This window comes from Salvelinus namaycush, chromosome 11, assembly GCF_016432855.1.
Source record: "Salvelinus namaycush isolate Seneca chromosome 11, SaNama_1.0, whole genome shotgun sequence".
Classification (NCBI taxonomy): Eukaryota; Metazoa; Chordata; class Actinopteri; order Salmoniformes; family Salmonidae; genus Salvelinus; species Salvelinus namaycush.
The window spans coordinates 7,778,081-7,922,259 of record NC_052317.1 but is presented as its reverse complement, the minus strand read 5'-3'; the positions used below and the strand labels follow the sequence as shown (position 1 = coordinate 7,922,259).

The window sequence follows — 144,179 nt, the reverse complement described above, 5'->3', positions numbered from 1 at the left end:
TTACACCAGGAACGCACAATCCCTCCATCAGTGCTCAGACTGTCCACAATAGGCTGAGAGAGGCTGGACTGAGTGCTTGTAGGACTGTTGTAAGGCAGGTCCTCACCAGACATCACCGGCAACAACGTCGCCTATGGGCACAAACCCACCGTCGCTGGACCAGACAGAACTGGCAAAAAGTGCTCTTCACTGACGAGTTGCGGTTTTGTCTCACCAGGGGTGATGGTCGGATTCGCGTTTATCGTCGAAGGAATGAGCGTTACACCGAGGCCTGTACTCTGGAGCGGGATCGATTTGGAGATGGAGAGTCCGTCATAGTCTGGGGTGGTGTGTCACAGCATCATCAGACTGAGCTTGTTGTCATTGCAGGCAATCTCAATGCTGTGCGTTACAGGGAAGACATCCTCCTCCCTCATGTGGTACCCTTTCTGCAGGCTCATCCTGACATGACCCACCAGCATGACAATGCCACCAGCCATACTGCTCGGTCTGTGTGTTTTGCCATGGCCAGCGAAGAGCCCATTCCCCCCAGAAATGCCCAGGAACTTGCAGGTAGGTGTGTAGTGTGTTGTATTGAATTTGCCACAAACATAGCACTTTCTATTCAGGACAAAAATATAATTGCTTTGCCACATTTTCTTGCAGTATTACTTTAGTGCCTTGTTGCAAACAGGATGCATGTTTTGGAATACTTTTATTCTGTACAGGTTTCCTTCTTTTCCCTCTGTCAATTACATTGGTATTGTGGAGTAGCTACAATGTTGTTGATCCATCCTCAGTTTTCTCCTATCACAGCCATTAAACTCTATAACTGTTATAAAGTAACCATTGGCCTCATGGTGAAATCTCTGAGCGGTTTCCTTCTTCTCTGCCAACTGAGTTAGGAAGGATGCCTGTATCTTTGTAGTGACTGGGTGTATTGATACACCATCCAAAGTGTAATAAATACCTTCACCTTGCTCAAAGGGATATTCATTGTCTGCTTTTTATATTTTTTTACCCATTTACCAATATGTGCCCTTCTTTGCGAGGCATTGGAAAACCTCCCTGGTCTTTGTGGTTGAATCTGTGTTTGAAATTCACTGCTCGACAGAGGTACCTTACAGATAATTGTATGTCTGGGGTACAGAGACGGGGTAGTCAAAAATCATGTTAAACACTATTATTGCACACAGTAAGTCCATGCAAGTTATTATGTGACTTTATAAGCACATTTTTACCCCTGAATGTAGGCTTGCTATAACAAAGGGGTTAAAAACTTATTGACTCAAGAAATGTCTGCTTTACATTTTTTTTACAATTTGTAAAAATGTCTAAAAACATAATTCCACTTTCACATTATGGGTTATTGTGACTAGGCCCGTGGGGAAAAAAACTAAATTGAATCAATTTAAAATTCAGGCTGTAAAAGTTAAGGGGTGTGAATACTTTCTGAAGGCACTGTAACATTACACATATTACTTTGATTATAACTCATCTGTCAAACGGTCTTTTTCTTTGTCATGTAATGTCTTTGTTTGCTGTTCCTTTCCATATGGAAGTGCATAGAATTAGGAGTTACAATAAGTAATTTAAAAGGATCTCAATGCTGCAGTGTTTGATCTGATGCATTCTGGGATTTTATTTATTTATTTATTTCTGACATTAAAAAACATTACGATAATTATTAATTACTATAAGCAACCCACAACATGGGTTGTTTGTAATTATTTTAAATAGTTTTTTCAACCTTATGCTACATGGTATTGGTAAAAGGCCGTGACCGGAAGACCCATGAGGCGGCGCAAAACTCTATCCTCCTGATTCCTGGTTACAAGAAAAACTTGGAAGTACCCAGTACCAGCTCAATACGGAAGTGGTTCGGTGAAGCGGATGCTAAATTACAGGACCGTTTTGCAAGCACAGACTGGAATATATTCCGTGATTCTTCCGATGGCATTGAGGAGTTTACCACATCAGTCACCGGCTTCATTAATTAATAAGTGCATCGATGAATTCATCCCCACAGTTACCATACATACATATCCCAACCAGAAGCCATGGATTACAAGGAAAATCTGCACTAAAAGTTGGAGCTGCCGCTTTCAAGGAGCAGGACACGAATCCGGACGCTTATAAGAACTCCCGCTACGCCCTCCGACGAGCCATCAAACAGGCAAAGCGTAAATACAGAACTAAGATCAAATCCTACTACACCGGCTCTGACACTCGTCAGATGTGGCAGGGCTTGCAAACTATCACGGAATACAAAGGGAAAACCAGCCGTGAACTGCCCATTGACGCACACCTACCAGACGAGCCAAATGCCTACTATGGTTGCTTCGAGGCAAGCAATGCTGAACCATGCATGAGAGCACCAGCTGTTCCGGATGACTGTGTGATCACGCTGTCATGTTTTGTCATTGATCATCATGTCTTGTCCCTGTGCTTCCCTCTGCTGGTCTTATTAGGTTCTTTCCCTCTTTCTATCCCTCTCTCTCCCCCTCCCTCTCTCCCTCTCTCGCTCTCTCTCTCTATCGTTCCGTTCCTGCTCCCAGCTGTTTCCCATTCTCCTAACTACCTCATTTACTCTTTCACACCTGTCCCCTATTTTACCCTCTGATTAGAGTCCCTATTTCTCCCTCTGTCTTCCGCTTCTGTCCTTGTCGGATTCTTGTTTGATGTTTGCTGTTCTGTGTCCTTGTTCCGCCCTGTCGTGTTTTTGCCTTCTTCAGATGCTGCGTGTGAGCAGGTGTCTATGTCAGCTACGGCCTGTGCCTTCCTGAAGCGACCTGCAGTCTGTGGTCGCGTCTCCAGTCGTTCCTCTCTTCTGACGAGAGGATTTCAGTTTCCTGTTTTGGATTTACCTTTGATAATATCCAGGAGAATCATTGTTTGTTTAAGACTGGAATAAAGACTCTGTTTCTATTACGTCGCTTTTGGGTCCTCATTCACCAGCATAACACACGCTCTCCACAGCCGATGTGAGTAACAGATTTAAACAGATTAACATTCACAAGGCCGCAGGGCCAGACAGATTGCCAGGACGTGTACTTGGAGCATGCGCTGACCAGTTGGCAAGTGTCTTCACTGACATTTTCAACCTCTCCCTGTCTGAGTCTGTAATACCAACATGTTTCAAGCAGACGATCAGCTCCTTTGTCTTGCTGATGTTCAGGGAGAGGTTGTTGTCCTGGCACCACACTGCCAGGTCTCTGACCTCCTCCCTATAGGCTGTCTCATCGGTGATCAGGCCTACCACCGTTGTTGGAGTCGTGCACTTCCACACAGTCCTGAGTGAACAGGGATTAAACATGTTGGTATTAAAGACTCAGACAGGGAGAGGTTGAAAATGTCAGTGAAGACACTTGCCAGTTGGTCAGCGTATGCTCGGAGTACACGTCCTGGTAATCCGTCTGGCCCTGCGGCCTTGTGAATATTGACCTGTTTAAAGGTCTTACTCACATCGGCTGCGGAGAGCGTGATCACACAGTCGTCCGGAACAGCTGATGCTCTCATGCATGTTTCAGTGCTACTTTCCTCGAAAAAAAGCATAGAAGTAATTTAGTTCGTCTGTTAGGCTTGTGTCACTGGGCAGCTCTCGGCTGTGCTTCCCTTTGTAGTCTGTAGTATAGTTTGCAAGCCCTGCCACATCTGACGAGCGTCAGAGCCGGTGTAGTACGATTCGATCTTAGTCCTGTATTGACAATTTGCCTGTTTGATGGTTCGTCTGAGGGCATAGGGGGATTTCTTATAAGCTCCTTGAAAGCAGCAGCTCTACCCTCTAGCTCAGTGCGGATGTTGCCTGTAATCCATGGCTTCTGGTTGGGGTATGTACGTACAGTCACTGTGGGGGGGGACCTCATCGATGCACTTATTGATGAAGCCAGTGACTGATGCGGTGTACTCCTAATGCCATCAGAAGAATCCCGGAACATATTCCAGTCTGTGCTAGCATAACAGTCCTGTACCTTAGCATCTGCTTCATCTTACCAGTTTTTTATTGACCGAGTGACTTGTACTTCCTGCTTTAATTTTTGCTTGTAAACAGGAATCAGGGGGATAGAATTATGTTCAGATTTGCAAAATGGAGGGCGAGGGAGAGCTTTGTAGGCGTCTCTGTGTGTGGAGTAAAGGTGGTCTAGAGTATTTTTACCTCCTGTTGCACATTTAACATGCTGATAGAAATGAGGTAAAACAGATTTCAGTTTTCCTGCATTAAAGTCCCCGGCCATTAGGAGCGCCGCCTCTGGATGAGCATTTGCCTGTTTGCTTATGGCGGCATACAGCTCAATGAGTGCGGTCTTAGTGCCAGCATTGTTCTGTGGTGGTATGTAGACAGCTATGAAAAATACAGCTGAAAACTCTCTAAGTATATAGTTTGGTCTACAGCTTATCATGGGATTATTTTTATTTATTCAACCAGGCAAGTCAGTTCAGAACAAATTCTTACTTACAATGGCGGCCTACCCGGACGACGCTGGGCCAATTGTGCGCCGCCCTATGGGACTCCCAATCACGGCTGGATGTGATACAGTCTGGATTCGAACCAGGGACTGTAGTGACATGCAATGCCTTAGACCGCTGCTCCCACTCGGGAGATACTCTACATCAGGCAAGCAAAACCTAGAGACTTCCTTAGATATCGTGCACCAGCTGTTGTTTACAAATATACATAGACCCCCACCCTTTGTCTTACCAGAGGCTGCTGTTCGATCCTGCCGATACAGTGTATAACCCGCCAGCTCTATGTTATTCATGTCTTCGTTCAGCCACGACTCGGTGAAACATAAGATATTACAGTTTTTAATGTCCCGTTGGTAGGATATACGTGCTTTTAGTTCGTCCAATTTATTGTCCAGCGATTGCACATTGGCCAGTAGGACCGATGGCAAAGGCAGACTAGCCACTCGTCAGCGGATCCTCACAAGGCACCCTGATCTCCATCTATACCTCTTCTGTCTCTTCCTCCTCCTTAAGTCATTACAAAATGGGTATGATTGCAGGAGATGAGCTGTAACTCAAATTGTTATCTCCTCCCCATGGTAAAATGTGTACAATTGCAGAAAACTTGCTTTAAAATTTTCTATATGCCCCATGGCAAAATTTGTAGAATTGCAGGAAATTAAAAACATCTTTCTAAGAGCCCCTCAAAAGGCAAGATCCGACCCTTCATATGGGTCTCGAACCTGGGCAATTTACTAACCACTTCTTCCGTTAAAGAGATTGTAACGATCCCATAGGAAGGCAAGAGTTGTTACAATATTGTCTGAAATACAGAGGTCCTCAAAATCATGAAAGATGTTGCTTTACTGCAGCAGTGTTCTATAGACACTCACCCTGTCTATTCATTCCTCAATTTATCTCACAATATAGTTTCGAGAAGAATATTACACAAATCACATAAGTACTATAATCCAAAACGCTGCAAAACCGTGAGGACATTTTTTTTTAAATTATTTTGCCCCTTTAAGTATATAGTGCGAGTGAGCACATTGTGCGGAGGGATCTGATACTGACTACGCTCAGGCGCTGCATGATTACATTGGCTTTCTTTCCTGCCCGAGCCCAGACGTGTGTTAACGTTGAAGTGGGGGTAGCTATAGTTGGAGACACTAAATTGACCCGTAAGCAGTGCAACATTGGCTGTAAAGGACTTGTCCTAGAAACTACACATTTGAGTGCATAGGAAGCTGTATATTTTAACACATTCAAAAATGTCTTGGCAAAGCTACGTGGATAACCTGATGGCCGACGGCAGCTGTCAGGATTCCGCCATTGTTGGGTATACGGACGCCAAATACGTTTGGGCAGCACATGCCGGTGGTACTTTTAGCAACATAACGGTAAGAAATGAAAGGGAAAACAATTTTAATATATATAAATAATGAATGCCGCTAGTGGAAATTTGTCTGAATCAGAATGAATGCTGCCTGGGATAATCACAACCTCGCCGGACCTAGCAAAGAATGAGGTTGCTACCTAATGTTAGCCAGTTAACTAGTACAGTAGCTAGCTACCGTTAGCTAGCTAGCTTCACCGCATATCCCCGTTTGGCCAGCAAAGTCGACAAGTCAGCAAGCTAGTTTGCTATTGCTAACGTCAAATTGGTACACTGACTTGTTAGCCAATAATATTGAACGTAAACTGATGTGAATTTATCCAGGCAACTACTCGAATGCCAATTATGCAACATTTGCTGGCTGCTATCAATGTTAGGTAGCGTTATGTACAGTCTGCTTGCCGACGTTAGACACAATGAATGAGTGTCGTTGTCTGAAGCTAGCTAACCCACTACTAGGCTAGCTTAGCCAATAGCCAACTATCGTTAGTTGGCTAGGTAAGTAAATTGTTAAGACTTGTCTTGCCAACGTTAGTTAGTATACACGAATAAACAGTTGAGGCCGCTAGCTAACGTTAGTTGCTAACTAACGTTACTAGTTGTAAAGTTATTTGGCTAATAGCCAAGTTGGCTACCTAATGTTTCAGATTGGAGACGCTAGCCAGTAATTGTGCATATATTTCGACATTTTATAATATCTAACTAGCTGGATAAGTAAATGTAATTGGTAGTTAAGAAAATAGCTAGCTATCTAGCTGAAAGAATGCTCAAATCAGGACCAAGATGGCTGCTCCCCATGTCATCCACAATGGGTAAACTTGCTAAATACCTAGATAAGTTTGCAACTAGTTATTACATTTTGACACCAGATTAGCTAAATGCTGTACTACTTGCATATTATTCCTCAGGTGTAATCAAACCAACTGGTAATTCGTGTGTTAAAAACAGGCTCCCCAGAGCAAGAAGGGAAGGACCATCAGTGAATTTCAAAAAGAGTAAAACTACAAAATATATTCACATGTCACCAAATAATTAAAACACTGTTTTGCAATGAAGGTCTACAGTAGGCTCAACAGCGCTCTGTAGGGTAGCACCATGGTGTAGCTGGAGGACAGCTAGCTTCTGTTCTCTGGGTACATTGACTTCAATACAAAAACTAGGAGGCTCATGGTTCTTACCCCTTCCATAGAAATACACAGTAATTATGACAACTTCTGTAGGACGTCCTCCAACCAGTCAGCGCTCTTGTAGCATGAACTGACATGTTATCTACCCAATCAAAAGATCAGATAATAAATCTAGTACTGAAAGCATAAGCTACACGTAGCATTGCACAGTGCATAAAATGTGAGTAGTTGACTCAGAGAAAGACAATAGTTGAACAGTTTTGAACCAATTAATATCTTACATGAAGGAGAAGCAAGAGAGCTATGAAAGTGATCTGTATTTACATGTGATCAGGGGTGTAGTCATTCTGGTGGTGGGGGGGGGGGGGTCTTAAATGGTAGCAAACTAAATGGAGACTGGAATTTGTCCGATAGAAACTCGTTTGCAGTTCTTGGACTGATTACACCCTGGATTAGCTATATGCAGGCAAGAGTGCAAGGCGGATATTGAATGTGTCACTGTCTGTCACGTTTTCTTTCAACCTGTGTGCAGCTTCGTTGTGTACTTTTATGTTACATTGAACTGAATGACTAGAATATGACTGACAGACATACAATATGCTGTAATAAAAATATGGACATGCTCGTGAAGAAAAACAAATCTTCCCCCCTCATCTTAAACGTCACTGACCGCCACTGGTTCAAAAGTACTATTCATACTCCCCTTCAAGCTTCATAAATGAACAATCAATTTTGGCAAACATGAACACGCCTGTGATTACTACAGCTGTGTGTTATGAAAGGGTCTGGGTGGTGTAAAAAAAATCTAATCGATGCTTTTATTAATAAGTGGTGCCACACCCACCAATAAAATTAAGATTTGACTAAGACAGGTTGAGGTTTGCAGCTTTCTTAAAATAATAAAAGATCAATTGTGCATTAGAATACTTCTGTTGTGCTCTTTTTCAGCAGATACCGTCGCCCTTTAAAATATGACTTAAACCAAGATGAGCACCCCATTTCATAGAAGCTTTTCGTGGCACATGTCATTTCTAAATGTAACATGTCTGCATTAATTTTCTGTGTACTACCACTGTTTTTCAGCCTCAAGAAATTGATGTCCTCATTGGAAAGGACAGGACTAGTTTCTTCACCAACGGCATGGCCTTGGGTTCAAAGAAGTGCTCGGTCATCAGAGACAGTCTCCATAATGAAGGGGACTGGACAATGGACATCAGGACAAAGAGTCAAGGAGGAGAGCCAACATACAACATTACTGTAGGCAAAGCTGGCAAAGGTAAAGGGTGACAACTTTTTTTTTTACAGTGGTAAACAAAAAATGTCAGGTATTGCAACATTCTAGGATGTATCTGTGGTTATAACATACTCAAGTGTTGTCCTTAATCAATGCAAGCATCTTGCAGATTGTTGGTGGTTATTTATTCTCTAATGCTCTCTGTTCCCATATTAGTATATGCAGATTTTTTGGGTATAAAATACAAAAAACAGCAGAATATATATTATTGTTAGTCTGAGCATTAACTATTGCAGAGGGAAGGAAGTGTGCATTTGTTCAATTTAGACAATGGGTACAATTTAAGGTATGACATTGTAAGCCACAGCAGACAGAAATCGGAGAACTGTTAAATTTCCTCACTGGTCGGCAAGATGTGTCCATTGTGGCAAAGTTCATGTTACTTCCTTGGATCCATACTTTGTTTGAGAAATGCTAATGGTGCATTAGGCTTCATTCTATTTGGTGTATTGAGTTGAGGTTCAGAAATGGCATGAGAAAAGAAACAAGAAGCCAAGGTTTACCTACTAAGTCAATCTGCCTTTGTGGTCCTTAAGGCTTGCGCACATCGCACAGAACGTTGATCTAGAGTTCGTATGCCGATCGTTCAATGTGCTGTAGATTTCTGGCTCCTGACATTTTTTCACAGATGCTACATGTGAAATCGGTGTGCACTCGGGCTCACAAATTACATTGAGGCGCTAAGTGCTCTTGGTCAGCTAACTCTATTGGTGTGTCTGAGCCCTTACTCTGATCGTCTGTCATCACCTGAGTCTAATCATCAACTCTGAGGGTCTTTACCTTTGATTATTTTCTTAAGCTGCTCCATAACTATTTGGTGGTTGTCAACCTCACTAACATTTTAGCTGCATGCTTTGGGATGTCTGTTTAATACCTATATTTTTTCTAGCCATCTTGTCACTGGACAATAGCCTACAATGTCTCTTCACATTCTGGCACACTAGACTTGTATGCAAGCAGTATGGGTCTATAGCCTGCTTAATTTTGGATAAACTAGCAGTCCATTGACTTCTGTTTTCAAGTCGGTCTGTCACGTTTTGAAATGCTACATGAATTAATAATATTCTGGCTCGAAAAAAATTGGGCAAGATGGCGACAAGTGTTATGAAGAGAAATGGTAGGTGACTGTCCAATCTCCCTGTGACACTTTGCATCTAACATCACTAATAATCCTGACTCAGGTGCCAGTGAAGAAGTGGCTCTAAAAACACCACACACATCCCTCACCATTACTCTTCAGATGGAAGGTCGTGTGTGTAGTAAACCACGTGGTCTGTAGTGGTTATGATGACCCTGATAAAAGTAGCCTAATAAACCAGAGATTATACGAGCCTGGCCTGTGCCTCACATTGCATACACTCCTAAGGGGCAGAAATCTTTTTGACTTGCCTTTTTAGAGACAATTTGGCTTTTACCTGGTGTCTGTACAGTTGACCAGTTTCTAAAAACATGTGTCCTCCACATTTGCAAGTGTGAATTGAACTTGTATTCAGTAAACTTGTAAAGGATAGATTTGTCTCTGGAGTTACCAACTCTACTTGGTTTAATGTAAAGCTTTAGAGCTTATAGTAAATACTTTATTTGCTCCTACAAAAAGGATAAATCATACCGTAATAGTTGGCTGTCGTATTGTAGGTGTTTTGACCACTGACAAAGTTTTTATGGGTATTTCCCTGCAAGCATGCTCTTCCTGTAATGCAAAACAAGTAGCCATAACTTTATCTTCAGTTATGCCAACTGTACACCTCCATTTTGTTACTAACCTTTCCTTCACTTGACTACCTTTCCTTTAACCTCTTAATACTCTAAACTTTTCCCTTTTCCTTTCTTCTCTTTCAGTCTTGGTTCTTGTAATGGGCAAAGAAGGGGTCCACGGAGGTGGATTGAATAAGAAGGCATACTCAATGGCAAAATACTTGAGGGATTCGGGGTTCTAGTGTCACCAAGCTTGCTTAGTTAAAATTGAGGGACAAAAAGAAGAGAATAAATATTGCTTTTAAGATTTCTTCTGCAAACAGTCAAATGTCGTGGAAACTTTAATAGCAATGAAGAGTAATGGTCGTGGTGGGAACATCCTATGTCACTTTTATCCCCACTCTTAGTGGGGGGAAAAGACTATTTTCAATTTTGTTCATTTTTCTTTTTGTTTCCTTGTGTGCTCCAGCATTAGTTTTAGTCATGGGAAAGGAAGGGGTCCATGGCGGACAGCTCAACAAGAAAGCATTTACCATGGCTGAGTACTTGAGGAAGTCTGGATCTTGAAGCAGCCTCTACCCATCATCTTACTCACCTCCATTGTGTTGACAGTACTTTGAGGATTAGTTAGCAGACACATTGGTACTCTTCCCCAGTTTCATTTTTATGTACACCCTTTGTTTTATTTTTTGTTAATTCATGTTTTTTTTGTCCCTTTTCCTCACCATTCTTTCTCAGAGCATTAACACTATGTATCCTATTTCTGACACTAAAGTAAGAGCATGTTCATCAACAATGGTTGAAATGTATATTTACCAAAAGGGAAATGTGCAAAGAAATTCATAAAAATATAATAAAATGTGTACCAAATTTGGACTTGACTTGTATAAACAAATACTTAGCAATTGGAAAATGACATGAGGAAGCACACCTTAAATGGCGGCATCATTCGATGGTGCAGACAGTTTTGCATAGGAAAATGCCTTTTCAGAATTTTGAAGCGATGACCGTCTGGTGTGGTCTCCTTTCCTCAGCATGTCAGGGTTTGAAAGTTGCATGCATATCTTTTAGTATACAGAATTTCTCTTTCCTTGCCTTTCCCAAACCATTATATTCCATCCAGAAATGTTATTTTAATTCAGTCCTCCTTGAATTGTCATTTGATACATACATCATTAAGGTAAAGATTTCCTCCAGCATAGTCCTCTAAACATACTTTGAAACCCCTCAGCTGAGTCAGCCCACTATTTAGGTTTTTCATTTTTTCTTTAGGTTGCATTATCTTCCATCAAATGCTTTTGCTGTTGTAACTTGAATGTGGTCTTACAAGTCATTGATGTGGTGTTGGAATATTGTTTGAACGTAATGGCAGATAAGATCAGCATTGCTGAGTAAAAAAAAAAAATATTCCTCCCATGAACCTTCAATACGTCTTAAAGTGGACATTCCATCTTTGCAATAGCTCAGGCACATATCTAGGATATGCCAGCTCCTGCAATTTTATTTCACGCTGCTGACATTGCGCAGTGTATCTTCCCTACAAACCATGTTTTGGCAAGTTTTTGTTTTCCATAGGACCAATTGTCTGTCAGGGTGATTTTCAGAATAGCTTCAAACCATTGTGAAAGATTGTTGGCCTCATTTGTCAGTCATTAGACACTATACTTCAGATGGCTTTAAAACACTTACTGCTTCTTTAGATTACTTAGAAACTAATTGATTTACTGCTAATTTGTTAACTGATGAAATTGCAGTCTCATTTGACAACTGGTAATGAGTGTATTCTTAGTGAATGACTGTAAACCCAAGCTCTGCTGGGCAAAACTCTTTGAATGAGTTGCCTTGTGCTCTACTCATCAAAGATGTATCAGCAACTGTTAGCACACTACTTAACAGTATATTAAAAACAACATTGAAAGTGTTTACACTAAATTGATGGAAAATGGTGTTGGTTGGAATAAGAACACTAGTGAGTTGTCTTGTGAAAACTTTCAAAGAAAACTATCCTGTGCCATAACGTAGATCTGATCTGTTGCTACTGTGAGTTAGATTTTTAACTTCTGCCTCAGCAAGGACTATGGCACTCTCCTCCGGTGAAGGCTTTGTGGAATATGTCCAGAACTACACATTTCTCACTGATTTGTGATTTTTCTTTTCCCTATGCATTTGGATTCAGTCAAAGTTATTAAATATGCATTTTGATAAATGTTTGGGGAAAATGCCATAAATTGATAAATCACCTTGTTTACAGACAGATCAAATAAAAGTTATTCCAACCAGAACTGTCAACCTGTGTTCGTGCTTTATTTCCTGATAAAGTTCTGTTTGGTTTTAATCCATCTTTATAGTAAAAGTGCTCAAATAGAAATGTGGGGAAACATGCACGACTCTTTACAATATATGTTGTTTACACAGGCAGCCCAATTCTGATCTTATTACACTAATTGGTATTTTGACCAAAAGCTATTTTGCCAATAATTGGCCAGGCGTTCAGAATTGGGTTGCCTGTGTAAACAGCCTGAGAGGATTTTGTGTGAAAGCAATATTGCTTATGCCTGTCATGCAGGCTGTGTTTACACAGGCAGCCTAATTCAGTCTTAACCAATCACCAATCTTTACACATCAGGTATTTTTCAGAGCTGAGGGATATATTATGATTGAAGCTAAATCTAGTCTCTTTTTTTTAATAGCCAACTTCAGTTAGCTTCACATTCCAGCTCAGGGTTAATCTGCACTACGACGGTGGATATGTGAATATTGCTTGTCCGCCTGCCGCTAGGTAGCAGGCTTGTAACTGCGCGTGCATTTCATATGTGCAAGTCAAACGCTGAACTCTTGAGTCAATGCTGAAACATCAATCAATGGGAGAGTCTGTGCCACATTTGGACTTTGTGCTGAGATCAAAATGAAATAAAGTCATCTTGCAAATTCTGCAGGCTATGGTGTAAAATAGGCTTTTTGAGGTGCTCTCTTTGATTAACGTTAATGCTGTCTTTGGTGTGCTTATCGATGCACGAACACCTTCCCCACCCACTCACACAAGTTTTACTGTGCGTGAAGTTTTATGCGATAGGTATTTTAACATTATTTTTGAACAACAATTAATAAAATATTTAATCAGTCAAATTAAGGGGATGATGGCGCAATCTTTGCGAGAGTGAGAGAATATTTCATTGGACCTCAACTCGCAGCTCAGACACTTAATTCAGGATAAATTGAGTGACTGAGTTAACCTGCCTAGGAGCAGGTTCGTTCAGAGGATTCATTGCCATAGAAATGTACGTTGCTAAAAGGTGAGACACATTCGTGGTACTGGTTATCCCGTTGAACTCAGTTGACCACAGTTACCTTGATGATGGAAAATATTCTAAGCATGCACATCAAAGAAATACCACTAATTCATCATAGGCACATATTATCACAGTTGCTTTCACATGGATAGAAATGTAGGCTGTAATGTAGATAAGACATGCCTCGTGTAGAATAGGGAATTTTAGCTATATACAACAAATTCACCCTCCTGAATGTGACAAAGGTCATTTGATTAGAGACACCTGTGAATGGGAGTTCTGAAGTCTGGTCGGTAATTATCTTCAGCCCACAAGTAACCTTACAACTGTATAAGCCCAGAATCTGGTGACAGTGACCACCTTTACATGCACACCAATGTCCTGTTATTATTCGGGATACTCAAGTATTCTGTTTTTGAGTTGACGCATATTAACATCCTATCCCGTTTACAATGACCCAAATAAGCTTGTATCCCGGTTATGATAAACCCGGATAAGATGCCTGGGATATGCTGATCTTAAATGGTATACTGTGGCATGTGAACACCTTATCCTGTTTACTGTTGTTTTTTGCGGTCTGCGTGTACTCAGTTTCACATATCATGGGTGTTGTGTGATGGTGTTCTCATCGGAATCTCAAACCAATCACTTAAAAAAGTAGGATATACCTGCACATTTCGAGCCACCATAATTCCATAATTTATTTAGCTAATACACAGTATTGGACCTTACTGGCTTAGGCTACTTTCAACCCTAATTTAGATATGTTTCTGCTTATAATTTCATACATTTGGTAGGCCATTTGTTTGTCAACTATAGTTCGATACATGCAGCTTCTCTTCTGTCATAACTTGTTGCCCTGGCCTAGAAAACTAAGTAAATTAGTGCTGACAAGAATGTCTTACATCGATAGAATTAATGCATTCATAATCTAATTAACATTGGTAAAGTTGTCTGTTACGTTTAGGGACTGGGGAGAAAACCGAATAACTCCAAAACAGTGGAAAGATTGTTCCTGTGCAAAATGTCCAAATGTCATCAAATTTGACAGGTTTTAAAGAAATGAAAAGCTGATAAAACGATTAAACACGTTTCTGCTAAGACTTCAGTTTGTCTTGGGTGCATATTTTGTGGTTGAAATACTGTCTGCTTGCATAAGTGTCAAAGATAACACACTACACGCACATTCGCATTTTCTCAAGAGATGAAAGAAAGAAGTCCTACTTTCCTGGTCCCGAGACAAAATGAACATTTGTTGTATAATTTAACTTCAAGAAATGCATAATTCTACAGCAGTTAATATTATATTACGCTAGATGTGAGAGGTTATAGGCCTACAGTCAGTTACTATTCCATTTAACCCATATGAATTTAAATTAGGAATATTCTGTTTATTCATGGTACAGGGAGATAATCGTGCGTGGAATATCAAAGGTGCATGTGAAAAGCGTATCCTGAATAAGACCTTAAACGGCATATGAGCTACTATCTGGAATACGGTGCGCATGTAAACTTGGTCACAGAAAGAGACCGAAATACCTGAAAAAGTGGGAGGAGTGGTTGGGGAAATTCACTTCATCCATACTTTGATGAAGAGTCTCTACCTTCTCATGTAAAGTTCTGCTTTATGAGATCCTTCGTGCCCAAACCCCTTCAGTGTAATAATTGCAAAGGATTTGGTCATGTGGCAAGTGTATGCAGATGGGAAGAGTATTGAATGCCAGAGGAGGTCATATGCTGGTGAACATGTTCCTGAATTCCCAGATTGTCCTGTAAGGGTAAATGAAACAGAGTTAGGTGAGGATGGAGAACAATCCACACTTTTGGGGGGGGGGGGGGGGGGGATTTTTGATTGTTCTCCATCCTCCCCTGATTCAGAATGTACCATTTTCATGCCATGCTTGGTTCAATAGCTATTGATGAGAGAACCGAATATACAGTTGAAGTCGGTTTTCCTCCTTACTGGTTTGAGCCAATCAGTTGTGTTGTGACAAGACAGGGTGGTAGAGTTGAAGATGGAAGTTTACATACACCATAACCAAATACATTTAAACTCAGTTTTTCACAATTCCTGAAATTTAATCCTAGTAAAAATTCCCTGTCTTAGGTCAGTTAGGATCACCACTTTATTTTAAGAATGTGAAATGTCAGAATAATAGTAGAGAAAGATTTTTTTTCAGATTTTATTTCTGTCATCACATTCCCAGTGGGTCAGAAGTTTACATGCACTCAATTAGTATTTGGTAGCATTGCCTTTAAATTGTTTAACTTGGGCCAAACGTTACGGGTAGCCTTCCACAAGCTTCCCACAATAAGTTGGGTGAATTTTGGCCCATTCCCCCTGACAGAGCTGGTGTAACTGAGTCAGGTTTGTAGGCCTCCTTGCTCGCACATGCTTTTTCAGTTCTGCCCACACATTTTCTATAGGATTGAGGTCAGGGCTTTGTGATGGCCACTCCAATACCTTGACTTTGTTGTCCTTAAGCCATTTTGCCACAACTTTGGAAGTATGCTTGGGGTCATTGTCCATTTGGAAGACCCATTTGCGACCAAGCTTTAACTTCCTGACTGATGTCTTGAGATGTTGCTTCAATATATCCACATAATTTTCCTGCCTCATGATGCCATCTATTTTGTGAAGTACACCAGTCCCTCCTGCAGCAAAGCACCCCCACAACATGATGCTGCCACCCCCGTGCTTCACTGTTGGGACGGTGTTCTTCGGCTTGCAAGCATCCCCGTCTTTCCTCCAAACATAACGATGGTCATTATGGCCAAACAGTTCTATTTTTGTTTCATCAGACCAGAGGACATTTCTCCAAAAAGTACGATCTTTGTCCCCATGTGCAGTTGCAAACTATAGTCTGGCTTTTTTATGGTGGTTATGGAGCAGTGGCTTCTACCTTGCTGAGGAGCCTTTCAGGTTATGTCGATATAGGACTCGTTTTACTGTGGATATAGATACTTTTGTACCTGTTTCCTCCAGCATCTTCACAAGGTCCTTTGCTGTTGTTCTGGGATTGATTTGCACTTTTCACAGCAAAGTACGTTGATCTCTAGGAGACAGAGCGCGTCTCCTTCCGGAGCGGTATAACGGCTGCGTGGTCCCATGGTGTTTATACTTGCATACTATTGTTTGTACAGATGAACGTGGTACCTTCAGGCGTTTGGAAATTGCTCCCAAGGTTGAACCAGACTTGTGGAGGTCCACAATTTTTTTTCTGAGGTCTTGGCTGATTTCTTTTGATTTTCCCATGATGTCAAGCAGAGGCACTGAGTTTGAACGTAGGCCTTGAAATACATCCACAGGTCCACCTCCAATTGACTCAAATTATGTCAATTAGCCTATTAGAAGCTTCTAAAGCCATGACATCCTTTTCTGGAATTTTCAAAGCTGTTTAAAGGCACAGTGTATGTAAACTTCTGACCCACTGGAATTGTGAAAAAGGGAATTATAAGTGAAATAATCTGTCTGTAAAAAATTGTTGGAAAAATGTCTTGCTTCATGCACAAAGTAGATGTCCTAACCGACTTGCCAAAACTATAGTTTATTGACAATACATTTGTGGAGTGGTTGAAAAACGAGTTTTAATGACTCCAACCTAAGTGTATGTAAACTTCCGACTTCAACTGTATGTATATATATAGCCATATTAAAGTAACATAAGTTTGATTTATTTTATACTTTAAAAAAAAAACATATTTTTACTTTACAGATATGCGAAGTATGGATGGTGTTCTCCGTTTTGCTCTGACCCCCCAAGTGTCAAATAGCTACATTTTCAAGTATGACCATCTTAAAACAATGTCAGCTTAGAATTATTGCCTACTTTCACCCAGATTTTCTTTGCTTTTGGAAAACAAGTTGTTCCAGTCGTTAGCTACACCGCTACTGAAAACAATACCAAGATTTGATTTTAGTTAAACTACCACCAAGCTACAGCAACAATGTATTTAAATGACTAGTTGAACTACATGTAGTTCACTACTCCACAACAATGCTTAAAGATTATTTGAACATCATGTGCGAAAAATGTTAATATCGGTACCGTGACTGTGCCACAAATGTAGATAAATTGAATGCTTTTCCATTAGTCTTGAAGGAGTTCCCACACATGCTGAGCACTTGTTGGCTGCTTTTCCTCACTCTGCGGTCCAACTCATCCCAAACCATCTCAAGTGTGCCTTGTATTCTGAATAAATCACAGACAGTGTCACCAGCAAAGCACCCCCACACCATCACACCTTCTCCTCCATGCTTCACGGTGGGAAGCACACATTCGGAGATCACCCATTCACCTACTTTACATCACACAATGACACGGCGGTTGGAACCAAAAATCTCAAATTTTGACTATTCAGACCAAAGGACAGATTTCCACTGGTCTAATGTCCATTGTTCGTGTTTCTTGGACCAAGCAAGTCTCTTCTTCTTATTGGTGTACTTTAGTAGTGGTTTCTTTGCAGCAATCGACCATGAATGCCTGATTAACGCAGTCTCCTCTGGACTGTTGATGTGTCTGTTACTTGAACTCTGTGAAGCATTTCTTAGGCTGGTAACTTTAATGAACTTATCCTCTGCAGCAGAGGTAACTCTGGGTCTTCTTTTCCTGTGGCGATCCTCATGAGAGACAGTTTCATCATAGCACTTGATGGCTTTTGCGACTGCACTTGAAGAAACTTTCAACGTTTTTGACATTTTCCGGATTGACTGACCTTCATGTCTTAAAGTAATGATGGACTGTCGTTTCTCTTTGCTTATTTGAGCTGTTCTTGCCATAATATGGACTTGGTCTTTTACCAAATAGGGCTATCTTTTGTATACCACCCCTAGCTTGTCAAAACACAACTGATTGGCTCAAACGCATTTAGGAGAGAAATTCCACAAATTAACTTTTAACAAGGCACAGCTGTTACTTGAAATGCATTCCAGGTGACTACCTCATGTGCTGGTTGAGAGAATGCCAAGAGTGTGCAGAGGGTGGCTACTTTGAAGAATTTCAAATATAAAATATATTTTGATTTGTTTAACACTTTTTTTGGTTACTACCTGATTCCATATGTGTTATTTCATAGTGTTGAGGTCTTCACTATGATTCTACAATGTAGAAAATAGTACAAATAAAGAAAAACCCTTGAATGATTAGGTGTGTCCAAACTTTTGGCTGGTACTGTGTGTGTGTGTGTGTGTGTGTGTGTGTGTGTGTGTGTGTGTGTGTGTGTGTGTGTGTGTGTGTGTGTGTGTGTGTGTGTGTGTGTATAAAATATTTGATGCTCAATAAGTAAGACACAACGCCTAAAGTTAGAAAAGTCTAATTTGGACGCATCTCCATCTGAGGACTTACATGACAGTATTTGGGGACCCTATTTGATTACTTTAAAAAATATTTTATTCAGTCTGGTATGAGAACGGTAGCCCTTATCTGCAAAGCAGGGTGTCTGCGGAAAGCTGAGTATCTTGGCTATTGATCGGTGCCTTCAAATCTTTGGTATGACTTAATACCATATATGGGCCTCATTCCAAGGTAGCTGCTACCTACATTCCGGTTAGCGTTGTGAAGCATAAATGAAATAAACACAGAATATGTTGATACACGCCGAAAGCCGGCACTCCACGGATCATGAGGATATCATGTTTGTCTGCCTGTGACCTACCGTTATTGATCAACAGCCCTGAGTGTCAAAATGTTTATTTGACACATTTTCACCAAACAGCAAACATTTTACAAGGTAAGCTTCAATTTGGTCTGTGTTTGAGCTATAGCTACACAGGGGGTACCACATTAATCCTTAGGCTAGATTTGTTCCTACCAACCTATGTTATGTGATGGTTTATGACTTAAATGGCAACATCGAATGTCCACCGATTGGATGTCTTTGTGCTCTGTAGGCATCCATATCCCCTGTATATTCCCCTACACCACCACAATGTTTGAGAGAGGTTGGTGTTACCCCATAACGCCACCACAATGTTTGAGTGAGGTTGGTGTTACCCCATAACGCCACCACAATGTTTGAGAGAGGTTGGTGTTACCCCATAACGCCACCACAATGTTTGAGAGAGGTTGGTGTTACCCCATAACGCCACCACAATGTTTGAGTAAGGTTGATATGGTAGAAATTGTGTTTTTAGACTGAACAAATAGCATGTAGGGATTGCAAATATGTAATAGCACTGGAATTATCTAATTTACAGACATATGCCACTTTGGAGGTTTAGGGACACTTGGAAATGTCCCGTGACCACAGCTGACACCACTTAGTAAAACGTGCCCATTTCTAGTTATGTCTATCAATCCCATTTTTTAATGATATTGCCATCTGATCTGTTTCCAGCTCTAGTCATCAATAATTCACTTATAGCTTGTCAATGAAAGATGACTTTAAAAATATAAAAAACGTATTTTGTGTGTGCTTGATTTAGTGTATTCTGAACTATGTAACTCCTATCTTCTGATATTTTCCTCATAATCTCCCAGATGTCTTCATTCCAAATATACCAAGTTTTTACATGTCAGAATCATGTAATTAAATATGAATAGCAATTACTTTTGGGTATGTCTATTTAGGCAGATATCTACATTTTGCCATTACATTAAAGAGGCTTTAATGTCTTCATGCTTTGTCTTGGTCTTTCAATACTTAAAAAAAGCATATGTTAAGTGAATTCACTGAGAAACATGTATACATGTTAATATATCTTACATGACTGCTTTTTAATGAATTTGACGATGCATATTCATTGTCAAATTCTTAGCCTACTAAACGAGGAACCAGGACGTACCACTTTCATACTGTATTCATGCCCTTGTTGTCCATGTTGGCTCCAATAGCCCCTAGTCGTCCATGTTGGTTGGGGAAAAATGCTTTTAGTTTTTATGCCCCTAGCTCACTGAATAGTCTTCAGGCCACCTTGAAGCTCGACTCGCTGATCTCCATTGGACAGTTTATATACATGTGAGCGGACCAAGTAATTTGGTGTCACTCTAAAGCCGAAAGGTGGAATAAACGAGTCAGGAGTTGGTTTCTTGATTGAACACAGTTCTCTATTGAGGGATTTTGGTCAATACAAACACTCCAACATAATCAATGAAAATCTCCCAAGGAAAAACATACATCTTCTTCTCCAGATGAAACAGGAACACAATACGATTATCTTTAAACTACAAAAAAAGTCACGGGTTCTTCGTGGTTAGCTTCTCTCTCTTGGTAGCCATCTTCCAGAGATAGGTTTTTCCTCCCTCTTGCTGGTTCCCTCCTCTCTCTTGTAGGGAAAAGTTAATAGGTCATTAGTACCATCAGCTGTGCTTAATTGCCTCAGGTCCCCTTGACTCACATGCCTAGTTGGGCTACTATCCATGAGTCCAGCTTGCCCTCTGGTGGTCTTTCCACATACATTTTGAGGGATAATATGTGATAGTTGTGTTTTGTTTTGATTAAACTTAATGTATTTATTGTGTTGATGTTATTTTGATTTAAATTGTATTGAATTGTGTATTCATGTTCCTTTTAGAATGACACCCTGATCTCAATGGTGACCCCCCCCCCCCCCCCCCCCCCATCTAAATAAAAGTATATATATATATATATATGAGAGCAAGTTTCATCATATCGCTTGATGGTTTTTGCGACTGCACTTGAAGAACCTTTCAAAGTTTTTCCGGATTGAATGACCTTCATGTCTTAAAGTAATGATGGACTGTTGTTTCTCTTTGCTTATTTGAGTTATTCTTGCCATAATGTGGACTTGGTCTTTTACCAAATAGTGCTATCTTCTATATACAGTTGAGGTCGGAAGTTTACATACCTCCACAAGTCTGGTTCATCCTTGGGAGCAATTTCCAAATGCCTGAAGGTACCACGTTCATCTGTACAAACAATAGTACGCAAGTATAAACACCATGGGACCACGCAGCCGTCATACTGCTCAGGAAGGAGGCACATTCTGGTTCCTAGAGATGAACGTACTTTGGTGCGAAAGGTGCAAGTCAATCCCAGAACAACAGCAAAGGACCTTGTGAAGATGCTGGAGGAAACAGGTACAGACATATCTATATCCACAGTAAAACAAGTCATATATCAACATAACCTGAAAGGCCGCTCAGCAAGGAAAAAGTCACTGCTCCAAAACCGCCATAAAAAAGCCAGACTACGGTTTGCAACTGCACATGGGGACAAAGATCATACTTTTTGGAGGAGTGTCCTCTGGTCTGATGAAACAAAAATTGAACTGTTTGGCCATAATGACCATCGTTATGTTTGGAGGAAAAAGGGGGAGGCTTGCAAGCCGAAGAACACCATCCCAACCGTGAAGCATGGGGGTGGCAGCATCATAGTGTGGGGGTGCTTTGCTGCAGGAGGGACTGGTGCACTTCACAAAATAGATGGCATCATGAGGCAGGAAAATTATGTGGATATATTGAAGCAACATCTCAAGACATCAATCAGGAAGTTAAAGCTTGGTCGCAAATGGGTCTTCCAAATGGACAATGACCCCAAGCATACTTCCAAAGTTGTGGCAAAATGGCTTAAGGACAACAAAGTCAAGGTATTGGAGTGGCCATCACAAAGCCCTGACCTCAACCCTATAGAAAATGTGTGGGCAGAACTGAAAAAGCATGTGCGAGCAAGGAGGCCTACAAACCTGACTCAGTTACACCAGCTCTGTCAGGAGGAATGGGCCAAAATTCACCCAACTTATTGTGGGAAGCTTGTGGAAGGCTACCCGTAACGTTTGACCCAAGTTAAACAATTTAAAGGCAATGCTACCAAATACTAATTGAGTGCATGTAAACTTCTGACCCACTGGGAATGTGATGACAGAAATAAAATCTGAAAAAAGTAATTCTCTCTACTATTATTCTGACATTTAACATTCTTAAAATAAAGTGGTGATCCTAGCTGACCTAAGACAGGGAATTTTTACTAGGATTAAATGTCAGGAATTGTGAAAAACGGAGTTTAAATGAATTTGGTTAAGGTGTATGTAAACTTCCATCTTCAACTGTACCACCCTGTCTTGTCACAACACAACTGATTGGCTCAAACGTAGTAAGGAGGAAAACAATCCACATATTGACTTTTAACAAGGCACACCTGTTAATTGAAATGCATTCCATGTAACTACCTCATGAAGCTGGTTGAGAGAATGCCAAGAGTGTTCAAAGCTGTCATCAATGCAAAGGGTGGCTACTTTGAAGAATCTCAAATAAAAAATAGATTTTTATTTGTTTAAATTTTTTTTTGGCTACTACATGATTCCGTATGTGTTATGTCTTCACTATTATTCTACAATGTAGAAAATAGTAAAAATAAAGAAATGCCCTTGAATGGGTAGGTGTGTACAAACTTTTGACTGGTACTGTATATACGTATATATTTATTATTTATTTAAATTTTGTTATTGCCTCTAGTCATACATGTTGGCTCCAATAGACCCTAATCGTCCATGTTGGCCCCTATCTGCTGGTGTTCCTGGTTGATCTCCTGGCCATCATCATCGAGGTGCAGGATTATGTAGGAAATGAACTGGAACATGTATTGCCACAGCACCAGGGCCAGGTACAAGTAGAACTCGCTGCAGTCGACTGTGCATTGGTTGCCTGAGAAGTTGCTCTCACAGTCACAGTGGAAGCCATTGGGGAGGTTGTGGCAGTAGCCTCTGTTATCACAGGGGCCTGATGAGCACTCATCGAAGTCTAACTCACACCTGTACAGAAGGAGGATTTTTTTAAGTATAGTATTTTATGAAGTAAATAATATCAATATTTTATATAAATAAATACATTTTGTTGTTCAAATACTTTGGTATAATATTACAAGACACAGATATTGGCTGTCTTTTACTAACCATGCGTATGCACAGATTTGTGATTATATTGTGAGGTGAGCGTAGATTAAATTGACCAACATTTTGGTATTCCCAATTTGTGTTTTGGGGTATGAGTCAATTTACAAATAAAAATGTAAAGGAGACCTCAAATCTTCATTTAGGAGAGGGATAGTTATGGTAGCAATAAGGTCCGCGGCGGTGTGGTATATGGCCAATATACCACGGCTGAGGGCTGTTCTTATACACAACGCAATGTGGATTGCCTGGACACAGCCCTTAGCCATGGTATATTGGCCATATATCACAAACACCCGAGGTGCCTTATTGCTATTATAAACTGTTTACCAACGTAATTAGAGAAATAAAAACCTGAGAAGTCATACCTATGGTTTACGGTCTGATATACCACAGCTGTCAGCCAATCAGCATTCAGGGCTCAAACCAGCCAGTTTATAATCATAATGATATGATAAAACATTTCTAAATATTGACATGCTGTTGCGTTCTTCTCAACAGCTGATGTTGCGCTTTTCTTGATTGATTTAAGGATTTCTCCAGTAATTAAAAAAAATATTTTATACATTTGTTGTCTTTGGCACATTACTTTAAGCAATCCGCAAAAGTTATTTTCCAGTTCCTGTATTGTATCTATTATGTATACGTACTGCTAGTAAAAACATGTCTTAAAACCTCTTAAGTATCCATCCCTTTTTTTTAAATTTTCGCCTAAAATGAAATATCCAAATCTAACTGCCTGTAGCTCAGGACCTGAAGCAAGGATGTGCATATTATTGATACCATTTGAAAGGAAACACTTTGAAATTTGTGGAAATGTTAAATTAATGTAGGAGAATATAACATATTAGATCTGGTTAAAGATAATACAAAGAAAAAAAACAAGCTCTTTTATTTTGTACCATCATCTTTGATTAAAAAAAATATGTGTATGTGTGGAGTTAATCACTCCAGTTTCTGTAATTTTAGTGCACTATATATATTTTTGTGATCCCAAGTACATAATATATACAGCTAAAACCAACAATGCAATGTAAAAACAAGTTGACTGAGTTTAAAGGTCCAATGCAGCCGTTTTTAATTGCAATATCAAATCATTTCTGGGTAACAATTTAAGTACCTTACTGTAATTGTTTTCAATTAAAATGATCATAAAGAAACAAAATGGCTTCTTAGCAATGGGTAATTTCTCAAGCAAGAATGTTGCTTGGTTTTTACGGACATGATTGTAGTATACTATAGCATTCACTGTAGCTTTTTGTGGACTTTAATACTGTAGTATTTACTGTAGTATACTGTTGTATTTACAGTTAACTATAGTATAAATAATGTTTATAGTACAGATTATGGTATACCCTATTATTTACTGTAGTGTTTTGCAGACCTTAATCATTTTCTCTAGTGTTTTATTATCTTTGAGATAGAAGTGGAGGCTTTTTATTTGATGAAACATACTGGAGAAATACTACTTTGGCAGCGATTACAGCCTCGAGTCTTCTTGGGTATGATGCTACAAGCTTGGCACACCTGTATTTGGGGAGTTTCTATCATTCTTCTTTGCAGATCTTCTCAAGCTCTGTCAGGTTGATTGGGGAGCGTCACTCTCTAGAGATGTTCGATCGGGTTCAAGTCCGGGCTCTGGCTGGGCCACTCAAGGACTTTCAGAGACTTGTCCCGAAGCAACTCCTGCTTTGTCTTGGCTGTGTGCTTAGGGTCATTTTCCTGTTCTAGGTTTTTATCAAGGATCTCTCTGTACTTTGCTCCGTTCATCCTGACTAGTCTCCCATTCCCTGCCACTAAAAAACCTCCCCACAGCATGATGCTGCTGCCACCACCATGCTTCAGTGTAGGAATGGTGCCAGCCTGCTCCAGACGTGACCCCTGGCATTCAGGCAAAAGAGTCCAATCTTGGTTTCATCAGACCAGAGAATCTTGTTTCTCATGTTCCGAGAGTCTTTCGGTGCCTTTTGGCAAACTCCAAGTGGGCTGTCATGTGCCTTTTACTGAAGAGTGGCCTTATTGGTGGAGTGCTGCAGAGATGGTTGTCCTTCTGGAAGGTTCTCCCATCTCCACAGAGGAGCTCTATCAGTGACCGTTGGGTTCTTGGTCGCCTCCCGGACCAAGGACCTTCTCCCCCGATTGCTCAGTTTGAGCCCATCTCTAGGAAGAGTATTGGTGGTTCTAAACTTCTTCCATTTAATAATGATAGAGGCCACTGTGTTCTTGGGGACCTTCAATGCTGCAGACATTTGTTGGTACCCTTCCCCAGATCTGTGCCTTGAGACAATCCTGTATCGGAGCTCTACAGACAATTCCTTCGACCTCATGTCTTGGTTTTTGCTCTGATGTGCACTGGCAACTGTGGGACCTTATATAGACCGACAGGTGTGTGCCTTTCCAAATCATGTCCAATCAATTGAATTTACCACAGGTGGACTCCAGTCAAGTTGTAGAAACATCTCAAGGATGGTCAATGGAAACAGGATGCATCTGATCTAAATTTCAAGTCTCATAGCAAAGGTTCTGAGTTCTTATGTTTCTGTTATTTGTTTTTAATAAATTAGCAAACATTTCTAAACCTGTTTTCACTTTGTTATTATGTATAGATTGATGAGGGAAGATTTTTTATTTAACCATTTTTAGAATAGGGCTGTAACATAAGAAAATGTGGAAAAGGTCAAGGGGTCTGAATACTTTCTTAATGCACTGAATGTTCTAGCCTCTCAAATATAATCCAGTTGAATCAGGAATTCCCCAGGGTAGCTGTTTAGGCCCCTTGCTTTTTTCAATTTTTACTAACGACATGCCACTGGCTTTGAGTAAAGCCAGAGTGACTGTATGCGGATGACTCAACACTATACACGTCAGCTACTACAGCGACTGAAATGACTGCAACACTCAACAAAGAGCTGCAGTTAGTTTCAGAGTGGGTGGCAAGGAATAAGTTAGCCCTAAATATTTCTTAAACTAAAAGCATTATATTTGGAACAAAACACTCTAAACCTCAACTAAAATCTTGTAATAAATCATGTGGAAATTGAGCAAGTTGAGATGACTAAACTGCTTGAGTAACCCTAGATTGTAAACTGTCATGGTAAAAACATATTGATGCAGTAGTAGCTAAGATGGGGAGAAGTAAGTCTATAATAAAGCGATGCTCTGCTTTAACAACACTATCAACAGGGCAGGTCCTACAGGCCATAGTTTTGTCTCACCTTGACTACTGTTCAGTCGTGTGGTCAGGTGCCACAAAAAATTACTTAGAAAATGCAATTGGCTCAGAACAGGGCAGCACGGCTGACCCTTGGATGTACACAGAGAGCTAATATTAATAATATGCATGTCAATCTCTCCTGGCTGAAAGTGGAGGAGAGATTGACTTCATCATTACTTTTATTTATGAGGGGTATTGACATGCTGAATGCACCGAGCTGTCTGTCTACACTACTGGCACACAGCTCGGACACCCATGCATACCCCACAAGACATGCCACAAGAGGTCTATTCACAGTCTCTATGTCCAGAACAGACTATGGGAGGCACACAGTACTAAATAGAGCCATGACTACATGGAACTCTATTCCACATCAAGTAACTGATGCAAGCAATAAAATCAGATTTAAAAAACAGATTAAAAAAACACCTTATGGAACAGTGGGGACTGTGAAGCAACACAAACATTTCCACAGAAATGCATAAACACACACAATAACATATGCACTATACATACCCATGGATTTAGTACTGTAGATATGTGGTAGTGGTGGAGTAGGGGCCTGAGGGCACACAGTGTGTTGTGAAATCTGTGAATGTATTGTAATGTTTTTAAAATGGTATAAACTGCCTTAATTTTGCTGGACCCCATGAAGAGTAAGCTAATGGGGATGCATAATAAATACAAATACTTGGCTTGTAGGTTTTTCACTTATGGGTGGCACAAATTGCGATATGTGGGAGGGAAAGGGCAGTGTATAAGCAAATCAAATACTGTAATTATTAATATAGTTAAAGTGTAGTGTTTTTGCGAATAATACTGTAGTATTTGCTATGGTATTCTACAGTATACTACAACATTCTATAGTAGGTACTAGACATGATTGAGGGATACCAGTGTGTAGGATGCTGATTGGCTGAAAGCTGTGGTATATTGGCCATATACCACACCCCCTCTGGCCTTATTGCTTAAGTATACTAGAGTTTACTATAGAATTATACAGTAAGTACTGTAGTATTCTATAGTAAACTGTAGTGGAGAGGGGAAAACGGAAAATGTTATTGGCAGAGACGTTTGGAACTATATCCCAACAAAACAGGCAGAAATTAAGGCAGTTTTTTCAAACAGACCTTACACTAAAAGGGCATCATTGACATTTTTCACAATTTCACAGTATTAGTCCCACCTCATAATGTGGAAATATATATATAAAACACAGGTTAATCTCGTTTTTGACTGCACTGGGCCTTTAAGAAAGTGTGCTTTCTCAATTTACCTGATTTTGCTAACTTTTAAGTACAATCAAGACATCAATATTCTCGTAGTATTTTTTTGTATGAAAAATCTTAAATTACAGCTTAATTTATGCAAATTCAGAATGAGCAATTAATCGCTAATAAATACAGTAAATCCTGCAATTAATTCTAATTGATACAATAAATGCACAAGCTATACATAAATATCAAATGGAGTTTATATCAACATTCTGCTTCATTACAATAAAAAAACATGCAATACCTTAGAAAAAAGTTCAGTGAAAATGTATTCAGATTGTAAGGCACAAAAACAGCCTTCTACCATGTGGGAGTTTCAGTATGAAAATCTGGTCTATATGGCTATAGACATTAAAGGGAAAGTTCAGTATTTTACAACTTAATGTTAGATGGTTCCTCACCCTGAAAGTAGTTTATGAGCCAGGAGAAACTGTAATTCATGGTCACTTTCAGGGTGAGGAACAATCTAACATTAAGTTGTACATTTTTTAAAATTGATTTCACCTTTATTTAACCAGGTAGGCTAGTTGAGAACAAGTTCTCATTTACAACTACAACATTTACAACTCATTGTCAAAATACTGATCTTTCTCTTGTAATACTGTATTGTAATAGGAAGAGCTGCGTGTCATTCTGTTTAGAACAGATGAAAGTTAACTTGGCCTTCCTTGGCCGACTGACATACATAGTACTGAAATATGTACTGTGTCCACATTAACTTAAAAACTTTTTCGAGATCGGTGTCCCTTCCACGGGACGGTTGAGCCAATGTAGGCTAATACGATTAGCATGAGGTTATAAGTAACAAGAACATTTCTCAGGACATAGACATATCTGATATTGTCAGAAAGCTTAAATTCTTGTTCAATTTACAGAAGCTATTACAGTGAAAGAATACCATGCTATTGTTTGAGGAGAGTGCACAATTTTGAACATGAACAGTTATTAATAAACAAATTAGGCACATTTGGGCAGTCTTAATTCAACATTTTGAACAGAAATGCAATGGTTCATTGGATCAGTCTAAAACTTTGCACACACACACACACACACACACACTGCTGCCACCTAGTGGCAAAAAATCTATTTTTTCTTTGTATTATCTTTTACCAGATCTAATGTGTTATATTCTGTTACATGCCTTTCACATTTCCACAAACTTCAAAGTGTGTCCTTTCAAATGGTATCAAGAATATGCATATCCTTGCTACAGGGCCTGAGCTACAGGCAGTTAGATTTAGGTATGTCATTTTAGGCGACATTTTTAAAAGGGGATGGAATGCCCCTAGATGTGATCTGAGGTCTGTTTTTCCATTTACCCCCTAATGGTGAAGGTAAGGATTTGGGGAGGGTATACTGATCCTAGACCTGTGTCTAGGAGGTGTGGGCAACATCTACGCAAAACTTTCAATCAACTCGTCGTAGCCCATGTTGGCTCCCAATGGCCCCTAGTCATCAATGTTGGCTCCCAATGGCCCCTAGTCATCCATGTTGGTTCTCAATGGCCCTTAGTTGTCCATGTTGACTCACAATGGCCCCTAGTTGTCCATGTTGACTCACAATTGGCCCTAGTCATCCATGTTGGTTCCATTAGCCCCTCAGTCTGTCCATGTTTGCTCTCAATGGCCCTAGTCATTCATGTTGGTTCTCAATTGCCCCTAGATGTCCATGTTGACTCCCAATGACCCCTAGTCATCCATGTTGGCTCAATTAGCCCCTCAGTCTTCCATGTTGGCTCCCAATGGCCCCTAGTCATCCATGTTGGCTCCCAATTGGCCCTAGTCATCCATGTTGGTTCCATTAGCCCCTCAGTCTGTCAATGTTTGCTCTCAATGGCCCTAGTCATTCATGTTGGTTCTCAATGGCCCCTAGATGTCCATGTTGACTCCCAATGGCCCCTAGTCATCCATGTTGGCTCTCAATGGCCCCTAGATGTCCATGTTGACTCCCAATGGCCCCTAGTCATCCATGTTGGTTCCATTAGCTCCTCAGTCTTCCATGTTGGCTCCCAATGGCCCCTAGTCATCCATGTTGGCTCCCAATTGGCCCTAGTCATCCATGTTGGTTCCATTAGCCCCTCAGTCTGTCAATGTTTGCTCTCAATGGCCCTAGTCATTCATGTTGGTTCTCAATGGCCCCTAGATGTCCATGTTGACTCCCAATGGCCCCTAGTCATCCATGTTGGCTCTCAATCGCCCCTAGATGTCCATGTTGACTCCCAATGGCCCCTAGTCATCCATGTTGGTTCCATTAGCTCCTCAGTCTTCCATGTTGGCTCCCAATGGCCCCTAGTCATCCATGTTGGCTCCCAATTGGCCCTAGTCATCCATGTTGGTTCCATTAGCCCCTCAGTCTGTCAATGTTTGCTCTCAATGGCCCTAGTCATTCATGTTGGTTCTCAATGGCCCCTAGATGTCCATGTTGACTCCCAATGGCCCCTAGTCATCCATGTTGGCTCTCAATGGCCCCTAGATGTCCATGTTGACTCCCAATGGCCCCTAGTCATCCATGTTGGTTCCATTAGCTCCTCAGTCTTCCATGTTGGCTCCCAATGGCCCCTAGTCATCCATGTTGGCTCCCAATTGGCCTTAGTCATCCATGTTGGTTCCATTAGCCCCTCAGTCTGTCAATGTTTGCTCTCAATGGCCCTAGTCATTCATGTTGGTTCTCAATGGCCCCTAGATGTCCATGTTGACTCCCAATGGCCCCTAGTCATCCATGTTGGCTCTCAATGGCCCCTAGATGTCCATGTTGACTCCCAATGGCCCCTAGTCATCCATGTTGGCCCCAATGGGCTCCTCGTCGTTGTCCATCTGCTGGTGTTCCCAGTCTATCTCTGGGCCATCATCAATGTGCAGGATGAGGTAGGAAATGAGCTGGAGCATGAATTGCAACTGCACCAGGCCCAAGTACAAGTAGAAGTCGTTGCAGTCAATCGTGCACTGGTCGCCCGAGAAGTTGATCCCACACTCACAGTGGAAGCCATTGGGGAGGTTTTGGCAGTAGCCGCCGTTATCACAGGGGTTTAACAAACACTCGTCGAAGTCTACCTCACACCTGTTACAGACAGGGAATTTATTAAATACATTGTTATTATTTTATTAATTAAATAAGAACATTAAATATGAATTAATTAATTTAATATTATAATGTTAATAATATTATTATGCATATACATTGGTACGATATTACAAAACAGAAAGATATTGGGTCTCAATCACTAACTGTGTGTGTGCACAGATTGGTGCTTGTAGTGGCCGTAAAATAAAATTGACAAACATTTTGGCATTCATCATTCTTTCTCATCAGAAATTTGTTCTTGAATTCTGTGACCGCCTCAGACCACTTGTACGCACATTTCCTTGTTGAAACAAGTCAATATACAAATTTAAATGATTTATTTTAGGAGAAAGCAAATCAAAATCTTGATTTAAACACCTGACATATAAATTCTTTAGGAGAAGGCTGGTTAAGGTATCACAATATGTGGTTCTGTGTGGCTCAGTTGGTAGAGGTAGAGCTTGGCGCTTGCAATGCCAGGATCATGGGTTTGATTCCCACTGTGGCCACCCATTAGGAAATGTTTGCACACATGACTGACTGTAAATTTCTTTGGATAAAAGTGACTGCTAAATGGAATATGTTATTATTAGGGCTGTCTGAGTTAATCAGTTAACTTTTTGTAATTTTGGTCCACTCGTTTTATTTTTATCGGAATTAATCGCATTGTCTGAAAGCCTTTAATACACTGAAAACATCCCAAATAAATAATCTATACAGATAAAAACAACAATCCAATGTAAAAACAAGTTTATATTGAGGTTAAAGAAAGTATGCCTTCTCAATTGACCTAATTTTGCTAATCATTACTTCAGACAAAATCAGGACGTCAATATTCTTGTTTGTTTTTGTATGAAAACTCTTGTGCAAATTTGTTCAAAGTCAGGGTTTGCAATTCATAGCAATTAATCACAGCAATTCCTGAGATTAACTCGATTACATTTTTTTTTAATCGGAATTGCAAGGAAGTAACCCGAAAATGTTTACAAAGTTATTTTCCGGTTCTTGGATTGTCACTATTCCCTTTTTGTTTACAAAGCTCTCCTACACAAGCTTATGACTTTCCTAGCTTCGTTGTTGAAGTATAAAAACATGAGTTGCCAAACCCATTCACAGGGTTGGTTAACATTTTGAGGTTCCTCGGGTCTCCACCGATTTAGGCAAATCCGTTTTTAGCCTCACTGCAGGAACAATTTGCAAAACTCATTACAATTAGATTTTCTGGTGCTGCTCAGACAGTTTATGGTGTTAATTGAAGAAGTAGTAGCTGAGGACTGTAACTGTTTTTCATAAATGTGGTATTTTGTATTGCTTGGTGTTTTTTTATACATTGTACTGGTTATTGTGTTTAGGGCACCCTCTGGAATGAGACCATGGTCTCAATGGGTTTTTCCTGAATAAATAAATAATAAAAATGGAAAGTATGTACAGAGTAATATAAAGTAACATAAACATGGATATAAAAAAGTTTGATTTAGATTCACTCAGTGCATTATTACACAAAGTTTATTGTCATATTTTCACCTTTACATATTATGTATGTACATATTGGGATTATAGCTTTCTGGTTTTGTGTTAAATATACAGTTTCTTATTATAAATGACCTGCTCGTAACAACATTTCACAACTATAGATGTTCTCACTGTTTTACCGTGTGCAACTCAAAAGAATAGGTACAGTATGTACAAAATATATACATACACAAGTTATACATACATACATACAAATGGAATTCAATTAACATTCATCTTCTTAAATTAGAAAACATAAATACCTTAGAAAAAACATTGTTCCCGCAAATATTTTCTGGTTGTAAGGCACAGAAAAACAGCCTTCTACCATGATGGGCTTTCAGTATGAAAGTCAGATCTGGATGGATATAGACATTCAAATGAATATACTCTATGGTAATAGGAAGAGCTGCAGGTCATTTCATTTAGAACAGATTAAAGTTAACGCTTCTATCACGTCACCTTCTTTGGCTAACTTGTTTAACGCAAGCCATGTTGATACACATACAGTACGGAAATATGTACAGTATCACTTCCCCTCTAGTCGTCCAGATTAGCTAATTGGGAGTGGGATGCCCGGGGAAATACTGAGGACAGGATTTCTATGTACCCCTTAATGGTGAAGGTAAGGATTTGGGGGAGGGTATGCTGATCCTAGAACTGTGTCTAGGAGGTGGGGGGTAACATCTACCCAGAAAACTCAATCAACTCTTCGTAGCACATGTTGGCTCCCAATGGGCCCTTAGTTGCCGTCCATCAGCTGGTGTACCCACTCAATCTCGGGGGCATCATCGAGGTGCAAGAGGAGGTAGGATGTGAGCTGGAACATGTATTGCCACAGCAGCAGGGCCAGATACAGGTAGAAATCATTGACATCGATCTGGCACTGGTCACCTGTAAAGTTGATCTCACAATCACAGCGGAAGTTGTTGACGAGGTTGTGGCAGTAGCCTCCGTATTCACAGGGACACGACGCACACTCATCAAAGTCTACCTCACACCTGTTACAGACGGGGGATTTCATGAAATATACTTATATTACTTTATAGTTATTTGATATTTTAATAATATTAACATTATTATTATTAATATACATTGGTACAATAGACCAATTAGACCAGAAGTATCAGCTATCCCACTGTCTAAAGCAGCAATCTCCCAATTAAAACGTTTTTATAAAATGCACCTACCTGGATTTATGTCAACTCTTTCAGACACCATAAAAGGCATTTCATTTTCACATTTATTGTCCAACAATAACTTATTTTTGTTTTACTTATACCACTATATAATGCTCCAGCGCTAATTCCGTTGATAATTCATATTTTATCTTAATCTTCAAGGGAGATGGAGTTGACAGGTTATGGTGTTGACCATGGTGATATCCATATGGTTTGTTTAAATCTATCACAAGTAGAGAACTTATCCGACCCTAAGTGGTCTCGTCTTGTTACACTATATGTAATCAGGAAATGAAGATGGGGTCCTCATGATATAGTTGACCCTGTTCATTCTTCAGTCGTTTAGGATTTTAAGACAAATCGTTGACCAAACCATGGGACACATCTTTAATTAAGGAGTCACAGTTTAAAGTCACAGAGGGTTAGTGCAATGAACTATATAAGAACCGTTTTCGTATCTTTTACATTTTTTGCCAGTTACAGTTTTTGGGGGGAGTTTTGGAGATTGAAATTGGGATCCTTTGCTCAGGACAAGGATTGTCTTAATCTTCAAGAATGCCTGAATTACATTGAAATTACACTTCGGTTTCATTAAGATTCATTGACACAAGCGTTTACTACAGATGTACTATTGTTTACAGCCATGGCTTACCATTGCCCTATAAAACCTGGCAGACAATCACAGGTGTTGTCCAGCTTAGAGCAGTTCCCCCCGTTGAAGCAGCTGTAGTTCCATCTGTGGCCAGGACACATGGATACCGGCAGGTTGGGATATCTAGAGTAGAGCGACACAAACATACAAGAATGAGATATGACAGTTAAGAGTCTGATAGCTGGCATCATGGTTCAAACAGGATTGTTAGCTAGTTGATTCAGTTGATGTGTCTAGTCACTCTGCGTGAGCCTATATTGGCTTAAAATGAGATTATTTTTTACAAATTACTTGAAAGAACTTAAAATTTCTTACGGTATCTTTTCAATGTACCACGGCACTTCTGGAACCTTCTCACTGAAAGAGAATGAGTTTAAGGGTAATTTTGTGTTCACATCACCCTTTTATGTAATATGTCACACACACAATTGAATCATAGCTTTGGATGGTTTTGTTGTGCTTTGCATATTTGTCTCTGGACATGTTCTCTTAGCGTTTAGCCTTATGTTAGCTGAATGGGGATTGGAGATAGGTTAGGGTTTAAGGGCAAACTGGGGAGTGTTTGAGACTCACTTGCAGAGGGGCCCGGTCATGTTCCTGGGGCAGAGGCAGGCGTAGTTCTGGAGGCCCCTGAGACAGGTGGCCCCTGGGCCGCACTTGTTGTTCTCACACGTATCCACATCTTTCTCACACCTGGCCCCCCCGTACCCTGGCTCACACGCACATACGTAACCCTCCCCTAGGACAGTGCAGTTTCCATGGACGCAGGGCTTGACAGCGCAGGTGTTCGCATCATTCTGGCATTGTGGCCCAATCCACTCAGACGGGCACCTGCAGAGGGAGAGGTCAAAGAGGTCCTCACATACCCCCTGGTTCAGACAGGGGTTGGGCGAGCACACACTGGCTCCCCAGCAGCCATATTGTGGGGTGGCGACACCGGGGGTCCTCACAAACTGCTCCTCTTGGGGCCTGGGAAGGTTCAGGTCGGTGTCGCCATAGTAGGGCAGCGGGAGCCCACCGATCTGGACGGGGCCCAGACATCCAGCCAGGTTCCCCCCAGCCTCGGGCCCCAAACCCCCCAAGAGGATGTCCACTCCCTCCCTGAGGAAGTCCAGGCTCCCAGAGGCGGCTTCAGATACCTCCTTCTCTCCTCCCTCTCTTCCCCCGTCCAGGACCATGATCCACCTGGAGGTCTGTAGATCCGGAGCTTCCATGGAGATCTCCACTGTGTGCCACTGGCCGTTGCTGAGAAGGCCTTGGCTCTGGACAGTCAGCTTGGGGGAGGCCTCGCCTCTGCCGGCCTGTAGCTCTAGCACCAGGCGAGAGTCTTGGAGGGAGATTGTGAGGAACTCAGAGCCTTTCTCGGCGTGTAGTAGCGTGGTGTCCGTTTGCCTGGTTCGCACACTGAGGAGGATGCTGCTGAGGTGGCGGCTGATCTTCTCATTGCCTCTGTAGGACAGTATGCCGTCATTCCAGAGGGTCACGTTGGACACACCTGGAATGCAAAACAGCAGAGGGTTAAATTAAGACGTAGGGTTCTATTTTAACAAACCTAACATAAACCTAGTGCTGCCGGTAGCGCTATAGGTCCCGGGTGTGTCAGAAATACTTTTTCTATTTTCACAGCCGGAATTATGAGCGCAATAGCTGGCGGTGGCATGAAATGGCTGGGTTTTGATGAATAAAAAAGTTGTAGGTATGATGAGGGTTTGGCCACTCACTGGCCAATCAAGGCATTCCATGGTTTCATACTGCATGCATTTACCTCAGGTTGAGTAGGTTATTGACGGTTTTGCATTGTTATCAACTATAATTCGGCCGGGGACACGGAATATTCTTGTCCTAGTCCATTGTGGATTTATACAAAAATGTATTAAAGAGCATAGGTTACAGTAATGAGTGATGGCAACATCCAGCATTTGATCAATATGTTTGGAGTGTTGACAATCAACATTGTTGTAATTGGCTTCAACGAGGCTTCTCCTCAAATAAAAAATACTAGGCTCCAGTAAATTGTATGTGAGCCTATGTATGAGGCACATTCAATAAGCAAGATATAGCCTAAGCCTACCGTTAATGATGGTTTTTGACTGAAAAATTTGAATATGTTTGGAGGAGTGCGTCTTTGGTAACTGGATAAGATGCACTCTTTGGAAATGGGGATGGATACAAGCCAAATGGAGTATGCACTGCAGGTAGTCCTATGTGCAGTGGCGACCCGTCATTCAGGGCAGGTGGGGTAGCCTCACATTTTTAGCAAAAAATGCCTGTTTTGCATGTTATTTTGGCATTAATACATGTCACATATCAGTTTGCAAACAATGTAAAAAATAATATATTTCATTCAGTTAATAAAGCCTCACACAAACATGGTCTCTTTTTTGTTTTCTTGAGAAAGGCAGCTCCAAAATGTAGGTGTTTCAGCCTAGCTCGATGCTTTCTGTGGTGGTGGGTCACTCATGGGGACACTACGTCACAGCCAAGTCTAAGGGTATACTTCGAAAATTCGAGCCCCTCGGGAGAACACTGTAAGAATGGCCCATGTTCTGATTTATGTCGCTGGACATTTCAAAAGTGTTAACCAAATAGCTATATTGACTACGTCCGTCCTAGCTCGCTCATTAACGTCTTAATCGAAATTACGGATTGCCTCTTATCCGCTTGTCGTCCCCTTATGCCATAGTTTGTAAATCTCAATTGTCAGTAGAAACCACATTTGTTTAAAGCAAGTCAGGCATATCAGCTATGTTTTTTTTTTTTTAAGTAAATGAGTCTGAATTAACTGTTTTGCTGCCAGACAAGGCTCCGCTGATAGCCAGGTGTAGCAGTCGTAAGATGTTGGGACTGCTGTTGGGACAGCTTTATGTAGGCCCTAACAGTTTGTGGGCACCGTTTGTCACCGTTATAGTGCAATTAATGTATTGTTTAGTGTTGTGTTGTGTTGCTGGCATGCATCCCACATTTATTTGTTTGTTTGCCCCACCAAGATTTACATGCTAAAAATCGCCACTGCCTATGTGAATTGTGAATAATGCAAAAGCATGATGGCAAGAGCCTTGAGTAGACCCGTTAGAAACCTTTAATGGATAGGCTACTTGCCTCATTTATGGCCAGGATAAGAAAGACACCAGAGCCATCAAACTAAACGTAAAACGAGCAATTGTTACAGGAAAATAACTTAAATGTTTCTAAATAGGAGTGTCACTGGATTATCTTATCATCCATCTCTTCTTCCATTTTACCAACATCCAAAATAATAACAGGAGCTGGCTAAAATAATGTACAACAACTGTTTTGCTGCTCCCAAACTTGATATTTTAATAAAGCTTTGGTGATTAAGATTTATTTCAAAGCAGTCTCACAAGCCAAACCCTGTATTGATCGTCTTGACTACTTGGCGCATGCTTTGGGCAGGACAAAATAAACCGCCTTCATTGAGAGGAATGGAGGCTATGCTTGGTTTTTAATCAAATTAAACAATTAAAGGCACATCTCTCTTGTTCCCTGTGCATATGGGCACTGTGCGTCACGGCTGGATAGGCTGCGCTTCCGCTGTCAAAATCCATGCCATGGCCAACTGCTAAAATCAGCTTTCGGTTGGTCTTAAATATCCTCACCAGCACATACTGAAATTGGCTCTTTGGCAGGCGTTTTTAAGGACACAACTCAAATATTGCTACCCCTCCAACCTCAGTGCAAGCAAGCTCATATGACAGGTAAATTACCACTCTTGGCACTAGGATTTGAAAATAGAACAGGTGGAAATTGCAAACAAGCTGAAAATAGAGCCATAAATCTGTAACTTGAATATCCTCAGTGGCACAATAAGTAACATTGGAGAAAGTTACATTTGTTAAGACACAACAAGTGGGCTGTTGACTGGAAATCAAATGACAGATGGCACCTATATACATTGTATGTTACAGTACACATCAGTAAGCTCTACTGGATGGGGGAACCTTACATGACACGTTATCAGCGTTATCCATCCATATGGTCTGGATTTACTAAGTGGTTGCACCAGGTGCGAAGGTTGCAGTACTTCTGGATTGAGACAGGTTGTTTAATTGGGAATTAAAGGATAAGTTCTCTATTTTAGACCTTAGTCAGTAGACGTATCTGCCAGGAAAGACTGTAAACCATGGTTTGAATTAATTATAATGGATTCTATTAACTTCAGCTAACTTTAGCCACTGCTAACCAAAAATCTACGAGAGAGATGGGTGCAAGTGCAATGTTCAGCAACTGGGCCAAATCACCTTTCAGTTAGGACTATGACATTTTGAACATTGAACGGTTGCCGCATCTCTCCAACTGATTTTTTTGGTTAGCCTTAGCTAAAGTTGTCTGAAGTTGTTAGTGGCTGTTTAATGAAAGCCATGGATTACAGTCTCTCCTGGCCCGTAGACTACTTTCAGGGTAAGGGTAAAGCCTTCGGAAAGTATTCAGACCCCTTGACTTTTTCCACATTTTGTTACGTTACAGCCTTTTTCTAAAATTGATTAAATCGTTTTTTTTCTTCTAATTAATCTATGCACAATACCCCATAATCACAAATCTGAAATATCACATTTACATAAGTATTCAGACCCTTCACTCAGTACTTTGTAGAAGCACCTTTGGCAGCGACTACAGCCTCAAGTCTTCTTGGGTATGACGCTACAAGCTTGGCACATCTGTATTTGGGGAGTTTCTCCCATTCTTCTCTGCAGATCCTCTCAAGTTCTATCAGGTTGGATGGGGGGGGGGCGTCACTGCACAGCTATTTTCAGGTCTCTCCAGAGATTGGGTTTAAGTCCGGGCTCTGGACACTCAAGAACACCTGAAGCCACACCTGCATTGTCTTTGCTGTGAGCTTAAGGTCGTTGTCCTGTTGGAAGGTGAATCTTCACCCCAGTCTGAGGTCCTAAGTGCTCTGGAGCAGGTTTTCATCAAGGATCTCACTGTAGTTTGCTCCGTTCACCTTTCCCTCGATCCTGACTAGTCTCCCATTCCCTGCCGCTGAAAAACATCCCCACAGCATGATTCTGCCACCGCCATGCTTCACCATAGGGATGGTGCCTGGTTTTCTCCAGACAAGACGCTTGGCATTCAGGCCAAAGAGTTCAATCTTGGTTTAATCAGACCAGAGAATCTTGTTTCTCATGGTCAGAGTCCTTTTGGTGCCTTTTGGCAAACTCCAAGCGGGCTGCCATGTGCCTTTTACTGAGGAGTGGCTTCCGTCTGGCCACGCTACCATAAAAGACTGATTGGTGGAGTTCTGAAGAGATGGTTGTCCTTCTGGAAAGTTCTCCCATCTCCACAGAGGAACTCTGGAGCTTTGTCAGAGTGACCATCGGGTTTTTGGTCACCTCCCTGACCAAGGCCCTTCTCCCCCGATTGCTCAGTTTGGCCTGGCGGCCAGCTTGGCCAAACTGTGTTCTCGGGGACCTTCAATGCTGAAAAAATGTTTTGGTACCCTTCCCCAGATCTGTGTCTCGACACAATCCTGTCTCGGAGCTCAACGGACAACTCTACGACCTCATGGCTTAGTTTTTGCTCTAACATGCACTGTCAACTGTGGGACCTTATATAGACAGATGTGTGCTTTTCCAAATCATGTCCAATGAATTGAATTTACCACAGGTGGACTCCAATCAAGTTGTGGAAACATCTCAAGGATGATGAATGGAAACAGGATGCACCTGAACTCAACTGTTTGAGTCAAGTATTATATCTGTTTGGGCTTCTGCAGTCAATTTGTTGTCTCCCCCTGACCATCTGCTCAAGAAGAAAATCGGCCCCCGGCTGAATCTAGTTGATCCATGCATTATATCGTTTTCTCCTTAGACCTAGACGTATCCTCTATTAGCTTGTGTTGTAGTGATTATGTAGACAAAAAGAAACTGAGAAACAAACGTTCTGAGCCAGAGCTAGATGTATTTTTGTAAGTGTTGGAAAAACGCATTTGCAAAAATGTTTGGGTCTCACAATCACTCCATCAAATAAGTCTATAAAAGGCAGAATAACCAACAGTCCATTCAATGGATACACACTGACAGTGTGAATAGGCCGACATAATAGCCTACTCTATATACAATATGCCAAATACAGAGAAGCAATTGCTTTATGTCTATATTTCCTAACCCGTCTTCGAGAACCCCCAGACAGTTTCACGTATTTGATCTATTCAAGTACAGCACACTTGATCCAACTAATTAAGCAGACCTAATTCAGCTAATAAAGGGTTTGATGATTAGTGAGCTACCGGTAATTGAATCAGGTGTGCAGATACTGGATTAGGTCAATTATTTTGAACTCTCTGGGGATATTCAAGGAGAGGTTTTGGAAACATTGCTGTAAGTAATAGTGAATTCTGCAGAATGGAATTTGATTGATAATCTCTTTATAATCTGTTCAGAAAGGGATTCTCGAACTAACAACTCACACTCAAAGCCCTGGGAGAGGGACTGGCAGGCTGCAGTCGAGGGACATGGAGACAGCTCACACCACTTGACGTCCTCACAGCAACGCCCTCCAGTGTTGGGAGGACAATTGCAGATGAAGTCGTCCCACATGGAGTAGCACACTCCGCTGTTCAGACACGGGTTTTTCTGTTGGAGACAAACAATAACTCTGTCAAGCAGTTGACTTTGTCATGGCGGGGCAACTGTGCTGTGTCATGGGGCAAATATGTTGTCAAAGAGAATATGAATGAAGAGTTCCAGGATCTGCTTCTCCAATAGACATCCTTAATCACACTTATAAGCGATGTCATTAGCAAGCTAAGCTCATGCTCAAAAATTAGAGAAAAGGGACAGACCAAGCAGGCAATGAAAGACTGAACTGAGTATGGAAGAAATATTGGAGGGTTTATTTTCCTAAACCTTAAATTACTCTACATGACCAAAAGTATGTAGACACCTGCTCGTTGAACAAATCTCTTTACAAAATTGTGTGCATTAATATGGAGTTGGTCCCCCCTTTGCTTCTATAACAGCCTTCACTCTTCTGGAAAGGCTTTCTACTAGATGTTGGAACAGTGCTGCGGTGACTTGCTTCCATTCAGCCACAAGAGTATTAGTGAAGTCGGCATTTCAATTCATCCCGAAGGTGTTTGATGGGGCTGAGGTCAGGGCTCTGTGCTGGCCAGTCAAGTTCTTCCACACCGATCTCAACAAACCATTTCTGTATGGACCTCGCTTTGAGCAGGGGGCATTGTCATGCTGAAACAGGAAAGGGCCTTCCCAAAACTTGCCACAAAGTTGGAAGCACAGAATCATCTAGAATGCCATTGTACATTGTAGCATTAAGATTTCCGTTCTCTGGAACTAAGGGGCCTAGACTGAACCATGAAAAACAGCCCCAGGCCATTATTCTTCCTCCACCAAACTTTACAGTTGGCACTATGCATTCGGGCAGGTAGTGTTCTCCTGGCATCCGCCAAACCCAGATTCGTCTGTCAGACTGCCAGATGGTGAAGAGTGATTCATCACTCCAGAGAACATGTTTCCACTGCTCCAGAGTCCAATGAAAGCGAGTTTTACTCCACTCCAGACGACTCTTGGCATTGCGCATCGGGATCTTAGGCTGATCGGCCATGGAAACCCATTTTTCATGAAGCTCCCCAAGAAGAGTTCTTGTGCTGACGTTGCTTCCTGAGGCAGTTTGGAACTCGGCCGTGAGTGTTGCAACCAAGGACAGACAAATTTGATGTGCTGTGCGCTTCAGCACTCGGCGGTCCCATTCTGTGAGCTTGTGTGGCCTACCACTTCGCGGCTGAGCCTTTGCTGCTCCTAGACGTTTCCACTTCACAATAACAGCACTTACAGTTGACTGGTGCAGCTATAGCAGGGTAGAAATTTGACAAACTGACTTGTTGGAAAGGTGGCATGCTATGATTGTACCATGTTGAAAGTCACTGAGCTCTTCAGTAAGGTCATTCTATTGCCAATGTTTGTCTATGGAGATTGCATGGCGGTGTGCTCGATTTTATACACTTATCAGCAATGGGTGTGCTGAAATAGCTGAATCCACTAATTTGAAGGGGTGTCCACATACTTTTGTGTATATAGTGTATTTACAAAGTAAGACAATCAAAACCATAATGTGCATAAAATAGAATACATACAGTATAAGGTCTGTAAATAAATACAAGTGAACTGATCTTAATCTTAACTGAGGTCTACATAGCAAAAGTCATTCCGCTACCTGAGAATAGTAAAGCCCCCTTACTGGCTCAAATAGCTGACCAATCAGCCTGTTACCAACCCTTAGTAAAGTTTTGGAAAAAATTATGTTTGACCAGATACAATGCTATTTTACATTAAACAAATTTACAACAGACTTTCAGCACGTTTATAGGGAGGGACATTCAACAAGCACAGCACTTACACAAATGACTGATGATTGGCTCAGAGAAATTGATGATAAAAAGTTTGGGGGGGCTGTTTTGTTAGACTTCAGTGCGGCTTTTGACATTATCGATCATAGTCCGGAAAAACTTGTGTTATGGCTTTACACCCCTGCTATATTGTGGATAAAGAGTTACCTGCTCTACCTTCTTAACAGCACTATCAACAAGGCAGGTCCTACAGGCTCTAGTTTTGTGGCACCTGGAATTACTGTTCAGTCGTGTGGTCAGGTGCCACAAAGAGGGACTTATGAAATGTTCAATTGGCTCAGAACAGGGCAGCACGGCTGGCCCTCGGATGTACACAGAGATCAAAGTAGAGGAGATATTGACTTCATCATTACTTGTATTTGAGAGGTATTGACATGTTGAAAGCACCGAGCTCTCTGTTTAAACGACTAGCACACAGCTCTGACACCAATGCATACCCCACAAGACATGCCACCAGAGGTCTCTTTGCAGTCCCCAAGTCCAGAACAGGCTATGGGAGGCACACAGTACTACATAGAGCCATGACTACATGGAACTCTATTCCACATCAGGTAACTGATGCAAGCAGTAGAATCAGATTTAAAAAAACAGATAAAAATACACCTTATGGAACAGCGGGGACTGTGAAGCAACACAAACATAGGCACAGACACATGCATACACACACACGCACACATGGATTTTGTGTTGTAGGTATGTGGTAGTGGAGTATGGGCCTGAGGGCACACACTTAGTGTGTTGTGAATTCTGTAATGAATGTATTGTAATTTTTTTTAAATTGCATAACTTCCTTAATTTTGCCGGACCCCAGGAAGAGTAGCTGCTTCTTTGGCAACAGCTAATGGGGATCCATAATAAATACAGATACAAATAGCAGACCAGGAGCAACTCAAATGAAGGGTTAACGAAAGCCTTTCGGACAGTTCCAAACATCTGAGGCAGGTAGGCTGTGAAGATACACATATAATTCATCCAAGGATCTAATCTTTTAACATTTTTACCATAAATATGATTTTAGTTATGTATAATCATTAACATGAATTGTTTTAATTATATCCATTTTAAATAGTACATTCTAGCATATTTTGAGATGGGGAAATCCATTTCCCCTACATGCTGGACGGAGGTGGTATCACCCGACACCCCTCGATTCAGGATAATAGGAAGTGACCATGAGGGACACACCCTCTAACTACACATCACTTTACAATCTAGCATAATGTGACATGCAGGTAGGGTTGCAAAATTCTTCAAAATCTCCCAGGTTTTCCAGAAATCGCAGTTGGAAGATTCCTGGAAATCCTTCAACCTAGATCTTTTGAAAGTTACTGTAATTTTGCAACCCTACTTGCAGGGCTGATGTGGCCTGTTACTTTGAGTTCCAGGCCACTGTATTAGGGTAAAGCTAGGCTTCAAAATGAGGTCTTATGAGATATGTATCGTCATAAAGATTTTAATTATAATGATAATATTCACCTGGGAACTCACTTGGTGAAGGCCACAGGATTGAAAATGAACAAATTCAACAACCATGTCACTATCAAATACAGTCATGGGTGGTAACTCTACAATTCACTCAAGGCGTGGCTTAGTGGGGGCGGTACAATTTTTTTTTCACACTGATACAACTCAAACCCTACAGGATCACAGTGAGTATGTTTACATGCTCAGTAATCATTTGGTATTAAACTGATTATGGCAGTAGGCAGATTATGCAATAGTCATTTAAACAGCTTACTCTGCTTATCTTAATTGGCGTAAAGGCAAAATCAAAGTAAACATACACAGATTAAAACACCTAGTTTTCAGAGCAATTTTTTGTATTATTAGGACAGTTGGGGAACTCCAGTACAGTAGGTGGCGTTAACGCACAATAAGGTTGGATGCCAGCTGCCGATAAACCCCACAAAAGAAGGGGCGGGGGCGACAATGGTAGCTGGCTAGCCGTACAGCGGTAGACAGTGTCCTTTGTCCCCACCTGTCGGCCACTGTTTTCCTACAGTTCTGTTTACGATGGCGAGGGCGGGTGTTCAGCAGGTGGGAGCGAAGGTCGCTGTCTACCGCTTTCGCTCCTACTAGTTAGCAAGGAGGACTCCAGAGACGAGAGCAAAATAACTTAGATAATACTTTTATTTCCCTTTTGACCTACAGTACCAGTCAAAAGTTTGGACACACTTACTCATTCAAGGGTTTTTCTTTATTTGACTATTTTCTACATTGTAGAAGACATCAAAACTATGAAATAACACATATGGAATCATTTTGTCACAAATATTTTATATTTGTGATTCTTCAAAATAGCCACCCCTTTGCCTTGATTTGTTGAACACTTGGTTACTACATGATTCCATATGTGTTATTTCATAGTTTTGATGTGTTCACTATTATTCTACAATGTAGAAAATAGTAAAAATAAATAAATTAAAACACTTGAATGAGAAGTTGTGTCCAAACTTTCGACTGGTACTGTACATTCAAAAGTGTCACAAGCATGAAGACGTTGTGCGTATACCCACATGCAGGAACGCCCCGAATTGCAGGCTGCGGTTGCACACTATTGATTTGATCTGTGCAGGTGCTAGCACTAGCCGAGCGAGCCTACACCTCTTTAGCTTGAGTTCAAAACAACTGCATCTATGCGACTTAGAAATAGTTTTCACATACAAACTTTACATGTCCGAACTCAGAATCAAATTTGCTTCCCAAAAATAACATGGTCGCTGTGGTAGAACGTTTATTTTGATTGCCAATTTTCTGCATTTATAAGAGTGCCATCAGGACGCCTGATTTCATGGGTCCATGTAACAGGATTATAAGGGAAATCGTTATTCTTGCAAAGCACGTAAACATTTTAATTAAACTATTATATTAATCTAACTATTCACAATAATCACATTATTGTGTGCATGTAACAGTACTCAGTAGCTACTATTGGTTTGAGTAATGACTAAAAAAATCACTTTATGTAACTGTACTCAGATATATTTAGTGAAACAGGTTTCTTGAATGGTTTTGAGTAATGACAGGGCCGATAACTACTACACGTGTGTCTCAGGTCTCAACCGCTCTCTTTGAGCTCTAGGCTAAAGTCAACACAGAGGAAGACAGAATGCTTCTGAATTTTTGCTTTGAGTTTAGTTAACTGTTTTGCATTTACTGATTTATATTTGAGTTAAGGCTGATTGATACAATTGAGGTAATCACTTTTCTACATTTAAAGTGAAGTTAGTCATTTCTATATTCGATAAACAGTTCTCGATCATGTAAGATTTTTACTTTACTCACCAAGAACGTGTATTTGTTTACATCTCAATGACTAATGTCAATATACTGAGTCTGAACACCAAAGGCCTTCATTCGCCTTTCAAGAGATTATGGAGTTTAGATTTATTCAAACGAAAATGCATAGATACTGATTTTATTCAAGAAACTCGTCTAAAACAAGAAGATGTAAAACGGTTTCTGAACAGGAATTATTGCACATTCGAAAACCAGGGGCGTTTCGAGGGAAAGATACTGTTTTGTAACTATCACTTTGAATGGTGCAAGACTTTGTCTGGTGTCGGTATATGCACCCCCAAAAAATCAAAACAATCTGAAACTCAAAATGCTGGACTTTACAGACACAGCCACAATAATGGCGGGCAATTTTAATCTCAATCTCAACCCGCATTTAGATTCTTCTCGCAGTGTTATTACTGTAACACCCAATGCAGGAGATGAGAAGCAGGTATAGGGAGGGAGCCATTTTAATGTAGACGGACATGCAACGGAACAGGAACAGCGTCTGGACATAAACACGACAAACAATGCTACTACAGGGAATACAGAGGAGCAGACATATATGCTGGGGTAATCAACAAAGCGAGGGAATCCAGATGAGTCCAATGACCACAGCTGCGCGTAATGATGGTAACAGTTGCGTATGATGACGGGTAGCCTGGGAGGGGAGCGGGAGCGGGAGTAGGCGTGACAATTACATGCCGTTTGACCGCTTCAATTTACTTCCAATCATTCCTAAAGGAGCTCAACATTGTTGACACGTGGCGACTAAAAGAAAATCTGCAAAGATTACACCTTCTCTGCAAAGCACAAAACCTGCTCTTGCATGGATTACATCTTTATTTCCATACATTTATTTCAAAAATAATTACAGAATTTCTAGACCTAAACTCTGAAACAACGAATAACCCTCATATCCTTTGGGAAGTCACTAAATGTTTCATTAGAGGATCTTGTACTTCATTCTCCAATTTCAAAAGAAACTGTTATTCTGAAATTGCTTGTTTGGAGAAAGAAATAGCACATCTAGAAACACTACAAAAATAACAATTCCAAATAGACAGAACTAAACAACTTGCCTCTCTTAAACATTCGCAAATGCTAAAGGTGAATTCTTATACTTACAAACTAGACAATCGAATTATGAAAATGCAGATAGACCTAGCAGGCTCTTGGAGCTTAAACAATCTTAAACAATCAATGTCTAGCCTCTATCTACGCCATCAAAGACTCCAATGGAACCTTATGCTCTTCACCCTCCCAAATGAATCAGGTGTTATCTCTACACATCCAAATCTTCTTTAAGATCCTGATTTACTAACCTCATCTGAACTACTTGAGATTTCCATCTCGTTACAACAAGCGGAAGAACATGAATGCCCCATTTCAATCCATGAACTGAAATTGGCCGCCTTATCATGCAGAAAAATAATAATCCCCAGGCCTGGAGGTATGCCTCTAAAACTCCTGTTAGCACTTTGGTATTTAAATAGCCCATTACTTTTAAATTCAATAAACTACTCTTTACAAATGGGTTCTTTCCACTGGGACCAAAAAACAGCCCTAATTTCCCTATTTCATAAGAAGGATAAGGACCCTCTTGAATGCTCAAGTTATAGATAGACATATTGCACTTTTGAACAGCGATTTTAAAGTCTATTCTAAGGTGCTGACAAAGAGATTGGAGAAGCAGGTGCATGGTTTGATCCATTTTGATCACGTTTTATGAGAGGCAGACTCGTCGTGAGATAATATCCAATGTCGCTTTCATGTTATCGACTCAGCTCCTGTGCACAATCTTCCTGTGCAGTGCTGTTCCTTGGTGCTGTCCCTTGACCGCTTAGAATGGGCATACTTCTGGGTTGTGTTAAAGTGTTTTGGGTTTGGCTCCTCTATCATTCACAAGACTCTCTACAACGAGCCTTTTGCGTGAGTTCTCACCGGTTGATCCACTTCTCCACAGTTTAGGGTGCAAAGAAGCTCAAGACCAGGTTGCCCATTATCCCCAATTTTATTTGCCTTGTCTCTTGAGCCTCTTGCCCAGGCTGTGCAACAAAGTCCAGAGACCTATTAGTATTAAAAGGTACTGTCCATCATATTTCCTTGTATGCAGATGATGTTCTAGTTTTCTTATCAGATATTTCTATACGTCATTCTCTTGAAATGGCAATCAGCAGTTGAAACAATAACAGAGCGCCCCCGTTTCGGTAAAAAGCTGAGGGATGGGGCTAAGAAATGTAACCACTCTCAAATTCATAGACTGAGCTATGGACGCAAAGACTGGCCATCCCTGCTATCAAAATGATAGTTTTAACCATGTTTTTATAGTGTTTGTTTACATTTACTTTGCTTACATACATTGGAGTAAAATATATTTTGGGTTCTGATGGGGTATGACAGTTGAACTAAGCTCATGAGGCAATTATAAATCATATTCTTCAAGAATCAATGGGTGGGTACATATGGTTAATTCACAAGTCCGAAAATGGCTGTAGCAATTGCAGATTGCACCTTTAAATTATTTGAACCTTTTGGTTTCTTTTCAGGATATAATATAAATTGGTCCATTTTATAGCCCCTAAATCCTGCAGCTGGGCAGTATTCTCTCCCCACAACACACACTCTCCAATTAAATCCAATAGGTTTCACCTATCTGGGGATCAAATTCTAGCCCACTTTCCAACTAATGGTACAAGACAATTACTCAGCTACTATTGGGAAAATTAAAGAGGACTTGGCCCACTTGTCTCCCTTACATATTACACTTCAGGGTAGAATTCCAGTGATTAAGATGAACATTCTTCCTTGCTTTAATTTTGTATTTTCTATGCTTCCCAATTCACCCCTCTTCAATATTTCAAAGAATTGTATATATTGTGCAGGAATTTCCTCTGGAAAGACAAACGACCCAGAATACCTTGCAGCGCCCAGTCCACCAAACAGTTTAGTGGACTGGCTCTACCTAACTTTAAATAATGACTTTTCTTTCCATTTGAGATGTCTGAAAATCTGTCTAGATCCCACTAATCAAGCCGCATTGGGTCCCAATGAAGAGGCGTTAATAAAACCTATTAGACTACAAGACTTCTTATTCTCTGGCTGTAAACAAGAATCTACATGTCTCAGAACGGGTCCAATAATTGCTAATGCTGTTAAAGTGTGGCGACAGGCCAATGGACATCTTATGATCTCATTCCATTTTCAGAGCCCTTCTCACTTATGAAACAATAACCTAATCTTATCAGGCTCAAAACCATTTGATTTTCCTCAATGGTCTAGTAGAAATATTTTCACCCTCAGTGACATCTTTAACAATTCAGGTCTTCAAACTTTTCAAGACCTCAAAGAATCAATCATCTTCTAGGGACTTGCTTACTTTTCTTTTTACCGTAGGCTCCGCTCCGCTCTAAAAGCCTTCGGAGTACCTGGGATTCTCTGATCCTGGTTAAGACTTTTGAATATTCCCAAATCTATTGGCCTGGTCTCCACTCTCTACTCCAAATGTAACTCTACCGACACGAGTGCAACTGCGGTCCCTTCCATCTGGAACAGAGAACTTCTAGGTTTTTCTGAGAATATTTGAACTGAAAGGTGATATGGAACAATGTTTTCTCATCAGAAAACTTCTCTCACCTGTTCATTCATTTAAAATGTATTCACAAATGTTATTATATACCATATCGCCGCTTCCAGATTAAACTCTCTGGCAATAATCTCTGCAACGGTTGCATTCTTGGTTCAGTCCGGAGCTATGTACATATGTTTCGGGAATGCCCAGTGGTCTCTGACCTCTGGACATACAGTATGTTAAATACCTTCTTCGCACCTTGATAGAGGTAAATGTACCTATGTCGCCTGGTCTGTTTCTACTAGGAAATATTTGACATTCTATTGGATTAGATGAAATTGAAAGTGAAAGTGTGTCCTAACTGCTGCCAAAAAGGCAGTACATTTTTTGTTGTTGATCCAAATACTTATTTGAAATCTTCCTGGAAAATGTACTTTTTGGACATTCTTATTCTGGAGAAATCCACAGCTAAGCTGCATGGCACGGCTACAATTCTAGTGCGCGGGTTAAATCAAAGACATTTGTTAGGTACCCCTCATGTAATATTATCTCTCAATTGTTGTATCTTGTACTGCTTGTCAATCCCCCCTTCATGCTCATGTTTTGTTTCTGTGCAAGTCATGTGACTGCTATCTCTTGTTTGATTGACATTGATACAACCCCCTCCCACAAAGAAAAGCATAGGGACATTTAGCTGTACGACTAGATGTGGCCTTCACACTAAGGAAGTTATTTTTCACGCTCCCTTTGGCTTCCCAAATCCCAGTCTGTTCTGTTTGGTCTGCTTCGCGGGCATCCCCGGAAATATTGGCCACTTGGAACTCTGGGTTTAAAAACTGGTATTGTCATGGCGCAACTATGTTGTGGCAAAATACCTGTATGTGTATAGTATACTGTATATCCAGCTACTCACACTACAGGCGTTGTCACTGGTACATCCCTGTGTGACATTGACCAGCTCCACCAGGCCGTACGAGGCCACTGGGGTTGCTATGGGGAAGAACTGCAGCCGTTTACTGTTAATCCTCAGGTCCTGGATACAGCCTTTCAGGTAACCCCCAAAGGAGGCCGAGGCTCTTTGGTCGGCCAGGCCCCCGACGTAGACCAGGTCCCCTGGCTGAGCCACCACGGGCCGGACGGGGATGGTTCCCTGGCTATGGGCCGACTGGAACAGGGTCACAAAGCCGCCCTCCAGCCACACCGTCACCAAGTGAAAGTGGCCGTCGCTGACCACGACTCGACCCGACAGGCTCTCTAAGTTGTTCAACTGAAATTTTACCCGGCCATCGTCCAGCCACAGGTGGAGGTACTGGCTGGTGCTGTTGGCCAGGACCAGGAGGAGGCCGTTCGAGCGCCGCGTGCGCACAAACATGGATATGGCGATGGTGCCAGAACCCGGGGGGTCATCCAAAGAGAAGACGGCATAGCTCGCCGCGTCCTCGTTGCCGAACCTGGCCGCGTTGTACTCTGTGTTGGTAAAAAAGAGAGAGAGTTTTTAACAATTAATAAAGTTCCATAAACTATCCTACCAATTACTAAATGGATAGATGAAGAACTAACAGAGAAAGAGAGAGAGTGTCAAAATACAAAGACAATAGCATGATTTCCACTACCTTTCGATCTCCGGGTGAACTACTAGTGCCTTTTTTTGGTTTTGTTTACTCGCCTGGGTAAAAGAGTTGGTGCCAATTCCATTTCAACTGAGTCAAGTCAGGAAGTGAATTCAAAGTTGAAATTTCCCCCAACTTTGACTTGGTATCACCCCGAGATGTTTATATCACTCCTTCAAGTCACAGGGATGGGCAATTCCAGTCCTCGAGGGCCAGATTGATATCACTTTTTACCTAGCCAACACACCTGATTAAACAAATTGCATTCTAAACTTAAGACCATGATTAGTTGATTTTTAGAGTCAGTTGTGTTAGCTGGGGCAATCCGGTCCCGAGCAGTTGCCCATCCCTGATTCTAGGTGAAGCGGACGGGTACTCAGAACAGTTAATTCCACCTATCACGTTAGACCACGTGTCAAACTCATTCCACGGAGGGCCGAGTGTCTGCGGGTTTTCCCTTGTACTTGATTGATGAAATAAATTCAGTAATTAGTAAGGAACTCCCCTCACCTGGTTGTCTGTCTTAATTGAAAGAAAAAAGAAAAACCTAGGCCTTCCATGGAATGAGTTTGACACCCCTGCGTTAGAGGATTGTTGCGAGAGTCCTTGGGAAACCCTGTTTTACGGCAAGTGAAGGCGGTCCTTAATCCCTAAACATTTCCTTAATCCTAGAGTCAGGTGTTGTTTATCTGCTCCTCTTTGCCTGTGTGTATATCTGTGTGTTACTGTGTATGTATATGTGTGTACATGCATATGTGTAAGTGTGTGTGTGTTTACATGGTTGCATGTGTGTGTGTATTCTACACGCTATTTTAGCTAGTTCTCTAAGCTCCTTTGCAGTCTACCACAGGCTACTTTTATCCACCTCTTATGTGCCACATTAGGATGCCAGCCATTTAGATTTTGGAGTGATTCTATTGAGGCTGAACTGTTGACCTCAGGTGATTAGTTTATGAAACTCATACCAGAGTCCTTAGTGAAGTCCAAAATTATCCCTACTTTCTGAGTTTGAACATTTTGTTGTAAGCTACATTCATCAGAGCTGCATGAGAAGCACACGCTGGCTCTAATAGGATATGTGAGATTATTGCATTGAAATGGAACAGATCAAAATAGAGCAAGCTATTGGCTCTCATATTGTATCATGTTACTGCTTCATTATGCCCATTGTTTTCGTATGTTGCAATGGTCAAGTGTTTTGCTGCTACATTTACAGTGTTTTCAGACATGCAAGCGCAAGACCACATCTCTCAGGCCTTACCCTCAGCGCAGTCCGTAGTCCCCTCGTACGGTCTGTAGCACTCGCACACATAGCTCCTCCATCCCTGGTTTATGCAATACCCCCGGTTCTGACACGGACTGTCGTCACACTTGTCCCTGTCGTTGCACCCGGCTCTGACGTTGACCTGAGCCGGTGAGTTGGCGACGGCGGGCACTACCAACCGTGACTCCACAAACACGTCCCGGAAACAGCCCAGGAAGTAAGCAGCTGGGCCAGGTGGGGCAGGCGCGTCTGCAGCCTCAGTCTCCCTTTCCCCTGCCACCCCACCGGAGCCCCAGCCCACTCCCACCCCTCCTAGAAAGAGGCTGTGGCGAACCGAGCTGGGCTCCCGTAGGCCGGAGCCTTGCTCCAGCAGGGGTGTCTCGGTGGCGGGGAACTCCCTGGTGCAACCCACCTCAGCGCAGGGGGAGTGAAGCAGCCTCACACTGCTCCCCTCCTCCTCACAGCCCAGCCAGGCCTCCACCGTGTGCCACTGGCTGTCCGCCACGCTCGGCGGTAGCTCCAGAAATACTGGGTTTCTTGTCCCTGGAGCTCTTAGCATGCTGAGGCGTAAGCGGCTGTCTACAAGCTCGAGGGTGAGCAGCAGGTCGTCGACCCGGCGCTGGAGGAGGGTGCCGGCAGGCCGGTCCGTCTTGAAGCTAAGGGTGACGTTGAGAGGGACTTCAGGGTCCGATAGCTGGGTCTCCACATACATGTAGCCGCTGGACTCGAAGGAGAAGATGGTTGACGTCTGACACTTGGAGCCGGTGAAGCCTGCGCGGCAGGTGCAGGTGTGGGTGTGGCGGTAGTTCAGGAAGAGGGGAGAGCAGATGCCACTATTCTTGCAGCGGTTGCCGTCACAGCCCAGGAGGGCGACTGTGCAATTCTCGCCTCCGTACAGTAAGCCATCTTGGCTCTGTTGAGAGCAGAGGCACCTGTAGCCGCCATGTTGGCTGTCGCAGACGCCACCATTCTGACACGGTTGCAGTTCACATGCATAAGTGTCCTCCTCACAGAGAGCACCTGTGTAGATAGGTAAACATAATCAGATAACATAACCAGTTGGCAATTCATTTTGCATCTATTTGGAATTGATATGTTATTCATATTATATTGGAAATGGAAAAATTCAATATTTTTTTTGCATGTGAATTTGGCCATACTAAGAAACATTAATCCAAAGGTTTGGCCCATGACATGCCAGTGATTACTAGTTTGTTTAAAAAAATGTTCATCCATCATTATTGTCCAATATATCCATATTCACACATAACTAGTTAATTACTTTATCTAGGGAAGTATGACACTATTGGTTGGTAAAACATGTTCACGTACTTGCACACGTTCTTTACTTTCTTTCGATATCAAACAATAAATATAACTTTAATTATGGAAATAGATACTTGTAATTTATTTTGTTACATTTAGTTTAGCTTCCCACAATACGTTTTGGGAATTTTGGCCCATTCCCCCTGACAGAGCTGGTGTAACTGAGTCAGGTTTGTAGGCCTCCTTGCTCGCACACACTTTTTCAGTTCTGCCCACAAATGTTCTATAGGATTGAGGTCAGGGCTTTGTGATGGCCACTCGAATACCTTGACTTTGTTGTCCTTAAGCCATTTGCCACAACTTTGGAAGTATGCTTGGGGTCATTGTCCATTTGGAAGACCCATTTGCGACCAAGCTTTAACTTCCTGATTGATGTCTTGAGATGTTGCTTCAATATATCCACATAATTTTCCTGCCTCATGATGCCATCTATTTTGTGAAGTGCACCAGTCCCTCCTGCAGCAAAGCACCCGCACAACATGATGCTGCCACTGCTTCACGGTTGGGATGGTATTCTTCGGCTTGCAAGCCTCCCCCTTTTTCCTCCAAACATAACGATGGTCATTATGGCCAAACAGTTCTATTTTTGTTTCATTGGACCAGAGGACATTTCTCCAAAAAGTATGATCTTTGTCCCCATGTGCAGTTGCAAACCGTAGTCTGGCTTTTTTATGGCGGTTTTGGAGCAGTGGCTTCTTCCTTGCTGAGCGGCCTTTCAGGTTATGTTGGTATAGGACATCTTCACAAGGTCCTTTGCTGCTGTTCTGGGATTGATTTGCACCAAAGTACGTTCATCTCTAGGAGACAGAGCACGTCTCCTTCCTGAGCGGTATGACGTCTGCGTGGTCCCATGGTGTTTATACTTGCGTACGATTGTTTGTACAGATGGACGTGGTACCTTCATGCATTTGGAAATTGCTTCCAAGGATGAACCTGACTTGTGGAGGTCTGCAATTTCTTTTGAGGTCTTGGCTGATTTTTGGGGGGATTTTCCCATGATGTCAAGCCAAGAGGCACTGAGTTTGAAGGTAGGCCTTGAAATACATCCACAGGTACACCTCCAATTGTCTCAAATGATGTCAATTAGCCTATCAGAAGCTTCTAAAGCCATGACATCATTTTCTGGAATTTTCCAAGCTGTTTAAAGGCACGGTCAACTTAGTGTATGTAAACTTCTGACCCACTGGAATTGTGATACAGTGAATTCTAAGTGAAATAATCTGTCTGTAAACAATTGTTGTTAAAATGACTTGTGTCATGCATAAAGTAGATGTCCTAAAACTATAGTTTGCCAAAACTATAGTTTGTTATCAAGAAAGTTGTGGAGTGGTTGAAAAACGAGTTTTAATGACTCCAACCTAAGCGTATGTAAACTTCCGACTTCAACTGTATATGTAAACATTAGCATGATGACACAATTGTATATACTCATTGTAACGTACAGTGCACACTATATAGCATGGGATCTCACAGAACAAACAACATCCACTGGGCAACTACTAATTGAATCTACATTGTTTTCGTATCATTAAAAAAAATGTGGAATCAATGTGGAAAACTGATTGGATTTTTAAAAAAGTTATCAAGGTAAGGGAATTTTGTCTTTTTTCACCCAACTTTTAACCTTGAATTCACGTTAGTTGACAACTCAACCAAATGTAAATCAAAGCTAGATGTACCCACTGTGTCCAGTGGGCATGAACAAGAGAGCAAAATTACCTGTATAGCACAACCACAAAATCCAAACACACACGTTGATTCTCAACATGGTCCTTGCCAAGTCCTCCTAATCAGAAGAAATCGAAATATCGATATACGACTCCATTGCATTTCATAGAAGTGGTTTGGAAACCATAACAACAGATATCAGCTTCTTCCCTTGTGTTTCCCCCATACATGAATGGCTGCCCAGTCCAGTCTAATGCTGGGATCACTACAAGCCAAAGAGCCTATTCTGGATTAAGTTAATGCACTTAAAATGTCTTACAAATGGAGTGTTGTCCAGGGAGGAGTTTACAGGACTAATTTGAGCCATGGTGAACATCTCCATTCTAGAAACACGAAAGCTTACATAAGAGACTGGGACCTATCTCACCTATATTAGGAGTAGGAGGCAGAATCTGCATTGGCCAGAGGCCAGCGGAGGCAATATGGCTCTAGTCTGTCTCGCTGTGGCACTTCTGTCACCAAAACATGTTCAATAATGAAACACTGGTACAGGTGTTGAATCAAACCTACTGTACAGTAAAACACAGCAGTAGCACACTGTACATAGGGAGCCAATTTGCATGACGTCAGTAAATCTCACTGAGGTATTGTTTTTACGTTTATGCTGATTAATTCATATTTGTTGATGCTGACGTACTGAGTTGCCTAATGTACTGTATGTAATAGCATGTCATATTCATAATACAAATTGCAAGTGGGTCTGAAATGAGGGAGAATAAGGGCAGAACATTAAAGGGGTCTATACTGTTGAAGTAAAAGGAAGGTTTTCTGCCCAAAGAAGACATGGTGAAGGACGAATGGGGATTAGATGAAGAAGGCAGTAACCACGAGTACAGAAAAGAGTACTCGTGGAGTACAGCTACGACTGGAAGTTACTTTTTGTAGTAGGTCAGGAGAGTCATTAAACCTTTCCCTAACCATAATCTAATTATCCAAACCTGCTAAGTTAATTCCCCTAACCTGCTGGGTAAGTTTTCCTAACCTGTTTCTAAAGGACATCCCTGCCGGCCAAACCCTCCCCTAACCCGGACAACGCTGGGCCAATTGTGCACCGGCCCAGTCATCACCGTCTGCGACAGAGCCTGGACTCGAACCAGGATCTCTCGTGGCACACTGCGCCACTTGGGAGGCCCTGATGTGTCTCTACACTGAGTATACAAAACATTAATAAAAAGAGATTTCACACTGGGATATTATGTTGATCTTAACAAGTGAAATGGCATGAACACTGAGTATACAAAAAATTAAGAACATCTGCTCTTTCAATGACATATGGGCTCCCGAGTGGCGCAGCAGTCTAAGGCACTACATCTCAGTGCAAGAGGCGTCACTACAGTCCCTGGTTTGAATCCAGGCTGTATCACATCTGGGGTAGGCTGTCATTGTAAGTAAAAATGTGTTCTTATCTGACTGGCCTAGTAAAATAAAAATGCTTTCGACACCTTGTAGAGTCCATGTCCCAGCTGTTCTGAGGGCAAAAGAGGTGGGTGCTGCAGTGGTCTAAGGCACTACATCGCAGTGCTTGAGGTGTCACTACAGCCCCAGGTTCAATACCAGGCTGTGTCACAACTGACTGTGACTGGGAGACCCATGAGGCGGTGCACAATTGGCCCAGCGTCGTCCAGGTTAGGGGAGGGTTTGGCTGGGTGGGATTTCCTTGTCCCATTGTGCTTTAGTGCCTCCTTGTGGTGGGCTGGGCACCTGCAATTTGACTTCGGTTGCCTGTTGGATGGTATTTCCTCTGACACATTGGTGTGGCTGACATTCTATAAATACCCACTAGAGGGAGCCAAACAACACAATATACTGATAATGGCATACTGACAAAATACTGCTATTATGGCTGATTTAATGTCGACAAATTTGGGAGGGGTGCAGCCATGGGCGGGCCTGGGAGGGCATAGGCCCATGCCAATCAGAATTTGTCTGAGTTTTTCCCCACAAAAAGGCTTTATTACAGATAGAAATACGCCTCAGTTTCATCAGCTGTCCAGGTGGCTGGTCTCAGATGATCCCGCAGGTGAAGAAGACGGACGTGGAGGTCCTGGGCTGGCATGGTTACACTTGGTCTGCGGTTGTGAGGCCGGTTGGACGTACTGCCAAATCCTCAAAAAATATGTTGGAGGCTGCTTATGATAGTGAAATGAACATTACATCCTCTGGCAACAGCTCTTGAGGCGTCTGTGGCATTGTGTTGCGTGACAAAACTACACATTTTAGAGTGGCCTTTTATTGTCCCCAGGACAAGGTGTACCTGTGTAATGATCATGCTGTTTAATCAGCTTCCTGATATGCCACACCTGTCAGGTGGATGGATTATCTTGGCAAAGGAGAAATATTCACTAACAGGTATGTAAACAAATTTGTGTGCACAATTTGAGGGAAATACTATTTTTTGAGCATATGGAAAATTTTGCTGATCTTTTATTTTAGCTCATGAAACATGTTACATTTATATTTTTGTTCAGTGTATATAAATGCAATCACTTCCATATTTACATGTCATGATCAGTTATGTGACATTGTTACTGTGTTGTTAAGTGCTACTTTAGCCAAGAAGCAATTAGCCTAGTCATTTAAGAAATCTAATCTTTCACCATCCATTTACATGTTTTATTTTTATTTTGCCTAACTTGTAACAGCACTAAAGAGACATTGTACTAAAGAGGGATATGAAACCTCATTTGTCACTTTCCATGGAAGCAAAAGTTTTAAATGTTTTTTTTTTGTGTCAAAGCTAGCTAGCTATCTAGCAGCCAGTGTTAGAGAACACGCTAGCAAAGCTATCTAACTTACAAATATTTTGCAAACACAACACATTAAAAATAACTGATACCCCCTAACATGTTCATATAGAATGTATTGTTGTTTTAGTATGTTTCTGACTTTTAGTATGTTCTGAAAAAAAAGTTTTTCACCTCCACACACTTTATCTTCTCCAGCCCAGCACTTTGACTATCTGATATGGCCCTAGGAATATCAAAATCCTGCAGGATTCGGTTCTTCAGGATTCGTGCTGGGATATCCTTGGTCCTGCGGGAATTGCCAGGTCCTGCAGGAATTGCCATGGTCCTACACGACTTGGCATATCCTGCAGCAATATCAAAATCCTTCAGGTTTCGGTCCTGCAGGAATTGCCATGGTCCTACACGACTTGGCATATCCTGCAGCAATATCAAAATCCTTCAGGTTTCGGTCCTGCAGGAATTGCCATGGTCCTACACGACTTGGCATATCCTGCAGCAATATCAAAATCCTTCAGGTTTCGGTCCTGCAGGAATTGTCATGTTTGTGCAGGATTTTCAAAGCTTTTGCAGGACATGCTGCCACCTATCCATGGTTTTTGGTTTGGATAAGTTCTTATTGTCAGGGACTTTTCCTGATTTTATCAAACCTACAGGATTCCTGCAGGACACCTGCACAATTCCTTCACAAAAGGTTGAATTCCGGCAGGATTCCTGTAGGACGTTTTTGTAAGGGATAGCATTATGGAGGTCATAGCTGGTCTGTTTGTACACGTCCATGTTCCCAGTCACCTTCCCGTGCTAAAATGTGGTGGTTCACGCTTTCAGTTTTGCTCAAATGCTGCCATCTATCTACGTTTTTGGTTTGGATAAGTGCTTATGGTCACAGTAGGAACAACATCCTCTGTGCATGTCCTGTCTAGCTTTCACTCTGTTGGATATTTATGCCATTCTGTAGTGAAGGCATTTGAGTTGTTGACTTCTTGACTAAGTTTCACCCTTTCCCAGTCAATAAACCTGAGGACAACCAGCCTAGTTTCATAGATTAGACGTAACATAGTAAACGAGTCCCCCTCAGGAGACTGAGAAGATTTGGCATGGGTCCTCAGGTCCTCAAAAAGTTCTACAACTGCACCATTGAAAGCATCCTGACTGGTTGCATCACCGCCTGGTATGGAACTGCTTGGCTTCCAACCGCAAGGCGCTACAGAGGGTAGTGCGTACGGCCCAGTACATACTGGGGCCAAGCTCTCTGCCATCCAGGACCTCTATACTAGGTGGTGTCAGAGGAAGGGCCTAAAAAGGGTCAAAGACTCCAGCTACCCATAGACTGTTCTCTCTGTTACCGCAGGGCAAGAGGTACCGGAGCGCCAAGCCTAGGTCCAAAAAGCTCCTTAACAGCTTATATCTGCTGTTACTCACTGTTTATTATCTACAGTGCCTTCAGAAAGTATTCAGACCTCTTGACTTTTTCCACATTTTGTTACGTTACAGTCTAATTCTAAAATTGATTATATTGTTTTTTCCCCTCATCAGTCTACACACAATACCCCATAATCACAAAGCAAAAGCAGGTTTTTAGAATTTTTTGCAACTGGATAAATAACAAACTGAAATATCAGATTTACATAAGTATTCAGACTTTTTACTCAGTGCTTTGTTGAAGCACCTTTGGCAGCGACTACAGCCTTCTTGGGAGTCTCCTTGGGTATGACGCTACAAGCTTGGCACAACTGTATTTGGGGAGTTTCTCCCATTCTTCTCTGCAGATCCTCTCAAGATCTGTCAGGTTGGATGGGGAGCGTCGATGCACAGCTATTTTCAGGTCTCTCCAGAGATGTTCGATCGGGTTCAAGTCGGGGCTCTGGCTGGCCCACTCAAGGACATTCAGAGACTTCTCCCGAAGCCACTCCTGCATTGTCTTGGCTGTGTCTTGGCTGTGTGCCCCTTCGCTCTGGAGCAGGTTTTCATCAAGGATCTCTGTACTGCTTTTTAAAATATTTTCCTCGATCCTGACTAGTCTCTCAGTCCCTGCCGCTAAAAAACATTCCCACAGCAGGATGCTGCCACCACCATGCTTCATCGTAGGGATGGTGCCAGGTTTCCTCCAGACGTGACATTTAGCTTTCAGGCCAAAGAGTTCAGTCATGGTTTCATCAGAGAAGAGAATCTTATTTCTTATGGTCTGAGAGTCTTTAGGTGGCTTTTAACAAACTCAAAGCGAGCTGTTATGTGCCTTTTACTGAGGAGTAGCTTCCGTCTGGCCACTCTACCATAAAGGCCTGATTGGTGGAGTGCTGCAGAGATGGTTGTCCTCTTGGAAGGTTCTCCCATCTCCACAGAGGAACTCTAGAGCTCTGTCAGAGTGACCATCGGGTTCTTGGTCACCTCCCTGACTAAGGCCCTTCTCCCCTGATTGCTCAGTTTGGCTGGGCAGCCAGCTCTAGGAAGAGTCTTGGTGGTTCCAAACTTCTTCCATTTAATGATGGAGGCCACTGTGTTCTTGTGGATCTTCAAAGCTGCAGAACGTTTTTGGTACCCTTCCCCAGATCTGTGCCTCGAGACAATCCTGTCTCGGAGCTCTACAGACAATTCCTTTGACCTCATGGCTTGGTTTTTGCTCTGACATGCACTGTCAACTGTGGAACCTTATATAGATAGGTGTGTGCCTTTCCAAATCATGTACAATCAATAGAATTTACCTCAGGTGTACTCCAATCAAGTTGTAGAAACATCTCAAGGATAATCATTGGAAACAGGATGCACCTGAGATCAATTTCAAGTATCATAGCAAAGGGTCTGAATAGTTATGTAAATAAAGTATATTTTTTATACATTTGAAAAAAATTCTAAAAAGGGCTTGTAAGTAAGCATTTCACGGTAAGGTGAATACACCTGTTGTATTCGGCACGTGACAAATAAAATTTTATTTGATTTTATTTGAAAATCCGGGACACTCAAATTAGTATGATATGTTAAGTTTGTTTACATAAGACAGAAGGTTACTTGAGGCAAAAACTAAAAGAGTGTGGTTGTTCGGGGTGGCTATATAACTCAAATGTCTAGCAACCCAAAGGTTGCATGTTTTAATCTCATCAAGGTCAACTTTGCAACTGGCACATCAGATGCACTCCACAGAGGCACCCCTGCACTTCTCACCACAGCAGTGAACTCTGACCTTAGTGTGAGTATCACAACAGAAGTAATGCATTTTACTATGAACAGACTATGGCTTGTCATATTCTGGGGAAGATATATGACATATTTTAACATAGTCAACATTACTCTGATGGTCCATCAATGTTACCATATACTAATTGATTTTGCATTCAGTCCCTGGGTTTTCCAACATCTTAAGGGTGATGATTTGAGGGCCTCCACAGATATTACAATGGTTTACTCTACAGATAGATGACACATTCATATCGCTCAGGTTGAAAGTTGTATCTGCTTTTGGCCACAAGGTGGCAGTCTTGAAACGTTAATGACAGGGAACTGTATTGACCTGCCCAGATTTAATTACGCTTCTAAGACTTCTCTGACTGGTATGTAATACACAGTTTTGGTACTTCACTGATGACTATTACTATGGTGACATAGTCTCTTGGACTCGAGGGAAATTTGGTTTCCTGACGGACACCTTGGTTTTCCCCACCCTCCCGGATTCTTATGGGACTCTGGTATTAACAACGGTTTCTACTAGTTTCAACTTCAAAATTGGCTATATCGTACAAAATTGATGAAAACAAAAATTAGCTTTTTGGTGTTAATTTAAGGTTAGGGTTAGGCACAAGATTAGCAGTGTGATTAAGGTTAGGATTATGTTTCAAATCTGTTGTAACTACTGACGACCATTAACAACCGAGAAGCACTTCTCCCGTTCCCAACTCTCGCGTGACAAGGGACCTACCAACCAGGAAATACACACGTCAGTTTGACAATTTCCGCCATTGGCTGGGGTTTAATCTCATAAAAGACACACCCTCGTCCACTTACCCTCGCCTTATGCCCTTGGGGGAATCCCCGTCACCATCTTGGAGGGCGGTCCAAATGATTAGCCAAGCAAGGGAAGTTTGCAACGTAAGTCCCTCAGCCCTCATTTTTAGTCGAGTTTGCGTGTACAAACAACTATGTTCACTTCAGGGCCTGTAACTCCCCATAATTCAATTCGCGACGATTGTACATTCGCCAAGAAAAGTCAGCCAAAAATGAAAAACCACAACGTCAATATGGAGTCAACATACAAGTGTAGGTAAAAACAAATGTAAATAAGTTAGAAATTGTCCTACTAATGCACATGACGCACAAACACATCTCAAATAAAAATGTTGTCACATGCACCGAAGTGTAGACCTTACCGTGAAATGCTTATTTACTTAACCAACAGTGCAGTTCAAGAAGAGTTAAGAAAATATTTACCAAATAAACTCAAGTAAAAAACACAACTTGCCCGCCCGTCCAGCATCACTACTCTGGACGGTTCTGACTTAGAATATGTGGACAACTTCAAATACCTAGGTGTCTGGTTAGACTATAAACTCTCCTTCCAGACTCACATCAAACATCTCCAATCCAAAGTTAAATCTAGAATTGGCTTCCTATTCCGCAACAAAGCATCCTTCACTCATGCTGCCAAACATACCCTTGTAAAACTGACCATCCTACCGATCCTCGACTTCGGCGATGTCATTTACAAAATAGCCTCCAACACTCTACTCAACAAATTGGATGCAGTCTATCACAGTGCCATTTGTTTTGTCACCAAAGCACCATATACTACCCACCACTGCTACCTGTATGCTCTCGTTGGCTCGCCCTCGCTTCATACTCGTCGCCAAACCCACTCCAGGTCATCTACAAGACCCTGCTAGGTAAAGGTAAAGTCTAGGTAAAGTCCCCCCATAGCTCGCTGGTCACCATAGCAGCACCCACCTGTAGCACGCGCTCCAGCTGCTGCGCCTTCTTCACAACGCTGTCTGTGTGGGTGGACCAATTCAGTTTGTCCGTGATGTGTACGCCGAGGAACTTAAAACTTACTACCCTCTCCACTACTGTCCCGTCGATGTGGATAGGGGGGTGCTGCCTCTGCTGTTTCCTGAAGTCCACAATAATCTCCTTTGTTTTGTTGACGTTGAGTGTGAGGTTATTTTCCTGACACCACACTCCGAGGGCCCTCACCTCCTCTCTGTAGGCCATCTCGTCGTTGTTGGTAATCAAGCCTACCACTGTAGTGTCGTCCGCAAACTTGATGATTGAGTTGGAGGCGTGCATGGCCACGCAGTCGTGGGTGAACAGGGAGTACAGGAGAGGGCTCAGAACGCACCCTTGTGGGGCCCCAGTGTTGAGGATCAGCGGGGTGGAGATGTTGTTACCTACCCTCACCACCTGGGGGCGGCCCGTCAGGAAGTCCAGTACCCAGTTGCACAGGGCGGGGTCGAGACCCAGGGTCTCGAGCTTGATGACGAGTTTGGAGGGTACTATGGTGTTAAATGCTGAGCTGTAGTCGATGAACAGCATTCTCACATAGGTATTCCTCTTGTCCAGATGGGTTAGGGCAGTGTGGTTGCGATTGCGTCGTCTGTGGACCTATTGGGTCGGTAAGCAAATTGGAGTGGGTCTAGGGTGTCAGGTAGGGTGGAGGTGATATGGTCCTTGACTAGTCTCTCAAAGCACTTCATGATGACGGAAGTGAGTGCTACGGGCGGTAGTCGTTTTGCTCAGTTACCTTAGCTTTCTTGGGAACAGGAACAATGGTGGCCCTCTTGAAGCATGTGGGAACAGCAGACTGGGATAAGGATTGATTGAATATGTCCGTAAACACACCAGCCAGCTGGTCTGCGCATGCTCTGAGGACGCGGCTGGGAATGCAGTCTGGGCCTGCAGCCTTGCGAGGGTTAACACGTTTAAATGTTTTACTCACCTCGGCTGCAGTGAAGGAGAGCCCGCAGGTTTTGGTAGTGGGCCGTGTCAGTGGCACTGTATTGTCCTCAAAGTGAGCAAAAAAGTTATTTAGTCTGTCTGGGAGCAAGACCTCCTGGTCCGCGACGGGGCTGATTTTCTTTTTGTAATCCGTGATTGACTGTAGACCCTGCCACATACCTCTTGTGTCTGAGCTGTTGAATTGCGACTCTACTTTGTCTCTATACTGGCACTTAGCTTGTTTGATTGCCTTGCGGAGGGAATAGCTACACTGTTTGTATTCGGTCATGTTTCCGGTCACCTTGCCCTGGTTAAAAGCAATGGTTCGCGCTTTCAGTTTCGGGTGAATGCTGCCATCAATCCACGGTTTCTGGTTTGGGAATCTTTGCTGTGGGTATTACGTCGCTGATGCACTTTCTAATGAACTCGCTCACCGAATCAGCGTATTCGTCAATGTTGTTGTTGGACGCAATGAGGAACATATCCCAATCCACGTGATCGAAGCAGTCTTGAAGCGTGGAATCAGATTGGTCTGACCAGCGTTGAACAGACCTGAGCGCGGGAACTTCTTGTTTTTGTTTCTGTTTGTAGGCTGGAAGCAACAAAATGGAGTCGTGGTCAGCTTTTCCGAAAGGAGGGCGGGGGAGGGCCTTATATGCGTCGCGAAAGTTAGAATAACAATGATCTAGGGTTTTACCAGCCCTGGTAGCACATTCGATATGCTGATAGAATTTAGGGAGTTTTGTTTTCAGATTAGCCTTGTTAAAATCCCCAGCTACGATGAATGCAGCCTCAGGGTGTGTGGTTTCCAGTTTACATAGAGTCAGATAAAGTTTGTTCAGGGCCATCGATGTGTCTGCTTGGGGGGGAATATATACGGCTGTGATTATAATCGAAGAGAATTCCCTTGGTAGATAATGCGGTCGACATTTGATTGTGAGGAATTCTAAGTCAGGTGAACAGAATGACTTGAGTTCCTGTATGTTGTTATGATCACACCACGTCTCGTTAATCATAAGGCATACCCCCCCGCCCCTCTTCTTACCAGAAAGATGTTTGTTTCTGTCGGCGCGATGCGTGAAGAAACCAGCTGGCTGCACCGACATAACCTGAAAGGCCGCTCAGCAAGGAAGAAGCCACTGCTCCAAAACCGCCATAAAAAAGCCAGACTACCGTTTGCAACTGCACATGGGGACAAAGATCGTACTTTTTGGAGAAATGTCCTCTGGTCTTATGAAACAGTAATAGAACTGTTTGGCCATAATGACCATCGTTATGTTTGGAGGAAAAAGGGGGAGGCTTGCAAGCCGAAGAACACCATCCCAACCGTGAAGCACGGTGGGAAATTATGTGGATATATTGAAGCAACATCTCAAAACATCAGTCAGGAAGTTAAAGCTTGGTCGCAAATGGTTCTTCCAAATGGACAATGACCCCAAGCATGCTTCCAAAGTTGTGTCAAAATGGCTTAAGGACAACAAAGTCAAGGTATTGGAATGGCATTCACAAAGCCCTGACCTCAATCCTATAGAAAATGAATGTGTGGGCAGAACTGAAAAAGTGTGTGCGAGCAAGGAGGCCTACTAACCTGACTCAGTTACACCAGCTCTGTCAGGAGGAATGGGCCAAAATTCTCCCAACTTATTGTGGGAAGCTTGTGGAAAACTACCCAAAACGTTTGACTCAAGTTAAACAATTTAAAGGCAATGCTACCAAATACTGATTGAGTGTATGTAAACTTCTGACCCACTGGGAATGTGACGAAAGAAATAAAAGCTTAAATAAATAATTCTCTCTACTATTATTCTGACATTTCACATTCTTAAAACAAATTGGTGATCCTAACTGACCTAAGACAGGGAATTTTTTACAAGGATTAAATGAAAACTGAGTTTAAATGTATTTGGCTAAGGTGTATGTAAACTTCTGACTTCAACTGTATATATGTTCTCCCCTATTTGGCAATTGGCACCATATCAATCAAGTCAAAGCATCAGGACTTTTTTGGGTTTACAGTAATATAATATGGTGTAAAGTAAACAGCATTGCACTTACAGGCTTGCTTTACAGCTAGATGTTTCAGGGGTGGAATCCTCAGTGCTTGGGGCTAGAAACAAGTGGGAAAATGGTTGCAATAGTGGGCTCTGTCCCTAGGCAGTTCCTGTAGATCTGAAAGGATCACAAAATGTACGTGTAAATGTACAGTATGTGTTTGTTTGCCATATTGCTTAAATGCTTAAAATACTTTGCAATGTTGTTGCTATATATTTATAAATCAGAGCTTATTCATATTTATTTTTGTATATATATTTTTAGGGTGTAGATCACTTTAATATTGCAGAGAGATTGTGGCTTCTATCAATGTAATTGTCTGCATCATTTCCAATCCCCCGTATATATTTTTTGTAAATATACAGTACCAGTCAAAAGTTGACACACCTACTCATTCCAGGCTTTTTCTTTATATGTACTATTTTCTACTTTGTAGAATAATAGTGAAGACATCAAAACTATGAAATAACACATATGGAATCATGTAGTAACCAAAAAAGTGTTATGGAATGCTGTCCTTTACACGGAAATGTCTGACTCGCTCCTTCCTTCACAAACATATATTTTGTAAGATCCAACAGGTCAAAAGTCCTTTGCTAGACTGTACAGGGATCTGGTATATAGGAAGTTGATATAAAAGACAATGATGGTTGATACATCATGAGACAAGACAGTTGGATTTGTGATTGTATCTTGCTCATTTTAGCTAGTGATTCATTTAATTACCTATACAAGTGGATTTGCTTGACCATTTGCGACCGATTCGGTCTTATGTAGCAAAATTTGAAATGGTGTTCTTAACAATGAATAAAAGTAGAGACTCAGAGCTTAGAAAATGGTATATCATACACTACAGTTGAGGAACAATGGGAAAGTAATTATGCTTTGAATGTTGATAATCTTGTAACCTCACTTTTGAGAAAATGGCCATTGAATGTTTTGGTACACCTACTGGAGAGCTCTTCTTTGTCTACACCCATTCAGCATTGTTCACACCCTCTTAAGCTTTAGCCCCACCCATATATTTAAGGATTCTCATGCGAGGCCATATACTAAACAACCAAAGATTTCAAGATGTAATGTAAGGATCGACGCAGGAGATGAGAAACAGGTACAGGGAGTGAAGGTTTAATAGCTGACGGACATGAAACAGAACAGCGTCTGGACAGGAACACATAACAATTAATGTGGACACAGGGATTACCACCGAGAAACAGACAAATATACAGGGCGTAATTATCAACGTGAAGGAGTCCAGGTGAGTCCAATGAGCGCTGATGTGCGTAATGATGGTGACAGGGACGTGTAGAAAAGGGTAGCCTGGTGCCCTTGAGCGCCAGGGAGGGGGAGCGGGAGTAGGCGTGACACTTAAGGCTGGTTTATACTACGGGTGGGTTCGTAAATTTAATCTGGAATGCCAGAGTGTCCTCTGGGCGTTCATAAACTCAGCGTTGTCAGATTGTTTGTTCGTAAATTCAGAGCGTTTCGTTCTCAGAGCTTTCAGAGCGCACACTAGAAGCTCTGGCCGAGGAGTAGGGTTGATTTGAGCGTTCTGTCCTAACAACAGCAGTCAAGCACCCAAGCTAACTGGCTAATGTTGGCTAGCTTGCTAGCTACTTCCAGACACAAATGAGAGAACAGCTCACTCTGACCATTTTACTCACCCTAGCAGAGCTGGTTAGGCTGTTTTCATGTTATATACAGTAGATCGTTGGTGACTGTAACTGTGCTGCTTGCAACAATTTAATTAAGCTTTTTTACTGACACCGGCCATATTCAATGGTTGTTGAGCGTTCGTAAATTCATCAACTAGATAGCCAGAGCGAATTGACCAGCTACATCTATCAACAGTTGTCACAGTGACATCATTAACATTCTATTGAAATGGTTAATTGCATAGTGGAGTCTTTTGTTAAGACATGTAGCTCGCTAGCTAAACAATGAACCATAATCCCAACTCATGACCTTACTACCCTGCATGAATCTGCAGGTAGCTAACCAACCAGGGTCAATTTATTTATTTTTTATTTTATTTCACCTTTATTTAACCAGGTAGGCTAGTTGAGAACAAGTTCTCATTTACAACTGCGACCTGGCCAAGATAAAGCAAAGCAGTGTGACACAAACAGCAACACAGAGTTACACATGGAATAAACAAGCGTACAGTCAATAACACAATAGAAAAAAAAAGAAAGTCTATATACAGTGTGTGCAAATGGTGTGAGGTGGTAAGGCAATAAATAGGCCATAGTAGCGAAGTAATTACAATTTAGCAAATTAACACTGGAGTGATAGATGTACAGATGATGATGTGCAAGTAGAAATACTGGTGTGCAAAAGAGCAGAAAAGTAAATAAAAACAATATGCGGATGAGGTAGGTAGATTGGATGGGTTATTTACAATATTAGCTAGCTAACATTAGGCTATAACTAGTGAAGCAAATGGCTCTGAGATACAAATAATATTACTACACAGATCATAATGTTAGCTAGCTAGATAACAGTACACTTTTACTTGAAATGAAAACAACTTTCTGACAACTTTAGAGACGTGTAAGATCTGACAATGTATCTTACCCGTGGATGGACGCTTCTCCCTCTGACACGGATGCCATGGTTGCCCTTAGTTTGAAGTTGTAATCCGGAGACAGGTGTTTTCTCCATCCCTTAGCTATCATACTCTAATTCCACTGATTTCAAAACACAGTCCTCCAGAAAGTGGAGAGCAACATTTATGCACTTCTACTATGTGATATCTTTAAAAAAGCTTTGTTAGAAAGGATTACCTACACATACTGACCAGCTCAAATAGACAGAAGCGTGCTACATGGCAGACCAAACCGAAATCATCTCTCGGCAAGTCCAGCCCATTCATTATTTCAGCCAATCATGGCTAGGGGGAAGGTTGCTGGCTTTTTCTGTGGCTAAACCAATTTAACTTCACTAGGGTAGGGGGCAGCATTCGGAATTTTGGATGAAAAGCGTGCCCAAATTAAACTGCCTGCTACTCAGGCCCAGAAGTTAGGATATGCATATAATTAGTAGATTCGGATAGAAAACACTCTAAAGTTTCCAAAACTGTTAAAATAATGTCTGTGAGTATAACAAAACTGATATGGCAGGCAAAAACCAGAGGAAAATCCAACCAGGAAGTACTATTAATTTGAAAGGCTGTTTTTCCATTGAAAGCCTATCCATCATACAAAGACTTAGGACCCAGTTCACAAGCTCTATGGCTTCCTCTACATGTGGCCAGTCTTTAGGCATTGCTTCAGGCTTTTACTCTGAAAAATGAGGGAGATACAGCACTTTCAATGAGAGGCCAGTGGAAATTTCCAGACATGAGCCATGCGCCTGATCGGGAACGCGCCTTTCTTGTTTCTCCTTTCCTATCGACGAAGCTTTTGTCCAGTTGAAATATTATTGATTATTTATGACAAAAACAACCGGAGGATTGATTTTAAACATCGTTTGGCATGTTTCTACTAACTTTTATTGTACTTTTTAAAAACTTTTCATCTGGACTTAGTGCACGCGCCTTGTAGATTCGGATTACTGGACAAAACGCGCAAACAAAAAGGAGATTTTTGGTCATAAAGAGGGACATTATCGAACAAAACAAACATTTATTGTCTAACATGGAGACCTGGGAGTGCCACCAGATGAAGATCATCAAAGGTAAGTGATTAATTTTATTGGTATTTCTGACTTTTGTGAGCCCTCTTCTTGGCTGGAAAATAGCTGTATGGGTTTCTGTAGCTAGGCGTTGACCTAACATAATCGCAAAGTGTGCTTTCGCCGTAAAGCCTTTTTGAAATCTGACACTGCAGTTGCATTAAGGAGAAGTTTATCTTTATTCGTATGTTTAACACTTGTATCTTTTATCAATGTTTATGATGAGTATTTCTGTTATTTGATGTGGCTCTCTGCAAATTCACCGGATGTTTGTTTGAGACAATGCATTTCTGAACATAACGCGCCAATGTAAACTGAGATTATATCCAAAAAGGAGATTTTTGTATATAAATATGAACTTTATCGAACAAAACATACATGTATTGTGTAACATGAAGTCCTATGAGTGCCATCTGAAGAAAATCAAAGGTTAGTGATTAATTTAATCGCTATTTCTGACTTTTGTGAGCCCTCTCCTTGGCTGGAAAATGGCTGTATGGTTTTCTGTGACTAGGTGCTGACCTAACATAATCGCAAGGTGTGCTTTCGCCGTAAAGCCTTTTTGAAATCAGACACTGTGGCTGGATTAATGAGAAGTTTATCTTTAAAATGGTGTATAATACTTGTATGTTTGAGGAATTTTAAATATGGGATTTCTGTTTTGAATTTGGCGCCCTGCAATTTCACTGGCTGTTGGTTAGGTGGGACGCTAGTGTCCCACTTGTACCAGAGAGGTTAACAATTGTATGCGTATTTACAGATGGCTTACAAGTTTGTTATCAAGGCACATGAAAGTTCACATGTTCCAGAAGGCAGTTTACGTTTGAATGGCTCTCATGTGAAGTAGTGATGCGTGACATATGCCAAGTTTCCTTAAACGAGTCACATTTTCCATCACTATGACACATCACTTGCTCTGGGCCCTCAAGTTTATAAAAGTTACTGCATGATAAAATCTCCATTAACAACTGTTGGCTTCTCTCCACATCTAGCAACTGAAAATAAGTACAACTCTTAAGGATTACAAGGATATGCACATATTGTTCTGAGATATTTCAGCTCATCAAGCAGGCCACTGCCAGATGAAAGGAATCAGGGTAATGTCAGGCAGCCGAGGGTAGAATGTATCCGTACTACGCCACCTAGGTGTGATATAAGCCCAGTAGGAAGTCAATGGACTAAATACAAAATAACAGGATCTTGGTTTAGGAGGGGAGCAGTGTAACAATTACACAGAAGGAGGAGGCTGAAGTAGAGTACACAATTAACATTTTTATTATATTATAAAATTATAAAAACAATGTCTACAGAAAAGTATTCAGCCAAAAATGACAAAAATATTATGCTAATTTGATGTCCGCTAGAAAAAGTCACTTTCAAAAGATAGACTTATTCCAACAGATGGCGCCAACGTCATCCTCAGTTCAGTCCAAATTCACAGGTTCACCAACAGTAGTATAGATTCTCTCACAGCAGCTCCTCATTTTCCCACATGGTGAAGCTAGATCAGCGAATCACCTTAAGGTACACAATACTGCTGTGTTTCAGGCGTTCCGAATGCTGGCTCGGTCTAGCAGTTGCGGCTCCAGAAGTATAGACAGGTTGGCCTTCCTGCTACACTATAAATCTATCCTGCTTTCCACAGCGGTCTGACGTTTGTCCAAAGGTCACACGGTTGGAGCGTCAGGATACAACTGCTCTGTCCTGCCCAGTGGGCTCAACTGCAGGAGCAGTATAAAAAACATCTACTCCAGTCTCTGTGCTGCCTTCCCCTACCACACGGGCTTACCTAGGACCTGGGAGGAGTCTGGGTATTGTGGACATGGTTCTGCCTATGCTTCTTATTAACTGCTTCTACCTCCCTACTTACAGCAGTGGGGCTTAAGGGGACTCTAGTCTCCACTGTCTGCAGGCTACAGGTAGTCCCCCAAGAGTGAAAACCCCATACCTCCTCTACCATGCGTGGCCAGAAGAAGTGCTTACGAATTTGAGACACGGTCCTCCTCACCCCCACATGGCCAGCACCTTCAACGTACTTTGTCCACACGTCCTGGTACATGGATGTTGGACAATCTGTAAGCGTTGCTCGTGGGTGTTAGGGTCTGTAAATCTCCTACACAACACACCAACATGCCCCTGGCATCAACTCCATTTCCACATACCATTTGACAGCTTGGATGTCTGGATCACTCAGCTGACCAGTCTGCCACTCAATAACCTGTGTACCAGAGTCCCCCTGCTGGTCAGGCACCACCCCCACATTGGTCACACTCCGGTCTTGGGCTCCATGGGCACCCACATCCACAGTGTCTGGTTCAGGCGAGGCTTCCAACGGCCTGCGGTAGCCACGGCCTCTTGATCCTGTGCAGGTACGTCTCCTCCCGACACCACTTCTGGCCAGAATACGGGTCTCATGACGGCCAATAGGCCCAACATATCCAAGAGACCCCTCCTTCCAATTGGCAGTATCTGTCCATCGGCAGGTGGTAGACGCTCCTCTTTTGTCCTGCTGAGGATGGGGGATCTGGCAAGGCAAAGTCACTGCGTTCCCATTACTTTTGAATAACAGTATCTGTCCAGTCATGCAATTATAACATTCATACCAATAATGAGGGGGTCAGTTGAAGGTTCATCCTTTACCATTACAAATCCTCGGTTTGGTATTTTGACAGCTCCAACTTCAAAGTCCATAACTTGCCCAATGTAAGGAATGTCAATGCCACTAGCAGCCTTGAGTGTCAAAACCGCAGGGTTTCCCCCCACCCTCATACTACAACTAAGGAAGCATTGGTTCAGTAAGTGTTGTTGCATCAGAGTTACTTGGGAGCTTGTGTCTGGCTCCCCTGGAAGTTTAACTCCATCTATATGAACGTCCACTGTTGGACAATCTGCAATACAAGTTGAGGTGGCCCGTTTATCACAACCATTACCAGGTGACCCTACTGCTCGAACCTCAGCAACAGGGCTAGCTAGTTTAAAGTTGGCCCAGATTCTGAGAATTGCCTACAAATCTCTTGCTATGTTTTTGGCCTGGCAATGGTGGCAAAATTAGTTACCTTCAGCCCATATGTTAGAGTAGGATGATGGCCTCCTCCGTTCGGCCACAGTGGGTCAGCTCTTTGAAAGGGTTTCAGCTCCTGGATGATGTCCCTTGTGAGCACCTTCATCTGGTCCTTAACCTCTTCCATGATTTTTCTTTTTAAAGCCTGCTTCCAGTCAGTTTCCTGTGGACGAGATCACAGAACATTATACTCTCCTACAGCAGAACACATTACCTCAGCCAACCTTTTGCCACGATGTTCCTCAGCACGGCCTCCTGGCATATTGGCAAATCCCTTTCCTGGGTTACAACGGGCATACAGTTGAAGTCGGAAGTTAACATACACCTTAGCCAAATACATTTAAACTCAGTGTTTCACAATTCCTGACATTTAATCCTAGTAAAAATTCCCTGTCTTAGGTCAGTTAGGATCACCACTTTATTTTAAGTATGTGAAATGTCAGAATAATAGTAGAGAGAATGATTTATTTCAGCTTTTATTTCTTTCATCATATTCCCAGTGGGTCAGAAGTTTACATACACTCAATTAGTATTTGGCAGCATTGCCTTTAAATTGTTTAACTTGGGTCAAACGTTTCGGGTAGCCTTCCACAAGCTTCCCACAATAAGTTGGGTGTATTTTGGCCCATTCCTCCTGACAGAGCTGGTGTACCTGAGTCAGGTTTGAAGGCCTCCTTGCTCGCACACACATTTTTTCAGTTCTGCCTACAAATGTTCTATAGGATTGAGGTCAGGGCTTTGTGATGGCCTCTCCAATACCTTGACTTTGTTGCCATTTTGCAACAACTTTGGAAGTATGCTTGGGGTCATTGTCATTTTTATGGCGGTTTTGGAGCAGTGGCTTCTTCCTTGCTGAGCGGCCTTTCAGGTTATGTCGATATAGGACTCGTTTTACTGTGGATATAGATACTTTTGTACTTGTTTCCTCCAGCATCTTCACAAGGTCCTTTGCTGTTGTTCTGGGATTGATTTGCACTTTTCGCACCAAATTACGTTCATCTCTAGGAGTGGTATGATGGCTGCGTGGTCCCATGGTGTTTATGCTTGAGTACAATTGTTTGTACAGATGAACGTGGTACCTTCAGGCATTTGGAAATTGCTCCCAAGGATGAACCAGACTTGTGGAGGTCTACAATTTTTTTTCTGAGGTCTTGGCTGATTTCTTTTGATTTTCCCATGATGTCAAGCAAAGAGGAACTGAGTTTGAAGGTAGGCCTTGAAATACATCCATAGGTACACCTCCAATTGACTCAAATTATATCAATTAGCCTATCAGAAGCTTCTAAAGCCATGACATAATTTTCTGGAATTTCCCAAGCTGTTTAAAGGCACAGTCAACTTAGTGTATTTTTAACATCTGACCCACTGGAATTGTGATAGAGTGAATCATATTTAAAATAATCTGTCTGTAAACAATTGTTGGAAAAAATACTTGTGTCATGCAGAAAGTAGATGTCCTAACCGACTTGCCAAAACTATAGTTTGTTAACAAGAAATTTGTGGAGTGGTTGAAAAACGAGTTTTAATGACTCCAACCTAAGTGTATGTAAACTTCCGTCTTCAACTGTAGGTCCAATGGTGTAAAGTACTTAAGTAAAAATACATTAATGTACTACTTAAGTCGTTTTTTGGGGTATCTGTACTTGTCACGGATCCCTCCGGTACTGCGGCTCATTCCGTGCACCAAACCCGAAGTTCTAGGTCACTGGCTTCTAGATGTCATTGAACTGGTTCATTACCACCATGCCCAGACTGTCTTGTCTAATTACGCACACCTGGTTCCTATTTCCCACGGATTATTCATTGTATATTATCACATTTCAGTTAAGACCCAGGTGCAGACTGTGTTGAAGTAACAATGTTTATTGCAACAACAGGGGCAGGCAAACGACAAATCAAGGCAGGCAGGGGTCGGTAATCCAGAATAGTGGGCCAAGGCAGGCAGACTCAGAGTCAGGACAGGCAGGAAAGGTCAAAACCGGGAAACTATAAAACAGGGACTATAGCAAAGACAGGCGCAAGGGAAACCACTGGTAGGTTTGAACGAATAAAACAAATGGGCACAGACAGACAGAAAACACAGTTATAAGTACCCAGGGGATAATGGGGAAGATGGGCGACACCTGGAGGGGGGTAGAGACAAGCACAAGGACAGGTGAACCAGATCAGGGCGTGACAGTATATATGTGCCCTCTGTTCACCTTTGTGTTGTTCGGTTTTTCTTACCATGTCCGTTGGTCCTTTGAGTACATGTGATGTTTCGACTTTTGTGCTGCGTGCTTTGTGCTCTGAATGATCGGCTATGAAAAGCAAACTGGCATTTACTCCCGAGGTGCTGACCTGTTGCACCCTCTACCACCACTGTGTTTATTATCTGACCCTGCTGGTCATCTAGGAACATTTGACCATCTTGGCCATGTTCTGTTTTAATCTCCACCCGGCACAGCGAGAAGAGAACTGGCCACCCCTCAGAGCCTGGTTCCTCTCTAAGGTTTCTTCCTAGGTTCTGGCCTTTCTAGGAAGTTTTTCCTAGCCACTGTGCTTCTACATATGCATTGCTTGCTGTTCTGGGTTTCTGTACAGCACTTTGTGACATCCGCTGACGTAAAAAGGGCTTTATAAATACATTTGTGCAATTGTTATTACAGGTCTCGTCCCGTGCAATTCTTCGAGATTTAATCTCACTCTTTTGTTTGGGTTACATCCCTGTGTGTTTTGTATACGTGTTTGTTTTGGGCTTCGTCCCCGTGCCTTTCATGGCATGTTGTGTAGTTTGAGTATTAAAACCCCCTATTACGTATTCATGCGCCTGTCTCCAACAATTTATACAACGTGACAGCACTTTACTATTTATATTTGACCATTTTTACAATACATTCCGAAAGAAAATATTGTACTTTTTACTCCATACATTTTCCCTGACAACCCCAAGTACTCGTTACATTTTGAATGCTTAGCAGGATAGGAAAATTGTGAAATTCAGACTTATCAAGAGAACATGTGGTCATCCCTACTGCCTATGGTCTGGTGGACTAATTAAACACAAATACATCTTTTGTAAATGTTGGAGTGTGCCCCTGGCTGTCCGTACATTTTAAAAACAAGAAAATGGTGTCTGCTTTGCTTAATATAAGGAATTTGTAACGTCGGGAGAGTGATGGGTGTGGAGTCAGACGCAGAAGGTAGACGGGAAAAAAAGCTTTAATGTCCTCAAGCACAGTAACGGGTACAAACATGGGTGAAGCCCAAAACACAGGCGCAACAAACCCAAAACCACTGTTACCAAAATACCGGACAGCGAACATCCCAAAAGTCAACAAACACCACTAACGTCAAATAACCACAAGCTCGCTAAACGAACTTAAATAACACCCATCCCAAAACCCCAACAAGGAACAGGTGAAAACAATTAGACAAAAACAAACGAAAAGGAAAAAGGGATCGGTGGCAGCTAGTAGACCGGCGACGACGACCGCCGAGCGCCGCCCGAACAGGAAGGGGAGCCACCTTCGGTAGTATTCGTGACAGAATTTGAAATTATTTTTACTTCTACTTTTGATAATTATATTTTAGCAATTACATGTACTTTTGATACTTGAGTATATTTAAAACCAAATACTTTTAGACTTTTACTCAAGTACGATTTTACTGGGTGACTTTTACTTGACTGACTTTCTATTAAGTTGTCTATACTTTTTCTCAAGTATGACAATTGGGTACTTTTCCCACCACTGCATAGGTCTAAAAGGCCTAGCCCAGGGTGCCATCTTCAAGTCCAAGAAACTGGTCCAATAGGTTTCGGTCGGTTGGGGCATCCTCTGGGCTGTGCGGCTAAAGCCTGCAATTTAGTTCCCTTAAACGTAGTACGTATGCTTTTAGTCTCATCAGGCTTTTGCTTGCAACTATAAAACTGATCTTACTGTAAAGGGAATCTAAATACATAAATATCTTGGTGGCTCTGTCGCGCTCCCCCTCTTACAGTTCCTGTTGCTTAGCTTCCCTAATTAAGGTCCTCATTCGGATTTTTGTTCCTGTAAATTCTTGAATGCCTAAAAGCGCCTGAATCGGCTCTTTCCTTTCACCATACTTCAAATTACCATTAGGGCCTTTACATTTTCCTCCTTTGGCCGCCTTTCCTTCCAGTTCTCTGCTGCCAATGACTGGAACGAATTGCAAAAATCACTGAAGCTGGACACTCATATCTCCCTCACTAACTTTAAGCACCAGCTGTCAGAGCAGCTCACAGATCACTGTGCCTGTACATAGCCCATCTGTAAAATAGCCCATCCAACTACCTCATCCCCATACTGTTTATTTTTTTTGCTCCTTTGCACCCCAGTATCTCTACTTGAACATTCATCTTCTGCACGTCTATCACTCCAGTGTTTAATTGCTAAATTGTAATTATTTCACTACTATGGCCTATTTATTGCCTTACCTCCCTTATTTTATCTCATTTGCACACACTGTATATGGACTTTTTTTCTATTGTGTTATTGACTGTACGTTTGTTTATTCCATGTGTATTTATTCCAACTCTGTTTGTGTTGCACTGCTTTGCTTTATCTTGGCCAGGTCGCAGTTGTAAATGAGAACTTGTTCTCAACTAGCCTACCTGGTTAAATAAAGGCAAAATAAAAATATGGGCACCCAGGGGTGCACCGGGGTATATTAGCATCATGTTTGTTTAGCTTAAAGCTGTCCATTGGTTAACTGCACACTGCTCCAAAGACCCAATTCTGATGACTATGCCAAATGTCAGGCAGCAAAGGGTGGAATGTAGCCATACTTCGCCACCTAGGTGTGATATGAGCCCAAGAAACTGAATGCAATAGGTTCTTGGTTTGGTTCTGGGTCACTGTTACACTGCTCCCTCCCGAAACCAAGAGCCTGTTATTTTATAGTTATTCAATTGAGTTCCTAGGGCTCATATCACACCTAGTGGCATAGTACGGCTAGATTCTAGCTTCGACTGCTTGACATTAACACTTAACTTTGAGAATCCAGGTATAATAGAACCTTTTATATGCCTTGTAATCATGTCATCATTTTACTTGGATGTAAGTGTTACTGGACTAGCTTCTATTTGAGGCACTAAATATGATAAAATAGTCTGGTGAAAAGTGGGAAACAAAAAGTTTGCATTACCAGGTAAAAATAGACCTGAGCCACTAGGTTGTGGTCTGGCAGTGGGGCCTCATCACCTGTTGGAGAAAGTTACAGTAGATCTGTGAAAATGAACCTGTTGGGACATGAGTCATTATCCACTGGGCACACCATGTCATTTCAACTTGGATAATTGGGTAATTTTTGCATAAAAGTCACTTTGTTCTAGAGAGATTTACACGGTTATCAAAACGTCACGCCAGGGTAAGTCTACACGAAACACAGCCCTTATTTGAATTATTTCTAAAATCCTCATGGGGAAAAAATGTATGGTGGGAAAATGATTGGAACTATTTCCCTGTTTGACCGCTGGGTTTTATGGATATTATGAATCATACTGTTGTACTCTGAGTGAAAAGTGCTTATCTCACACAGACAGATTAGTAAATCCTCTTGCTTCACCTCTTCTTCTCTGGCTATGTAGCCTACATTTTTGTGCATATGAATGTATTTCAAACAAAACAGTATTGTTTTGAATAGTAAAGGATGTAGCTAACTTCAAGCGTGATTCATCACTCCAGAAAACGCATTTCCACCACTTCAGAGTCCAATGGCGGCGAGCTTTACACTAGTCCAGCCGGCACTTGGCATTGCGCATGGTGATCTTAGGCGTGTGTGCGGTTGCTCAGCCATGGAACAGTTCTTGTGCTGACGTTGCTTCCAGAGGCAGTTTGGAACTCAGTAGTGATTGTTGCAAGACGAGGACAGGCGAGTTTTACGCGCTTCAGCACTCGGCGGTCCTGTGGGTTTGTATGGCCTACCACTTCGCGGCTGAGCCGTTGTTGCTCCTGGACGTTTCCACTTCACAATAACAGCCCTTACAGTTGACCGGGCAGCTCTAGCATGGGCAAAATTTGACGAACTCACTTGTTAGAAAAGTGGTATCCTATGATGGTGCCACGTTGAAAGTCACTGAGCTCTCCAGTAAGGCCATTGTACTGCCAATGTTTGTCCATGGAGATTATACACCTGTCAGCAACGGGTGTGCCTGAAATAGCCAAATCTACTAATTTGAAGGGGTGTCCACATACTTTTTTATATATAATGTATATTCACATCATCATTATTAGCCTAATCATCATCACCAATAAACTGACGACTCCAATGACTGCGATGTGCGCTTTGGATGATGCTTGCAGTGAGATGACACATGCACAACGTCTCAAGAGCATAATGATGCTCTTGGGTGTCTAGTCGCACACATCCACTCAAGGATGCTCAACAATGGGACGATTTTGAATAATTTGCCTATATAGCTGCTTCCTTGTTTTCCAAATAAAGGAACAATATTTTTGTGATGGATGCAGTCTTTTCGGGCGCTTGGAAGAAGGATGCACGACAGAGTGCAACAATTGTTTTGAATCATTGTTATAAAAGTGTACATTTGAGATCTGGAGTTAGCTTTTGTTTCAACTGATGTAGCTACAGCTAAGGAGAACTATGGTTGATTTGGAGAGCGAAGTACCCCGTCTTCCCCCGAGGTATAGATTCAGGGACTTACTCCTCGGGGACCAGAATTTACTAAATGACGACAGGTACGTTGAGTTTGTTTGACGTGTTAGCTACAATTGAAATAATACAGAATTACCATGTGGTTTAACATTGTTGTACATTTATTTAAGAGTTTGCACCTGTGGAATCCTTGCACTTGTTTAATATCCAGCCTTACCCATGTGAAAATGCTTAGTAAATATGACATTATTCATTTTATGTATAGAAACTATTTATATTTCTCTTTATTTAAGGGTGCAAGTTGAATTTTATGCCAATGAAAGTACTTTCAAAGAGACACTTAAACTGTTCTTCATCAAAAACCAAAGATCAAGTAAGTCATGTTTTTTAACTGTGTAGTCACAGTTACTATCCATCTAATAAATCTTATTTGTACTTTATTTTAAAGACATAGTAAAAATACACCCGTTGCATCAGTAACAAATAGCAAACTGTTGAACCAGTTATAGCAAAGGGGCCCAGAGATGTTCCTGGTCAGGTCACATGGTGAGGAAGTACTGACCCTAGGTATGACATTATAACGTCTCTGTCTTTGTCTCCTAGGCCTAAGAATACAAGTGTTTGACTTCTCCCTAAAGGTTCTGAGCTGTGTCTTATACATGTGTCGCGTATTGACAGATGACCCATCCAAAGGACATGGCTGGTAAGGATAGTAATTGAATGTCTCGTAGATACCACCTGGTATTCACTGAATTGTCAAAGAAATGTTGCATTTTTATGACTACAATTTGACAACAGCCCTCTAAAGATGGCCCTCAAGGTATAGTAATTCTCAGAGAAGAAACAAGGGATAATTAGTAGAGAATGTGGAAACTATTAGCCATTAACAGTACCAAAACCAGGCCATGGAAAATGTCTTACTAACCAGGTTTCCATCCAGCCATTTCATGTGGATGAATTACCTGTTGCATGAAAAAATTCACAATCGGGCTGATGGAAACAGAAAATGCCGGTTCACCTTTATAATGTCGACGGACAATTAGTTCATTCGACATGGTGGGATCTTTTTGTGTCGGTATAATTAATTATGCCAAGTTCAAATACAGTAGGAATACAATGTCAGATATGTTGTTTATTTATACAACTGAATAATGTGTATCACTGTGCATCATCGAATAGCACAACCAAATGACCCGGATTGCAGTTGAGATTACATTAAAGTACATGGTGCAAGTGATCAATGCCGTTCAAGGTTCTGCTCAGATTATTATAGCAATTGTGGAAATCTCCACAGACCTGTGACAACCTATGCATGCTATCTTGAACATGATTACATAAAAATTCATTAATAGTTACAGTAACCTCAATGTGGCCATGTATGTGTTACACATTTAACGGTTAAATGTTACATTAGTTTGTAAGATAACCTTTGCTTTGCTGTATTACAAAGGTAATATTGAATTGTGTTCAGTTGGCAACGCAACCAAATATCAACATTTAAAGGAGTTGTATCTACACCTTGAATAGTTCCATCTGAGCCACTGGCTTAATCCCGTTCTTTACCTTTTATTTTTTGAGTTTACGTGGGGAATTCAGCATATCATTTGTTAACTTGTTGCCAAGTTAATAGGCTATTTATTGTATTTCAAAATAGATATTGAATTGTGTTTGGTTGTCAATGCAACCAAATATAAACATCTTAAAGGGGATTTATATTCTGCTTGGATAGTTCCATCTGTGCCACTGACCTAGTCTGGCTTTAATTCCATTTTTTCTACAAATTAATAATTGATATGCTGGATTCATGTTGGAAACCCAAGGCCTTGTATTGTATATTTTCTGATTAATTCTGGGTTGAAATTAAACAATAGCTGTTGATGACTTTGCAAATGCTATATAGGCCGAAATAGCATCATTGATTTATGAGTGATAAAGTATGGTTACATTTCATTTGCTCTTAAATCTACCCTTCGGAATGATTTCAATAGCAACGGGGAATCTATTTAGTTTTTACATTGTGATCTCTCAACAATGATTCTCACAGTAGCTCATCGGTAATAGTCAGTGACAAATATCATACATAGCTAAGAAGGGCTGAACTTGGTTAAAACCCTGGATAGGAGACCAAAGGGTAGGTGTAGATAGATCAACTCTCCAGTAGGACGTTCTGTTCTGTTTTTTTTTTCTCCTGATAGTGGATATAATGTTGAAGATCAGACATTGTTTTAAAGGTACAAATTCAACATATTTCATACAAAGTTTGTCTATGTTGAAATTTGGTTACCATGATGACGTAATCCTGTGGCTGAAATGTCACCCTCAAAACAACATTTTACATTGATTACTTTTTTCAAATCCAATGTATTCTCCACTTAGATTCCACTCCACAATATTTTGACAAATGATGTTGAACCAACGTTGATTCAACCAGTTTGTGCCCAATGGGATCAGTAGAGTTGAAGATTCTATGGAAACCCATTTAACTTGCACTTTTTATTCGGTACATGGGAATTTAACCACAGTTATTTTTATTTGCACTATGTCATCATGCACAGCCTTTTGTCCGCAATAAGTCAGTTTGATGGAAACACTTCTCTGGTGGGAAAATGTCCGTATTGTTTTATGCAGATTTGATTAATATTCACATGAAAATCTGTCGCCAATTGGAAGGAAACCTAGCTAACGACAATGATTCTAATACTTTCATTTCTATGCCTGGAAACAGAGGAAGTGAATGCACTGAACATGTACGGAATCATTCAATTCACTGTCTATCATTCTTTCTAGACTCTAGCTCAGTGTTTCACAACTCCAGTCAAAACAGCAGTAAAAAAAAAAAAAAAACTGAAACATATTTTTGGGTTGTAGTCCCAGACAAAATGACCTGATTCATGTCTGGGACTACAACAAAAATGAGTTTCATTATTTATTTTTTTTCATCTGCAAAAATGTCTAAACCTGTTTTCGCTTTGTCATTATGGGGTATTGTGTGTAGATTGATTAAGAAAAAATATAATTTAATCCATTTTAGAACAAGGTTGTTTACGTAACAAAACGTGGGGAAGGGGTCTGAATACTTTCCAAAAGCACTCTATATCAGTACACTCGTAACAACCTAAGCATTAAGAAACTTCTATTAGATCAAATAAGTCTCATGTATCAAAATAGCAATACATTTTTATATTGTCTAAATTCGACAGTTGTTGTCCCCCAGGTAAAAACTGTCTTAATAATTAATGATCTGCTTAACGTTGATAGATTTTAAGATTTTGAGTAAACCCTCTTGCTTCGCCTCTTCCTCTCTGGCCATGTCTGTGTGGGTGGACTTTATAATGCTGGTGGACAGAAAGCATTGTAACCTACATCTGAGTCGCTTTTCGATCTGCGCTATTCCATTTTTGTCAGCGTAGCTTCAATTGGGTTACTTTATGTAAGTTTTGTAAATCTAAATGCTTTTACAATACATCATCCTCATTTTTTCAGTTTCCTTGCCATTGTCCTTGTTTTGAAATGACTGTAGAATTTCATTTTCTTCAATACTATTGTGCATAGTGCATGTTAAATATTTTGACATATTGTTTTCTCTCTACAGCTGGGGATGCCCCAATCAAACATACATCTTTTTAAAGATTGACTGGTGAGTGTTTACGCTATCTACTCTTATCTAATAGAGTGTTAAATAAAAGAGAAGCGTATCCAGACCTAATAATATCAATATTACCCAGTAACAATGCATCGAGACACACTCACTTAGAGAGGAAACAGCAGAACAATGTGGTTCTGACCCAAATATTGGCCGCCATTTTCCAGTTATTTCCCAACAATTCTAGATGTTGAATTGGCACAAACAGCCACCGGAACCCAGCAGTTGGTTGCTATAACACACCACGATGACTGCAAGCAACAGGACAGCCATCCACTGCTTTAAGCTGTTTGCCTTTTCTGAAGCCTTGTCAGATGTTTGTAGTGGTTTCATGTCTCAACCCTACACCAGTGTCCCTAAATCCACTCTCATACTAGGGTACCATCCTGAACAGAAACATTGTCCTAAGTTTGGGAAAACTCCTGGACAATGTATTGTTTTCAGGGATTCTTTAATCCAACATCAAGCACAACCAATTAGTTGTTCTCTACACACCACTGATGGCTAGTCATTCTCTGGACATGATTCAAATATCTCTCTTCATCTCAATCTCCAGTTGTAAACTAACACACAGCTTTTCCCCCCACCAGGTCTCCCATAATGTGGGTCGAACGAAGTCTTTTAATATGGCCGTTACAGGTGAAATTTCTGCCAACAAATTTTCTTCATAATTTATTCAAATGTAGTTGTTTGCTAACTACTGTATACATGGGCACTATGAAATTACTACTGTTTGTTGTTTATTTTCTCAGTTAACCTGCTTCCCAATCATTTTTTATAAGACTCGATGGAAACAAGGTGCTTGCTTCTATTTCTTCAACAGGTGTCTGTGGCAGTTATCTGTCTTTTTGAAACTATTCTATTGACTTACCTGAGTTACAAGGTAAGTACCATCCCACTCCATAGGATGTCACTCAGTCTTAGGAAACATTCATTGTAATGTCTACTCTACAGTATGTATATCTATATACAAAGTCAATAGATTGTGAAACAGATTAACTGTGTTTTTTTTTTTAAATGTAACCTTTATTTAACTAGGCAAGACAGTTAAGAAGAAATTATTATTTACAATGACAGCCTACTGGGGGCAGAACAACAGATTTTTACCTTGTCAGCTCGGGGATTCGATCCAGCAACCTTTCGGTTACTGGCCCAACACTCTAACCATTAGGCTACCTGCTGCCCCAAAAGGAAGCAGAAGATAAACCCCAAAAGGGCTAAAAGAGATACAAAGGAAGAAACATGACTGCTCTCTACTTTGTCCTCAGGGCAACATTTGGGAGCAGATAATTCGGTTGACGTTTATCCTGGAGATGGTGAACACAGTGCCTTTCCTGCTCACCGTAAGAGTTAACACACTCGAACAGGGCCTAGGATCAGATTTTCCATTTAAATAATAATTAAGAGGGGGGGGGGGGACTGATCCTAGATCAGCACTCCCACTCTAAGACGTGAATATGGGCCCTGGACTCTAGCAAAACACAATGCTATGGCAGGGATATTATGGTCTCCTCCCATAGTCACAGCTAATGATGAACACGGCTGAATTCTAAATTGTATGTGGTTAACTGGGATTTTAAGATGTTTTAAGTCACATCATATACTGTACGTGCCTACAAACTCCTAGTAGTATGTTTTGTCCCAGAGAGAATCATGACCAGAGTCTTCCCAGCTAACACAGCTACATTGCTGAAACATTGTGATAACCTATCTCTCTGTATCTGGCAACATTGTCAGGAACGTTTTGGGCTTCTATAGATGGGATAGCCTATAACGATCTCTGTGCTCTTTCAGATCATGTGGCTCCCTCTGCGGAACCTTTTCATCCCAGTGTTCCTGAACTGCTGGTTGGCCAAGCATGCCTTGGAGAATATGATTGTGAGTGTTAACATGCCTCAACTCAGATACGGCTGAATCAGCATGTCGTGATAGTGCTACTGCCTCTGGACCACACATTACATCTGGAGGCAGTGGTTTGATCCCTGCCACTGCTCTATCCCTCTGTTCTGTCTCCCCATCTCAACTATGTGTACCTACCTTATTTAGCAATGAAATATATGAAAAAAAATCCTTTACAAAAATAGAGGTAAGAGGTTTACCATCCATAACCTCCCCCCCCCCTAGAATGACCTGCATCGTGCCATACAGCGAACACAGTCTGCCATCTTCAACCAGGTGCTCATCCTCATCTCCACCCTCTTCTGCCTCATATTCACTTGGTGAGTGTGTGGGTGCCTGCTTGAATGTGTGTGCACTGGTAGATTGCAGTCTGCATCCCAAACATGGGCACTTCGAAAACCAATTTTAAATTAAGCAAACAATTCGTTTCAGAAATGACGATAAACAACAACAAAAAAGATGTTAGCACTTAGACTGAGAGGACATGCTAAATTGCTAACTCAATAAGTGGATGGAGGAGGCAAAGCACCCTGCTTTGGACCATCTCTCACATCCAATAGGATTTTACGGGGTCAGCCCAGATTGAATTGCTGGCCATTATCTGTGGTTTTCCACCTCAGAGCTTCAAGCACTTACAGTCATTTGCCACTAATGCACCACGTCTGACATCATATTTCTGGGTTACCAAGTGTACAGCTCTGGGACCTATTTTCTCCAGTGCACTCTGTGTAAATGGCATTACAATGTCAATTACCTCGGAACAATTCCCTCAATATCTGGCTTCCTGTTGACTGCCACAAGACCATTAATGTAATGTGTGCGATGCCACAAAAGCAAGGTAGTGGCAGCAATTACTACTAGATCCTGTAAAATGTATTTTTAAGGAAAGTTGAAGGCAAATATTCCAAAGAACCTACCCTGCACTCAACAGACAGTATTTCACTGTGTTTATTCACATTGCCTAGAACATTAAATATCCCACTGGGCACAGATGTCAATTCAACGTCTATCCACATTGGTTCAACGTAATTTTGTTGAAATTACGTTAAAAAAACATTGACTGAACTAGTGTGTGCCCAGTGGGATCATGGTTTATTTTGTTTTTAAGGTATAATGCTAGCACGACGTTGCCGTTGCTTTTCGTGATGGTAATAGAATGATGTCACAATACTGAATTGGTTTGTTATTGGTCAATAGACAGCTAGTCAGTAGACAGTTAGTCGAATGACCAGATGGAAGTGAAATGGAAGGACAAGGATTAGCTATGTTATCTAAGGTAGGGGTCCCCAATCTAGGGGCAACATTTTGTGTAGGGGCGTGGGACCTTCCTTGATTTGAGGGTTAAAAAAATATATATTTTTACAATTTACAATTGTTAATACCTAAAACATTAATCTGTTATGCTTTAGGCTAGAAACAAGTGGTAAAATGCCCGCGGACGACTCGACTCTGATGCACATGGGAATATCTTTGGTTTGTCTCTATGGCTTTCAGAAGATCAAATCAAATCAAATTTTATTTGTCACATACACATGGTTAGCAGATGTTAATGCGAGTGTAGCGAAATGCTTGTGCTTCTAGTTCCGACAATGCAGTAATAACCAACAAGTAATCTAACCTGAGCTACAACCTAAAGTTGAGATGTCAAACAAATTGGACTTTGCTTGGGAAGTAATCTTCTAATCTTCTAATGTGAAATAAAGTCATCCCATATGAAAAAAACTGTATAAAAAGTCATATGTAGCACATTTGCGTCTTTGCTCAAATGCATGTAATGCCTTAAAATGTATTCTGAGGACTTTATTAGTCATGAATGTGTCTGTTTTTTATGGACGTGTTTTTCTATCTGCTTGCATTTTGTATTTACAGTACCTTTGGAAAGTTTTCAGACCCCTTGACTTTTTCCACATTTTGTTACATTACAGCCTTATTCTAAATGGATTCAATAAAAAACAATTCCTCGGCAATCTATACACAATACCCCACAATGACGAAGTGAAAACAGGTTCAGACATTTTTGCACATTTATAAAAAATTAACAGAAATACCTTATTTACATAAGTATTCAGACCCTTTGCTATGAGACTCGAAATTGAGCTCAAGTGCATTCTGTTTCCATTGATCATCCTTGATGTTTCTACAACTTGATTGGAGTCCACCTGTGGTAAATTCAACAGATTGGACATGATTTGGAAAGGCACACACCTGTCTATATAAGGTCCCACAGTTGACAGTGCATGTCAGAGCAAAAATGAAGCCATGACGTCGAAGGAATTGTCCTTGAATCTCTGAGACAGGATTGTGTCGAGGAACAGATCTGGGGAAGGGTACCAAAAAATGTCTGCAGCATTGAAGGTCCCCAAGAACACAGTGGCCTCCATCATTCTTAAATGGAAAAAGTCCAACAGGACAATGACCCGAAGAACACAGCCAAGACAATGCTGGAGTGGCTTCGGGATAAGTCTTTGAATGTCCTTGAGTCCATGCACTGTGTCATGGAAATTCAGTACTGAGAGAGACTTGGTCATTTCTTCAAACAACCATCTTTATTTAATAGTGATTTATTATTGCAATAATGAGTCTGGTCGTCCCCACACCCTTGAGTGTTGGACCGAGTAACCTAACCTTTATACAAATGCAGAGTACTATATATAGCGGACATTAACAATGCTCAATCATGGTTGGTTCAACCCGCCTCTTGCAGACCAAGGGGCCTCATAAGCCACTCTGGGTTCATCCTGTCATTATCTGCACGTGGGTTGTTGTCTACAGTTTGCAACTGCACATGGGAACAAAGATCATACTTTTTGTAGAAATGTCCTCTGGTCTGATGAAACAGAAATAGAATGAACTCTGGGTTCATCCTGTCATTATCTGCACGTGGGTTGTTGTCTTAAGCCCACCCTCGCTTAGTTTCCCAGATGCGAGGATGATTTTGAGACAATGAGGGATTGTTCTACTCCTAAGCTTTCTCTAGTAAAACACATTCTTGTCTATAAGATGCAGTCTTTAACTCATTTGTAAGCTCAAGCCATCTCCAGTGACCATACTGTACGCCCAAATTAGCTGCAGGGAACGAGAATGGAGCCCATGAAAACACAGACACTAGTAGGACAGATCTCTTACTATTAGTTAAATATGAATTGTTAAACATTAATATCAAATAGATCAGTTAAATACAGTTGAAGTCGGAAGTTTACATACACTTAGGTTGGAGTCATTAAAACTATTTTTTAACCACTCCACAAATTTGTTGTTACAACCAAATTTGTTGTTCACAACCATTAAACACTAACTGTTTTAAAGTCACCATTGGCATCATGGTGAAATCCCTGAGCAGTTTCCTTCCTTTTCGGCAACTGAGTTAGGAAGGGCTCCTGTATCCCCCCCAAAATAATCTACAGTTGAAGTCGAAAGTTTACATACACTTAGGTTGGAGTCATTAAAACTTGTTTTTCAACCACTCCACAAATTCTTTGTTAACAAACTATAGTTTTGGCAAGTTGGTTAGGACATCTACTTTGTGCATGACACAAGTAATTTTTCCAACAATTGTTTACAGACAGATTATTTCACTTATAATTCACTGTACCACAATTCCAGTGGGTCAGAAGTTCACAAACACTAAATTGACTGTGCCTTTTAACAGCTTGGAAAATTCCAGAAAATTATGTCATGGCTTTAGAAGCTTCTAATAGGCTAATTGACATACTTTTTGTCAATTGGAGGTGTACCTGTGGATGTATTTCAAGGCCTACCTTCAAACTCTCTTTGCTTGACATCATGGGAAAATTAAAAGAAATCAGCCAAGACCTCAGAAAAGAAATTGTAGACCTCCACAAGTCTGGTTCATCCTTGGGAGCAATTTCCAAAAGCCTGAAGGCACCACGTTCATCTGTACAAACAATCGTACTCAAGTATAAACACCATGGGACAACGCAGCTGTCATACCGCTCAGGAAGGAGATGCGTTCTGTCTCTGAGAGATGCACGTACTTTGGTGCAAAAAGGGAAAATCAATCCCAGAACAGCAGCAAAGGCCCTTGTGAAGATGCTGGAGGAAACAGATACAAAAGTATCTATATCCACAGTAAAACGAGTCCAATATCAACATAACCTGAAAGGCCGCTCAGCAAGGAAGAAGCCACTGCTCCAAAACCGCCATAAAAAAGCCAGACTACAGTTTGCAACTGCACATGGGAACAAAGATCATACTTTTTGTAGAAATGTCCTCTGGTCTGATGAAACAGAAATAGAACTGTTTGGCTATAATGACCATTGTTATGTTTGGAGGAAAAAGTGGGAGGCTTGCAAGCCGAAGAACACCATCCCAACTGTGAAGCACAGGGGTGGCAGCATCATGTTGTAGGGGTGCTTTGCTGCAGGAGGGACTGGTGCACTTCACAAAATAGATGGCTTCATGAGGAAGTAAAATTATGTAGATATATTGAAGCTACATCTCAAGACATCAGTCAGGAAGTTAAAGCTTGGTCGCAAATGAGTTTTCCAAATGAACAATGGCCTCAAGCATACTTCAAAAGTTGTGGCAAAATGGGTTAAAAAGTCAAGGTATTGGAGTGGCCATCACAAAGCCAAACCTCAATCTTATAGAAAATCTGTGGGCAGAACTGAAAAAGCGTGTGTGAGGAGGAATGGGCCAAAATTCACCCAACTTATTGTGGGAAGCTTGTGGAAGGCTTCCCAAAACGTTTGACCCTGCTGGTGATAGGGAAGTCAGGCGCAGGAGAGTGAACTTGGTATAAACGGAGCCGTTTAATAAATATTCAAAAAACTCCGGAAACCAAAATATACAAAATAAAATAAGAGGGTGCAAAACCCGTCGCACACCAGAACATACAACATACACCAATACATACAACAAACAATCACCGACAAGGACATAAGGGGAAACAGAGGGTTAAATACACAACATGTAATTGATGGGATTGGAACCAGGTGTGATGGAAGACAAGACAAAACCAATGGAAAATGAAAAATGGATCAGTGATGGCTAGAAGGTCGGTGACGTCGACCGCCGAACACCGCCCGAACAAGGAGGGACCGACTTCGGTGGAAGTCGTGACAGACCCAAGTTAAACAATTTAAAGGCAATGCTTGCAAATACTAATTGAGTGTATGTAAACGTCTGACCCACTGGGAATGTGATGAAAGAAATAAAAGCCGAAATAAATCATTCTCTCTACTATTATTCTGACATTTCACATTCTTAAAATAAAGTGGGGATCCTAACTGACCTAAAACAGGGAATTTTTATTAGGATTAAATGTCAGGAATTGTGAAAAACGGAGTTTAAATGTATTTGGCTAAGGTGTATGTAAACTTCCGACTTCAACTGTACATACTGTTTCTACCACAACTGTCAACTGTGGGACCTTATATAGACAGCTGTGTGCCTTTCCAAATCATGTCCAATCAATTGAATTTACTACAGGTGGACTCTTATCATGTTGTAGAAACATCTCAAGGATGATCAATGGAAACAGGATTCACCTGGCTCAATTTCGAGTCTCATTGCAAAGGGTCTGAATACTTATGTAAATAAGGTATTTGTGTTTTTTTATTTGTAATACCTTTGTAAAAATGTCTGAAAACCTGTTTTCACTTTGTCATTCTGGAGTATTGTGTGTAGTTTGATGAGAAGTAAAAAACATTATAATCAATTTAAAAATAAGTCTGTAACGTAACAACATGTGGGAAAAGTCAAGGGGTATGAATACTTTCCGAATGCCATATTCCATAATATATTTTGGAATGTATTTCAAATCGATTAAATATACAGTACCTGTCAAAAGTTTGAACACCTACTCATTGAATGTTTTTTCTTTATTTTTACTATTTTCTACATTGTAGAATAATAGTGAAGGGATCAAAATTATGAAATAACATCTATGATATCATGTAGTAACCAAAAAAGTGTTAAACAAATCAAAATATATGTTATATTTGAGATTCTTCAAAGGAGCCACGCTTTGCCTTGATGACAGCTTTTCACAATCATGACATTCTCTCAACCAGCATCATGATGTAGTCACCTGGAATGCATTTCAATTAACAGGTGTGCCATTTTAAAGTTAATTTGAGGAATTTCTTTCATTTTTAATGCGTTTGAAGAAATCAGTTATGTTGTGACATGGTAGGGCAGGTATACAGATGATAGCCCTGTTTGGTAAAAGACCAAGTCCATATTAATGCAAGAACAGCTCAAATAATCAAAGAGAAACGACAGTCCATCATTACTTTAAGACGTGAAGGTCAGTCAATTCGGAAAATTTCAAGTTTCATCAAGTGCAGTCGCAAAAACCATCAAGGGCTATGATGAATCTGGCTCTCATGAGGACCGCCACAGGAAAGGAAGACCCAGAGTTATCTCTGCTGCAGAGGATAAGGGGAGGCAGGTAGCCTAGTGGTTAGAGCGTTGGGCCAGTAACCGAAAGGTTGATGGATTGAATCCCCAAGGTGACAAGGTAAATATCTGTCGTTCTGCCCCTGAACAAGGCAGTTAACCCACTGTTCCTAGGCTGTAATTGTAAATAAGAATTTGTTCTTAACTGACTTGCCTAGCTAAATAAAAAAAAGTTCATTAGAGTTAACTGCACCTCAGATTGCAGCCCAAATAAATACATCACAGAGTTCAAGTAACAGACACATTTCAACATCAACTGTTCAAAGGAGTCTGTGTGGATCTGGCCTTCATGGTCGAAATGCTGCAAAGAAACCACTACTAAAGGACACCAATAATAAGAGACTTGCTTGGGCCAAGAAACATAAGCAAAGGACATTAGACCGGTGGAAATCTGTCCTTTGGTCTGATGAGTCCAAATTTTTGATTTTTAGTTCCAACCACTTTGTCCTTGTGAGATGCAGAGTAGGTGAACGGATGTTCTCCGCATGTGTGGTTCCCACCGTGAAGCATGGAGGAGGTGGTGTGATGGTGTGGGGGTGCATTACTGGTGACACTGTCGCTGATTTATTTAGAATTCAAGGCACACTTAACCAGCATGGCTACCACAGCATTTTGCAGTGATATGCCATACCATCTGGTTTGTGCTTAGTGGGACTATCACCTCCAGGCTGTGTAAGGGCTATTTCACCAAGGAGAGTGATGGAGTGCTGAATCAGATGACCTGGCCTCCATAATCACTCGACCTCAACCTAATTGAGATGGTTTGGGATGAGTTGGACCGCAGAGTGAAGGAAAAGCAGCCAACAAGTGCTCAGCATACGTGGGAACTCCTTCAAGACTATTGGAAAATCATTCCAGGTGAAGCTGGTTGAGAGAATGCCAAGAGTGTGCAAAGTTGTCATCAAGGCAAAGGGTGGCTACTTTGAAGAATCAAAAAATATATGTTGATTTGTTCAACACTTTTTAGGTTACTATATGATTCCATATGTGTTATTTCATAGTTTTGATGTCTTCACTATTATTCTTCAATGTAGAAAGTAGTAAAATAAAGAAAATCCCTGGAATGAGTAGGTAATGGCCTTGGGGTAATGGCCGCTAAGTGATCTCAGTTCTGCCTTTTGCTGCCCTGCCCATAATGTGTGTGTGTGTGTGTGTGTGTGTGTGTGTGTGTGTGTGTGTGTGTGTGTGTGTGTGTGTGTGTGTGTGTGTGTGTGTGCGTGTGTGTGCGTGTGCGTGTGTGTGTGCGAACGTAGTGTTTTTTTCGCTGTCCCTCTATGGTCATAAAGTGATACTCATGATGATGGTCACACAAGCACGTGCGTACACACCCTTGTCTGGTAGTCCGTCAGTTATCAGTTCTCAAAACAACATATATGTTATAGATGATATTTAGATGTATTTAAAAAGATATTAAATGAAATCATGTTGAGACACACTAATGTCTGTGTAGACAGAATATTCCTCTTAAGGTCTGTTTGTCCTGGCTGGTAAATGCAGGTTTACTGGAATGACGACATTGCTCCATGTAACCGTTCCTCTAAAAAATAAGAATAGAACACACTCTTTCAGTTGGCCAAGTTTTACTAATCGATGTATTGGACCAGTGGGATCACAGGTTAAGCTACTTCCAATGTCAATACATGACTGACCACAACATTCAACAAAAAAACTGATAGGATGGATACTATGTATTCATTCAAGAATTGAAAAAATAAGTTTCCATAAAATGCAGAGCATTTTTGTTAATAAATACATCCTCAGATATATTTGAGGGCATACAGTATATCGATCATCATTAACAATAAAAAAATCGAAACAAATCACATTCATTTGGTCACAAACAGATGGTTAGCAGATGTTAATGCGAGTGTAGCGAAATGCTTGTGCTTCTAGTTCCGACAGTGCAGTAATATCTAACAAGTAATCTAACAATTCCACAACAACTCCCTAATACACACCAATCTAGTAAAGGGATGGAATAAGTATATGTACATATAAATATATCGATGAGCGATATATGTTACAAAGAGATTTCAGGATATACGCCTGGCTTTGGGGAGTTCAGTTGAAAGTCTTGTAGGTTTATGTTTCTTCTCGACTAAAACCTTATGGGCCGGTTTCCCGGAGACAGATTAAGTTTAGTCCCGGTCCAAAAAGCTCAATGAGAATTTCAATTGAAAGTGCTTTTTAGTCAAGGAGTAACATTCAAGGAGTAACAGTAACAACTGTTCAGAAAACTGGCCCTATGTGCAGTACCAATAGTTTTTCTTGACCATCTGCCTTAGTTAAAGGTTAAAGGACCCAGTGTTTTTCCTGGTTTGGTCATGTGGTCTGGAAAAAGTCTTGGCCCTACTTCATATGTTTCAGTGTAGACACCAAGGGCTGATTTCCCCAACACAGACTAAGTCTAGTCCTGGACTAAAACACAAACTCAATGTAGAACCTCAAATGAAAATCCTTAAAAATCAAAGACTTGGCTTAATCTGTGTCTGGTAAACTGTCCCCAAACGATGCAATGACACCACTCCCTTCACAACCTCTGTGTTACTGCTTCCCTGTATCCCTGGTAGTATCTGTGGAATCCAGCACCTGGAGCGGGCGGGCAAGAATCTGACGTTGTTCGACTCCTGGTACTTCTGTGTTGTCACGTTCTCCACAGTGGGTTACGGCGACGTCACGCCCAACGTGTGGCCCTCCAAGCTGCTGGTGATCATCATGATCTCAGTGGCCCTTGTGGTGCTGCCCATTCAGGTGAGAGAGTTGGCCAAAAACACACACACACATTGCACCGCACATACAGACAGACAGACACACACAAAATTACCACACTGCTTGCTAAAGGGAAATCATCTGGACTAATGTCTGGACATCTAGGAAATGGCACATCGATAGAACACATGCGAGTAGGGAGTCAGCTGAACTAGACGGTGCATAATCATGCTCGGGGAATTGTAGAGGCATTGGTAGGCCAAAAGTATCCCTACTGCTGCTGTTCTGCCATTCTCCCTGTAAACATATTGCCTCAATGAAGACAACACCATTTACTGTGGCCTTTTTTTATGGACACAATTTCAATGTTCTGTTGAAGCAGCTTTTTTCTAGTACTAGTCCAGGAGACCCAAAGGGTTTGCAGGCTTTTGTACCAGCTAGCTGGAATAACACACCTGACTTGATGATTAGTTGACTGTACGACTCAGGCGTGTTGGTACTGGGCTGGAGAAAATAATAGCTCAATGGGACCAGCATGGAAGAACACAGCGATTAAAAGATAAATGCTTTATTCTATATTACGAAATGTGTCGGATTGGGTGAACTGTACGCATTTAGCCATGCATTTAGCCATGCATTTAGCCTATTGGATTGATTTGAGCATTTGTTTTGCACAACATGAGCAGTATTAGTAAGGTGTGCCTGTGCTGGGCGCTATTGGTCAGTTTGAGCAGCTGGCCTACCTGTGGATGGAGAGACAGAAGTCGGGGGGGAACTACAGCCGTCACCGCGCCCAGACGGAGAAACATGTGGTGCTGTGTGTCAGCTCCCTCAAGATAGACCTCCTGATGGACTTCCTCAATGAGTTCTACGCCCACCCCGGGCTGCAGGTGTGTGTGTGTTGGTATGTGCGTGCATGCATGCGTGTGGGTGGGTTATTGAGTTGGTGTGTGCGTGTGTGTATGCTTGGGTCTTGTTCATTCAGGCGCATAACAGGAAAGGTTTTAAAACACTTGGCAACAAATGTGCATTACTTATTGGACAAGTCCAGGTAGTCCCTCCCTGTTTAAGTCCGTTTTCGTCTATTTGGTGTCGAATGAACACGACCCAGGCTGTTCCTCTGTGTTCCTCCCCATTCAGGACTACTACGTCATCATCCTGTGTCCGACAGAGATGGACCCCCAGGTTCGTCGGGTCCTCCAGATCCCCCTGTGGTCACAGCGTGTCATCTACCTCCAGGGTTCAGCCCTCAAAGACCAGGATCTCATTCGGGCCAAGTGAGTCATCAACACTAAGGGCTGCGTCTCATTCCGCTAAAATAGTTTCCTCTCTTTGGATCTTTGGTCTCCTTTCCTTCAACTGCACTGATGTGGAAGAGCTGGACTGGTAAAAACCAATAGTGAATAGGCAATAGGCATCCACCATATTGCTTTCCTTTCACCTCTCCTTTGTTTAAGATGAGTGTGGGTAGGTATACAGTTGGAGAGGAGATGAGAGGAAGCCACTGTAGAGTATTGAGATGTTACCACTTAGTATTGAATGGCTGTCCTTCTTTTCCAGACTGGACAATGCCGAGGCTTGTTTCATCCTAAGCAGTCGCTGTGAGGTGGACCGCACTGCCGCAGTACGTACACTTGCTACTATTACCACTACAACAAGTGTTAAATCAGTGGCAGACTGGGACCAAGAGACCAGCCCACTGGCCTAAGGAGTGACCAGCCCACCAGGCATTTGTCCAAACTATCAGAACTCAGCATAAGACCCAGATGCAGACAGCCAGAGTCACAGATGTGTATTGACCCAAAAACAGGGGGCAGGCAAAAGACAGGTCAAAGGCAGGTAGAGGTCCGTAATCCAAGGCAGAGTCAATAAGGTACAGAACAGCAGGCAGGCTCGGGGTCAGGACAGGCAGAGGTTCATAAACAGGTCAGAGTCAGGCAGGTACAGAATGGCAGGTAGGCTCGGGGTCAGGGCAGGCAGAATGGTCAGAACTGGGGAAACTAGGGAACAGAACTTGAGCAAGCAGGGAGATGGGAAAACGCACTGGTAGGCCCTGACAAGATGAACTGGCATCAGACAGAGAACACAGGTATAAATACACTGGGGATAATAAGGAAGATGGGTGATACCTGGAGAGGGGTGGAGACAAGCACAAAGACAGATGAAACAGATCAGGGTGTGACACAGACTTTTTGTGTTAGATTGAGGTTAAATTCATATTTTGTTCATTGCTGAATATTCGTAAACAAAACTTGCTGATACCCAAGGCATTTTAGCCAGTGTACAGTAATATTATTAGATCATTTTAGTTTCGGCTAGTCTGATTATTAAAAGTACAGATTTTTCCTCTATTTGCCCACACCAGTAGACCATTTGTATGTTGTTCTCTCTGGCAGAGTTCAGTCAGAACTATACTTCTAGTGAGTGTAGGGTATATAAACTGAAAGAAATACATGAAGTGGCTTGTAAGACCAGGCTAGAGTGGAGTTGTATTCACATCCACTTCCTTATGTCTGGAACACAGGCTTCCAGGGAGAAGAATTTTGGGCTTCACCATGTACAGTGGCGTGTCGTCCGCATAGCAGTGAAAGTTAACATTATGTTTCCGAATGACATCACCAATAGGTAGGATATATATAGTGAAAACAATAGTGGTCCTAAAACGGAGCCTTGAGGAACACCAACATTTACAGTTGATTTGTCAGAGTACAAACCATCTACAGAGACAAACTGATATCTTTCTGACAGATAAGATCTAAACCAGTCCAGAACTTGTCCGTGTAGACCAATTTGGGTTTCCAATCTCACCAAAAGAATGTGGTGATCGATGGTATCAAAAGCAACACGAAGGTTTAGGAGCACGAGGACAGATGCAGAGCCTCGGTCTGACGCCATTAAAAGGTAATTTACCACCTTCACTAGTGCAGTCTCAGTGCTATGATGGGGTCTAAAACCAGACTGAATTGTTTAGTATACATTGTTTGTCTTCAGGAAGGCAGTGAGTTGCTGCGCAACAGCTTTTTCAAAATGTTTTGAGAGGAATGGGAGATTCGATATAGGCCGATAGTTTTTTATATTTTCTGGGTCAAGGTTTGTCTTTTTCAAGAGAGGCTTTATTACTGCCACTTTTAGTGAGTTTGGTATACATCCAGTGGATAGAGAGCCGTTTATTATGTGTAACATAGGAGGGACAAGCACAGGAAGCAGCTCTTTCAGTAGTTTAGTTGGAATAGTGTCCAGTATGCAGCTTGAAGGTTTAGAGGCCATGATTATTTTCATCAATGTGTCAAGAGATATAGTATTAAAAAACTTGAGTGTCTCCCTTGATCCGAGGTCCTGGCAGTGTTGTGCAGACTCAGGACAACTGAGCTTTGGAAGAATACACAGATTTAAAGAGGAGTCCATAATTTGCTTTCTAATGATCATGATCTTTTTGTCAAAGATATTCATGAATTTATCACTGCCGAAGTGAAAGACATCCTCTCTTGGGGCATGCTGCTTTTTAGTTAGCTTTGCAACGGTATCAAAAATAAATGTTGGATTGTTCTTATTTTCCTCAATTAAGTTGGAAAAATAGGATGATCGAGCAGCAGTGAGGGCTCTTCGATACAGCACGGTACTGTCTTTCCAAGCTAGTCGGAAGACTTCCAGTTTGGTGTGGCGCCATTTCCTTTCCAATTTTCTGGATGTTTGCTTCAGAGGTCGGGTATTTTCTGTATACCAGGGAGCTAGTTTCTTATGACAAATGTTTTTTGTTTTAGGGGTGTGACTGCATCTAAGGTATTACGCAAGGTTAAATTGAGTTCCTCAGTTAGGTGGTTAACTGATTTTTGTACTCTGACGTCCTTGGGTAGGTGGAGGGAGTCTGGAAGGGCATCTAGGAATCTTTAGGTATTCCGAGAATCTATAGCACGGCTTTTGATGATCCTTGGTTGGGGTCTGAGCAGATCATTTGTTGCGATTGCAAACGTAATAAAATGGTGGTCCGATAGTCCAGGATTATGAGGAAAAACATTAAGTTCCACAACATTTATTCCATTGGACAAAACTAGGTCCAAAGTATGACTGTGGCAGTGAGTAGGTCCGGAGACATGTTGGACAAAACCAACTGAGTCGATGATGGCTCCAAAAGCCTTTTTGGAATGGGTCTGAGGACTTTTCCATGTGAATATTAAAGTAAATAAAATTGAAATTATCTGCCATGACTACAAGGTCCGATAGGAATTCAGGGAACTCAGTGAGGAATGCTGTTTATGGCCCAGGAGGTCTGTAAACAGTAGCTATAAAAAGTGATTGAGTAGGCTGCATAGATTTCATGACTAGAAACTCAAAACACGAAAACGCAGTCGTTTTTTTTTTGTAAATTGAAATTTGCTATCGTAAATGTTAGCAACACCTCTGGCTTTGCGGGATGTGCGGGGGATATGGTCACTAGTGTAACCAGGAGGTGAGGCCTCATTTAACATAGTAAATTCATCAGGCTTAAGCCATGTTTCAGTCAGGCCAATCACATCAAGATTATGATCAGTGATTAGTTCATTGACTATAATTGCCTTGGAAGTGAGGGATATAACATTAAGTAGCTCTATTTTGAGATGAGATATCACAATCTCTTTCAATAATGACAGGAACGGAGGAGGTCTTTATTCCAATGAGATTGCTAAGGCGAGCACCGCCATGTTTAGTTTTGCCCAACCTAGGTCGAGGCACGGACACGGTCTCAATGGAGATAGCTGAGCTGACTACACTGACTATGCTAGTGGCAGACTCCACTAAGCTGACAAGCTGGCTAACAGCCTGCTGCCTGGCCGGCACCCTATCTGATTGTGGAGCTTGGGGAGTTAGAGCCCTGTCTATGTTCGTAGATAAGATGAGAGCACCCCTCCAGCTGGGATGGAGTCTGTCACTCCTCAGCAGGCCAGGCTTGGTCCTGTTTGTGGTTGAGTCCCAGAAAAAGGGCCAATTATCTATACATTTTATATTTTGGGAGGGGCAGAAAACAGTTTTCAACCAGCGATTGAGTTGTGAGACTTTGCTCATCACTCCCCCTAACTGGGAGGGGGCCAGAGACAATTACTCAATGCAGACACGTCTTTCTAGCTGATTTACACGCTGAAGCTATGTTGAGCTTGGTGACCTCTGACTGTTTCATCTTAAACATCGTTGGTGCCGACGTGGATAACGATATCCCTATACTCTCTACACTCACCAGTTTTAGCCTTAGCCAGCACCATCTTCAGATTAGCCTTAACGTCGGTAGCCCTGCCCCCTGGTAAACAGTGTATGATCACTGGATGATTCGTTTTCAGTCTAATACTGCATGTAATGGAGTCGCCAATGACTAGGGTTTTCAATTTGTCAGAGCTAATGGTGGGAGACTTCGATGTCTCAGACCCTCGGACTCCGACCTGTTGCTTAATGGGGAGAACCTGTTGAAAGTTTCTGTCGGCTGAATGAGCGACACCGGTTGAGCATTCCTACCAGAAGCCATGAGAAAATTGTCCGGCTGCGGGGACTGTGCGTGGGGATTTATACTACTATCTGTACTTATTGGTGGCACAGACACTGTTTCATCCTTTCCTACACTTAAATTACCCTTGCCTAACGATTGCGTCTGAATCTGGGCTTGCAGCAAAGCTATCCTCGCCATAAGGCAATCGTTCCCCTGTAAATTATGAGTACAGCGACTGCAATTAGAAGGCATAATGTTATTGTTACTACTTAGCTTTGGCTGGTGGAGGTCCTGACGAACCACGTCCAGATAAAGCGTCCGGGGTGAAAAAGTTGAATGAAAGAAGTCGAGCGAGGGAATAAATAAAAATATAAAACGGTAATTAAAAAATTTAAACCGTAAAGTTGGCAGGTAGCGAAGTAAGGTTAGCAACTTAGCAACAAACCGCACAGCAGCACGTAAACAAGTCTACAAGTTGAAACATGCTGAAACATGAGGTGATGGCATCGAATTAATGGCATGACAATGGGCCTCAGGATCTTGTCACGGTATGTCTGTGCATTCAAATTGCCATCGATAAAATGCAATTGTGTTCATTGTCCGTAGCTTATGCCTGCCCGTACCATAACCCTACCGTCACCATGGGGCACTCTGTTCACAATGTTGACATCAGCAAACCACTCTCCCACACGACACCATACACGCTGTCTGCCATCTGCACCGTACAGTTGAAACCGGGATTCATCTGTGAAGAGCACACTTCTCCAGCGTGCCAGTGGCCATTGAAAGTGAGCATTTCACCACTGAATTTGGTTACGACGCCGAACTGCAGTCAGGTCAAGACCCTGGTGAGGACAATGAGCATGCAGATGAGCTTCCCTGAGACAGTTTCTGACAGGTTGTGCAGAAATTCTTCGGTTGAGCAAACCCACAGTTTCATCAGCTGTCCGGGTGGCTGGTCTCAGACGATCCCGCATGTGAAGTAGCCAGATGTGGAGGTCCTGGCCTGGTGTGGTTAATCGTGGTCTGCGGTTGTGAGGCTGGCTGAACTTACTTCCAAATTCTCTAAAACGATGTTGGAGGTGGCTTACGGTAGAGAAATTAACATTCAATTCTCTGGCAACAGCTCTGGTAGACATTCCTGCAGTCAGCATGGCAATTGCACGCTCACTCAACACTTGAGAAATCTGTGGCATTGTGTTCTTTGACCAAACTGCAGTAGCCTTTTATTGTCCCCAGCACAAGGTGCACCTGTGTTAAAACCATGCTGTTTAATCAGCTTCTTGATATGCCGCACCTGTCAGGTTGATGGATTATCTTGGCAAAGCAGATATGCTCACTAACAGGTATGTAAACATATTTGTGCACAACATTTGAGAGAAATAAGCTTTTTGTGCATATGGGAACATTTCTGTGATCTTTTATTTTCAGCTAATGAAACATGAGACCAACACATTTATATTTTTGTTCAGTATGAATCGAGAAACACATCCCAAAATGCTAACGAAATTAGCCCTTGACCATTTAATAGTACTATAAAACAAAGCAAAAAAAAGTTTGGAGATTTGTATTACATATTTCAATAATCTAAAGTTCGATTTAAACAATTAAGTCGTTTAAACACTTGTTGGACAATAACTGTAAAAATGAAATGCCTTTTATGGTGTCTGATGGAAATGACATAAATCCAGTTAGTTGCATGTTATGATAAAAAATAACAAAACATTTATTTATTTATTTTAATTTTTTTCCCATTGCGTGATAGCTGAAACTTTAATATTAAGACAAATATTTGTGGGGGAAAAGTTGAGATGAGTACCGTCTTTCAAGAATCCCTGGGCTCTATAAAAGCAACATTTCCTCTCAGCCTGTCAAAATGTGTAAAATCGAATGAGCTATAATACTATATTTATTATTAGCTATAATACTGCACAATTTTTTCTCTGCCCCATGGAAGGCGGGGGCTTGCTCTGACTTTGGGGGGGGGGGGGGGGCAGCGAAACTGCGCTATGACACTGTTCTGAACATGTCATTATGAGTAGATTCGCATTGAAGAATTCATGAAACCATGCCTCTAATTTCTGATACAGCAGTTTATTCAGTTAAGTAGTGTTCAAGCTGTGCCTGATCTGACTGGTTATAGCATGGTGGAGCTAAAATAAGTTTTATTGCAAATTGAGTTGAAAATACTATGATACACACCGGCAAGAGTATTTATTGCACAAGCTTTGTATGACATCTGACATAAACATACCTCTAATAACAATAATAATAATAATAAATTGCATTTGTAGAGCGCTTTTCATTTATTGAAGTAAATTCCAAAGCTCTTTACATTAAAAGCAACCATTAAAAGAAAAAAAGCTTTAATAAAAGAGTTAAAAACAATAGGCGAGAAATTGAAAGATAGCTAGTAGCACAGTACTATACAAGATGCACAAAATAATGAGGCGACAAGGACAAAACAATAGAACTTAAAACTAACGTATAAGACCAACAAAAGACACCACAAAATGTAGCACAATTAGCGAAAGACAGTTTGAAGAAGTATTTCTTGAGCTCAGACTTAAAGGGAGTGGTGGTCTGGGGCATGCGGAGGTGGAGCGTGAGCTCGTTCCAGAGCCAGGGCCCGAGACCCCAGAATGCTCGGTCACCCATTGTTTTTAGGCGCCAATGTTATAACCACACTGCAGTGCATAAAGCAATGTAACTTTAAACTCTAACAAATGTACATCTGATGTGTTTTTGTTGTCTTGTTTGCCTCCAAGGACCATCAGACAATTCTGCGAGCTTGGGCTGTGAAGGATTTCGCTCCAAAGTGCCCCATTTATGTCCAGATTCTAAAGCCAGAGAATAAATTCCATGTGAAATTTGCAGGTAAAGACGGATGAATGTACTGTTAAGAGACATTTGTTTAGATGATATGGGACCTTGGCATAGATTTTTTGGGAATATCCTGAATTGTGGCCCCAATAATGGGTTAACCCTTCCTTCTCTAGTTTTGTATGTCTATTTTCTCTATGTATTCAGGTTAGTCTCATTGAGTCCCATCTCAGTAATACTCTTTTTAAAACGTAGTCAAATGTTATTATTCTCCTTTGCCTTAGATCATGTTGTGTGTGAGGAGGAATTCAAGTATGCCATGTTGGCCCTGAACTGCATCTGTCCAGCGACCTCCACCCTCATAACCCTACTGGTCCACACTTCACAGGGCCTGTAAGTACACAACCACCCTCCACCCTCATATCTAGTCAACACTTCAATGGTGTACACTCCATAAGATCTGCAAAGTACAGTAGGCAACCCACCAAGTCTCTACCCAAGTCTTTACTCAACCCACCAAGTCTCTACCCAAGTCTTTACATCAAGTCTTCGAAAGGAAAAAATGCTACAGACCCTGTATGTGATACCTGTTGAATTGTCTGCAGCGAAAGCCTAAACTAAACCCAACTAAACGGTTACACTTCATATGAATACCCTCTTCATTACTCCATGTGCTTCAGGGAAGGGCAGCAGTCTCCAGAGCATTGGCACAGGACCTATGGCAAGTGTTCCGGGAACGAGGTTTACAACATCGCCATGAGAGACAGCGTCTTCTTCTCGGAATACATGGGGAAAAGCTTCACCTACACCTCCTTCAAATCGCATAAGAAGTAAGTAGAAAACACCAATACGTTTTAGGGGGGGGGGGGGTCCTAGGGTCAAGGGTCACAGACTTGCCATTAAACAAACCAACTGACAAATGAAGATATTTTCTTGTGATCCCAGATCTAATGGTTAGATTTACTGTGCTATTTCATTTGTATCCATGAGGACGGATATATGGGCTTAAATGCTCAAGAAACACTTTTCACCAACAAATGTTATTTTATTCATCACATGCTTCTTAAACCTCTAACGAGTCACAAACTCGGATCCGGGATCCCCCCCATCAAAAAAGATGACTAGCATAGCCTAGCCTAAAGCCACAGGGATATCATATAATAAAATGTTCATGAAATCACAAGTCCAAGACACCAAATGAAAGATACACATCTTGTGAATCCAGCCATCATTTCTGATTTTTAAAATGTTTTACAGGGAAGACACAATATGTATTTCTATTAGCTAACCACCATAGCAAAAGACACAACTTTTTTTTCTCCACCATTTTTTTCCTGCATAGGTAGCTATCACAAATTCGACCAAATAAAGATATAAATAGTCACTAACCAAGAAATAACTTCATCAGATGACAGTCTGGTAACATTTATTGTATAGCATATGTTTTGTTCGAAAAATGTGCATATTTCAGGTATAAATCATAGTTTTACATTGCAGCCACCATCACAACTCTCACCAAAGCAACTAGAATAACTACAGAGAGCAACGTGAATTACCTAAATACTCATCATAAAACATTTATGAAAAATACACAGCGTACAGCAAATGAAAGACAAAGATCTTGTGAATCCAGCCAATATTTCAGATTCTTTAAGTGTTTTACAGCGAAAACACAATTTAGCATTATATTAGCTTACTACAATAGCCAACCACATGCACGTTAGCGATAGCGAATAAACCAGCAAAAGATATTACATTTTTCACTAACCTTCTCAAAACTTCATCAGATGACAGTCCTATAACATCATATTACACAATACATATATTGTTTGTTCGAAAATGTGCATATTTAGCGGCACAAATCGTGGTTATACAATGAGAATGATAGCCAAGCTGCCAACAAAATGTCGGAAGAAATCTTGGGAGAGGCACCTAATCTAATCAATAACTAATCATAAACTTGACAAAAAAATACAGGTTGGACAGCAAATGAAAGATACATTAGTTCTTAATGCAACCGCTGTGTTAGATTTTTTAAATTAACGTTACTACGACATACAGCGTGCGTTAAAGCGAGACCGCACCAAAATTAACCTTTACCGAACCTCAACCCCGTATCCGGGATCACCCCCCACCCCCCACACACTGATTAGCATAGCTAGCATAGCTTCACAAGTAGATAGTAGCATCTAAATATCATTAAATCACAAGTCCAAGACACCAGATGAAAGATACAGATCTTGTGAATAAAGCCACCATTTCAGATTTTTAAAATGTTTTACAGGGAAGACAAAATATGTAAATCTATTAGCTAAACACGTTAGCAAAATACACCACTATTCTAACTCCATCAGTTTCTTACTCCTTCAGGTGCTATCACCAATTCGGCTCAACTAAGATATTGATAGCCAATAACCTATAAAAAAAACCATCAGATGACAGTCTGATAACATATTCATGGTATAGGATAGTTTTTGTTAGAAAAAAGTGCATATTTCAGGTAGAAATCACAGTTTACAATTGCACCGACCATCACAAATCGACTAGAATTACTAGATAGAGCAACGTGTATGACCAATTTACTCATCATAAAACATTTCATAAAAATAGACAAAGCATAGCAATGGAAAGACCCAGTTCTTGTGATTTCAGACCATATTTCAGATTTTCTAAGCGTTTTTCAGCGAAAACACAATAAATCGATAAGTTAGCATACTACATGTGCAAACGTTACCAGAGCATCGATTCCAGCCAAAGAGCGCTATAACGTCAACATCGCCAAAAGATATTAATTTTTTCACTAACCTTCTCAGAATTCTTCCGATGACACTCCTGTAACATCATTTTACAACATACATATACAGTTTGTTCGAAAAGGTGCATATTTAGCCATACAAAACCGTGGTTACACAATAAAAATACTAGGAAATCAAGCCTCAATATGTCTGACGTCATCTATCAGAGTGATCTAGTTTAATTGAAAGCTAATCATATACTTGACTAAAAAATACAGGGTTGACAGGAATCGAAAGACAAATTAGTTCTTAATGCAACCGCTGATTTACATTTGTAAAATTATCCTTACTTTTCAATACAGGGTTCGCCAAGTGAAGCTACACCAAACAAAATGGCGAAATATGCGTTTAAAATATTTCGACAGAACAACAATTTATCATATTAAATATTGCTTACTATGAGCTGTTCTTCCATCATATTCTTGGGCAATGTATCCTTTCTATGTTATAAACGTCTTTTGGTCGATAGATGTCCTCTGTCCTTCGAAATATCCACTAACGATCGAACGGGACCCAAAAACGTGTCCAAAGTTTCAGAGTGCACAACAAAGAAATTCCTCAAAATCGCACTAAACGGATATAATTTCCTATAAAACGGTTTAAATTAACTACCTTATGATGTTTCTAAGTCCTATATCGAATTAAATTACAGACGGATACATTTCAAGTTGATAACCGAGCCTGTGAAAATGGCGTCCGGAGGTCCCTTCCTGCGTAAGGGCGAGCGTCGAAAGGGGGGCTACTCTCACTCCTTGGTCTTTTATAACCTCTGAGAGCTACGGAGAAGGCCCATTCCACTTCTCATTGGTTACTGACATCCAGGGGAAGGCGGGTGCAGTTCGTGTCGTTCCATAGGATAGACAGAGACCTTAAAAACTGATCTGAAACCAGAGCTTCGCTCTCAGACCTTTCACTGTCTGTCATGGATTTCGCTGTAGAAAGAGTTCTGGGTCACCCACAGACATCATTCCAACTTTGTATGAAACTAGAAAGTGTTTTCTTTCCAATAGAATTAATAATATGCATATTGTACGAGCAAGAATTGAGTACTAGGCAGTTTAATTTGGAGACGACAAAATGCTAATTCGGAACAGCACCCCCTGTAGTCGCAAGAAATTAATGGCGGAATAGTAGTGTAACATTTTTCAACAGAACAACGAATTAACATCATAAATAGTTCTTACTTTTTGATGAGCTTCCATCAGAATCTTGTGCAAGTTGTCCTTTGTCCAGAATCATCGTTGCTCGGTTGTAGATTGTCGTCTTCAACTTAGGAATTAGCAGCAAACATTAGCTATGTGGCCCAGACGTGTCCAACTCTTCATAACGCAGCACAAAGAAAATTCCGAAAATCGCAATATACTGATATAAACTGATATAACTCGGTTTAAAATAACTACATTATGATGTTTTTAACACCTATAACGAATAAAATCAGAGCCGGATATATCTAAGGCCTATAACGAGAGCTTTTCAGAATGCCATCCTGAGGTCTGTCTTGCGCCATGACGAACGTTGAAAAGAGTGCACCCCACGTTCCAAGAGCCTTTATATGGCCTCAGATCTACCTAGCAACCCCATTCCAATTCTCACTGCTTACTGACATCTAGGGGAAATCGTATGCAGTGCATGTCGACTCATAGATTACATGCAAATTAATAAACTGACCCTGGAACAGAGTGCCCGATTTCAGATTTCTCACTTCCTGACAGGAAGTTAGCTGCAACTTGAGTTCTGTTTTACTCACAGATATAATTCAAACGGTTTTAGAAACTATAGAGTGTTTTCTATCCAATAGTAATAATAATATGCATATTGTACGAGCAAGAATTGAGTACGAGGCAGTTTAATTTGGGAACGAATTTTTACAAAGTGAAAACAGCGCCCCCATATTGACAAGAACAACAGGTGTAGACTAACAGTGAAATGCTTACTTCCCAACAATGCAGAGAGAAAGAAAATAGAGAAATAATAGAAAAGTAATAACACGTAATAATAAAAGTAATAATAAATACATAATGAGTAACGATAACTTGGCTATATACACGGGGTACCAGTACCGAATCGATGTGCAGGGGAACGAGGTAATTATAGATACAGTTGAAGTCGGAAGGTTACATACACCTTAGCCTAATACATTTAAACTCAGTTTTCACAATTCCTGACATTTAATCCAAGTAAAGTTTCCCTGTCTTAGGTCAGTTTGGATCGCCACTTTATTTTAAGAATGTGAAATGTCAGAATAATAGTAGAGAGAATGATTTATTTCAGCTTTTATTTATTTCATCACATTCCCAGTGGGTCAGAAGTTTACATACACTCAATTAGTATTTGGTAGCATTGCCTTTAAATTGTTTAACTTGGGTCAAACGTTTTGGGTAGCCTTCCACAAGCATCCCACAATAAGTTGGGTGAATTTTGGCCCATTCCTCCTGACAGAGCTGGTGTAACTGAGTCAGGTTGTAGGCCTCCTTGCTCGCACACGCTTTTTCAGTTCTGCCCACAAATTTTCTATGGGATTGAGTCAGGGCTTTGTGATGGCCACTCCAATACCTTGACTTTTTGCCATTTTGCCACAACTTTGGAAGTATGGTCGGGGTCATTGTCTATTTGGAAGACCCATTTGCAACCAAGCTTTAACTTCCTGACTGATGTTTTGAGATGTTGCTTCAATATATCCACATAATTTTACTTCCTCATGATTCAATCTATTTGCAGCAAAGCATCCCCACAACATGATGCTGCCACCCCCGTGCTCCCCCTTTTTCCTCCAAACATAACGATGGTCATTATGGCCAAACAGTTCTATTTTTGTTTCATCAGACCAGAGGACATTTCTCCAAAAAGTACAATCTTTGTCCCCATGTGCAGTTGCAAACCGTAGTCTGGCTTTTTTATGGCGGTGTTGGAGCAGTGGCTTATTCCTTGCTGATCGGCCTTTCAGGTTATGTTGATATTGGACTCGTTTTACTGTGGATATAGATACTTTTGTACCTGTTTCCTCCAGCATCTTCACAGGGTCCTTTGCTGCTGTTCTGGGATTGATTTACACTTTTCGCACCAAAGTACGTTGATCTCTAGGAGACAGAACGCGTCTCCTTCCTGAGCGGTATGACGGCTGCGCGGTCCCATGGTGTTTATACTTGCGTACTATTGTTTGTACAGATGAACATAGTACCTTCAGGCGTTTGCTCCCAAGGATGAACCAGACTTGTGGAGGTCTACAATTTGATTTCTGAGGTCTTGGCTGATTTCTTCTGATTTTCCGATGGTGTCAAGCAAAGAGACACTGAGTTTGAAGGTATAAGCCTTGAAATACATCCACAAGTTTATTATTTTTTTTATTTCACCTTTATTTAACCAGGTAGGCCAGTTGAGAACAAGTTCTCATTTACAACTGCGACCTGGCCAAGATAAAGCAAAGCAGTTCGACACATACAACAACACAGAGTTACACATGGAATAAACAAACATACAGTCAATAATACAGTAGGAAAAAAGTCTATATACATTGTATGTAAAGGAGGTAAGATAAGGGAGTTAAGGCAATAAATAGGCCATGGTGGCGAAGTAATTACAATATAGCAATTAAAACACTGCAATGGTAGATGTGCAGAAGATGAATGTGCAAGTAGAGATACTGGGGTGCAAAGGAGCAAGATACATAAATAAATACAGTATGGGGATGAGGTAGTTGGATGGGCTATTTACAGATGGGTTATGTACAGGTGCAGTGATCTGTGAGCTGCTCTGACAGCTGGTGCTTAAAGCTAGTGAGGGAGATATGTGTCTCCAGCTTCAGGGAGTTTTGCAGTTCTTTCCAGTCATTGGCAGCAGAGAACTGGAAGGAAAGGCGGCCAAAGGGGGAATTGGCTTTGGGGATGACTAGTGAGATATACCTGCTGGAGTGCGTGCTACAGGTGGGTGCTGCTATGGTGAACAGTGAGCTGAGATAAGGCGGGGCTTTACCTAGCAAAGACTTGTAGATGACCTTGAGCCAATGGGTTTGGCGACGAGTATGAAGCGAGGGCCAGCCAACGAGAGCGAACAGGTCGCAGTGGTGGGTAGTATATGGGGCTTTGGTGACAAAACGGATGGCACTGTGATAGATTGCATCCAATTTGTTGAGTAGAGTGTTGGAGGCTATTTTGTAAATGACATCGCCGAAGTTGACGTTCGGTAGGATGGTCAGTTTTACGAGGGTATGTTTGGCAGCATGAGTGAAGGATGCTTTGTTGCGAAATAGGAAGCCGATTCTAGATTTAATTTAGGATTGGAGATGTTTAATGTGAGTCTGGAAGGAGAGTTTACAGTCTAACCAGACACCTAGGTATTTGTAGTTGTCCACATATTCAGGTACACCTCCAATTGACTCAAATTATTGAAATTAACCTATCAGAAGCTTCTAAAGCCATCATTTTCTGGAATTTTCCAAGCAAATTTTCCGACTTCAACTTTATGTACATAAACTCAGCAAAAAAAGAAAGTCCCTTTTTCAGAACCCTGTCTTTCAAAGATAATTCATAAAAATCCAAATAACTTCACAGACCTTCATTGTAAAGGGTTTAAATTCTGTTTCCCATGCTTGTTCAATGAAGCAAAAACAATTAATGAACATGCACCTGTGGAACGGTAGTGAAGACACTAACAGCTTACAGACGGTAGGCAATTAAGGTCACAGTTATGAAAACTTAGGACACTAAAGAGGCTTTCTACTGACTCTGAAAAACACCAAAATAGAGATGCCCAGGGTGCCTGCTCATCTGCGTGAACGTGCCTTAGGCATGCTGCAAGGAGGCATGAGGACAGCAGATGTGGCCAGAGCAATAAATTGCAATGTCCGTACTGTGAGACGCCTAAGACAACACTACAGGGAAACAGGACGGACAGCAGTTCGTCCTCGCAGTGGCAGACCACGTGTAACAACACCTGCACAGGAGCGGTACATCCTAACATCACACCTGCGGGATTGGTACAGGATAGCAACAACAACTGCCTGAGTTACACCAGGAATGCACAATCCCTCCCAGTGCTCAGATTGTCTGCAATAGGCTGAGAGAGGCTGGACTGAGGGCTTGTAGGGCTGTTGTAAGGCAGGTCCTCACCAGACATCACTGGCAACAATGTCACATATGGGTACAAACCCACCGTCACTGGACCAGACAGGACTGGCAAAAAGTGCTCTTCTCTGACGAGTCGCGGTTTTGTCTCACCAGGGGTGAGGGTCAGATTTGCGTTTATCGTTGAAGGAATGAGCGTTACACCGAGGCCTGTACTCTGGAGCGGGATCAATTTGGAGGTGGAGGGTCCGTCATGGTCTGGGGCGGGTTGTCACAGTGTCATCGGACTGAGCTTGTTGTCATTGCAGGCAATCTCAACGCTGTGCGTTACAGGGAAGACATCCTCCTCCCTCGTGTGGTACCCTTCCTGGTGGCTCATCCTGACATGACCCTCCAGCATGACAATGCCACCAGCCATACTGCTCATTCTGTGAGTGATTTCCTGCAAAACAGGAATGTCAGTGTTCTGCCATGGCCAGCGAAGTGCCCGGATCTCAATCCCATTGAACATGTCTGGGACCTGTGTGATCGGAGGGTGAGGGCTAGGGCCATTTCCCCCAGAAATGTCCGGGAACTTGCAGGTGCCTTGGTGGAAGAGTGGGGTAACATCTCAATGCAAGATTGGGCAAATTTGGTTCAATCCATGAGGAGGAAATGCTCTCCAGTACTTAATACAGCTGGTGGCCACACCAGATACTGACTGTTACTTTTGATTTTGACACCCGACCCTTTGTTCAGGGACACATTATTACATTTCGGTTAGTCACATTGTTCAGTTTATGTCTCAGTTGTTGAATCTTGTTATGTTCATACAAATATTTACACATGTTAAGTTTGCTGAAAATAAACGCAGTTGACAGTGAGAGGACGTTTCTTTTTTTGCTGAGTTTATAACCAGGAGTAAAGTGACTTGGCAACAGGATAGATAATAAACAGTAGCAGCGGCGTAGGTGATGAGTCAAAAAAAAGTTTAAAAAGTTTGCGCAAAAAGGGTGAATGCAGATGGTCAGGGTTGCTATTAGGTGTTTATACCAGGTATACAATAAACATCAGCAAGTTTTTTTTAACTGAAATTAGGACTGATTCGACATATTTAAAACCAGCCCTATTTATGAGTATTCTAATACAGGTGACAAAATGTAGGTCAAAGGACAAGAGTAGGGCCTTGACCACAATAATAATAATAATAATAATGGATGAAACTTTTATAGAACTTTTCATAACAGAAATCTCAACGCACTTCATAAGCACAAAACAAACAAATAAGCAATATATCATGACAGGTCAACCAATAGATGCCAAATCTTTGAAAGCTGCATCCTACAAAGCAGGAGAGAGTCAGTTCATAGCTTGAGCGGAGAGCTGTTCAGAGGATGGTATATGATGGTGATTGAGTCTGCTGATGATCTTATAGAGGGCAAGTCTAGTAACCAGCATTAATCATATAGCCACTGGAATTCTCCTCTTCCACTCTGTGAAACACCCATTTGGGGGATGCGTCGGCAGCTCTGGGCAATAGAAAGCTCGCCACAATGTTCAGAATCAAATCAAATCAAATCAAGTTTATTTTATATAGCCCTTCGTACATCAGCTAATATCTCGAAGTGCTGTACAGAAACCCAGCCTAAAACCCCAAACAGCAAGCAATGCAGGTGTAGAAGCACGGTGGCTAGGAAAAACTCCCTAGAAAGGCCAAAACCTAGGAAGAAACCTAGAGAGGAACCAGGCTATGAGGGGTGGCCAGTCCTCTTCTGGCTGTGCCGGGTGGAGATTATAACAGAACATGGCCAAGATGTTCAAAATGTTCATAAGTGACAAGCATGGTCAAATAATAATCAGGAATAAATGTCAGTTGGCTTTTCATAGCCGATCATTAAGAGTTGAAAACAGCAGGTCTGGGACAGGTAGGGGTTCCATAACTGCAGGCAGAACAGTTGAAACTGGAATAGCAGCAAGGCCAGGTGGACTGGGGACAGCAAGGAGTCATCATGCCCGGTAGTCCTGACGTATGGTCCTAGGGCTCAGGTTCTCCGAGAGAGAGAAAGAAAGAGAGAAGGAGAGACAGTAGCCTGTCGTCCTCTCTACGAGTCCTCTGCCTCAGCACTGTATTCCTCCGTCTCCAATTCCTCTTACACTTCAAGTGACTCCTCATGACCATACCCGGAAAAACCTAGGGCCTTAGCAAACACTCTGGTCTCATCATGTGGTCAGGAACGACTCAGGCGCCCAGTCAAATAGGCTTTGAATAGGCTTTCTCTCCCTCTGTTATTTTCCTTTGTATCTCCACTCTGTATAATCTAACACTTGCCCTATATCTCTATCTCTGTCCTCAGGTATGGTGTGTGTCTGATCGGGGTGTGCCGGGAGGACAGTAAGAGCATCCTGCTGAACCCCGGGCCCCAGTTCCGAATGAGCCCCAATGACACCTGCTTCTACATCAACATCACCAAGGAGGAGTATTCTACCTTTAAGACCCAGAGGGAGAGGATGGTCAGCCGGCCTCGCCTGCCAGTACCCAGTGTCATCGCCAGCATGGGTCAGTAATATGAGCTCTATTTCAATATCAAAACTTATGTACTACGTAGTATGAAGTGGTGTACACTAGCAAGTGAGTAATGTATTGGATAAGTATACTGTGCTAGTGTGGATATTGGTATATATTAACATGGATTATTCTGCATTATTGAACTACAATTGGTATTTTTCTGAAATATTATGAATGAATTCACTTGTAAGACAGACACAGAAAAATGCCAACAATTAATAGTATGTTGTAAATGTTGTGCTACTTTGTATCCTTGTTCAGGCACTGTGGCCATAGACCTCCAGGACGCAGGCTGCAAGCCCAACTGTGGGCCCACTCTCTGTCTCCCCCCAGAGGACATTAAGGGTAACAGCAGGGGGCCCAGCATCAGCCCCGTGCTAGAGGTGCCAGACACTTCCTCTCTGCACACAGGTGACCTCTATAGCGACCAATCAGAGGATGAGAACCTGCCCTCCGACGAGGACCTATCAACTGAGGAGTATGTTTTATATCATTTCTATAAGAGGATGTAAGCCAAACTTTGCACAAAAAAACAAAAAAGAAATTGGGGAAACATTGATACCATGCAATATGTCTTACTTTTTATTCTCCATTTAAAAAAAAAAAATGGGGTAAAAAAGAGTATGTAAGCCTTTTGGTTATTTCAGTTAGTGGTCTCCAACTTTGGTCCTGGAGTGCTACAGTGTGCACTTGATTCAATTAACTACAGATATAGGATCTTATTTTGACATATTTTGTCACAGCAAAATAATCCTGCAGCAACAGGATTTGAACGTTTAGTCCAGTGGATGAGCCATCCTCCCCTCACCAGCCTCCACTGGTTTAGTCCATAATGTCGCTTGATCAGTGGTTAGGCTATTAGCTGGCCAAAAGTAAGTTACATGTCCAATAATGTTAATACAAATGTGTGTTAGTGTGGGTTTTCAGTGAATTTATTGTCAATCACAAAGCTCATCTGCATTTCCTGTGGTGCAAGAAAATTCTCAGCAACAAAAGAGTGATCAAATTAAGACCCTACACCTGTATGTTCTAGACTGAAGACCATGCATAGTCGATTGATTCAGGTAGGTTAGTGCTGGAACAAAAACTTGCACAACAGGTAGCGCTCGCCGAGACTGGAATTGGAGAACACCTGCAGTAGATGATGATTTGTGAGACAATAATGACATTTGTTTGGCTATGAATTTGAATGGGAGATCCATACTCATAAAATATGAATTGTGTGTCTGTTTATTTGAAGCTATGTGAAAGGCTATTCTCCCAACCTGCCCTACATCGGTAGTTCTCCAACACTTTGCCATCTACTGAAGGAGAAAGTACCATACTGTTGCCTCAGACTGGAAGGGGTAAATGATGCAAGTCACTTAATCACTTCAAGCAATATAGGTAGTATTAAGCCATGTTAACCATTGCCGCGATTGATGCTGGTTTCCAGACACAGATTAAGTCTAGACCTGAACTAAAATGCATGCACAATGGGGAATCTGCTTTTTAGTCCAAGACTAGGCTTAATCTGTGTCCGGGAAACCGGACCACAAAGTATAGCCTATGCTATTTTAATTCAAATACATATTTGTTTAATTAATACATAAAAAACAACAACATAAAAATGTATGTTATTTTCCCCGTAGGGTTGTCAGCATAACAACTTTGAGGACGCCAAAGTGTATAGCTTTAAGAACAAGCTGATCATTGTGTCGGCTGAGACGGCGGGGAATGGACTGTACAACTTCATCGTCCCACTTAGAGCTTCCTACAGACTAAAGAAAGAGCTGAACCCGATTGTGCTGCTCCTGGATAATCAGTAAGAACAGCGTTTTGTGTGATCCTCATACCCTTTTTATTGTGCTGCCCTCTTGGTCAGATCTCCATTGTAAAAGTGTTACAGATTTTCGTCGCAGGATGATAACAGTCCTGCATCAGGAAGATTTGAATATCTGAAGGAATATTTAGAACCGCCGCCGGGGTGCAGCTGGAAGCAGTGTTTGTATACAATGCGGTACCATAGCTACCTACGTTGTACCTTAGACTGCAGGTCCACTGGGCGCCAGTTCAAGTAGCCTATGTGGTGTTATTATATGTTCAAGGCCAGCAATAAGCAGAATAAATGAGTGGTGGAGTCCGTGTGGTCCAGTGGTTACAGTAGGCCTGTGCTACTGTAGCCGGCGTATAACAGTTTAGCAATGTTAGGGCCATCCACGCCAAAGACCATAACTACTGTATATTGACAAATTATACATAGCCTAGCTATAAAACGTGGGCGAGCATCCACACTGAAGGTAAGTGTATTGTTCTACAGTAAGCCTATATCTGCCAATCACCTGATGGCCCAAATCATCAGTGGTGGAAAAAGTACCCAACTGTCACAGTAAAAGTAACAATGACATAACTATGAGGATGTTATGTCACTGGAGGAGTGGCTATGAGTTTTTCCCCCTCATATCGTTTTTCGGTGGCTACTGCTAGAGATGCGAGTGTCATTTGGTTAGCTAGCAAGAAATGTGAATCACTTTGCTAGCTAGCTATATGCTGAACTTGAACGACTCTTAGTGACAGTAAGCATATGTCTTTTTTCCTTATTTTTTCCCCTTACGTTTATAAAACATACAATCTAACTGCAGTGAAGCCGCTCAACATTCACATTACACACTCCAGTACAGAATGACACACAGGAGCAACCAGGGACAAGCGCCCCGCCCAAGGGCACATTGACAGATTTCCCACCAAGCCAAATCGGGGACCCGCCCCAGCGCCCAAGCTCCCAACTGCCAGGACACCAACCATCCAAGATCCCCCAACTGTTCTCCCCCGAGAGCTGCTTTTCAACCATCAGACCCCCCCCCCCCCACACAGTAATGAAATACCAAGAAAAGTTCTTTTTTTTTGTCAAATTCCTTAAATGTGCTGAGAACGTTCCAAAGGCAAGCAACTATCCGGCACCATTCCCAGAAAGTTGTGGGAAGGTTGTATTAAAAAATAACCATAGGACAACCACGTGCTCACCAAGCTCTAAGAAACATATGGTTCTCAAAACGTTATGTACTAGCTGGAAAGTGAATGTCAAATGAGATTGAATGGCTATAGCTTATCTTGAATTCAGCAAGATACCAATGAGCCCCCTTATTGGTACTTTAACCGCAAGCAAATCAGCACTTCCTACCATATTTTCTCTATTTTATAAAAGTGACTGTCTCTTTTGGATATGTCGGGTTGGGTACTGTGACAACAAAAATAACAAGATCTGTTCATATGGACAATGAAGATCTATTCAATTGAATTATATTCCATTATTTTCTATGTTGTGATGTGTTATGTTGTCTCACCAGGCCTGACACACAGTTCCTGGAGGCTATCTGTTGGTTCCCGATGGTGTTCTACATGGTCGGCTCCATCGATAAGTACGTGACGCACAACATCACCTTATGACCTTATCAATCATCTAATTTAGTGCATGTACTGCATTTGTATGCTATTAGTCTCCCTATCAAGAATACATCTAAAGGAAATGGACTGAGTGAACCGAAATATCAATTTCTCAAATAAGTCCTGTGTCCAAAGTCACCTTTCTAGACAGCCCCTGAGAAACTATTAGTTACGATTCTCTCTCCACAGCGAATCTTTCAAAATATAGCTAGCTCATGTGCAGGCCCCAGAGGTTTTCCTGACAGTCTATAACTACGGTCTGGAATTTTTCCTGACCTTTTCAAGTCAAGAAGTCAAATTCAAGTCAAATGTGTGTGTGTCTCGCATAGCCTAGATGACCTCCTGCGTTGCGGTGTGTCCTTTGCGGCCAACATGGTGGTGGTGGACAAGGAGAGCACCATGAGTGCAGAGGAGGACTACATGGCTGATGCCAAAACCATCGTCAATGTGCAGACACTCTTCAGGTACCGAAACCATCATCAATGTGCAGACACTGTTCTGTGTTTGGCTATACGGTGTCACCAAGCGGGGATATCGGCAAGACAGAGCAGCCGGCGGAATAACATAAGCCGTCAAACAGTGTAGCTAAAAAGGAAGACGGAAACATATTGGTTACCCAGACGTCCTAATCCTGAGCAGTAGAGCAGCTATGTGTCTGGTCTTTCTTGTCCCTACTTCGAAGATGAAAATTAACAACAGCAAAAGTATACCCAGCCGCTCACTCCTGTAAAGGGAGGTACAGATAGCTGTATGGGGCTCTGTCGCCTGATAAGGGTGCCCTAAGGGAGTTTTGTAGTGAGCCAAGATAACTTGTTCCCCTGTAAAACCAAACACATTAAACCCAGAGTTGAACTGCACGAAAGTGACAGGAATCCACACAGAGAAATTGGTAGGTGTTACCAGGTTTTATTCCCTGCCTCACTCACCTAGAGTGATGGTTCCCCCTTGTGGCGTTCTGAGGAGGTGCATTCGTGAACCTATTCAACTGTGTTCGCTTGCACACACAATAGTTTTTAGGCAGAATGTGCAGGGCATAAGAGGAGGACCATGATAGATGGCAACTGGCAATCCATCATCCTGCTCTGTTAGTCTGAGACCGGAGGGAGAGCATTCCTTTTCAGGTTCCTGGCTCATGCTAATCGCATTAGTCTACATTAGCTCAACCATCCCGCGGACGGGACACCGATCACAAAGAAGTTTTAAGATGGCTAGGTGGGACAACCACGTATCACAGGCATAGTAAGGGAAAGCGCAGTTTTGTTGGTTCAGGATTTCTTTTTTGGGGGGGGGGGGGGGGGGGTGTCAAGGTGAGGAATGTTATTATTTAAAATACTCTTTGAAGAGGTAGGGTTTCAGGTGCTTTAGAAAATGGGCAGGGACTCTGCTGTCCTTGTTTCAGGGGGAAGCTGGTTCCACCATTTGGGTACCAACACAGAAAAGAGCTTGGACTGGGCTGAGCAGGAGCTGCCCTCGCGTAAGGGTTGGAGGGCCAAGAGACCAGAGGTGGCAGAACTGAGTGCTTGGGTTGGGGTGTAAGGTTTGAGCATAGCCTGAAGGTATGGAAGGGCAGTTCCTCTTGCTGCTCTGTAGGCAAACAGCTTGGTCTTGTAGTGGATGCAAGCCTCCACTGGAAGCCAGTGGAGTGCACGATGGAGCGGGGTAGCATGGGAGAACTTGGCAAGTTTGAAAACCAGGCAGGCTGCAGCTTTCTGGATAAGTTGTAGGGGTTTTATGGCACAAGCGGGGAACCCAGTCAACAATGAGTTGCAGTAATCCAGACGGGAGATGACAAGTGCCTGGATTAGGACTTCCGCCACTTCCTGTGTAAGGTAGGGTCATACTCTACGGATGTTTTAGAGCATGAACCTGCAGGAGCGAGTCACTGCTTTGATGTTTGCAGAGAACGACAGGGTGTTGTCCAGGGTCACGCCAGGTTCTGGCCATGATGGAGAGGTCTTTGAGCGGCCAGGCCTTAGCTTGAGGTGGTGGGCCGACATCCAAGCTACGATACTGCCAGGCACGCAGGGTGTCAGAATGGGGGAAAGAGAAAAGTAGTTGAGTGTCATCTGCATAGCAATGATAGGAGAGACCATGTGAGGATATGACGGAGCCGAGTGACTTGGTGTATAGAGAGGGCCAAGATCCAAGCCCTGGGGACAGCAGTAGTGAGTGTATGTGGTGCAGACATACAGTGCATTGGGAAAGTATTCAGACCCCTTGACTTTTTACACATTTTGTTACGTTACAGCCTTATTATAAAATTTATTAAATTGTTAGTTTTTTTTCTCAATCTACACACAATACTCCATAATGACAAAGCAAAAACAGGTTTAGAAGTTTTTGCAAATGTATATATAAAAAAGAAAACAGAAATATCACATTTAAATAAGTATTCAGATCCTTTACTCAGTACTTTGTTGAAGCGCCGTTGGCAGAAATTACAGCCTTGAGTCTTCTTGGGTATGACACTACAAGCTTGGCACACCTATATTTGGAGAGTTTCTCCCATTCTTCTCTGCAGATACTCTGAAGGTCTGTCAGGTTGGATGGGGAGCGTTGCTGCACAGCTATTTTCAGGTCTCTCCACAGATGTTGGATCGGGTTCAAGTCCGGGCTCTGGCTGGGCCACTCAAGGACATTCAGAGACTTGTCCCGAAGCCAGTCCTGCATTGTGTTGACTGTGTGCTTAAGGTCGTTGTCCTGTTGGAAGGTGAACCTTCACCCCAGTCTGAGGTCCGGAGTGCTCTGGAGCAGGTTTTCATCAAGGATCTCTCTGTACTTTGTTCCGTTAATCTTTCCCCTCGATCCAGACTAGTCTCCCAGTCCCTGCCGCTACAAAACATCCACACAGCATGATGCTGCCACCATGCTTCACCGTAGGGATGGTGCTAGGTTTCCTCCAGACGTGATGCTTGACTTTCAGGCCAAAGAGTTCAATCTTGGTTTCATCAGACCAGAGAATCTTGTTTCTCATGGTCTGAGAGTCCTTTAGGTGCCTTTGGCAAATTCCAAGTGGGCTGTCATGTGCCTTTTACTGAGGAGTGGCTTCCGTCTGGCCACTCTACCATTAAGGCCTGATTGGTGGAGTGCTGTAGAGTGTCCTTGACACAATCCTGTCTCGGACCTCTATGGACAATTCCGTCGACATCATGGCTTGGTTTTTGCTCTGACATGCACTAACTGTGGGACTTAATATAGACAGGTGTGTGCCTTTCCAAATCATGTCCAATCAATCGAATTTACCACAGGTGGACTCCAATCAATTTGTAGAAACATCTCAAGGATGATCAATGGAAACAGGATGAATACTTTTGTAAAAAGGTATCGGTTTTATATTTTTTTATAAATTTGCAAACATTTCTAAAAACATTTTCGCTTTCAATATAGGGCATTGTTTGTAGATTGAGGAAAATTATTTTTAGAATATGGCTGTAACGTAACAAAATGTGGAAAAAGTGGTCTGAATACTTTCCGAATGCACTGTAGATCCTCTCCACATCACCTAGTAGGAGCGGCCAGCCAGGTAGGATGCAATCCAAGAGTGTGCAGAGCCTGAGACGCCCAGCCCTGAGAGGGTGGAGAGTAGGATCGGATGGTTCACTGTGTCGAAGGCAGCAGATATATCTAGAAGGATGAGAACAGAGGAGAGAGTCAGCTTTGGCCGTGCGGAGAGCCTCCGTGACACAGAAAAGAGCAGTCTCGGTTGAGTGACCCGTCTTGAAGCCTGACTGGTTAGGGTCAAGAAAATCGTTCTGAGAGAGACAACAAGAGAGTTGGTCAGAGACAGCACGCTCAAGTGTTTTGAAAATAAAAGAATGGATACATGTCTATAGTTTTTGACGTCAGATGAGTCGAATGTTGGTTTCTTCAGAAGGGGAGCAGCCAGGTCAATGCGTAGGGTAGTTCTGTGTGAGTGGGACCAGTGAACTCAATCGGCTAAGGAGCTTCTTTCCAAAGTGGTTGACAAAGTTGTCTGCAGAGAGGGAGTGCAGGATTAAGGAGAGAGGAGAAGGTGGAAATAGTTTAGGGTTAGAGCAATAGAGTGGCTTTAGCAGCAAATACAGAGGAAGAGAAGGTAGAGAGGAGGGAGTGAAAGGATGATAAGGAAGTTTAGTTTTCCTCCATTTTTGCTCAGCTGCCCGCAGTCGTGTTCTATAAGCTCGCAATTCGTCACTCAGTCATGGAGCAGGAGGGGAGGGCCTAGCCGGCAAGGAGGAAAGGGAACAGTGCGAGTCATAGGGGGAGTAGAGTAGGGTCGAAGAGGCAGAAGAATTTAGCAGAAGGGAGAGATGATAGGATAGAAGAGGAGCAAAGAACGCGACAGCGCATGATCATCTGTGTAGGGGCTGAGTGGGTAGGGTTGGAGGAAAAGGAGACAGAAGAAAACAAAGTAGTGATCAGAGACCTGGAGGGGAGTTGCAGTGAGATTAGTGGGCGAACAGTAAAGATGAGGTCAAGTGTCTTGCCTGCCTTGTGAGTTGGAGGGGATTGGGAAAGGGTGAGGTCAAAAGAGGCAAGGAGGGAATAGAGAGAGTTAGAAAGAAATGAATCGAAGGCATATGTCGAGATGTTGAAGTTGCCAAGTACGAAGAGTGGTGAGCCATCGTCAGGAAATGAGCTTATCAAGGTGTCAAGCTCATTGAGAAACTCTCCAAAGGCACCTGGTGGGCGACAGATGACAAATGTTAAGCTTGAGTGGACAATTGACAGTGACAGCATTGAATTCAAAGGACGAGATGGACAGGTGAGAGAGGGAAAAAGAGAAAAATCTCTAGTTAGGAGAAGTGAGTAGCCCTGTGCCACTACCGGGATGACCAGATGCTCTTGGACTATGAGAGAAAATGTAGTAAGATGAAGAGAGACCAGCTGGAGTAGCAGTGTTCTCTGGGGTGATCCATGTCTCCGATGGGGCCTAAAAGTCAAGGGACTGAAGAGCAGCATAGGCTGAGATTAACGCTGTGTTCTTGAATGCCGATCGGCAGTTCCAAACGCTTTCAGATAACAGCATTTCCACACATGGGTTGTGCGTGCAGGATACTCTAAATTAGAAGGGTTGCAGCCAAGGGGTGGGGAGAGTCTGTAAAGCCTACAGAGAGAGGAGCGAACATGTATAGAAAACACACACATAGTTGCCAAAGTCACAAATGAGATCCTCAGAAAATAACTAGGTAAGATACTCAAGTGAGAGTGGTGTGGAACCTTCCTCTCTTTCCTTCCTCAAACAACTCCACAGAACCATCTTAGTTTTGCCAACGAGACCGCCGCTGACACGACCTCCGCTGAGAAACCAGGGGAAACTGAACTAACACTAATTGCTAATTGCCTAGCAGAGGTGAAGCGCACACCTCCCTGTACTAGTTGCTGATTGCCTAGGAGAGGTAAAACCACTCCCCCTCCAATACAGCCACTGATTAACAAAACAAGTCACAAATTACCCCTTAATCCTGGTTGATGTGTCAACAATCATTTGCAAGTTATGAGCAAAATCAGCAGTTCACACACCCAGTAGGCTACTGGGAAGACAGGCAGCACTTAAAATAGATGGCCCTAGCTAGCAAAAAGACAGTACTAGACAGATAAACAAATAAAGACCAAAGTGATACTCATCACTAATCCTACTACATCGGCTCTGACGCTTGTCGGATGTGGCAGTGCTTGAAAACTATTACGGAATCCAAAGGGAAACCCAGACGCGAGCTGCCCAGTGACGCGAGGGTAGTGTGTACGGCCCAGTACATCCCTGGGGCCAAGCTTCCTGCCATCCAGGACCTATATACCAGGCGGTGTCAGTGGAAGGCCCTAAAAATTGTCAAAGACTCAAGCCACCCTAGTCATAGACTGTTCTCTCTGCTACTGCACGGCAAGCGTTATCGGAGTGCAAAGTCTAGGTCCAAATGGCTTCGCTAAGCGTCCCGCAAGCGGGACATCTTCCGGTGACACTGGAAGGTGCGCAATTCAAATAAATAATCATAAAAATTATGGATATTAAACATTTAGGTACATACAAGTGTCTTATATCGGTTGAAAGCTTAAATTATTGTTAATCTAACTGCACTGTCTGATTTACAGTAGGCTTTATAGCAAAAGCATGCCATGTGATTGTTTGAGGATGCCGCCCCACATCAAAATATTTTTCCAATATTCACTTACTTTTTCAATATCTTCCTCTGATTTGTCATCCCAGGGGTCCCAGCTATAACATGTAGTGTAGTTTAGTTAGATAAAATCCTTCTTTATATTCCGAAAAGTCAGTTTAGTTGGCGCAAGTCAAACTTTGTCTCTATTTAATCCTCAGATACCCTAAAATGTAATAAAACCATAATATTTCATACAGAAAGAAGTATGTTTAATAGGAAAACGATATTAGTAGGTGCGTGTCCTCTTCATTGCTTGCGCATACACACATTTCCAAGTCTGTGTACCAATAGTAAAACTCATTATTCTTACTCGTTTTGGAAGAAACAAGCCTGAAACTTTGAACATTGAGTGCTGACATCCAGTGGAAGCCATAGGAAATGCATACTGGGAGCTAGATTTAATTATTTCCCTATACTTTCCAATGTAAGAGCATGGGCTCTCTCAAAAAAAAAATATCCGGTTGGTTTTTCTTTGGATTTTCTCCTACCATATCTATTGTGTTATAGTCTCCTACATTATTTTAACATTTCTACAAATCTCAAAGTGTCTTCTTTCCAATGGAACTAAGTATATGCATATCCTGGCTTCAGGGCCTGAGCAACAGGCAGTTTACTTTGGGCACGTCAGTGAGGCGGAAATTGAGAAAAAAGGACCCTAGCCTGAAGAACAGCTTCTGCTCCTAAGCCATACGACTCCTGAACAGCTAATCAAAGGGCTACCGGGACTATTTGCATTGCCTCACCCTTTTTACGCTGCTGCTACTCTCTGTTTATTATCTTATCATAGTCACTTTAACTCTACCTACCTGTACATATAACCTCAATTACCTCGACTAACCAGTGGCCCCACACATTGACTCTGTACCGGTACCCCTGTATATAGCCTCGCTATTGTTTTTTTTCTGCTGCTGTTTAATTATTTGTTACTTTTATTTTAAATTTTTTACTTACTTATTTTTTTGCTTAACACTTATTTTTCTTAAAACTGCATTGTTGGTTAAGGGTTTGTAAGTAAGCATTTCACTCTAAGGTCTACACCTGTTGTATTCAGCGCATGTGCCAAATACAATTTGATTTGATTTAAGGTGTCCTTCAGTATCTCAGCCTGATAAGCCATCAATAAAGATATCACGTTGAGTGCTCTGATTGACTGGGCTTTGTACGTCTTCTGAAAAATGGAGGCAGAAAAGCGCTCTGTCTGGCAAGTGGGGTCAAGGTGGTCAGCCAGTGGGGGAACATTTTGCATGTCCAGGCTAGGAGAGCCCCTAGCAAGGATCTTCCTGGTAAGGGTTTTTGCCCATGAGCCCTTTGCCTCCCTGAGGCAAGCTGGGACCGTGGGAAGCAGAGTATTTTCCCATTGTACAGAATCCTGACACCAAGGGAGTGGGCCACTTGATCCCGAAGTCTGGCCGCGGCTCGCTCGCAAATGTCGAACTCCAAGCTGGGGAGGGCAGCCCCCCCATTCTGGTAGCAGGGTGACATTGGAACTTAAGAAGGGGGAAGAACAGGGTCTTTCGGTTGCTAAGTCGAGGAGAACCACGAGATTAATCCCGTCATCATCCTCATCATTCCCTAGCTGGCGTTCCCCTGACACCAAGTCGTCAGACAGTAAGGGGATGGAATCTAGGGTATCTGTGACTTCGCCCCAGCTGGGCCCGGTCGCGGAGAGCTGAATCTCAGCCTCGGCCGGTGGCTTTGATGTTAGAGGGACGGCAGAGAGAGAGGTTTGTTTTAGCCGCCTCCTCAAACCCGCCATTGTCAGTGCTTTGTAGTGATCGAAGGACTCGGCGGGGTCGTCGAGTGCTGCTTGAGCAAGTTCCCTCCCCAGGCAGTTGATGAATAGAAGGTGAAAATCTTTCCCTGCAATCATGGATACCCAAGCGCAAGAATGTGTTGGTTTGAGTGCTTGACTTATCCTGGGATGGGGTAGCAGTGGCCATTGTATAGAACAGGGCTTTGTATAGAACCAAGGCTCCTGTTGTAAAAACAATGTGTCAGCAAGGAGGCTTTGAATAGGAGTAGGCTAGCTTGTTCCGGCTAATGGCTAGCTAGGGTGAGCACAGTATTAACGCTAATGCCACGAGACTAATAAGGGTTTAGTTAGCTAGCAGCTACCTTGCGTGGTTAAGATGTGCTGTAGCTAGCACAGTGCTAGCCGATGGGAACCACAGTGTTTAACTTCGGTCCAATATTTTCCTACGACCTTAGAACCGTGAGGCTAAAAACGTTCGGTCTATTTGACACAAACTAGTGAACGTATATTAAACAAAATGAGAGAAGGGGGATATGCCGTCTGTGCTAGTGTGGTTAGCTTGCTTTCCAGCGAGCTAGACAAGTTAGCTTCTGCTTTGCAGCATGAGCTAACGAGGTCTAGATAGCTAGCCGTGTGACGCTAGCTACTAAGAAGTACAAAACAAATTCTACTTGAAGCAAAAACTTTCCTTTTCATCAGTACATAACACTATCGACAGGAGCTGAGGTCCGACGTTTGGCAGCGTTAACCTCACGGTTGGCCTGAGAACAGTTAAGCAGGAAGACAGGGATCAAGTCATGCTGAGGAGAGCTTCAGAGAGTGTAGTGATGAGAGTGAGAATAACCAGAGGGTGGGGCAAGTGGCGCCTTATAAGGACGGAGGTGCTCACCTCATTTGCCACTCGACCTGTCTGTCTCTGACAGACACTGTGTGATTGGTTCTTTCTGTAGTGATCCGCCTGTCAGCGAATCCCTATCGTGAGACATCGAAACAAGTATTTGAAAGAAAACCATTATCAATATGCAGACAGGGTTAACAAAATCACTGTTATGTTTTTAATCTTTGGTCAAACTATTTTATAGTCCAATACACCGAACCACATGTTCAGGCATTTTATGCAGGCCTTTATATGATATCAAAAGTGTCATATACAGGCTAATGTTTTAATAAACCTTTAAACACAGTTTAACATTTTAGAGGTGGGTTTCAAGATTAATTTTGATGAGAGGGATTGTAGATGAAAGACAGGAAAAGGAGCTAGTTTCCTTGGCAACCTTACCACAATGCATCAGTGAATTAATTTGTTTTCTGATTTTTTGTAGTTCTCATGTTTCATGTTGTCAGACAGTTAATCAAAACATTTCAACTCGTCTTAGTATTTTCACCAGACAACACAGAAACTTGCACAAACATGTGTTGAAAAACATTGATTTGGGGTTAATGTTTCATGAATTGGACCCACTGTTGTTATCTAGCGATATGATATAAACTATATCAGGTCATTAAAATACAGTGCATTCAGAAAGTATTCAGACCCCTTCACTTTTTTGACATTTTGTTATGTTACATTCTTATTCTAAAATTGATTAAATCGTTTTTTTCCCTCATCAATCTACACACAATACCCCATAATGACAAAGCGAAGACAGGTTTTAAGAAATGTTAGCAAATGTATAAAAAAAATACAAAACATAAATACAAAACATCTCCCCCGATTGCTCAGTTTGGCCAGGCGACCAGCTCTAGGAAAAGTCCTGGTGGTTCCAAACTTTTTCCATTTAAGAATGATGGAGGCCAGTATGTTCTTGGGAACCTTCAATGCTGCAGAAATGTTTTGGTACCCTTCCCCAGATCTGTGCCTCAACACAATCCTGTCTCGGCGTTCTACGGACAATTATTTCAACTTCATGGCTTTGTTTTTGCTCTGACCTGCACTATCAACTGTGGAACCTTATATAGACAGGTGTGTGCCTTTCCATATCATGTCCAATCAGTTGAATTTACCACAGGTGGACTCCATTGAAGTTGTAGAAATGTCTCAAGGATGATTAATGGAAACAGGATGCAGCTGAGCTCAATTTCGAGTCTAACAATCTGTTTTCTCTTTGTCATTATTGGGTATTGTGTGTAGATTAATGAAGAAAAACATGAATTTAATACATTTTAGAATAAGGCTGTAACGTAACAAAATTTGGAAAATGGAAGGGGTCAGAATACATTCCGAATGCACTGTATATTGTGTTTCTTCTCACACAGGTTGTTCTCCAGTCTCAGTATCATCACAGAGCTAACCCACCCGGCCAACATGAGGTTTATGCAATTCAGAGCTAAGGACTGGTACTCTCTGGCTCTCTCTAAACTGGAGAAGGTAAAATCGTCACTGAATGTACACAAACTGTACTTCAAGGCCGGGTTATAGAGCAACACACTGGACACCGGACGAAGCACATTTTAAAACCCCTATAGGTCTTAGCCCTTAGATTGCCATATATACTATGCTAACATACAGTACCAGTCAAAAGTTTGGACACACCTACTCATTCAAGGGTTTTTCTTTATTTTCAATATTTTCTACATTGTAGAATAATAATGAAGACATCAAAACTATGAAATAACACATGGAATCATATAGTAACCAAAAGTGTTAAACAAATCAAACTATATTTTAGATTTTAGATTCTTCAAAGTACCGACCCTTTGCCTTGATGACAGCTTTGCAAACTCTTGGCATTCTCTCAACCAGCTTCACCTGGAATGCTTTTCCAACAGTCTTGAAGGAGATCCCACATACAGTATGTTGAGCACTAGTTGGCTGCTTTTCCTTCATTCTGTGGTCCAACTCGTCACAAACCATCTCAATTGCAGTTATTTTTTGTACATTTTACTACCTATGCACTTTTTGCAATTTTTACGGCCCCGTACTTGGTTACCTTCAGACGATTAAATCATGACGTCGGTGATCTTCAGGTCGGAAAGCCGGAACACTAGAAAGAGGCCAGAGTTCGCGACTTGTAATTCCGAGTTGGATGACCGTTCAAAACTATTTTTACCAGTCTGAGTTCGTTGTCTCGAGCGCACTGAAGTTTGAAGTCAGAGATTTTCAAGTTCCCATTTCCCAGTTGTTTTGAACACAACATATGTCCCAGACATTGGCGGAGATCGCATTCATGCTGCAGATGTCAGCCCAACCGTAATGTAGAAGCTTGTTGTCGTCTGTTCAGTGTGCTGCTCTATATCACGCATTGGATTGTATAGGTGTTTTTACTAATTATTTCTTCAAACTATTGTGTGCAGATGTCTGTAGCTCTATAAATTCAACGTTTACACCAATGTCTTGTTGTAAAAGATACTGGTAATTAACCCAAGATACAGCCACCTCCCAATTATTGTCACCATTGATAAAGATGAGCAAAAAATACTGTATAAAATAAATACAAATACTCAGCTATATTGTATTCTAAAAAAAAAAATTGGTTAATTCTATTATTTTATACTAATACAACTGCCTTTTTCTAAAATAATTTATGTGATTGGAAAACACATTGGGAGGGATCTTAGGCCATTCCTCGATACAGAATCTTTCCATATCCTTTGATCTGAGCTTATGGATTCCACTTCAATTCAAACCACAGGTTTTCAAAGGGCTTTGAGATTGCCATTGCAAAATGTTGATTTTGTGGTCAATAACCATTAATTTTTTTATTTTGATGTGTGCTTAGGGTTATTGTCTTTCTGGAAGGTCCACTTGTGGCCAAGTTACAACCTCTTGGCAGAGGCCAGCAGGTTTTTGGCAAAAATGTCCTGGTACTTGCTAGAGTTCATACCGTTGACCTTAACAAGGGCCCCGTGATCAGTGGAAGCAAAACAGCCCCATAACATAAGATTCGCGGCCATATTTTACAGTGTGAGGTTATTTTCTGCTTATCCATCCTTCACTGGTGTTCATGGACAAAGAGCTAAACATTGTGTCATCTGACCATAGCACCGGGTACAATCCAAGTGCAAATGTAACTTAGCCTACTCCAGGTTGGTTGGTTGCTCTCAATAAATGCTTTTTTTTCTGGCAACCCTTCCAATGAGTCTATTGGCATGGAGGTGGTGTCTAATTGATTTTTCTTTGCCTCCCAAACCATCTTCCTTACTGTGTGTGGGGACAAAATACACTTGTGACCAATACCAGGCAAGTTTACCAATGTTCCAGTGGTTATACATGTCTTAATTGTTGCTCTAATAATAGTATGTGTTTTGTTTTTTTAGCAGTTTTGTACCCAATGCCTGAATTATGAAGATCAACCATTTTTATTTTCTTGTTTGTGAGTTCTGTACCTTTTCCTATAGTGATGGATGACAAATGGATTTTACATATGTCTTACCTAGGGCTGTTACAGTGACTATGTTACCAACACACCAGCAGTCACGAGTCACAGTAACTATGCTTATCCAAAACGGAGCTCTGATTCCGCTGATGGTCAAAGAGTACCAGGGTATAATACCCATAAATAATAAATAATACCCATAAAATAATAAATAATACCCATAAATAATAAATAATACCCATAAAATAATAAATAATACCCATAAATAATACCCATAAAACCTAGCGGTCAAACAGAGAAATGGTTCTAATTGTTTTTCCACCATTCATTTTTCCCATGAGGGTTTTTAGAAACACTTAAAATAAAGGCTGTGTTTCATGTATGCTTACCCCTGTGTGACGTTTTGATAACCGTGTAAATCTCTCTATGACAAGGTGACTTTTATAGGCTACATGTTCCAAATGTCTGCATCAGTAGGTTGTAGGCTATGCATGGAAGCCCAGAGATGCTAAATGTGTTTATGTTAATTCACGTAAATTACCTACACGTGTTTATATTAATTAATGGTCAATTACCGCAGAACCGGCAGTTATTTGCAAGACAGTTACCAGCTGACAGAAATTCTCTATTGGCTTTAAATTAATTGTTAAACTAAATATTTTACTCTGAGCAATTGTATTAGTATAAAATAATCTAATGTTCAAAGTTTTTTGACCATATAATATAGCTCAGTATTTGTATTGTTTATTTTATACTGTCTTTATCTTTATCAATGGTGGCAATCATTTTGAAGGTGACTGTATCTCATCGATGTCATTTCCAATGGGAGCAAATTAAGCATGGTGGGCAGAACAAACAAAGAGGTGGGCAGGGCCAAGCACAGGCTAACGAGATTCAAGTTAATGAGATCCTATTGGCATGTATTTCCATATTTCCGTTAGGGAATGCCTAATCTGTGAAGTGCTCATGTGCGATAGCAATCTGCCCTTGCACTGCTTCTAAACAATGCCATTTTTTGAAACTTTTTGAATGGGTCAAGTCTACAAAGCTTAGTGAACTCTGTCCATAATATATTCTAGTTTTGGTAACAAAAAACTGTATTGAGATCAAATGTTTCATCGATGAGAAAATGTTGGCCGTGTTTAATTTAGCTCCATCCTCTCCCACTTCCCACCACTAGACTTCCTCTCATCACCATATTTGGTGGATGAGAGGATGGATGGATGCTACAGATTTATACACCCTGTGATGCTGTCCTAACATTAGTTTGTTGGTCTTCTGTGTCCCTGACTGGTATACAGTATGTCTATGGGAGCAGAAAGAGCTGTGTGATTCCTGCATGTATTGAAAAGCACTCTACAAATATGTATTAATATTACTTATTACTTATTACTTATTACTTATTAGAAAGAGCGGGAGAAAGGCTCCAACCTGGCTTTCATGTTCCGCCTGCCATTTGCTGCCGGGAGGGTCTTCAGTATCGGCATGCTGGACACTCTCCTCTACCAGGTAACCAGGCAGTAATAACCTGTACTGTACTGCAGCAGAGAGCATAGGAATGCTATTGGATGTATACTTTCTGTTGAGGTAGCTACCTAATTAGAGGTTTATGGTACTGTATACAGAGGCTAATCTGTTTAATTAGCCTACAGAGGCTAATTAAAACAAGGTTATCTCTGCGGCAGAGACTGGTTTTGCTAAAGGGCATGTACTGGAGCGATTATAGTTATTTATTGCCCAAAAATGTACCAACCAGATATTTACTTTTAAAACCCTTAATGGAACATACAATGTGTTGATATGTATCCCAGTGTTCATAGGATATAATGCTTTTTTGAATTGATCATAAATGCCCCTGTTTATTAAATGACTGTGCACAAAGACACTTTTTGACATTTCCTTAACTTTTCTTCTGTTTGTCCTGGTCTGCTTTCCCAGTCGTTTGTCAAAGACTATATTATCTCCATCACCAGGCTGCTGCTTGGCCTGGACACCACCCCAGGCTCTGGCTTCCTTTGCTCTGTGAGTTACTCTCTGTCGGGGTGCACCTGAATAGTCAAAAGTATCTTCCTTCTCATTCCAGATGCAAGGATTCTCTTGGTTAATCCCAAAAGTATAATGTGGCTTCCTCTCCTTATGTCAGATGGAAGGAAAGAAGTAAGGAGGCTTCTGTAGACCATTAACCTCTACGAGATCGGTGTGTCCCCCCCAGTAGCTATTACAGTGAAGGAAAACCATGCTATTGTTTGAGGAGCGTGCACAGTTATGAACTTGAAAATGTATCAATAAACCAATTAGGCACATTTGGGTAGACTTGATACAACATTTTGAACAGGAATACAATGGTTCATTGTATCAGTCTAAAACGTTGCACATACACTGCTGCCATCTAGTGGTCAAAATCTAAATAGCACCTAACCTAGAATAATACATTATGGCCTTTCTCTTGCATTTCAAAGATTGCATTTTGTTATCTTTTACCAGATCTAATGTGTTATCATCTCCTACATTCATTTCATATTTCCACAGACTTCAAAGTGTTTCCTTTCAAATGGTATCAAGAATATGCATATCCTTGCTACAGGCAGTTAGATTTGGGTATGTAATTTTAGGCAACATAAAAAATAAAAAAAAGCGTCAGATCCTTAAGAGGTTTTGAGATGCACCCGTTGTACAGTAGTCCTATGTGTGACAGCACAGCAGCTAAGATCTGAGAATATACTCAGCAAACTGCCTTAGTGCATGCTTCCCTTGTCTGTCCACATCCTTATATTGACAGGTAAGTGACTGCAGTCGGTGTACTTCTCATGGTTATAGTGTAATGCAGTGTTTCTGGAATCTAGATCAAATATGTTACTGCTGCAAGGAATGTGTTTTTCCTGTATAGAGAAAAGCCATTAGAAATGACCTCCTCCTCACCTTTTAGATGCAGATCTCCGAGGATGACCTTTGGATCCAGACGTATGGAAGGCTCTATCAGAAACTGTGTTCCACCGTCGGTGACATTCCCATCGGCATCTACAGGACAGAATCCCAGATGGCTGATTCCTCCGAGGTGCCCTCTAGACCCCAAGGGTGTTCTAATAATGTTATATCATTTGTTTGGCCGTAAAATGCCAGTTTAGGTTGAATGTTTGAGTTAATTACATATTACAGCGACATTGATTATAGAGTCATTGTGGTCCATTGAAGTCATTCTGTCGTGCTTTGTGTGTGCGCGTGTGTGTGTTTTTCTTCATTTGTTACGTTAACATGTTTTGTGTATGCATGCTTTCATGATTATTTAAGCACATTACAACACAGTAAGAGTCATTGATATTATTCCTCTTTCCTTTTTTATTCCCCCATAAGCAATGCGAGCCATACTCCCAAGTAAGTTCAGCCCCATTTATGAGATTCCATGATTTGTGAAAAACAATTAATATTCAAGCTGACATATGGAATTATTTTAAGATGGTCATACCATGGATCATTTATGTATTTGATTTTTTATTTTAGTTCCCCTTTAGGGATTAAAAAATATTAAAAATGAATGTATTTGATAAAATATTGAATTTGGCCTTTAGTATCAAATCCCATGGCAATGGATTGAATAACACATTCATAAATGGCAAAAATAGCTCTAGGAGATACAGTTGAAGTCGAAAGTTTCCATACACTTAGGTTGGAGTCATTAAAACCAGTTTTTAACCACTCCACAAATTTCTTGTTAACAAACTATAGTTTTGGCAAGTCGGTTAGGACATCTACTTTGTGCATGACACAAGTAATTTTTCCAACAATTGTTTACAAACAGATTATTTCACTTATAATTCACTGTATCACAATTCCAGTGGGTCAGAAGTTTACATACACTAAGTTGACTGTGCCTTTAAACAGCTTGGGAAATTCCAGAAAATGATGTCATGGCTTTAGAAGCTTCTGAAAGGCTAATTGACATCATTTGAGTCAATTGGAGGTATACCTGTGGATGTATTTCAAGGCCTACCTTCAAACTTTGCCTCTTTGCTTAACATCATGGGAAAATCCAAAGAAATCAGCCAAGAACTCAACAACAAAAAAATTGTCGACCTCCACAAGTCTGGTTCATCCTTGGGAGCAATTTCCAAACGCCTGAAGGTACCACGTTCATCTGTACAAACAATAGTACGGAAGTATAAACACCATGGGACCACACAGCCGTCATACCACTCAGGAGGGCGACGCGTTCTGCCTCCTAGAGATGAACGTACATTGGTGCGAAAAGTGCAAATCAATCCCAGAACAACAGCAAAGGACCTTGTGAAGATGCTGGAGGAAACAGGTACAACAGTATCTATATCCACAGTAAAACGAGTCCTATATCGACATAACCTGAAAGGCCCTCAGCAAGGAAGAAGCCACTGCTCCAAAACCGGCATAAAAAGCCAGACTACGGTTTGCAACTGCACATGGGGACAAAGATCGTACTTTTTGGAGAAATGTCCTCTGGTCTGATGAAACAAAAATAGAAATGTTTGGCCATAAGGACCATTGTTATGTTTGAAGGAAAAAGGGGGATGCTTGCAAGCCGAAGAACACCATCCCAATGTCACGCCCTGACCGTAGATTGCTTTGTATGTTTCTATTTTTAGTTTGGTCAGGGTGTGATGTGTGTGGGTATTCTATGTTGTAGGTCTAGGTTTTCTGTTTCTATGTGTTTGGCCTGGTATGGTTCTCAGTTAGAGGCAGCTGTCTATCGTTGTCTCTGATTGAGAGCCATACTTAGGTATCCTGTTTTCCCACTTGTGTTGGTGGGTGGTTATTTTCTGGTTAGTGTTTGTTGCACCTGTCAGAACTGTTCGTTGGTCGTTTTGTTGGTTTTTGTTTGTGTATTCATCTTGATTAAAGTATTATGGATACGTACCACGCAGCACTTTGGTCCTCCTCTCCTTCTCCCGACGACAATCGTTACAGAACCACCCACCCACAAAGGACCAAGCAGCGTGGTGAGAGGGACTCCTGGACAGGTGAGCAGCACTATGTGGACTATGAGACAACCTGGGAGGAGATAGAAAGGTGGTCGGTCGACCCAGGGAGAGTGCCGGAACCCGCCTGGGATTCTCTGGAACATTGCGAGGAGGGATATCGGAGAATGGAGTTGGCGACACGAACACGGCTGGCAAGGAAGCCCGAGAGGCAGCCCCAGAATTTTTTGGGGAGGGGGCACACGGGGAGATTGGCGGAGTCAGGTAGGAGACCTGAGCCAACTCCCCGTGCTTACCGTGGCGAGCGTCGTACTGGTCAGGCACCGTGTTATGCGGTGGAGCGCACGGTGTCTCCAGTACGTGTTCATAGCCCGGTACGTTACATCGCAGCTCCTCGCATCTGCCGGGCGAGAGTGGGTATCGAGCCAGGAAGGAGCGTGCCAGCCCTGCTCTCCAGGCCTCTAGTGCGTCTCCTCGGCCCGGGTTATCCTGCGCCAGCTCTGCACACTGTGTCTCTATTGCGTCTGCATAGCCCAGTGCATCCTGTGCCTGCGTCCCGCACGTTCAGGGCCAAAGTCCCCACACAGCCAGGACGGGTTGTGCAGGCTCTTTGCTCGAGACTTCCAGTGCGCCTCCACGGCCCAGTGCATCCGGTGCCTCGGCCAAGGACAAGGCCTCCTGCATGTCTCCCCAGCCTGGTGAGTCCTGTGCCTGTGCTAAGCCCTAATCCTCCTGCATGTCTCCCCAGCCTGGTGAGTCATGTGCCTTCTCCCAGAGCCAAGCCTCCAGTGATGATCCATGGCAAGAAGCCTCCAGTGATGATCCATGGCACGAAGCCTCCAGTGATGATCCATGGCACGAAGCCTCCAGTGATGATCCATGGCACGAAGCCTCCAGTGATGATCCATGGCACGAAGCCTCCAGTCATGATCCATGGCACGAAGCCTCCTGTGATGATCCATGGCACGAAGCCTCCAGTGATGATCCATGGCATGAAACCTCCAGTAAGGAGTTATGGCACGAGGCTTCCAGCGTCGCCCTCTAGTCCGAAGCCTCCAGCGACGCCCTCTAGTCCGGAGCCTCCAGCGTCGCCCTCTAGTCCGGAGCCTCCAGCGACGCCCTCCAGTCCGGAGCAGCCAGAGTCTCCCTCCTGTCTGGCGCTGCCAGAGTCTCCCTCCTGTCCGGCGCTGCCAGAGTCTCCCTCCTGTCCGGCGCTGCCAGAGTCTCCCTCCTGTCCGGCGCTGCCAGAGTCTCCCGCCTGTCCGGCGCTGCCAGAGTCTCCCGCCTGTCCGGCGCTGCCAGAGTCTCCCGCCTGTCCGGCGCTGCCAGAGTCTCCCGCCTGTCCGGCGCTGCCAGAGTCTCCCGCCTGTCCGGCGCTGCCAGAGTCTCCCGCCTGTCCGGCGCTGCCAGAGTCTCCCGCCTGTCCGGCGCTGCCAGAGTCTCCCGCCTGTCCGGCGCTGCCAGAGTCTCCCGCCTGTCCGGCGCTGCCAGAGCCTCCCGCCTGTTCGGGGTCTGTTGTAAGGGTCCCCAGTCCGGGGTCGGCGGCGAGGGTCACCACTCTAGTGGCGCTACATATGGGGGCCAAGACTAAGGTGGAGTGGGGTCTACGTCCCGCACCAGAGCCGCCACCGCGGTGAAATGCCCACCCAGACCCTCCCCTATTGGTTCAGGTTTTGCGGCCGGAGTCCGCACCTTTGGGGGGGGGGGGGTACTGTCACGCCCTGACCGTAGATTGCTTTGTATGTTTCTATTTTTTAGTTTGGTCAGGGTGTGATGTGGGTGGGTATTCTATGTTGTAGGTCTAGGTTTTCTGTTTCTATGTGTTTGGCCTGGTATGGTTCTCAATCAGAGGCAGCTGTCTATCGTTGTCTCTGATTGAGAGCCATACTTAGGTAGCCTGTTTTCCCACTTGTGTTGGTGGGTGGTTATTTTCTGGTTAGTGTTTGTTGCACCTGTCAGAACTGTTCGTTGGTCGTTTTGTTATTTTTGTTCGTGTATTCATCTTGATTAAAGTATTATGGATACGTACCACGCTGCACTTTGGTCCTCCTCTCCTTCTCCCGACGACAATCGTTACACCCAACTGTGAAGCACGGGGGTGGCAGCATCATGTTGTGGGGGGAGCTTTGCTGCAGGAGGGACTGGTGCACTTCACAAAATAGATGACATCATGAGAGGGAAAATTATTTGAATATATTGAAGCAACATCTCAAGATATAAGACAGGAAGTTAAAGATTGGTCGCAAATGGGTCTTCCAAATGGACAATGACCCCAAGCATACTTCCAAAGTTGTGGCAAAATGGCTTAAAAAGTCAAGGTATTGGGGTGGCCATCACAAAGCCCTGACCTCAATCCTATAGAAAATATGTGGGCAGAACTGAAAAAGCTTGTGCGAGCAAGGAGGCCTACAACCTGACTCAGTTACACCAGCTCTGTCAGGAGGAATGGGACAAAATTCACCCAACTTCTTGTGAGAAGCTTGTGGAAGACTACCCAAAACGTTTGACCCAAGTTAAACAATTTAAAGGCAATGCTACCAAATACTAATTGAGTGTATGTAAACTTCTGACCCACTGGGAATGTGATGAAAGAAATAAAAGCTGAAATAAATCATTCTCTCTATTACTATTCTGACATTTCACATTTTTTAAATATAGTGGTAATCCTAACTGACCTAAAACAGGGAATTTTTTACTAGGATTAAATTTCAGGCATTGTGAAAAATCGAGTTTAAATGTATTTGGCTAAGATGTATGTAAACTTCCGACTTCATCTGTTTCAGAAAGCTCAGGAAATATTATAGTTGTTTTTTTTTACACATATTTAACCCAATGTATTTGGTAGGCACAAAACTAACCTCTATATTTCCATTCATTTTTTAAACTGGTACCGGTTATATTCAGACGAGTCCCGTTTTTGTTGGTCGTAGGTTTGTGAGAGTCATCTTTCCATAAAGTAGTCATATTAGTTTGTAGGCCAAACCGTTTTCATGAGAAGACCGATTTTCGGGATGTTTCATGGTCTGATAAACACAGCTGCAGCACAGGCACCTTACACTGCTGATGCGGAAGGCCAGCATAGCGGTGGATGCGGTGGACTGAGACGCAGCCCCATGCAAAAAAAACATATACAGTGCTGTGAAAAAGTATTTGCCCCCTTTCTAATTTTCTCTACTTTTGCATATTTTCTATACTGAATGTTATCAGATGTTTAACCAAAACCTAATATTAGATAACGGGAACCTGAGTGAACAAATAGCACAACAATGACATACTCATAAACCAAGTTATGCAACACCCAATGCCCCAGTGTGAAAAAGTACACTCAATAACTGGTTGAGCCACCTTTAGCTACAATTGCTCCAACCAAATGCTTCCCGTAGTTGTTGATCAGTCTCACCACGCTATTGGAGGAATTTTGTCCCACTCTTCAAAAAAAAAAAAAGCAAAAAACTCATATTTCAAGTCACTCTCAGTAGATAATTTAAAACCCCTTTATTCACAGGCTACTTGGCTAATATTTGTCCAGGATACAAATATGCACTTCTGTGAAGCTGCTAAACCAGCCTTGATTAAGGGGAGGGTAGGTTATTCTTGTTTTTTAATCTAATGAAATGGGAGGAAGGAAATAAAAATCTCATTCCATGGGCATCCCGGCTGGATAGGCTGTGCTGCTGCTCTAAAAATCAGTGAAGACCTGCTTTTGGTGGGTCTTGACATTTTCTTTTAGTGTTGCATGAAATTGTCACTTTTGCGCTTGATTTTAAGGACACACCTCAAATATTACCACCCCTCCCACCTCAGTGTAAGCGAGCAGTTGTTGTCAATTGCCTAACCTGGTGTAAGGGGTGGAAAATTCTAGCGTGCCAGTTCTTACATGAAGAAATTGCAAACTAACGTGCATTTGACTCTTGCGCCTCCTTAGCATCAGCCAAAAATAGAGCCCTAAATCTCATTTTAGTGCAGATGAAGTTGGATTTCCTCTGCTGTAATATGTCTTGGTTAAATTGCGCGGTGAGACTTGCCACTGGTGGTAATGTCAGTAAGAAATCATCGTCAACACCACTTCTAAATTCTCTGGCCTCGCTCTTGATCATTTGTGAAACTTTTTGGGCATCAATTTAACTCCATATTTCTGTGTGTTTTAATTCGCTTTGTTCTGGTCATATCATTTTACCCTGTTTCACCATGGACATACTATGGACTTCATTAATTTATATTGCATTGTGTTTCGATTGTACTCAGTCACAGCTCTCGATATGTGTCGAGGACTTTGATGACGCCAAGGAGCAGGCCGACATAGAGCTTCCCCCTGTGGCCGGAGGGCTCCACCGCAGCTCCACCTCCAGCGACCCATCGGACGGGAAGGCTCCCCTGCTGAGGAGGAAGAGCATGCAGTGGGCACGAAAGCTGAGCCGGAGAGGCCCACGGGGGAACCAGAGGGAGGCTCAGAGGGGGGCCCAGCAGGGTCTGAGGGCCAGACGTTCGGAGAGACAGGAGCTGGCTGAGCTGGTCAACAACCGGATGAAGAGCCTGGGACTCTCTGCCACGGCTTACGGTGAGAGACCACACCTGGGGAGGGATGTTTTTGGGGGATTGCTAGTTGAATTTCCAAGACCTGGAATAGAAGGCAAAATATGTTATGTGTTTGAAACATGAGACTCAGGCTTAGTTGATTGATGGATGGATGGGTGGATGGATAAACGACAGAGATGATTGTCAGTCAACACACGGACAAAAACGGACAATGATGAATGCATATAATTGAGTACATATTCATACGTCTCAGTTTGACCGCATTCATCATTGTCTGTTTTTGTCTGTCAAAAGTTAAATTCTAGTTAACTATTTTCGGACAAGTTGCATTTGCGGGAAAGGCAGACATTGTGAGGTTTTAAAGAACAATCATCTCCATTGTCCATCATCCGTCAATCCGTAAAATCTCTGGCTGGCCGTAGCTTAAATCACTGGGTGTCCATACTTAAACTTCTCAATCTGCATCAGCCAATGAGAATCGATGACATGATAGAACGCTACATTTGAGCTTTTCCCATGAGATTGATTGATTTAATTGACCATTTAAAAACACAATGTAGCCAGAAATGCATAAAAAAATGTGTTGAGCATAACAGTAAAAAGTTTTACAATTATTTCCATTGTGGTCCTCTTCAGCACATTGAACATTTTACACATTCACAGTTAAATGCTGATCTGTAGTAAACATCACATGGTAAAAATAATTCAACAACTGTGCAAAGACCAAAACAATAACAAATTTAAATAGTCCACCAAATGTCAGTGGTTGCACTCCTTGGGAATAGCTTGCAGAACTAATCATCCAGCGTCCATCACTGTCCACGTTGGTTGCGACGACTTGCAAGTAGACTGGTTCCACCTTGCCTTGCAAATCTTTCCACTGCTTCGCCATCCTCGCTGAGTCAAGTCACCTCCCTGCAGCTCCTCAGTCGCCAGTCCATGCTTTGAACCAGCCCGAGTAATCTCCCGTGGTGTTCTTCAGGCTGAATAGTCTCCCAATAATTGCACATAAAAACACTAAATACACTAAACAAAAATATAAATGCAACATGTAAAGTGTTGGTCCTGTATTTCATGAGCTGAAATAAAAGATAGCAGACATTTTCCATACGCACAAAATTCTCCCAAATTTTGTGCACAAATTTGTTTACGTCCCTGTTAGTGACAATTTCTCCTTTGCCGAAATAATTCATCCACCTGACAGGTGTGGCATACTGTATCAATAAACTGATTAAACAGCATGATCATTACACAGGTGCACCTTGTGCTGGGGACAATAAAAGGTCACTCTAAAACACAGTGCCACATATGTGCAATTAGCATGCTGACTGCAGGAAAATCCACTGCGTGCTCGTCATTTTCACCAGGGTCTTGACCTTATTGGCAGGCTGGAGAAGTGTGCTCTTCACGGATGAATCCCTGTTTTAACTGTAGATGGCAGACAGCGTAGCGTGTATGGCGTCATGTTGGCAAGCGGTTTACTTAAGTGAACATTGTGAACAGAGTGCCCCATGGTATGGGTATGGTATGACCATGGTATGGGCAGGCATAAGCTACGGACAATGAACCCCTGAGCCACAGCCCTTTTTTTAAAGGTGTCTGTGACCAACAGATGCATATCTGTATTCCCAGTCATGTGAAATCCATAGATACATGTATTTCAATTGACAGATTTCCTTATATGTTGCTCAGTAAAATCTTTGAAATTGTTGCATGTTGCGTTTATATTTTTGTTCAGTGTATAACAAAATTACCTGGCACACTTAGCCCTATGCTAACACAATATCAGCTGGCCATGATTATTTCCTGTATCAAATTCCGTATCAGTCAATCAAAGATCTTAAACTTTATATCCAGCAAACAATGGCATGTGGTGGAAAAAGTACCCAATTGTCATATTTGAGTAAAAGTAAAGATACTGTAAAAGAAAATGACTCAAGTAAAAGTGAAAGTCATCCAGTAAAATACTATTTGAGTAAAAGTATAAATCATTTCAAATTCCTTATATTAAGCAAACCAGAGGGCACCATTTAAAAAAAATGTTTTGAAGATAGTCAGAGGCACACTCCATCACTCAGACATAATTGGCAAACAAAGCATTTGTGTTTAGTGAGTCCATCAGATCAGAGGCCGTAGGGATGACCAGGGATGTTCTCTTGATAAGTGCGTGAATTAGACCCTTTTCCTGTCCTGCTAAGCATTCGAAATGTAACAAGTACTTTTGGGTGTCAGGGGAAACGTATGGAGTAAAAAGTACATTCTTTTATTTAGGAATGTAGTGAAGTAAAAGTTGTCAAAAATATAAATAGTAAAGTACAGACTACTTAGTAAGTAGTACTGTAACGACCCTGGGTTACAGTACAGTTACAGTACTTTACACCACTGCTTACAATAGGTCAACTTGGCCAACAGAGGGATATCTTAAACCTCAAAATTCAAGGTTTACCTTTGTTGACTTGGCTACCAGCTGGACGTGTTAGCATAGGGCTATGTGTGCCAGGCTAGCTCATGGGAAAAGCTAACATGTAGCATTCTATCATGTTCAACTACGTCGACAATTCTAATTGGCTGATGCAAATTTTGAGATGGATAAAAAGTTTACGTTTAAACTTGATCAAGAGTTCACACGTATGAACAGGACCTATGACTGCTGTTTTTTCCTATTCTAGATGACATGAGCGAGAACCAGAGCACGCATTCCCACACGTATGTGTTGATCAACCCACCTCCCGACACCAAACTGGAACTGAATGACATAGTGTAAGTATGGCAGTAAGTAGTTAAGTATGGGCTAAAGACACACCCAAACAGTTGATGATGTGCGGACGAAAGCATGAAACACCCCGAGAATCTCACTGCCAATAGGTACTTATCATAGTGGAATGCCATTCCTTCTCTTGCTAGAACAAAAGTTTTACCTGCCGCGTGACGACCCCGTAACAACGAACCTACCAATATATATATTTTTTTTAAAGAGGGCATTTTCTCCGTACATCCACGGATGAGCCAGTCACACTTCATATGCAATGTAGGCTATGGGATGGTAGTACAACACTAAATACTTCCTCCAAGCTAGCTAACCACTGTAGCTAGTATTGACATAATAATTCAATCATAAAGGATAAGCTACTTTCCATGAAACAGCTGCCAGTGTTAGCTGCCGTGTTAGTGCAGTGTCCTTAGCTAGCTAGCAATGATGTGCTAGCTAAACATTTGGCTATGGGCTGGTACTGGCAGTATGGGATCATAGAGAGTGAATTAAATTGTTTCTTCGTCATCTTGCTAGGTAGTTATTGATACTAGCCAGATGGCCACAGCTAGATAAGGGCGTTCTACAAAATAACAACATTAGCGCAGAGAGATTGGAATCTTGACAATAGGCACGGATATGCATTGCCAAACAACGCCACTGCCACCTTCTGGTTTATTTTAACAAGGCTGAGTGGCTGACGACTTCCAAGGTCTTCCAAGGAGTTTGACTGCCAACACTGTTCAATGTTCAAATGGTGTGTCAGAGCTTTAACAGATCATAAAAGTCGAACAAAAAAAATCAAGAATGTCTCCTACTCGATATTACTCCCATTTCCGTATTGTTTTGTGTATAAACAAATGTTTGAAAATATCAAACCACTCAGAGTGAGAGGAATTCTCCATCCTATTTTACAGGTATCTCATCCGTTCAGATCCCGTGGGGTATGTCCCTAAGGCTGGTGACAGCAGGGAGAGTCTGGGAAACAACACCTGTGTTGGGGAGCACACCAAGACAGAGTCTTCTTTTTGATCCCTACCTACACACAGCCTGCCTTTACAGTAGTATTGGGGGTGTTAAAGGGATCATTCATTTTTTGCACTGCTACATCCTTGCCAGGAGATTCTGGATGTTAAATTAGAAAATAATAATAAAACTAGCTAAATAACCAACTAATGTAAAACAGTTAGGATGAAATGACAATATCGAAAATGAGCTAAAACTTCAACAAAGTGAACCATCCCTTTAATGCCATAATTATGTTATGTGCTACAATTCACATTGCGTTGCGCAGAGCACGGGGTGGTGCAATCAATATAATCTTGGACTGTATCATCCCCATACTTGATCTACTTTTCAATTAACATAGATATACGTGTGTCTTAAACTGTATCTCTCGCTTTCACAATGTGGCCTTTCCAGAGGATAAACTCAGTTTAGGAACTCAATGATTTGAAAGACACCCCATGGTCAAAGCTCTTCTAGGAGAGCAGAGTCCCTGCTCATCTTCCAAATATGTCTGAAACCCTACCTCGTCAAATAGTATTTTAGTATGGTATAATCCCACAGCATTCACACCCCCACCTCACCCCAAATATTGGTTGCCTTTCATGAAATAACCCTCCCACTTGATCCCCTCCCTCCATCCCAAATAGCACTGACTCTGCTGATAGCTACTTCATTGAGAAAAAATGTACTTACTATGACTGAGATGTGATTTTCCCACCTATCTTGCTTAAGATGAATGCACTAACTGTATGTCGCTCTGGATAAGAGCATCTGCTAAATTACTCAAATGTAAATGGTGGTATTTGTTTGCATGTTTGGGGGGGTGGTGACTGAACTGTTTGGGTTGCTATGCAAAAAATCTGTCCTCATAGTTTACAGTATAGAGCTCGCCAGCTTGTAGTCCTAAAAAAACTGAAATGAGTAACCTCTGGTTCGTTCAACCATTGCTATGGCGGAAATTAATGGGGAAAGAATGGGGTTTTGGGGTAAACGGCGAAAATAAAGTCTGAGGTTAACACAGGCTTAGAAGATCTTATATACATTGTGTTCTAGAACAAAACTTATAAGATCTCATAAGCCTCTGTTTACCACAGATGTTATTTTTGCAGTTTATTAAAAAAAATACATTAATTTCCCCATAGGCTTTGCCCAACGAGCCATGGCAGAGTTAGTGCCTACAAAAAGACGCCACATTGCTCTATTACTATTGCTCTCTATACCTCATGATATCATATTTACTGTTTGTTTATTCATTTGTATAGTCATGTGAATCATGCATTGTACTATACTCATCTGTTGAATGTTTGTTGTCATTCATATTGACTGTCATAAATAATGGTATGTTTACTCATTATCTTTGCACACTTTGAATGCAAATAGATTTCTGAACTTGTGGGGAACTCTTTTCTTCATTAGCTTTTAAGTTTATTTAGACGTGGGTTTAATGCAAGGCTTGTTAGAGCACGGTGCACTGACGTACTTTTAAAGGAAATTATGGTTGAGCCAAAATGCGCAGTGTTTACCATGAATGCAATAGTACGATGGGAGAAATGCGGGGAAAATGCCTTTAAAAAGCTCATTGTCGGCTGTATAGTGCAACAACGCTTTGCATTAAATCGTTTTTTATTTTATTTGACAGGGACAGTGCACATTAATCAACATTTTATCACGATGACAGAAGTCATAATCGCATAATAGTATTCAAAAGTAGGCCTACAGAGTGGCCATAGAAACAACACATTTTCTGTGAATATATATATATACACTGTCTTTTAGTTATTCTAGTCTGCAGGTGAGGAGTGGTTTTTGGACTCCGGTATCTCCTGGGTCTGTGATGTGGGCGGTGCCAAAGGCATGGAGTACTGGAGATACAGCTCTCTGTATTGTAGTGGGTGGGTGAATGTGTGAGAGAGAGAGAGAGAGCACACGTGTCTATCTGAGTGTGTGCATGTGCAGGCACGCTTGTGTGTGTGTGTGGTTAGATAAAGTTGTGTGTGTGGCATTAGACAAAGGCTTAAGAGCTCAGAGGAAGACAGTAGAAAATCCCTGAGGAAGGGAGATGGCAGACTAACAGCTTTACAATGCCCTTGGGAGGGGTATCTAAAGTAGTATTACATTTATTAGACAGTAATGTACAGCTTAGTTGGTGTGATAAAATCACAACTGTCCAAACAGACTGTATATGAAGTATATCCCACCCTGGATTGCCATCAAATCTGTAGATTTTAGTGGATGTCTTCTCTAATGTTATGCTGTCTTAAGAAAGAATAGCTCTTGCATTAATTATCATTGATTTCTGGCCACTATAAGACTACCCAGATAATGGAATGAAATAATGCTTATGACGAACAACTTGCAAATTGAAATTCTAGGTGACAGAAGCAGTCCTTGGCAATGGCCTGTGATATGTCATCTCTCATCGACAAATCAAATCGGGAAAATGTTGCATCCTTCCTAGGACCAATAGTATCCTCTGTAATTCATTATCTAGAACACCAAATAATTATCTTGTGTTATGCTGTTTTACATTTTTTTGCCCTATTACACACCCACCCTTTGAGATTCACACAACAACACACCCAACATCAGTGAGCCTCCCAAGGGAGATTTAGAACTGTACCGAGAACAAGACACATAGCTGTTCTTTGATTTGCAGCACTAGCCTACATACTCCACCTCATTGGCGCTCCACAGCTGCCTCTGCCAATGCTAGAACATCTAAGTCTGAATTCGCTCAAAGGAAGAAGATCAGTGAAAATCAACAT

The 144,179-nt window shown here is 41.9% G+C and overlaps 3 protein-coding genes across 5 annotated transcripts; 2 read left to right on the top strand and 1 right to left on the bottom strand.

The window, feature by feature from the left end:
- The first annotated feature begins 5,517 nt into the window (after positions 1 to 5,517).
- On the top strand, positions 5,518 to 12,226 carry LOC120055755 (profilin-2-like). The gene is made up of 3 exons (XM_039003700.1): positions 5,518 to 5,825; positions 8,032 to 8,224; positions 10,407 to 12,226. The coding sequence occupies exons 1-3, from the start codon at positions 5,697 to 5,699 to the stop codon at positions 10,502 to 10,504; spliced, it is 420 nt and encodes a 139-aa protein (XP_038859628.1). The 5' UTR covers positions 5,518 to 5,696; the 3' UTR covers positions 10,505 to 12,226.
- Positions 12,227 to 30,330: 18,104 nt separating this feature from the next.
- Positions 30,331 to 72,706, bottom strand: LOC120056256 (protein crumbs homolog 1-like). Its single transcript, XM_039004506.1, has 10 exons — positions 72,575 to 72,706; positions 71,681 to 72,027; positions 52,072 to 53,102; positions 50,114 to 50,667; positions 40,395 to 40,560; positions 34,541 to 35,462; positions 34,283 to 34,324; positions 33,968 to 34,090; positions 32,908 to 33,135; positions 30,331 to 30,619 (listed from the first exon to the last, which is right to left on the bottom strand). Exons 1-10 carry the CDS (start codon positions 72,704 to 72,706, stop codon positions 30,331 to 30,333), a joined length of 3,834 nt encoding a protein of 1,277 aa, XP_038860434.1.
- Positions 72,707 to 79,185: 6,479 nt separating this feature from the next.
- On the top strand, positions 79,186 to 142,761 carry LOC120055476 (potassium channel subfamily T member 2-like). 3 transcript variants are annotated; one of them, XM_039003336.1, is made up of 28 exons: positions 79,186 to 79,280; positions 79,491 to 79,570; positions 79,801 to 79,900; positions 83,431 to 83,479; positions 83,664 to 83,723; positions 84,109 to 84,183; positions 84,635 to 84,718; positions 84,965 to 85,059; positions 93,733 to 93,913; positions 94,597 to 94,761; positions 95,012 to 95,148; positions 95,432 to 95,495; positions 102,092 to 102,200; positions 102,431 to 102,539; positions 102,827 to 102,976; positions 112,335 to 112,537; positions 112,808 to 113,024; positions 113,787 to 113,892; positions 114,178 to 114,350; positions 115,873 to 115,944; positions 116,299 to 116,433; positions 126,116 to 126,227; positions 129,583 to 129,684; positions 130,114 to 130,197; positions 131,102 to 131,230; positions 137,367 to 137,679; positions 140,327 to 140,417; positions 141,324 to 142,761. In XM_039003336.1, exons 1-28 carry the CDS (start codon positions 79,186 to 79,188, stop codon positions 141,436 to 141,438), a joined length of 3,405 nt encoding a protein of 1,134 aa, XP_038859264.1. In that variant the 3' UTR covers positions 141,439 to 142,761. The 3 variants fall into 3 exon arrangements, with proteins under 3 accessions (XP_038859264.1, XP_038859265.1, XP_038859266.1); XM_039003337.1 differs by lacking the exon at positions 115,873 to 115,944; XM_039003338.1 differs by lacking the exons at positions 102,827 to 102,976; positions 115,873 to 115,944 and having other exon boundaries at positions 131,102 to 131,275.
- Positions 142,762 to 144,179: the final 1,418 nt, after the last annotated feature.

Coding starts and splice junctions, on each gene's coding strand:
- LOC120056256 (XM_039004506.1), bottom strand. CDS start 72,706: ATGGAAGAGGTTAAGGACCAGATGAAGGTGCTCACAAGGGACATCATC. Junction 53,103..71,680: donor GACATCCAAGCTGTCAAATG/GTATGTGGAAAT, acceptor ATGTTTACCTAT/CTACACAGGTGCTCTCTGTG. Junction 34,091..34,282: donor TGGTACATTGAAAAGATACC/GTAAGAAATTTT, acceptor GCTCTACTCTAG/ATATCCCAACCTGCCGGTAT.
- LOC120055755 (XM_039003700.1), top strand. CDS start 5,697: ATGTCTTGGCAAAGCTACGTGGATAACCTGATGGCCGACGGCAGCTGT. Junction 5,826..8,031: donor GTACTTTTAGCAACATAACG/GTAAGAAATGAA, acceptor ACTGTTTTTCAG/CCTCAAGAAATTGATGTCCT. Junction 8,225..10,406: donor TGTAGGCAAAGCTGGCAAAG/GTAAAGGGTGAC, acceptor TGTGTGCTCCAG/CATTAGTTTTAGTCATGGGA.
- LOC120055476 (XM_039003336.1), top strand. CDS start 79,186: ATGGTTGATTTGGAGAGCGAAGTACCCCGTCTTCCCCCGAGGTATAGA. Junction 116,434..126,115: donor AATGTGCAGACACTCTTCAG/GTACCGAAACCA, acceptor CTTCTCACACAG/GTTGTTCTCCAGTCTCAGTA. Junction 129,685..130,113: donor TGGACACTCTCCTCTACCAG/GTAACCAGGCAG, acceptor CTGCTTTCCCAG/TCGTTTGTCAAAGACTATAT.